Raw genomic sequence first — 144,179 nt, 5'->3', positions numbered from 1 at the left:
ACATAATGATCTTAATGAGTCAAATCTAAAAGGGTTCTTTTCTCCTCATTTGAGCAGGTTAATTTTTTTATGCAATTAATTAATTATTAAAGAATAAAACCTCTTATTACTACCCACTTATAAAAAGGAGTGTCACTTTATCCCTTTGTCTTTTAGACATGCTCTTATTGAAAAAACCACTTGCAAAACTTTGGAATTTTTCTGGTCCTGAACAATTTTTTAAAAAATTCGTTAATTTTTTAATTCATGAAAAAGAAATATAAATGCATTAGGAAATAGGAACTTTCAATCTTCTATAATTTTTATAGTTCCATATATTAGATCATATATATCTTCTTAGGCAATATCTGAATATGAAATAAATATTTTATAAAGTGGTATATAACAATTTTATTTAAAAAGAAATTTTCTCCTTGACTTCTGCATGGGATATCCAGATTTAACAACCAGACAACTGCACCTCTTACACTATCCAGGACTTTTGAACTATGAGAAGATAGGATCTCAGTTGTTTGCCATGGGGAGGAAGTGAATGTGTTCAATATGTGAGAAAGAAAGTGAACCAAATAGTGTTTTGTGAGAAAAATGAGCTGTGGCAGACATTAGCAAATTTGAGGTTATTCAAACTGTTTGTCAATATCCTGTTCTCCTTGACTTCTGGATAGAGTAACCATATTTAGCAAACAGTTAAATTTGAATTTCAGATGAACAAAGGATACATATTTTTGTGCATTTCCCATTTTCATCGTAAAACGTTTTTCTGTGTGAAATTCAAATTTAATGGGGCATCCTGTATTTTATTCAGCAAGCCTATTGTGACACATGCAGACCTCACTCCCACATTCATCATAGTTAGGAAAAGCCACTTGACTAGTTTCACTAAGGTGTTTTGAAGAAAGACAACACATGTTACCTCTAGCTAAAAGTATTTAATTTTTAGTATGCAACTCTCTTCTCATTTCCTAGCTATGGCATCCAACTAGACTTCAATTTGAGATGTTGAAACAAGACAGAAGCATCCTTGTATTCCTTACACATTGGTCTATAAATGAGGAAGAAATCAACTTCTGCTGCTTACACAACTGATATCCAATTATGACTAACTTACCCAGATTTTACATTCTTGCTTTTTTTTGTACTCCTTTCTTTTACCACAGGCTCCTATGTTTAATATTATCTTACCAAATTTCTCACTTCACTTGCTCTCTAACCACCCTGTACTCTTGTGATACAACAAAGTTACAGAGACTGGTGGGGCAGAGGAATAGTCTCAAGAATATTGAGGAACTATGATAGCCTGGAGGAAAGTAGAGAATTAAAAGGAAATTTTTGTTCTAGTAAAGTTTGCATGTCCCAAGTCAAAAACATTCTACTTTTTTTTCCTCCTGTGTGAAAAGCAGCAGCAGTTCTAGAAATAATATATTCTTTTCTAAGAAAATTAGGGGATGAAAAGATGGAGAAACTAAAGAGATCTCTCAATAGGGCAAACTCTCTTTATCCTGTTTATGTTGATAGGATGAAAATATTGACAATATGACTCAAGACACACTTGTCTATATGTCATGCTGGAGTAAAAGCTGTATAGTCATATAGCACTAGGTTTTGGAGACAGGATTTCAAATGACTGTTGAGATGAGGAAACTTCTGAACAGGCAGAAAAATTATAAGAAATAAATCATATGGAGTAAACCAGAAAATTTTAAATAATGTTTGGAAGAGAAATCATAGCAAAGTCAAACAGAAGTTGACATTGATGAACTCTTTGCTGTTTAATTTGAAATTGGGTTGCATTACTATGGGTCCAGATCTCATAGTTTTAGATATTGGGAAGTTCCAGAAAGAAGCAACTCATTGTGAGCAATTACATGCAATAAAAGGAAATTACCTCAGGAACTGAGAGAATACAAGAGAAAGGAGTTGTATTGGCTTTTCTTACACATCAGAGGCAGACAGGGTCAAAATCAATCCCTGAGTTAAAAATGGAAACTGAGATATGTATCAAACTTTGATCCTTCTTGTTTTATTAACATAAGGAGTATTTGCACAGTGCAGTTCAATTTTGTTTTGATGTGACACATATCTGCAATTTCAAAAAATCAAATTAATTAAATGTTTTGAGCTACCTACTATATGTGCTGTAAACCAAATTGACACAGCTCATAAAAAACAAAAACCTGCTTATTTCCCATAATAATATAATTGACATTCATTTAATCACCATATGTAAATATTCACATAAATTGACTGACATCTGCCACTGGAGTCAAAATTAGAGTCAGTTTTTTCATCACTCATTATTTAAAAATACTGAATCATCCATCAATACAGCATCCCATAAAACCAATTCTGTTTTAACATTATCTTTCCAATAACACGTTTGTAACCTGTTAATGTAACACCTGTTATGAGATAAGAATATGTGCATACTCAGAATTTAGAGTATATTTCCAAAAGAATGGAACTCAAACTCATTTATTCAAGCATGTGTATGTGTGTGTGTGCACGTGTGTGTACACAAACATGCATGTCCTTTATTTATGGCATCTCACTCTTGTTTATTCCAGTTCAAAAAGTCCATCAAAAATACTTGGAGACAACTGAAATTATTTAATTCTATTTAACTTTATCAATTTATTTTTTTAATTTGTATGTATTTAAGGTGTACATTATGATGTATAGTGAATGATTACTATAGTCTAGATAATTAACATATCTCACATAGTTGACATTTTTAAATGAGATCACCTCAACTCTACTCTTACCAAATTTATAGTATTCAACACTCTATTATTACATTAATTATAGTCAACATGCTGTAGATTAGAATTCTAGACTTTGTCATCCTACATAACTGCCAGTTTGTACCCTTTGACCAACATCTCCCTAATCCCCTCACATCCCAACCCTGGGGATTAGAAGGAAATAACTACCTTTCTTCTATCTGTTCCTATGTATTCAACATTTTCAGACTCAATATATGAATGCAGTTATACAGTTTTTTTTCTGTTTGTTTTTTTTCACTTAGTATAATGTCTTCCAGTTTCATCCATGTAGTTGCAAAGAACCAGATATTTCTCTACATTCAACCTAGCACTTGTTTTCCTTTGTTTTTATAAAAATAGCCATCTTAATGGGTCAGAAGTGATATTTCATTTTGGTTTCCATTTCCCTGGTGACTACTGTTGTTAAGAACCTTTACATATTACTTTTGGCTATTTTTCTGTCTGCACTGGAAATATGTCTGTTCAGATCAAAGATTTTTTTGGAAAATATACTAAAAAAAGCTCAGGCAACAAAGCAAAAATAAACAAGTGGGATGAAAAAAACAAAAAATTCTTCTATGAAACACAGGAAATAATCAACAAAATGAAAAGATAATCTGTGGATTGGGAGAAAAGATTTACAAATCACGTACCTGGTAAGAGAGTAATATCTAAAATATGTAAGAAACTCATATAATGAGACAGCAAAGAAACAAACAATCTTATTTAAAAATGAGCAGGAGGTTGGCAGCATGAGAGGTGAGAAAGAGGCCTCCTCCCAAAACCACATATAATATGAAAATATAATTAATACAACTAATCCTGAAAAAGCAACAGGAAAGAAGGCTGCACCAGACCACATATACATGGAGAAAAGAACAGACCTCACGGAACAGGGAAACATACCAAAGCCATGGACTGGAAGGACCCAAGTCCTTCCCCCAGCCCAGTTCACTGGAGAGTGTAAGATAAACAGAGCAGGGAGAGGGTGGAGGCCTAGAACTTCTAAACACCCAGCCCTGGGGACCTACTCTGGGAGCATGAACCTACATTGCATGGTGCTCTGGAGATTAGTGGAGTTGTAAAACTAAGACAAGTGCTATAACTGGAGAGACTGAGATTCCAGCCACTTGTGGAAAAAAGAGATCCATATCCAGCTGCTCTGCGACAAAAGAAAAGCAGGCAGTATGAGGGACTTCCTAACAGTGAGAGAGAGCTGCTAAAGGAGCAAGGATTTCACAAAGCTTGCCAATCAGGAAAAAGGACAGGTGAACAAAATTGTCCAGGTACACTCAACCCAACAGGTTGGGAACTTTAAGGAGTTTCAGGTGCTCAAACCCCATGGCTGGCTACACAGCTCTGAGGCCCCCACCATGATATGCAAATGAGAAGTCCCTGCCCTGGCATCAGGCCAGTTAGAGGGAGGCCTCACCTATGGAAGCTACAAATGCAAAGCATATAGGCTAACATTTGTTTGCTCAGTCCACTGGTTCTGGCAATACAGACAGGGACAGAAGCTGGGTAGCAGGAAACAGCTCTTTCCTTCCTCCAGGAACCAGTGATGCTCCCCTGTGACCCCTGACATCACTCCAGGGGATGAGCAGCTCCAGAGAGTAGAGCTTCAGGGGAATAGAGAGTGCCATATACAAATATGAAACATCAAAGGAACCTGGATCAAACCAAAATCCCACAAAGAGCAGAAAAGGGGCCAAAGGAAACTGAGCTCATCAATACTCTTGAAAAAGATGTCAAAACAAAAATCATAAAAATGCTCATAGAGGTACAGAAAAATATACAAGAACTCAAGGAAAAATTCAGGAGTGTTATTCAATCATTAAGAAATATATCTGAAATGAAACATACAATGAAGGGATTTAAAGCAGATAAGATGAAGTAGAGGAGACAGTAAATAGAATAGAAATTAGAGAAGGAGAATACAAAGAAGTTGAGACACAGAAAAAAAGTGCCCTAGGAATTAAAGAATATTGACAGAATTGTGTGATCAATATAAAAAGAACAATATTTGTATTATAGGGGTACTAGAAAAAGAAGAAGAAAAAGGGATAGAAAGTGTCTCTGAGGATATCATTTCTGAAAACTTCCACAATCTGGGAAAGGAAATAATCTCTCAGGCCATGAAGATGCACAGATCTCCCAACACAAGGGACCCAAAGAAGACAACACCAAGACATATAATAATAAAATTGGAAAAGATCAAGGACAAAGAAAGACTTTTAAAAGCAGCTGGAGAGATTAAAAAAAAGATCACATACAAAGGAAAGCCCATTAGGCTATCATCAGACTTCTCAACAGAAAAATTACAGGCAAGATGGGAGTGGCATGATATATTTAAAGCAAAAAAGCAGAAGGACCTAAACCAAGAATACACTACTCTGAAAGATTATCATTTAAATTTGAAGGAGGGATTAAACAATTTCCATATAAGCAAACACTGAGAGAATTTAGCTCCCACAAACCACCTCTCCAAGTGTATTTTGGAGGAACTACTATACATGGAAGTGTTCCTAAGGCTAACTACCTGTTACCAAAGGAAATAAAACCACAGTAAGGAAAATAGAACAAATAATTACTAAGCAGTTACAAAATCAAATCATCTACCCCCAAAGTCAGTCAAGGGATAGAGAAAGAGCAGAGAATGTGATACCTAATATATAAAGACTGGAGAAAGAAAAAAAAGGAGGAAAAAAAAGAACCTTTAGATGGTTTGTAAGAGCATACTGAGTTAAATTAGACTATTAGATAATAAGTAAGTTACCCTTGAACCTCTGGTAAACAGGAATCTAAAGCCTATGATGGCAATAATACATACCTATCAATAATCATGCTAAATGTAAAAGGTCTGAATGCACCAATTAAAAGACAAAGACATACACAGACTGAAAGTGAAAGGATGGAAAAAGATATTTCATGCAAATAGTAGAGAGAAAATAGCAGTAGCTTCAGTACTTGTATCAGACAAAATAGACTTCAAAACAAAGAGAGTAATAAGAGGCAAAGAAGGACATTACATAATGATAAACGGTCACTCCAACAAGAAGATATAATCATTATAAATACCTATGCACCCAACACAGGAGCACCTACATTTATGAAACAAATACAAATGGGATTAAAGCAGGAAAGAGAATGCAATGCATTCATTTAAGACTTCAATGCACCACTCACTCAAAAGGACAGATCAAACAGACAGAAAATAAGTTAAAGAGACAGAGGCACTGAACAACACATTAGAACAGATGGGCCTAATGGACATCTACAGAACACTCCACCCAAAAGCAGCAGTTTACACATTCTTCTCAAGTGCACATGGAATATATACAAGAATAGATCATATACTATGACACAAAAAGAGTCTCAGTAAATTCAAAAAGATTGAAATTGTACCAACCAGCTTCTCGGACCACAAAGGTATCAAACTAGAAATGAATTACACAAAGAAAATGAAAAAGCCCACAAACACATGGAAGCTTAACAAAATGCTCCTAAATAATCAATGAATCAATAATCAAATAAAAAGAGATAAAGCAATATATGGAGACAAATGACAATAATAATTCAACACCTCAAAACCTGTGGGATGCAGCAAAGGCCATGTTAAGAGGGAAGTATATTGCAATACAGGCCTCCTCAGGAATGAAGAAAAATCCCGTATGAACAGTCAAAACTCACAATTAAAGAAACTAGAAAAAGAAGAACAAATGAGGCCCAAAGTCAGTAGAAGGAGGGACTTAATAAAGATTAGAACTGAAATAAAATCAAAAATAATAAAACAATAGAAAGAATCAATGAAATAAGGAGGAGGTTCTTCAAGAAAATAAACAAAATAGATAAACCTAGGTCAGAGTTATCAAGAAAAAGAGAGTCTACACACATGAACAGAATCAGAAATGAGAAACAAAAAATCACTAAGGACACCACAGAAATACAAATAATTATTACAGAATACTATGAACAATTTTACAGTAACAAAATCGATAACTTGGAAGAAATGGACAATTTTCTAGGAAAATATAACCTTCCAAGGCTGACCCAGGAAGAAACAGAAAATCTGAACAGACTAATTACCAGCAGTGAAATTGAATCAGTAATCAAAAAACCACTGAAGAACAAAATTCCTGGACTGGATGGCTTCACTGCTGAATTTTATCAAACATTTAGTCAGGACCTAATACCCATCCTCCTTAAAGTTTTCAAAAAGTGCAAGATAAGGGAATACTTCCAAACTCATTCTATGAGACCAACATCACATTAATAATAAAACCAGGCAAAGACACCACAAAAAAAGAAAATTACAGACCAATATCCTGATGAACATAAATACAAAAAACCTCAACAAAATATTAGCAAACTGAAACCAAAAATACACCAAAAACATAAGCCATCATGTTCAAGCAGGATTTAATCCAGGGATGCAAGGATGACACACTATTAGGAAATCCATCAACATCATCCACCACATCAACAAAAAGGACAAAAATCACATGATCTCCATAGATGCTCAAAAAGCATTTGACAAAATTCAACATCTATTCATGACAAAAACTCTCAACAAAATGGGTATAGAGGGCAAGTACCTCAACATAATAAAGGCCATATATGAGAAACTGACAGCCAACATCATACTTAAAAGCAAGAAGCTGAAAGCTTTTCCTTTAAGATCGGGAACAAGGCAAGGATGCCCACTCTCCACACTTTTATTCAACATAGTTATGGAGGTCCTAGCCACAGAAATCAAACACAAAGAAATAAAGGGCATCCACAGCAGTGAGGAAAAAGTTAAACTGTCACTGTTTGCAGATGACATAATATTGTACATAAGAAACCCTAAAGAATCCACTCCAAAACTATTAGATCTGATATATGTATTCAGCAAAGTTTCAGGATACAAATTAATACACAGAATTATGTTTAATTCTTATACACTATGAAATAGCAGAAAGAGAAATCAGGAAACAATCCCACTCACAATTTCATCAAAAAGAATAAAATACCTAGAAATAAACCTAACCAAGGAAGTGAAAGACCTATACTCTGAAAACTACAAGACATTCATGAGAAGGATTAAAGAAAATACCAATAAATGGAAATATATCCCATGCTCATAGATAGGAAGAATAAATATTGTCAAAATGGCCACCCTACCTAAAGCAATCTACAGATTCAACACAATCCCTATCAAAATACCAATAAGATTCTTTAACAAACTAGAGCAAAGAGTTCTAAAATTCACATGGAACCAAGAAAGACTCCAAAGAGCCAAAGCAATATTGAGAAGGAAGAATAAAGGAGGCAGACATTTACACTCCCTGACTTCAAGCTCTACTACAAAGCCACAGTATTCAAGACAATTTGGTACTGTCACAAGAGCAGACCCACAGACTAATGGAACAGACTAAAGAACCCAGATATAAACCCAAGCATATATGGTCAATTAATATACAATAAAGAGCCATAGACATACAATGGTGAAATGACAGCGTCTTCAACAATTGGTGTTGGTAAAACTGGACAGCTATATGCAAGAGAATGAAACTGGATTATCTAATCCTATAAAAAAAAGTAAACTCAAAATGTATCAAAGACCTGAATGTAAGTCATGAAACCATAAAACTCTTAGAAAAAAACATAGGCAAAACTCTCTTGAATATAAACATCAGCAAATTTTTATGAATACATCATGGCCCAGGAAAAAAAAGCACAAATGAACAAATGGGACTATATTAAGATAAAAATCTTGTGTACAGCAAAGGATATCATCATCAAAACAAAAAGGCATCCTACAGTATGGGAGAACATTTTGTAAAAGACATATCCGAGAAGGGATTAACATCAAAAATATGTAAAGAACTCACACACCTCAACACCCCCCCAAAAATTGACCCAATTAAAAAATGTGCAGAGGATGTGAACAGACACTTCTCCAATGAAGAAATTTAGATGGTCAACAGGCACATGAAAAGTTGCTCTTCATCGCTAATCATCAGGGAAATGCAAATGAAAACCATAATGAGATACCACCTCATACCAGTTAGGATGGCCTACATCTAAAAGACCAGGAACAACAAATGGTGGCCAGGATGTGGAGAAAGGGGAACCCTCCTACATTGCTTATGGGAGTGTAAAATAGTTCAACCATTGTGGAAAGCAATATGGAGGTTCCTTAAAAAAAATAAAAATAGAAATACAATTTGACCCAGGATTTCCACTCCTAGGAATTTTCCCAAAGAAAACAAGTTCTTGGATTCAAAAAGACATATGCGTCCCTATGTTTAAAGCAGCGTTATTTACAATAGACAAGATATACAAGAAACCTAAGTGTCCATCAGTAGATGAATGGATGAAGAAGAGGTGGTACATGTACATAATGGAATATTATTCAGGCATAAGGAGAAAACAAATCCTACCATTTCAACATGGATGGAGCTAGAGGGTATTGCTCAGTGAAATAAGTCAGGCAGGAAAAGACAAATACCAAATGATTTCCCTCATCTGTGGAGTATAAGAACAAAGTAAAACTAAAGGAACAAAACAGCAGCAGACTCACAGACTCCAAGGGACTAGCACTTACCAAAGAGGAAGGGGGAAGAACAGGTCGGGAGGGAGGGAGAAGGGGATTGAGGGGCATTATGATTAGTACACATTGTGGGGGGGGATCATGGGGAAGACAGTGTAGCACAGAGAAAACAAGAAGTGACTCTACTGCATCTTACTACACTCATGGACAGTGACTGCAATGGGATATGGCCGGGACTTTGTAATATGGGTGAATGTAGCAACCACATTGTTTTTCATGTGAAATCTTCATAAGAGAGTATATCAATGATACCATAATAAAAAAATAATAAAATAAAAAAAGGGCAAAAGACCTGAAGAGACATTTTTCTACAAATGCATTTCTGAAGTTTATTATTGTGCTTCATTTATTTTTACACAGAAAAGGAATTTAGATTATTGGATTCTCAGGTGTTAACTCAGGAAAACAAGAAAAAAACCTGCAATGAGAGTGCATAAAGTACTTTTAAGTATTATGGTTCTAGAAAATGATTTAAAAAAAGCATTCTATAACTCTGGCATAAAAAATTGTAATCTTATACAACCAGTACCTTTAAAATATGAAAATCCTTACATCTCTCTATACCAAACTCACTGTAACAATATGGTGAATATCATAAATAAAATATTATGAAAATAAGATTATTTGTTTTCTGTGTTTAATATTAACAAAGGGTTAACTGAAATAGGTAAAATGTTTATGTAGGTTTGTTTGCATATATTATGTAAAATAAATTACAAATATCTTGTTACTACTTTCGTGCAATTAACATCTCCAACTCTAGTATATGTAGTTGTATTTACTGATAGTACTAAATACTTTGCATGATCATAACACTGCAAATGATTAAATATCATATATGCAAATCTTTTACTTATGAACTGACTTTAAAAAAATACTGAATTCTTTTCATGTGCTAAAAGCTCTATGACCAAAAAGATGACAGAACCTTTAAGACATACGAGTTCAAGTAATTAGAACAATGTCACACAGATGTAATTAATTTTGTAATAAATTTCTTTTTTATAGTAATTGATGTACTATATTACATTAGTTTCAAGTATATATAATGTAGTGATTGAACAATCATACATTTTACAAAATGCTCACCATATTAAGTGTACCAACTGTCACTATCACAGGCACTAAATATTATTGACTATATTCCTGATGCTGTACTTTTCATTACTATGACTTAATTTATATTATGATTGGAAATTTGTCAATCTCCTTGACCTATTCCACCAAACTCCCACCCACTCCCCCATGGCAACCACACTTATGTTCTCTGTGTTTATGAGTCTATTTTTCATTTGTTTAATTATACATTTAATTTTTTAGATTCCACATACAAGTCAAATCATATGGTATTTGTCTTTTTCTGACTTACTTCATTTCACATAATACCCTCTATGTCCAACCTCCAAGATTTCCTTCTTTTTCATTGCTTAATTCCATATAGGTACCACATCTTCTGAATCCATGCATCTATCAATGGACACTTAGGTGGCATCCATATTTTGGTTATTGTAAATGATAGTGCAGTAAACATAAGAGTACATGAATCTTTTTAAATTAGTTTCTCCAGGTCAATTTCCAGAAGTAGAATTGCTGGGTCATATGGCATTTTTATTTTTAGTTTTTTGAGGAATGTCCATACTGCTTTTCATGTCTACACCAATCAACAGTCCCATCAACAGTGAAGGAGGGGTCCCTTTTCTCCACATCCTCACCAGTACTTGTTATTACTTGTGATAATAGCCTTTCTAACTGGTGTGACATGGTAACTCATTGCGGTTTTGATTTGCATTATCTTGATGATTAATGTTGTTGATCATTTTTACATGTAACTGCTGGCCATCTGCATTTATATTCAGGTCCTCTGCCGCTTGTTTAATAAGATTATTTTTCTTTGGGCATTGAGTTAAAAGAGTTCTCTATATATTTTGGATATTAATGCCCTATCACATATATCATTTACAAATATATTCTCCCATTCAGTAGGCTGTCTTTTCATTTTGTTGACGGTGTCCTCTGCTGTGCTTTTTAGTTCGATAAAGTGCCATTAATTTTTACTTTTGTTCCCTTGGCTAATGAGACATACCCAGAAAAAAATTACTAAAGCTGATGTTTAAGAGTTTACTATGCTTTCATTTAGGAGTTCCATGTTTTCACATCTTAGATTAAGGTCTTTAATCCAACTCAAGTTTATTTTTGTGTATGGTGTAACACAGTGGACCAATTTCATTCTTTTGCATGTAGCTGTCCAGTTTTCCCAACACCATTTTTTTATTGAAGGGACTGTCTTTTCCCCATTGCATATTCTTGCCTCCTTTGTCATATATTAATTGACCATACAAGCATGGGTTTATTTCTGCTCTTTCAGTCTTGCTCCATTAATCTATGTATCTATTTTTTGTGCCAGTACCATATTGTTTTGATTACTACTTTCTAGTAGAGTTTTAAATCAGGGAACTTGGTATCCCTGGCTAGTTTAAATCAGGGAACTTGGTATCTCTGGCTATATTCTTCTTTCTCAAGATTCCTTTGGCCATTCAGGTTCTTTTGCGGTTCCATATAAATTTTAGGATTATTTGCTTTAGTTTTATGAAAAAGGCCATCTGTATTTTGATAGGGATTTCACTGAATCTGTAGATTTCTTTGGTCAGGATAACCATTCTAACAATATTAATTCTTTCTATCCATAAGCACAGGATACATTTCCATTTATTTGTGTCATTTTTATTTATACTCATCATGTCTTATCATTTTCACTATACAAGTCTCACTTCCTTGGCTAAATTTATTACTATTTTATTCTTATTAATGCAGTTAATAAGGACTGTCTTCTTGATTTCTCTTTCTGCTACTCTGTTACTAATATATAAAAACATAGATTTCTATATATTGACTTTTTATCCTGCAACTTTGTTTTACTGTTTACTAAATGAATTTATGTACTAGTTCTAATAGTTTTTTGGTGGAGTCTTTAGAGTTTATATATAGTATCCTGTCATCTGCAAATAGTAATTTTACTTCTTCCTTGGCAATTTGGATGTCTTTATTTCTTTTTCTTGTCTGATTGCCATGGATAGGACTTCAGTACTAGTTAAATAAAAGTGGTGGGTGAGAATTAAAAACCTGGTCTTGTTCATGATCTTTGAGGAAAAGTGTTCAACTTTTCACCATTGATACTATGGCTGTGGGTTTGCCATATATGACCTTTATTGAGATATGTTCCCTCTATACCCACTTAGTTGAGAATTTTTATCATGAATGAATGCTGAATTTTGTCTAATGCTTTTTCAGCATCTATTGAGATAAACATATGGTTTTTACACTTCCTTTTGTAAATGTGTTGTAATGTATTTGATTGAGTTACAGATTTTAAGCCATCCTTGCATTCCTGGAATAAATTCCATTTGGTCATGGTGAATGATACTTTTAATATATTTTGAATTTGATTTGTTAATATTCTGTTGAGGATTTTTGCATCTATGTTCATCAGGGACATTAATTTTCTTTATTGGTAATGTCTTTGGTTTTTGTATAAGGATGAGATTTACCTAATGAATAGAATGAATTTGGAAACTTCAATTTTTTGGAATAATTTGAGAAGGATGGGTATTAACTCTTCTTTAAATATTTGGTAGAATTCACCTATGATGCAATCTGGTTCTAACATTTTGTATCTGAGTTTGGTGACTACCAACTCAATTACTACTAATCAATCTGTTCAGACTTTCTATTTCTTCCTGGTTCTGTGTTGGAAGACTGTGCTTCTAGAAATTATTAATTTATAGTTTGTTGGGATATAATTTTTCATAGTAATCTCTTATAATCCTTTATATATCTGTGTTGTTGATTGTTAACTTCTCTTTCATTTCTTGTTTTATTTATTTGGGTCATCTCTTTTTGGCTTAATGAGTCTGACTAAAGATTTACTGATTTTATTAATCTTTTCAAATAACCAGCTCTTATTTTCATTCATCTTTTGTATTGTTTTTTAATCTTTTATTTCTTCTCTGAAATATACTTTTCCTTCTACAAACTTTCAGCTTTGTTTCTTCTTTTTCTGGTTCATTTAAGTGTAAGATTAGATTACTTATTTGAGATTTTTCTTGTTTCTTGAGATAGAACTGCAGTGCTATTCACTGTTCTTTAGAACTGCTGTTGCTTTTATTCCAAAGATTTTGATGTTTTCACTTTCAGTATTCTGCAAATATTTTAAAAATTTCTTTTATTTATGGATCCATTATTTGTTTAGTGTATGTTGTTTATTCTCCATGTTTGTATTTTTTCCAGTTTTTATAATTGATTTCCAATTTCATATTAGTCAGAAAATATGCTTTATAAAATTTGAATCTACTGACATTTATGGAACTTGTTTGTGGCCTACCATGTGATTCTGTAGATATCCTGGATCCTGAAGATTGTTTCACATGGTCTTTAAAAGAATGTATATTCTTGGATGGAAAGTTAAGAATGTATCTGTTAAGTCCATTTGTTCTACTGTATTATTCTTAAAGTCTCCTACTATTATTGTACTTCTGTCAATTTCTCCCTTTATGTATGAATTTGCTTTATTTAGTTGGTTCTTTTTTGGGTGCATAGATATTTATAATTGTCATGTCTTCTTGCTGGATTTAATCCTTAATCACTCAACAGAAATAATATCCTTATTCATCTGTTACAATTTTTGTTTTAAAACCTATTTCATCTGATATAGGTACAATATGCAGTTTTTTTCACTTTGATTTGCATGCAATATCATTTTACATACTTTCACTTTCAGTTTGTGCATGTCTTTAGTTGTGAAGTGAGTCTCTTGTAGGCAGCATATAAATGAGTCTTGTTTTTTTAATCCATTCAATCTATGTCTTTTGTATGGAGCAATAGTCCATTTACACTTAGAGCAATCATTGATAGATATGATAGATATTTTGTTGCTTTTGATTTTGTTAAATGTTTTGTTGTTGACTTGGTAGCTATTCTCTGATCCTTTCTTCTTGCTCTTTTCCTTTGTGCATGATGACTTTTTTTAGTGTTGTGCTTACATTCTTTTCTCTTTATTTTTTTGTGTATTATAAGTTTTCAGTTTGTGGTAACCATGAGTTTTACATATAATATCCTATGTATATAGCAGACTACGTTAAATTGATGGTTGTTTAATTTCAAATACATTCTAATGCACTTCATTTATTATTCTCCCTCCTCCATGTTTTATGAGTGTGATGCCTTAGTTTACACATTTCTGTATAGGGATTTCCTTAACGAATTCTTTATATATAATTGATTTGACTATTTTTTTCTTTTAACCTTCCTATTGTAAGTGACTGATATTCTATTACCTTTACCATATGTTTGCTTTTCACAGTGATAATTTTCCTATTCATAATTTTCTTGCCTCTTGTTATGGCGTTTTCTTTTCATCTTAAATAAATTCCTTTAACATTTCTTATAGGGCTGATTTAGTAGTGCTGAACACTTTTAACTAATGTTTATCTGGAAAACTCTTTAATTCTCCTTCAATTCTGAACGATAACTTTGCTAGATAGTATATTCTAGGTTGTGGGGTTTTTTGTTTTGTTTTGTTATCAGCACTTTTAATATACCATGTTACTACTTCCTGGTATGTAGAGTTTCTGCCAGAAATTCGGCTGCTAGGTGTTATGGAGTTTCCTTGTACATAACTCATTGCTTTACTTACTGCTTTTAGGATTTTCTTTGTTTTTAATTTTTTACATTTTATTATGTGTTTTTTGTGGAACTCCTTGGGTTCATCTTGTTTGGAATTCTCTGAGCTTCCTAGACCTAGACATGTTGCTTTCCCCAGATTAAGGAACTTTTCAGCTATTATTTCTCCAAGTGAGTTTTCTACCACTTTTTTTCTCTTCTTCTTCTGGGACTCTATACCATGAATGTTAGTAATTTTTTATGTTATCTTTGAGGTCCCTTAAGTATTCTTCTTTTTATTTTATTCTTTATTCTTTCTGCTGTTCAGCTTGAGTGTTTTCCATTACACCCAGATCATTGATCTGTTCTTCTGAATCTTTTAATATGGTGTTTCACTCGTTTCATTTATTGTATTTTTCAACTCTGATAGTTTTTTTCTTATTTTCTGTCTTTGTTGAAGTCCTCCCTGAGTTCATACACTCTTCTCTGATGAGCACCTTTATAATCATTACTTTGAATTCTTTATAAGATTGCTTAATTCCATTTCATTTATTTCTTTTTCTGAAGTTTTGTCTTTTCATTTATAACAGACTCCTCAGTCACCTCATTTTGTTTCACTTTCCTTTTGTTTATATGACTTAGGTGAAACAGCTACCTATCCCAGTCTTGTAGTAGTGGCCTTGTGTAGATATTACTTATGGGCAGACTATGGGTGCCTAGTAGTTTTGGCTAGCTTGCTGGATGCCAAGTGGTGTGGGCCATGGTGCTCTGGTGAACACTGGCCAGGCGTGTGTGCCATGGAGCATGCATCGGTCACAGGGGCATAATCCATGGAAGTCTGGGTAAATGACAGGCCTGTCCATACTATGGGGATGGTGGAGCCAAGGAATCTGGTTTGGGGAAGTTCCAGTGTGTGCTTGCTGTGTGGCATGCCACTGGTACCAAGAAGATATGGTCTGGAAAAGTCTGGGTAAGCACTGGGCCTGGGTGTAAGGCAAGGCTGCTGGAGCCAAGGGGACATGGTCCAGGGAATTCCCAATGAGCACTGATAGGGTATCCAGAAATGGAAGTAGCACCCGTGGGTACAGAGTGTATGCTACACTGGTGCCACCTTGGTGGGACTGCTTCAGGTTATGTCTGAAACTGATAAAGGTGCCCAGACCCTACTCCTGTCTGTACTGTCGATGTGGGGGGTGGAGGAATGTAAACAATGGCACTCCCCAGCCATTCCAATCCTGGAATGAGTTCTACCTACTCGTCCATTGTTTGACTGGTGTTCTAGTTCTGAAACTTAGTTTCTTTCACTTATAATCAAGTTGGCCCTTTAAACCCCAAGTTTTTTCTTTGTCCCAGGGCAGATGAATCTGTGTGCAGATCCCTCAGTGTTATCACTCCTTACTGCAGATCGTAACAGTGGAGGTGGGGCTTCCTTCACTACCATGTCTCCATCTCCTGCCATTTTTTTGTCTCTCTACCCATCATTGTACAGAAGCTTTCCCCTTGGACCTCAGTTCTTCCTCAGGAATAATGCTCTGTATATATAGATTTGGTGTGTATAGGGGAGGAGAATTCAAGCTTTTCGTACACCATTATCTTGGACCTCTGCTCTAATAAATTTCTTCATTACATCAGCCAACTAGATGATACTAAAAGTCATTGAAATTCCTTATTTGATTACCCAAAACAATAGAAGTACAAAGAACTGTTCAAAAGAAAAAAAGGAAACATAATGAAATAAATATCATTTGTCAATCTCGGCAGATTTCTAATTTTTGAATTATTGATAGCAGATGATTGATATTTCATCAATGATTGACATTTTTATACTCTTCAAATATTCTCAAAAAATATTGGACATATTAAATCAATGACACCATGTGCAAATAATTTATAGGAAAGTATATAAGTTGTACGGAGATCAAATATATATCATTCTTATGTTGATAGAAAAAGAATAAAATTGATAAGAGAGGGGGATCAGCATTACAAAATAGATATTCAATCTAAGATTCCTAAAATTTTAAGAGGAAAATTTTAGAATAGGTACATATAACATGAACACACAAAAATTTTAAAGGTATCAAAATGTCCCAGAAAAAACAATTGGATTCTGAGGCATACAAAGGTATTTTTCACACAATTTTTAGACTTATAGAAATTCAGATTATGCACCAATAGCCCATATTTTCTAGAAAGTATAAAGCATGTCATAATTTAATTTTTCATGTTTACTCATATATATGCAAAAAATTAATAAACATCACCAAAAGGTATAAGGAATTATATGTTAGTGGTAATTTTTGAGATTTATTTTTCACTCTATTGTTTTGTTCTGTAACACAGTATAATATATCTGAAATCAGAGGCCAATTTTTCATTTATTTATTTATTTATTTTATTTTATTTTTTTTGAGAGGGCATCTCTCATATTTATTGATCAAATGGTTGTTAACAACAATAAAATTCTATATAGGGGACTCAATGCACAATCATTAATCAACCCCAAGCCCAATTCTCAACAGTCTCCAAACTTCTGAAGCATAACGAACAAGTTTTTACATGGTGAACAAGTTCTTACATAGTGAATAAGTTCTTACATGGTGAACAGTGCAAGGGCAGTCATATCACAGAAACTTTTGGTTTTGATCACGCATCATGAACTATAAACAATCAGGTCAAATACGATTATTCATTTGATTTTTATACTTGATTCAAATCTATTTTGATTCCCAAAGATGAATATCATTAAATGTCATAAATTGTTAGGAATCTACAAATATTGTTTATAATCCTATCAACAGTTTATCATGATGAAATTCCTTTTCATTTTTATTCCCAATGCTAACTCTCACACTTCTCAAACAAAAATACTCAATGCTTTGCAAGTGCTTTCAGCAGTGCTTAGCACAGGCACTAAGAACTGAAAACAATGGAAAGAAAAGTAAATATGTTTACATTTAAACATGATAAAATGGAACTAATGTTTTTATTGAGGCATATTAGATATGAAGAGATTATTAGAGAGAACTAGTTCAGAAGTCGTATTTGGTTGAGGAAGAAGAGATATTAACTTTAGACTCTAGGTCAGTTTGTGAAGTTTAGAATTTAAAGGTAAAGAAAAAGAACAGGAAGAAAGTAAGTAAACTATAGATATTTAGAGGTAATCTAATGTAACATCAGTTTCTGCTGTGGTAACAAACAGCCGTACAAAAGTAATGTCTATCAAACTTTGCTCCCATCACTTTAATTGTAGACATTGCATGCCAAATAAAGTTATTATATTTATTCCATTTTTTTCTAGTCAACATATATAATGAAAATTACTAAAGAAACAGAGTTCCCAGTTGGTAGGTATTTGGCTTATGTGCCTTAAATCACAATAGAAGAATATAATAAACACACAAGTAAAATAAATAATATTTCAGAAAGTGATAAATATTAAATGAAGGATATTAAACAGGACTACAGAAATTTTTCTGAGGATATGGCATTAAAAAATATTTTCCTTATGAAGCCAACATTTGTAGGAAATAACTCTTTAGTTATTGAGAAAAGTTACTGCAAAAGCCATGCATTTTCAGTAGATTCTGTGCACTAGAGAAGAAAGGGAGACTTTTTAGGGAGCAGAGTGAAGGTAAATACACAGAACTGATTAAAATTTAGTGATAAGCTTTGGTGATGTACTCACAATGTAATGAAAAATCTCATCTTATGAATCTCATCTAATGAAAAAAATGTAGGGTGTACCAATTTACATTCACACCAACAGTGTAGGAAGGTTCTGCATTATTTACCATAGCAAACATATGGACACAGCCTAAATGTCCATCAATATATGAATGGATAAAGAAGAAGTGGTACATATACACAGTGGAATATTATTCAGTCACAAAAAAGCCAGGTAGAGAAAGGCATTTTTAACAACATGGATGTATCTAGAGGGTATTATGTTCAGTGAAAAAGCCAGGTAGAGAAAGGCAAAAGCTGCATGATTTCACTTATTTGTGGAATATAAAAACAAAGCAAAACAGAATGAACAAAGCAGCAGCAGTAGACTCACAGACAATGAGAAGTGACTAGTGGTTACCATGGGGGAAGGGCTGTAGTGGGAGGGTGGGGAGGGCATGGAGGATAAAGGGGCACTAAAATTCTCAATCATAATATAAGTTGGTCATGGGGATAGTAGTACAGCATGGAGAATATAGTCAATGATTCTGTAACATCTTTCTATGTTAACAGATTGCACTAGAAGGGATGAAGATTTAATAATATGGCTAACTACTGAACCACTGTGTTATATATTTGAAACCAATATAAGATTGTATATCAATCATACTTCAATAAAAGAAATTAAAAAGTAGGAATAATTTACAAGTTTACAATCTACTCTTTCATTTATGTACTTCCTTAGTTCAGTTTATAAAAAGTGCAATATAAATTTGTTGCACCTAAATAAAAACTTAAGTATGACTACAGTGCTTAAGATTTAATGTATTCTATTTTCATTACCTCCCCCAAAACTTCTAATTAATTATGTATACAATTAGAAATTCTGGGAATGAACTATCCATGCACACATGTTGCATACCATCTAGGAAACATTAATCATATTTACCTAAAGGAAGTTTGTAAACTACCTGCAGAGACTAAAAGATTATGGACCACAAATGAGCATTTTTTCATTTTACTTCTGTATTTTACAAATGTAAGGTAATACACAAACCCATTAACTTCTGAACTGGGGAGACTAACAATCTTTGGGCAGACTAAATGCCAAATGTTAAATGAATTTCAGATTTCAGGGTGTTAATATATAATAGCATACATGAGTTTTTGATGCTTTAACAACCTTTTCATGCACACTCCCATCTTTTTATCACATTTTGGATCAGTGGTCTGGAAAAATCCCATCTTACGAATTTCAGTTATTTAACAGGACTTCAAATGAATATCCTTGTAAGGATGTTGAAGGAGAAAATAAAAGCAGCAGCACAGGCAGAGTTAACACTTCACCAAAACCAGTAGGTATGACTTGTCCATTTGTATGCTCCTTAAGTTTTCTTGGTTTTCTTTCAACATCCTTTACCCTATTCTGTAAGTATTGTTAAGACATAATTATTCACAATTCTTAAGACAAATGACTTTCTACAAATTTTTAGAAGTTTCTAGAGAACATGTACAGTGGTCATGTACATGACTGTTGCTGTAAGAATCAGAAGCATTTCTTATTTTAGAAGTGTCTAAATTTTTCATTTATTTAAGTACTATTTTTTTCTTTTAAGTCTTTATCCTCCCCAAAATAATGATACTGCAATAAAGCAAAATTAAAATATTTTAGAAAGGTATACAAGCTTTTGTTTTTCTCTACCTCTCTCTCTCACAATGCATAGTGCAAGGTTTTGCAGTCTCCAGTAAGATATTGTCACTAGTAATGTTGATTCCTTTACATACTATTTACCCAACAGAATGAACCAGAGACATAATAATCATTTATCAACTCTAAGGTGAAATTATAACATAAAAATACATTATTAGCCCTGGATTTTTTTAAATTGTTACTTTCCATTTTAGGATTTTCTGCATCTACTTATCAGTTCCAGCCCCTAGACAGATAGGGTAGGTAGAGTCTGGGGCAGAAATATATTCTTTAAAATTATTTTATTTTTTGTAATTAAACATTTACATTTTTAATGAAACATTTTAAGAAGGAAAAAATCACACAATCTACTTTTTTTCATTAATGAAATGTAATTAAATTGGTGTAGAAATTAGCCTATTTTCTTTATACTCAGTCAAATATGTACTGATAAGGGGTTAATATTCAAAGTATACAAAACTTAGAGAGATCAAGAGCATAAAAACAGAAAATCAGATTAAAAAATGGATGGAGGATCTGAATAGACATTATTCCAAAGAAGACATATGGCTGGCCAATAGGTACATGAAAAGGTGCTCAGCATAACTAACCATCAGGGAAATGCAAATCAAAACCATCATGAGCTATCACCTCACACCTGTTAGGATGGCTATTATAAAAATAAAACAAATGTTGGAAAGGATGTGGAGAAAAAGGAACCCTTCTGTAATGCGCAACAACTATAGAAAACAATATAGGGAGTTCTCAAAAAAATTAAAATAGAACCACCACATGATCCAACAATGCCACTTCTGAGTATATATACAAAGAAAAAGAAATTACTATCTCAAGAATATTTCTGCACCCCCATGTTAATTGCAGCATTACAGACAGCAGTCAAGACATGGAAGCAATCTAAGTGTCCAATGACAGATGAATGGATAAAATGTTGTATATATATATATACAATAGAATATTAATGCCACAAAAAAGAAGGAAATACTACCATTTGCAACAACATGGATGGAACTTGAGGCCACTATGTTAACTAAGTAAGGCAGAGGAAGAGAACTACTATATGATCACACTTATATGTGTAATTTTAAAAAACTGAACCCTAAGAAAACAGATTGGGGGTTTCCAGAGGCAGGGGTGTGGGGTGGGTTGAATGGTGAAAATGGTCAACACATACAAATCTCCAGTTATAAGATAAATAAGTTCTAGCATATGAAGTACTGTATGGTGACTAAAGTTATCAATAGTTTATAATATATTTTAAAGTTTCTGAAGAGCAGTTCTTAAAAGTTCTCATCATAAGAAAAAGTATTTGTAACTATGTGAGGTGATGAATGTTAACTAAACTTACTAAGATAATCATTTTGCAATATATACATAAATCATATTGTATACCTAAAACTAATACAATCTTTCTATGTCAATTATATCTCAAGTTGAAAAAATTTTTTTAAAAATGGGGATGGTTGTTCAGTCTACTCTAGCTTAACAAGATCCAGGAGGAAAAATATGATAAAGATTCTTGTATTCTGGCAGAAAAATAATAATAATTGAGTATAGGATTTTACCAGATTCTGTATCTACTAAGAAAATTAAAATTATACTGTTTTCCCCTTTTAACCTGTTAGTATATTTCCAGCAGTTTTATATATTGAATAATCCTGACTTTCTTGAGATAAACCCAACTGATCATAATGTATAATATTTTTATAATAATTCAATTGACTAATCTTTTCTTCAGAGTTTTTGCACCCATTTTAAATAATTCTATTTATTGTGTGACTGACATACTATATAAAACACATTTAAAATGTACAATAAGTTATGACATATGCATATGTTCTTGAAACTATCACTACAACCAAAATAATAAAGATGTCCATCCCTCCCAACACATATGCACACATACCCCCGAAAAAAGAACAAATTTACAGATGGAGCTAATCTTGGATGCTTCTAAGCAGTGCAAATAAACCTAGAAACCTTTAACGGATCACAGATCCACAATCTCTAATGTACATTCTGGAAGCCTGGAAACTTTGGAACTCATCTGGAATCAAAACAAGACTGATCTAAACTCCTTCGGTGGTGCATCTGCATGACGAGGCCTGAAGCTAATATGATTTGTACATATCCCATCTAATGTGATGGTCCTCTGCGTGACTGCAGAAATAATTGTTTGATCAGAAAAAAAGTATTAAAGATAATTAAAGCTAATGAGTTATTAAAATTACAATAGTAATACTAAAGTTTAAAATATTCAACAAATTTGTATGGAGGACCTGTTATTCACTGCAAAACACACTGAGGCTGTAAACTACATAAAATATGTATACTATATGAATGAATTACTGACAATTACTTTTGCTAGTCATTTTGTTTTACTATAAAATAAATCAGTTATATGAAACAACACAAAATAAATGAAAATTTAGTGAATGGTTATTTGGTGAATATGCCCATTAACCACCACAACTTCCTACCTAACACTTGGTATTATCTTTTTTAATTGTAGCAATTCTAGTGTGTGTGCACTATTATCTTATTGGGGGTTATCTGATGACTAAGAAGTTTGGCACCTGTTAAAACTGCCAAATGGTTATCCAAAGTGATTATGCAATTCTAAATTTCTACTAGTAAATTTTGAGAGTTCTAGTTGCACAACTTCCTAGCTAACACTTGTATTATATTCGTTAATTTTAGCAATTCTAGGGTGTGTGTATTACCATCTTACTGTGGGTTTATCTGATGACTAAGAAGTTTGGCATCTGCTCATGTAATTATTGGCCATTTGTGTCTTTTATTCTCTTTGAAGTATCTGTTCGACTATTTTGGCAATATATATTGGATTATTTGTGTTCTTATTTTGTAGTTATAGGAGTTGTTTACACACTTTGGATATATATCATGCATTAGATATATGTATTTCAAGTAATTTCTTCCAGTCTGTCACTTATATTTTCATTTTTTTAAGAGAGATGTTAAAAAATGGACTTTTACATTTTGATGGAGTCCAATTTATCATTTTTTCTCCTTTTTCTTTTATGGTCCAAGCTTTATATACTCTACTCAGAAATCTTTGACAATAATTTTAGATATTTTTCCTGTTCCTTTTTAGATTTTTTTTAGAAGGACAATATATATATAGTCTTTAAATTTAGGTCTACAATTTGATATAAAAAAGAAATAATACCAAGTATTCATAATCTCTTCCAGAAAATAAAAATACTGTCTCACACATCTTAATACAGAATTAGTCTCACATTAAACCAAACACAGTTTGTCAAAAAACAAACAAACATATAAACTCTTACAGTTTTCCTTACCTTACTGAAAGCATTGTCAACTTACATAAAAATCATGAACCATATATGGATGGGACTATTTTTGGATTATCTTTTCTGTTTCATCAGTATTACCATATTATATTGCTTATAGATTTACAATTAGTCTTGGAATAAGTGAGTATAAGTCCTCTAGCTTTGTACCATTTTTTTAAAACAAATATTGGAAAATTATTTGTGTATGTATATATGTGTGTGTGTGTGGGTATGTGTGTGTGTACACACATATATATATACACATATATATAGAGTTATATATATATTCATATATATTTATATATAGATAGCAAGACAGAAAGGGAAAGAGAGAAGGAGCTGTCTATTACATTCATATAAAATGTAGGATCATCTTGTCTTTGTAAAAAATAGCTTGCTGGAATTTCAGTTGAATTTTTATTAAGCCCATAAATTAATCTGGGGATACTTGTTTTGTTTTTTCTATTCATATTAGGTTGAATTTTCACTTTTTTTTTCCTTCACCTTAACTCAGCAATACCATCGTGTTATTCTTGGGATTCCCTGTACTGTACTATGTTTCATATAGTAATTCCAGGAAGAATCCTGGAGGCAACTGTATATAGTACATGTCACTTGCTTTTCTTCTTTCAATATTCATGATTCTGTATTTTTTTCCCAGTGTCAGCAGCTCTTTTTATGTTTTGTCTATTCTCCAACTGCTCATGATGGGAGGTTAAGTAGTTTCCAGTTGCTCATTTATATACATAAGTGGAATTATTTACTTCCTTTTTTAAAAATTCTATTGCATCTACAGTGATTGTATCTCCTTCCTTATATTAAGAATTTCAGTTTTCTCTCACTCCTGTTCAGTCTTATAAACAGTTATAAAGTTTATTTCATATTTTCAAAGGACCCACTTTTAACTTCACCAATTTTTAATATCAATCCTCTTTTCTATTACATTCGTTTCTGCTCTTTATCATTTCCTTCCTTTTCTTTCCTTCGGATTGATGTTACTCAACTATCAGCATGTTATCATGATGTTATCATTCACTGCAAGTTTCCTTGTTCCCTAATAGATGCATTGAAAGCTATGAAATGTCTTGTAAATTTTGTTTTGTCTGAGCCCTAAAAGTTTAATAAACTTTACCATATATCCATATGTTGAAAATATATTTTATAACTTTATTATGATTTATTTTTGAGTCTAATTAATTAGAAATAAAATATCCTTTTTACAAGGAGTTGGGAATTTTCAAGTTTACTTTATGTTATTGACTAGTATCTTAATATCATGAACAGAAAAGTAGTGATTGCTTTGGATTCCTCAAAATTTATTAACATTAGACTTATAAAACCTTTGTTCAATTTTGATAAGTTTTCCATATGAACTTGCAAACAATGTGCATTGCCTTGGTTGGATATGTTTGGTTCATTAAAATTAGGTCAGTTTAGCTACTTGTGCTCTCAGATCATTACTAATTTTTTTCCTCTTCATATATTAGTTATTAACAGTAGTGTATGAACATCTCTCATTACAATTCTGAATACTTATATGCATATGATATGCATATATAATATTGTATAATATTCTTATTCTTACCCACTAGTTTAGAAATACTCTAAAATGCAAAATGAGTCTTTGAAATCAGATAGTCTTAAAATTATAACTCTATCACTTGATAGTTTTGACTATTTCAACAAAGAGAAATGCAAATATAATCCTAATGAATCAGTGCTTTGTTTAGAATAATAAAATGAATTTTGGTTAAGGTTACAGAAATAATACTGATATAAAATGTGTTTTTTGGATAAGTCATAGACAAATTCTTACATCAAAGTTTTAAGACAATGATCTACAAAGAGCAACCAGATAGCATTGATGAGATTAACTTGATAAAATTCAAGGTTGTTACCATAAGGTGGATTTTTATAATATTTCATGATAATGAATTTCATCTGTAATAACTATAGAATGTCATTTGTAATCACTGTGCATTTGAAATCTTGAATACACAATTTAAACTGTTAAAAGTCATCCAACAAAGATTTTAAACTTTTCTTTTAACCCTACCTGGTTATACCATCCAGTTAGAAGTTAATGTAAAACATGAGGTCAAAAGTAAATTTGGAATTCAGAACTTTTTGATTTGAGAAAGCTAGTATCTACATATATCATCTACTATGGAACCTTCCCAGGAGGATCTGAGATCACTACAAATAATTAAACCCACTAATTTTTCTGAAACAAGATTTATAAACGTGTACCCTAAGTGAATAAACAAAGATTACAAGTGGTCTTTTCTCAGGTTAGATTAGATTTAGTCACCAAACTAGAAAAAAAATGTAATTTTTCAGAGCTTTTGTTATTTCTGATTTGAACAAGGCACTACAAAACAGGGGAAGACAAATTTATCTATTCTAAGCACAGAGTAAGATATTTTATTTTAAATTATGCTGATTTATCATGACATGTACATAAATTGATATCATAATCAACTGATGTGACTGTAATTTTATGTGTAAATCAGAAACCATATTGCAAATAGAAAATATGTCAGAGAAAATGTGGCCTAAAGTAGGACACTATGAATGTTCACTTTTTCATCATGTTTGCCTTATAGTGCTTTCTTTTTTCACTATTTAATGTTGGAAAATATTTGCCTTGAAGTTTTTGCTATGCCAATTTATGCATATTTCATGAAGAAAATATCTCTAATATCCAAGTTTTATGAGGTGATTTTCACCATCATACATCAGTGACCTTTTCAATATTCTGTGTCTTGATTCAGTAGCCATTCAATTCACTCCCTGAATACTAGTGTAAACATGGGGGAACCAGTTAATCTGAATAAACTACTTCAAAGGTCACCAAGCTTTTTTTAAAATATATTTCTTTATACTACTTTTTAAAAAGATACATAAAAAGTAACTGTTAATACCTGTTTTGCTTTGATATAATAATAACAAGGAAACTTTATATATTTCAAATGCAGTAAGTACATTTAAAAATAGAAAAGTGTTAATTCATACTGTGTTATGTATTTCTGTTCATTTACTGAAGACCTTTCTACTATTCAGGAAAAGAAAGAATCCTAGACTACTGATGAATTTCAGTTTCAAAATGATTGTGCAAATGGAAAAGCCAAAATCGTAAATTTTTAAGCATGTCGATATTGCTAATAAGAATTATGGAATAGGGCTGATGATTAAGAGTTAAACATATAATATCACATATTGTACCTAGTATATGTTTGGAGCATTTGAAATATATATTCAAGATTGCATTACCCTGTCTTAGGGAAAATTGAACACAATATTCAGTTATTTGGATAGCTTTAGAAGTTTCCTGAAGTATATGCAGGATGGGGAGAGGCATTTGACAGAAAGAGGGGTATGAAGCTATATTTATGTGGCATAGCAGACCAAATCAACATTCTGTAGGCTAGCTAATTATTGACAAATTATAGGGCAAAGAAAAAAAGAAAGCATCCAAAATATAAACTGCTTTTATTAATAAAGATCTAGATTGTCTGTATTATTAGTGTTACTTTAAGTGCATATTAATTCATTGATGATTTGATATTCCAGATTTCTCCATACTTATGTTCACACTGAATCCAGGTTAATAACCAAGAAAATTAAGATTTATCAAAAAAGGGAAAAATTTCAGTAGTAGTATATTTCTTTAGAAAAAATGTATTGTAATAATCTGTTATCATTGTACTATATATAGAAATATGCAAGCTTTAGATATTAAAATTACACCAATATTTCATGTGCTTACAAGAAGTTATTTGAATACTTACACATTCATTATATATCTATTGTTTTCCTTCAGGAGAGCTTTAGAGTCTAATAAAACTGTAACAAAATTTTCTGCAAAAATGAATAAACAAATGGATGCTTGGGTTCTTTTCATTACATAAATAAGAACATATTTTTTTACAAATTTTTCACCCACTAAATAAACTGAAATTAATTGTGATCCTAAAATGACAGTATTCTCAATGCTCTATGGCAAACTTGTCAAGACCTATTTATCTAGAATCTCTGAATCATATGTCTCTACTTTGCTATATCTAAAAGAAAAAAAAGGGGTATATTAATCCCTAATGCTTTTCTTTCTGCTAAAATGACAATTGCAAAATTAAGATGTGAGACATTAAAGTGAATTCAGTACTTTCACTTCTTCTTAACAACTTACATATATCCAAATATAATCAGCTAAGAAGCATTTTTCGAGTGGGAGAGTAAGAATTCTGAATAGCTGCTCTTCATCAAAAGCAAGAACACAGACAATTTATGAGAATTAACCTATTCAGAACTCCGGAAATTTCCCAAAGACTTGCAACAATCCAAGAATGATTTAACTACAACAATTGCTTATTTTCAGAGCTGTGAGCTAGTTGTATGAAAATATGCCCTAAAAACTGTTTTTATCTCTATCCCAAAAAGAACTACTTTATCTATGTACCTTAATAAAACTTTTGCTTATAAAAGCCTTTCGTGAGAATATAATCTTTTTGAGGGGAAGGAAAAAAAGACATGTTTACCAAATGTAACCTAATTATAGAACTCCAAATACCCACACTGAATGTACACATGATTTTATTATTTCATTTTTACTGTTAAATAGGTTCATACACTGTAACACATATTAATCTTAGTGTACTTCATTTTGTTCCATTATAAATATTTTCATTAAATTATCTAGGGAATTTATTGCTTAAATTATTAACAAGAACAAACCTTCAAATTTGCTTTTTCCTCTGTATTACATTAGTAGACTATAACATTTCTGCACAGTATATTGCATTTACTCAGCCATTTTATGAAATATGAATGTTTCATAGTGGTTTCATACTATTTGCAAAAGCAATTATGATGAAGAGGCATTTCAGTGATTCAATTTCATATGTTTTAAAATCATATAAAGATACACATTAATAAAAATCCATTTTGTGATAAAACAAGACTGTAACATATTTAATATTCCCTTAGAATGAGAAGAGTGTTTTATAACCATATCGATTTAAGCATACTAAGGTATTAAACAACTACTGAGGTAGCATTTCTTTATGTACACATACATCTGACTAAATATTTGGGTTAAAAAACAGGAACAAAAAGGCAACTGCTTTACTTTGAGGATTGTACAAATCGTTAAAAGTGTATTGAAAAAGATCATTTAATGTAAAGCATAAATTTAAATTATTGAAGAACAATTACAATGCTAATGAATAAAATAACAGTTCAAAATTTAATGACACTGGTTTATGTAACAAAAATCTGTCTATATGTATGGGGGATTTTATTATTAAATTTATTATTAAATTTTAATGAGAACAAACCTCTCCATCCACTGTTTTTACTCAGTAAACCCAAGCAAAGCCATCACATTTAAAGTTATCATTAATACTGAGATAAATTACAACTGAAATTAAAGATTCACATCAGAGTCCAACTCGTAGTAAGGTGTCAACTTATCATTACTGTTTGGATAACAAAATAGCAAAAGTGCTATATGTCCATCAGATGCAGTAAGAAAAACTATCTTTGTCTCAGTATACTTAGTACTTAAAAGTGTACTTTCACCTGGTTTTGAGTGAGTAGTTTATTGTGTAGGTGAAGAAAACGCTGGTATGAAGGAGAACACTGCAAGACGTCCGGAGTCAAATCAATTAAGGGCACAGAATCAAACCAGATACCGGTGCTGTGGGACTGGACTTAATACTGTGGGAGAAACTGCAGGGGTCCCGCCAGGTCAGTGGCCGTGGGTCGCCCACCAGGGCCAGTGACTGACTGTGCCCTCACGGAGACTGGGCCGCAGGGCCTCTCAGGAGGAATGGCAGCCATGGGCAGCCAGCTTACCCTGCTCTGGCAGGGGGTTTGGTAACTGGGCTGACACTGGGGCTGCCGCCTGCACATGCCCTCTGCTGGGCTGACAGCAACAGACTCACTTGGGCACGCACACCCGCTGGCCTAAGCGCGCCCCTACTCTCTCCAGCGTTTCTTTAGCTGGAGCCCCGCGATTCACCTCAGACACCACGAGCCGCGACGAATGCTCGCGATATCCGCAGGCCAGGACGCCAGATCCCCGGATGAAAGGCGGCGCGCGGCTCCGGAATCGCGAGGCCCGGCTCTAAGAGGAGAAGGCAGAGGAACCTGCGGTCGGCTCTATACACTGCTGTAGGTATGCTCCTCTGGGAATGAAGGGTTCTATATTATCCTAGATTTATGCCCAGTAATTCTATTTGAGAAACTCTTTCAAAGAAATAATTTTGAAACGGATAAATGTGTCGTAAGAAGGCATAAGTTAACACCGCTTTACTGTGGAATGCCGCTATAAATACTGGATACTCAAATATTGTGTGCTATTATCTTAATAGCATCACACCTGTGTACAGTAATTAATATGGTGGAATTATACACAATTCAATTATTTACATGGAACTTATAATGCCATCAGAACATTCTAATTATATACTGTTCACTGAAAAAATTAAAGTAAGTATTTGTAATTACAAGAAGTCATAAATATGACAAATTTATAGACATGAATATATGATCAAATATATTACATAGTCTACATTTCAAATTATAAATAATTAATGTTTTTATTAATTTAAGACATTCCAGTGCAGTGAGAACACTTTTTTTCTCAAGTGACTCCAAAATGTGCACTGCAATTTGCATAAGGAATGTTAATATTTGAATTTATTACTATACAAATGAAATCAATAATTTTTAACAAACAAGGTAAACTGTTAAAATATTCTAATTGACTTTTCAAATGCTTCATTTTATAAATCTACTTTAAATATTAAATGTCATCTAAACTATAATTTATTGTCTTTACATTAATATAACCTCAACACTTCAGAGCTGGGTAAAGGTATGTATATATACATAAACACACAATACACATATATGTATAATTTCTGATATAAACACTAAACTATTTCATGTATTATTATATGATAATTTCTTCTTAGAAGCAAAGCACCATTTCCATTCCTTTCAGTTCTGCACAGGTGAAAATGACAGCAAAATCAATAAAGAGAATTGTAAGGTTAGGATGAAGAACATCCACAGTTCAGATCTTAATTTCAGGAACAATTTGCCATGACATCTGTGTAGTCTCTTCATGGAAGTTTAGCAGATCTGACAGCTAATTAATTATAAAGCAATATTAGAGAATGGACAGAAGTGCTGGCAGAGGAAAATTCATCTTTTGTGTCAACAAGTTTCAGTATAGCCATTTTCTTAGGGCTGAAACACATACCAGGTAAATCATTGTTTATCTTTAAGCTCAAAAAGAAAATCGAACATGACATGAACAATTACCAAGATAGTTTCAGAGAAATGCATTCTCAAAAAAGAAACAATTAAACAAATTAAAACTATGTGACATCTGAGATTTCGGCTGTGTATTTTATCTAAATTATATGCAGTGTCTAAAATTACTTTAAAATTATGAGACAGAAATATAAAGCTTATCACTAGTAACTATATAAAATGATCACGAATTAATATAGATACAAAATCATATATTATGATTTAAGAATACAAAGTTCAGGGTAAAAATACTATTGTAAGATAGGAAAGTTTGATAAAATATTTTCCATAGTTAATAATTCAGAAATGTGTATTGAGCTAGTAAAAAACCCTATTTTTATATATTTCTGCATAAAGTAAAGCCAAATAAACAAACACTTGTTACTCCCAGCCAGTCAAGTTTTCAACATTACATTCTATTAAAAATAAAAGTTTCTAATCTGGTATGTAAGTAAATACACATTTATTTTTATATATTAAAATATATATTTAAAAGTAAATATAAATTTACATTTACTCTGTCTTAACAAGTAAAAATCTATACAAAATGAAAAATCTACTCTTCTTAGATCTAGAAGTGAAGGCAGGTCCTAGGACAAACAACTGCCTCCAAAATTGGTGGAACAGAGAATCACAATTTACTAGAGAAGAAATCCATTAAAAGAAACCTCAGTAAGAACTAGTAATGGGTAGAAAAATCTCATCTTTAATTAATAAATTGCTTAGAAACTCAAGGTGAACAAATCTGAATCAAAAATTCTTAATGAACCTAGTCATAGGAGACCCATGCTTTTGTTAGTTTTAACACCAGGAGCTTAACAAGATTATGAAGTGACTATCAGAGAAAAATCCTCTTAAATTTTTTAAAATTGTTTTTTTTTAGGTAGTATGGGATTTTGTGGCCAAAGGTTTACATTCTCTTGGAGTTAGAAAATACATATAGCCTTGTTAACATAAGAACTCTTAGTTTTCTTTATGAAATTATATCTGTATATTTATTGTTTTGAGTTAATGACTATGGATTCTCCCCTCCATTTCTTTGTCCTGATGATCAGTGTCAGTATGGGTTGTCAATTTTCATGAAATAGGTGCCTTACAGCTGAACTAGTTATATAATTCTGAACCAGTTCAATGACCTCTCCAGGCCTTACCAATATTTAATGTTAAAATAATGAAAAGCTAGATTCTGAGTTACATGTGCTAGAAATCAATTATTCTATGTATGTTAAGTGTTGTTTTGCTTGTCAGCTCTCTTTCCTAGCTGAAAGCTTTAAAGAATATCATATCAATGTAATCAATTGTGAATATATGCTCATAGAACACAGTGATGAAAGAAAATGTAAAACTTCCAGATAAAGCACTTGGGAGCAGGTAGTTTACTTGAAAGTTATCCCAGGAAGCGTAATTGGGGGAGTGGTCAAATGAAACAGAGAGAAGATAAAAGTAAAAAAAGAGTTGGTCAACACTATAGAAAAAATAAGCCTATCTTTGTTGTGGACCATGTGGTAGAATGTGTTGTGTAAAACACACCTTAGCATATGAGAACAAGCCTGGAGAATGTATCTACCACTCTATATGCTCCATTTGTTAATAGTTCCTTTTGTAGTTATCAAATCCCAGATCTTTCAAAGTGCACCTCTGTTCAGCAGAAGAGCTTTTCACATCTTTGGAAAAAGCAGCAAGAGGCCAGGGTACATGCTTGATGTGGAACTCTTAGGACTATGTGGCAGACATTGTTTAAATACTTTAGGGGCAGTAACTATTTTACCTTATGTCACCTTATTTTATCTTTAGAGTTAATAACTATTTTACCAATCAGAAACATATAAATATTATCTCTTATGCAAATGAAGAAACTAAGGTACACATAGACTAACAAATATCCAATATAACAAAATGAGTCAATGATTAAATCAGAATCTAACCTCTAGCAGTCTGGCTCTAGAACTTGCATTATCAGTAATGAAACCACATTGGCCTTAAAGACTTAAAAATATATATTTAATATTACTGTTTGTAAACAGTTTTCCCCCAAATAAATACCACTGAAAAATTGTTGAGTCTCATATAATCTGGTATATAGCCCATGTCTTATAACCTTATCAATATCTGTTTCAGATGAGTTTCACAAATTTAGTAGGTCAAAGCACATGAGTATAATTTGCTATTCTGTTTTGCCGATAAGAAAGAACATTGCCCATTAAAACTTGGTAGCAGAAAACTACTGCCCCAAACTATTTTAGTTGTTTTATTACTATTACTCTTTATTTTAGCTTGCGTAATTGTCTATAGTATATTCTGTAGATCAGTTTGCCCTCTTTATTTTGATAGTCTACTATGTGTTTTAATTCTGCTCATGGTACCATCTTATTCCTAACAAGCGTGCAAAAGTATTTTCATTTACATTTTACAAATTTTGATTTTATTTTCCCAGTTTTAGTGAGATATAATTAACATATAACATTGTATTAGTTTAAGGTGTACAATGTAGTAATTTATGTATATGTTGCAAAAACAGTATCACAATTAATTTGGTCAGCATACATCACATAGTTATAATATTTATATATTAATTATTTAATATTAAATTATTGCACACACAGTTAAATATGGTACTATGCAAAATTTAATATTCATGCACTATCATAGAAGGAAAATTTATAATGCTTTTATTGAAAACTCTCCACACCAAGTCCTGAGTTTCCATGAGTCAGTTGAGCGTATTAACATCATTACTGTTGTTGTAACTATTATATCTCTTTTATTTCATACTAATACAAAATTTCACAAAAATGTCAAGACACATCATAGTCCATTGCAACTTTAATAAACATGCCAGAAGATACATTTCTCTTTGATTTCTATTCTTTTCATATTTTATGTGCTTATCTTGAAATCCTTGTTCTGATTAAGTTGCCATTTGGTCAGGTATATTGCCATACGTTTTGTTTTATTTCTTTTCTCCTTCAATATTGTTTGATATCATCTAGTGCCTTTTATAAGAGAGCAAAATGAAAACAACAATATTTCTTTTGTTCTAAAAATACCCAGCAGAACTGTTATGTGGCTGAGCAGGAGATTCTTAGGATGATCCTTTTCCTATCAGAGCACATATACACTGCTCTTCTGTATTCTGACTTCCTGCTGCACGTGAGAGGCCTTAGCATAAAATAAATATCTTTGTCCTGTATGTAAACTACTTTCTCTTTAAACTTTTGTAATATTTCCTCTTTATCCTTGAAATTCAGATATTTTCATCAAAGTATATTTTTTAGCTAAATTGAGATATACTTGATTTACAAAAAATCATGCATATTTGATGTATATATGTTCATGACTTTGCACATATGCATGTATCTGTAATACCATCACCACAGTCAAGATACTAATCATATCTACCAACTCCAGAAATTTCCCTGTGTTCTTTTGTGTGAATATTTGTGTATGTTTTTAGATTTTTTGTTATATTGTAAGAACACTTAACATGAGACCTATCCTCTTTACATATTTTAAACTGCACAACACCATACTACTAACTATAGGTACTGTCTTGTACAGCATATCTCCAAAATTTATATTACATAAACACACACACACACACACACTGGAATATTATTTAGCCATGGAAAAAAATGGAACTCCTGCCATTTGCAACAATGTAGATGGATGTTGAGGGCATTATGCTGAGTGAAATAAATTAGAGAAGGACAAATACTGTGTGAAATCGCTTATATGTGGAATTTTAAAGAGTTAAACTTGTAGAAATATTGAATAGAATGGTAGTTACCAGGGGTTGGAAGGTGGGGGAAATGGGTAGATATTAGATCCAAGAGAGCAAACTTCCAGTTAGAATATATATAAGTTCTAGCAATCTAATATTTACCATAGGGATTATGGTTAATAATACAATATTATATACTTAAAAGTTGCTAGAATTGATTTAATTTTCTCTCCATTAAATGATGATAATTATGACATGTTAGAGGTATTAGCCAAGGCTATGATGGAAGTCATTTTGCAATATATAAGTGTATCAAATCAATGTTACACATCTTTAACTTATACAATGATGTATAGCATCGTACCTCAAAACTGGAAAATATTTCTGGACAGATAATTAAGAATAGTCAACAAGATTACTTGTGGGTGTTATCATGGAAGTCTAAGGTAAAAAGTAGTTAGTGTTCACTTTTATCTATATGCATAAATTGACTTTTTAAGTAATAGGAACAAGAAAACATACCCCACATAAAACTTTTAAATAACTTTTTTCTTATTTTACAATTTTTTATTAAGGTATTATTGATATACACTCTTATGAAGGTTCCACCTGAAGAACAATGTGGTTACTACATTCACCCACATTATTGAGTCCCGCCCCATGCGCCATTGCAATCACTGTCCATCAGTGCAGCAAGATGCCACAGAGTCACCACTTGTCCACTCTGTGCCACACTGTCTTCTGCATGATCTCCCCACTCAAAGTGTACTAATCATAATACCTCTCAATCCCCTTCTTCCCTTCTCTCTACCTACTTGCCCCATTCATCTCTTTTGGTAACTGCTGGTCCCTTCTTGGAGTTTGTGAGGCTGTACTGTTTTGTTCCTTCAGTTTTCCTTCATTGTTACACTACAGAAATGAGGGAAATCATACTTGTCTTTCTCTGCCTGGCTTATTTCACTGACCATAATACACTACAGCTCCATCCATGTTGTTGCACATGGTAGAATTTGTTTTCTTCTTATGGCTGAATACTATTCCATTGTATATATCTACCACATCTTCTTTATCCATTCATCTACTGATGGACACTGAGGTTGCTTAGATATCTTGGCTATTGTAAATAGTGTTGCAGTAAACATAGGGGTGCATATGTCTTTTTGAATCTGAGAACTTGTATTATTTGGGTAAATTCCTAGGAGTGGAATTCCTGGGTCAAATGGTATTTCTATTTTTAGTTTTTTAAGGAACCTGCATATTGCTTTCCACAATGGTTGAACTAGTTTACCTTCCCACCAGCAGTGTAGGAGGGTTCCCCTTTCTCCAGACCCTCACCAGCATTTGTTGTTCCTAGTCTTTTCTATGTTGGCCATCCTTACTGGTGTGAGGTGATATCTCATTGAGGTTTTCATTTGCATTTCCCTAATGATTAGTGATGTGGAGCATCTTTTCATGTGCCTGTTGGCTATCTGAATTTCTTCTTTGGAGAGTTGTCTGTTCATATCCTCCACTCATTTTTTAATAGGGTTATTTGCTTTATAGGTGTTGAGGTGTGTGAGTTCTTTCTACATTTTGCATGTTAACACCTTGTGGGATATGTCATTTACAAATATGTTCTTCTATGCTGAACAATGCTTTTTGTTCTGTTGATGGTGTCCTTGCTGTACAGAAGCTTTTGAGTTTGATATAGTCCCACTTGTTCACTTTTGCTTTTGTTTCCTTGCCTGAGGAGATGCATTCAGGAAAAAAGTTGCTCATGTTTATATTCAGAAGATTATTGACTATGTTTACTTCTAAGAGTTTTATAGTTTCATGACTTACATTCAGGTCTTTGATCCATTTCAAGTTTACTTTTGTGTATGGTGTTAGACAATAAACCAGTTTCATTCTCTTGCATGTAGCTGTCCAGTTTTTCTAACACCAGTTGTTGAGGCAGCTGTCATTTCCCCATTGTATGTCCATGCTCCTTTATCATATGTTTGGGTTTGTATCTGGACTCTCTATTCCATTCTATTGGTCTATGTATCTGTTCCTGTGCCAGTACCAAATTGTCTTGATTACTGTGGCTTTGCAGTAGAGCTTGAAGTCGGGGAGCATAATTGCTCCAGCTTTATTCTTCCTTCTCAGAATCGCTTTGTCTATTCAGGGTATTTTATGGTTCCATGTGAATTTTAGAACACTTTGCTCTAATTTGTTGAAGAATGCTATTTGTATTTCAATAGGGTTTGTATTGAATCTGTGGATTACTTTAGGCAGGATGGCCATTTTGAAAATATTGTTTCCTATCCATGAGCATGGTATGCATTTGCACTTATTGGTGCCTTCTTTGATTTTTTTCCACAATGGTTGAACTAGTTTACCTTCCCACCAGCAGTGTAGGAGGGTTCCCCTTTCTCCAGACCCTCCAGACCCAACCGAGTGTCTTGTAGTTTTTAGAGTATAGGTTTTTCATTTCCTTGGTTAGGTTTATTCCTAGGTATTTTACTCTTTTTGATGCAATTGTGAATGGAATTGTTTTCTTCATTTCTCTTTCTGCTAGTTCATCATAAGTGTATAGGAATGCAACAGATTTCTGTGTATTAATACTGTATCTTCCAACATTGCTGAATTGAGATATTAGATATAGTAGCTTTGGAGTGGATTCTTTAGGGTTTTCTAGGTACAATATCATGTCATCTGCAAACAGTGACATTTTAACTTTTTCCTTACTAATATGGATGCCTTTTATTTCTTTGATCTGACTTCCATGACTGGGACCTCAAGAACTATGTTGAATAAAAGTGGGGAGAGTGGGAATTCTTGTCCTTTTCACAATCTTACATGAAAAGCTTTCAGCTTCTCACTGTTCAGTATGATGTTGACTGTGGGTTTTACATAGATGGACTTTATTATGTTGAGGTACTTCCCCTGTATACTCATTTTGTTGAGAGCTTTTATCATGAATAGATGTTGAATTTTGTCAAATGCTTTTTAAGCATCTATGGAGATGATCATGTAGTTTTTGTCCTTTTTGTTGATGTGATGAATGATGTTGATGGATTTTTGAATATTGTATTGTCCTTGCATTCCTGAGATGAATTCCACTTGATCATGATGAATGATCCTCTTGATGTCTTTTTGAATTCAGTTTGCTAATATTTTGTTGAGTATTTTTGCATCTATGTTCATCAGGGATATTAGTCTGTAATTTTCTTTTTATGTGGTGTCTTTCCTGGCTTTGATATTAGAGTGAAGCTGGCATCATGGAATGATTTTGGAAGTATTCCCTCCTCTTCTACTTTTTGGAAAACTTTAAGGAGGATGGGTATTAGGTCTTGGCTAAATGTTTGATAAAATTCAGCAGTGAAGCCATCTGGTTTAGGAGTTTTGTTCTTAGGTAGATTTGTTCTTAGGTATTTTTTTGATAACCAATTCAATTTCATTGGTGGTAATTGGTCTGTTCAGCTTTTATATTTCTTCTTGGGTCAATCTTGGAAAGTAGTATTTTTCTATAAAGTCCTTTTCTTCTAGTTTATCCATTTTGTTAACATATTTTTTCGTAGTGTTCTCTAATAATTCTTTGTATTTCTGTGGTGTTCATAGTGATTTTTACTTTCTCATTCCTGATTTTGTTTTTGTGTGTTGACTCTCTTTTTTCCTTGATAAGTCTGGCTTGGGGTTTATCTATTTTGTTTATTTTCTGAAAAAACCACCTCCTGGTGTCATTGATTCTTTTGCTTGTTTTATTCTTCTTTATTTATTTCTGTTCTAATCTTTATTATGCCCTTCCTTCTACTGACTTTGGACCTCATTTGTTCTTTTTCTAATTTCATTAATTGTCAGTTTAGACTGTTCATATGGGATTGTTCTCCTTTCCTGAGGTAGACCTTTATTGCAATAGATTTCTCTCTTAGCACAGCCTTCACTGTGTCCTGCCGATTTTGTGGTGTTGAATTATTGTTGTCATTTGTCTCCTTATATTGTTTGATCTTTTTATGTGGTCACGGCTTCATTGATTATTTAGGAGCATGTTAAGCCTAGATGTAAATGTGGGCCTTTTTGGTCTTTTTTGCACAATTTATTTCTAGTTTCATACCTTTGTGGTCTAAGGAGCTGGTTGGTACAATTTCAATATTTGTGAATTTACTAAGGCTCTTTTTGTGGCCTAATACATGATCTATTCTTTGAAATGTTCTAGGCGCACTTGAGAAGAATGTGTATCCTGATGCTTTTGGGTGGAGTGTTCCATAGATGTCTGTTAGGTCCATCTGTTCTAATGTGTTGTGCAGTGCCTCTGTCTCCTTACTTATTTTCTGTCTGGTTGATCTATCCTTTGGGGTGACTTGTGTGTTGAAGTCTCCTAAAATGAATGCATTGCGTTCTATTCCCCCCTTTAATTCTGTATTTGCTTCACATATGTAGTTGCTCCTATGTTGGGTGCATAGATATTTGTAATGGTTATATCCTCTTGTTCAACTGACACTTTATCATTATTTAGTCTCCTTCTTTGTCTCTTGTTCCTTTCTTTGTTTTGTAGTCTATTTTGTCTGACACAAGTACTGCAACTACTGCTTTTTTCTCCCTATTAGTTGCATGAAATAGGCTGCCAAGAAATACTCTAGGCCCCTTTTGTTGGTTTGCTAAGCTGCATGACATGCAGAAAGAGCAACCAACAATCCAGTATCTGTGTCCATACAATTCATGGCATATCAATATCCTTCTGATATGAGCAGAGGCCCAGTATATGTCTATCTGCTGCCTGACAAGGGAAAGTGGCCCCTTTGCTCTTATCCCATGTTGCTGTGGAGTGCAGTGTAAGTCCTTCTTAGAGCACACAAGGCAATCCTTCCAGGCTCTGCTGTCTTCTTCCAAGGTCAATGGATACCTCCACTGACAAGCTACAGCCCACATTGTCTTTTGCTGTTCATGCAACAAATGCTGATGTAACCATTGGCCTATATCAGAGGCAGGCTTTCCTTCTAGCCAATGCACTTGGGCTGACATATCCACTACATCATTCCCTGTGATGCCAAAGACACATGGCTAGTCACATTATATATAGGTCTCAAGGCTCCTATCCAGGGCTTCTCATTCAAATGCCAGAGCACAATACATAAGCAAAATGACCAGCCCCATAGACTATTGGTATCTATTACTATACAGTAATTTTCTTAGCCTAACCAGAGGCCCATAGGTCTTTCCACAACTCTTGTCCCCAAAGGGGCTGGTGATGAACCATCCAGTTGGCATGCTACCATGTTGGCAGCTTTAGGGTCAAGCCTTGATAGACAGCCCAGCTGTCAATGCAAATATAGAGGAGGGTTCCTGCGTGATCATGAGCCATATTGCCCACAACTCAGCCCATTGGCTGCTCTTTCCCTCTGCATCCTCCATCCATATTGTCTCAGTCTTAGGATGGAAAGCCACAGCCCTCCACTTCAGTGACTGACCATGACTGGACCTATCTATATAATAAGCATCTTCACATATAAGGGCTTTTTCCTCATGATAAGGACTCTTGGCTATGAATGATTCAAAAGTAAGTTCTCCCTGCATTCCACTGGTATACCTCACTGGCCCCAATAAGCATTGGAGTTGTCCAGTTAAGGGGCTAGTAGAGAGAGGGCAATGCTGCTGCAAATATGCACCTAATTTGGCCAGTGTAGTTGTCTGTGCCATGCCACTCCATGGCCTTTGGGTACAGTCTTGCACCCACCATGCAATGGGATAGGTGGTTATTACCTTTGTTGGAGCTGTTTAGGTGATGGACTCTGTAGCTAGCAAGGCATGATACATGGCAGCCAGTTGCTTTTCTATCAAAGTATACTGGAATTCTGCTCCTTTCCATAGTTGTGACTAGAATCCAATAGGTGGACATGTCCATTCAAGTCGCTTCCAAAGGCTCCATCTATAACCATTGGTTACATGAACATCTAGCTCACAGGGCCCTGATTAATCCGTTACACTCAAGGCACGTATGGCCTTGACTGCTCACTTAGCAGCAGTAAAGGCAGCTGACATTTCATCCCAATCTCACCTGATGCCCTTTTGGACCCACTGGTGAAAGGGCTTCTGAGTTTGTGCCAAGTGAGGGATAAACACCAGTAGCCCAAAGGACCCAAAAACTCTTGTAATACTGCCACAGTGGTAGGGGTGGGGAAAAGCTGGACTTGTGTATGACTGTTTCTGGGATAACGTTAGTTTTTCCCAACCAGACAACCCCCAAGAACTTTACAGACAAACCAGGTCCCTGAACCTTGGTGCTGTTCACAGCCCATCCTTTCTCCTGTAGATGATGCAGCAGTCTAGGAACTTCCACTTCTAAATCTGCAAGAAAATCAGATGTGAGCATGATATCACCAATATAGTGATACAGTTACACTGTTTGCATCATCTTCCATGTGGTCAAGTCCTACATGTCTATTACCAATGGTGGGACTGTGGAGGTATTCCTGTGGAAGGACAGTGAATGTCCCCTGCTGGCCTTCTCAAGTGAAGGCAAACTGTTCCTGACTTTCCTGCTGTATGTCAATAGAGAAGAAAGCATTAGCAATGTCCACACATAATGATGTGGCCCTTGTTTATGACTGAGGGTGTTCATAAGGGCTGCTATAGAGGGGACAGTAGTATGCAAAGGGAGTGTTATTTTATTTAAGTTCCTGTAACCCATGATCATATATCAGTAGCCATCTGGCTTTTTTTCACTGATCACACTGGGGAACTAAAAGGAGTATAAGTGGGTTTTATGATGCCCACCTTCTCCAACTCCTGTAGAGTTTCTCCAATTTCCTTTTGTCCTTGAGACAATTTACACAGCTTAGTTTTTGTCACCCACTGAAGTACAGGCAGAGGTACAAGTGGGTGCTTAGCGTATCCCCTCAGAACTGCCTTTACCACATGTACCCTTAGTCTGAACCCACCTTCAGTGGTCTCTAAGCCACAGGCCTTGCAGGATATCTACCCTCCAAATATATTCAGGTATGGCAGAAATGTACATAGTGTACCCCTTTAGGGATAAATGCCGTATCATCAATGGGATTTAGCCTTTCTTTACTCTAATTGCCTTACCTCCATAGTGATCTATCACAGTAGGAGTCCCAGGAAAACGCTCAAGGTTGCCATAAATCAGAAAACATTCAGCTCTTGTGTCTATGTCAGGACACATTGTACATTCTCGGGGGACCAATGAATTGTTAATTATACATGTGGCCTTCAATCCTCACTATATTTTCAAGGTGGGGGATTTGACCCCCCTTGAGTCAAACTGTGATGCCCAGTCATTCTCCAATTGGGGTGAGGGCCCAGGTGGATCCTGAGTACTGTCCCCTAGGAATTCTGGCAGGGCCACAGGCCAGACATGTGGCTTTGCCTCCAGCTTCTGTATCTGACCTTAGTGACTGGAACTGCTGCTCTGGCTTTAATTTGTGCCACAGTTCTAACAAGATTCTATTGGGCTTCCCATCAAGTTTTTCTTTTACTACCCTGACCTTTATCAAATCAACCCACATTCAGGTCCTCAAGACTTTCACAGGGCCCTTTGCATATCTCCTTTCAGTCATAGCCCATACTTCCTTCCAGGCTCTTATTGTTTCAACCTCCCCCAGATCTGCTCAAGTATGAGTAGCCTCACTTATGGGTTGCCCTATGTGGGGGCAAGAATAATCACTAGGTACCCAAAGAGAAATGGGGAAGCTGCAGAGAGCACCAGATTTATCATTCCTACAATGAATAACTCATCAGGGCCCGGGCGATCAACATTACAGATGTTATTTTTCATGCCCATCTCTCATAACACCTGCTGGAGCTCTGCATATATTTTCCAAGTAGTGGGTAAATATGGTAAATCACCCTGATTAGGCCAAACTTCCCTGATGGCTGCTGTCAGCCAATCCAGAAGTGCCTGATTCCTTGAGGTTGTGTAAGTAACTTTCAACTACTGCCGGAAGGTAGGGTGAGTTGTCAGGGAATCTGGTTTACCCATTTCAGAACCTAACATAATATTTTCTACCTTCATGTCCCAACTCAAAATCCATGCAGGCAGAGGTTGATGACTTCTGCTTAAACTGGTTGCTTATGTCCACCAGCTCATCCTGGGTGTAGGGGTGGACCATAGAGTGCTCTACAACCTATGGAGGGGGCTTCTCCTCCCCCTGAGGAGCTCTCTATTGTATTTTCTACTTTCTTAATTACAACCTGGTGGGCCTCTAATACAGGAGGGACTGGTATCCCAGGTGGCAGCCTTGGCAATAGTTCAGCCCTTGACTCCACCCCATTATCCTTCCCCAACATGTCCTGTACCATCTCTGGGGCTGAAGACACTGCTTTTCCTCTCCATCCTCCATGGCTTCCTGCAACATGGATTCTCCTGCTTCCTTCTCCCTCACTATTAATGTATCTTCCAGCATTTCGACCTGTCTTCTCAATAACTACCTCTATTTCTTATGGGCATCCCATAGGTCATTGCCCAACTCCTCCAAGTGATGCTGAAGTGTGTCTCTCCCCTCAATAATACTTTCCACTATCTCAAGAAACAAACATCCCACAATCCTGGCTGTTACATGGCCAGTCAGGGCTTCTTAGCAGTCTTCTATCTCATGGAGGAAAACACAGCTTACGGTGTTTCCACCCTTCATCATTTCTGGGGAAGGTCACACCCATCTATGTGGTGCTTTACCATAGACCAATTTCTCACTATGGGCTCCCCAAGTGGAAGTTCCATGGATAGGGGGCTACCAGGTGAAGCAGCACTGTCCACTGTTGCAGCCACTGGGGCCTCCTGACCATACACAGTGGTGTTCTCGTGTATCTCCTCACCATCTTTAGGGGCAGCCCACCCAAACATTGCACCCATGAAGACAAATTTCAGGTTCAGAGGTTATGCCCACTATTTTCAGATATAACTGTGGGGGTAAATATGTTCCCAGGGAAAATTACCTTTGAATCTGAAATCAATAAAAGGGAAAAATAACGTGGAACAAACCCATTTATTGTTTACAAGCTGTCATCCAGTTCTACTCATCATATTTCTCATGATCTGGCTACAAAAAGGGACCTAACTCAACCTCTCTGGTCTAGATATGACCTCACTCCTCCATGTAATCACATATTTATATGGACATGGACTAAGGCTAGGTGAGAGATTCTCAAAATATTGCTATTTACCCACAGATGTTAAGGTGTTTGCAGTGAAAAGGTTAATTTCTCCCTGTCATTACAAATTTTAGGAAATTGCCTCTTGCAGCTAAAGTGATCTGGGAGCAGAAAATCTCCCTCTCCTCCCTTCTACTCCAAATATTTAAGTAATTTAAGAGAATTTTAATTGTTTGCCAAGTTTTTGGCCCCTGCCTCAGTAGAGAAATGTACTACACTCAGTTGGTTCTGCCTTCCTGTTGTCCATCTTAAATATTAAAGAAGAGTTACAATTATTTTAAGATATATACAGCAACCTAAATAACCCTCTCCTATTTAAATTAAAAACTTAGAAGGGCCAAAATGAAATTTGATGAAAGTGACAGCTCTCCTGGAGATACAATTAGTGGAATAGAAAACTTTCTTAACTATAAATATACTATCATAAAAAACATAATCATAATTGAAACTGACAACAGATCAACATCATAAAGTATAATCAAACAAGTTGTAGAGAACTAACTAGAATATTTCAAACACTTTGCAAGAAAATTTATTTCAAATATGAGTGACAGTGTAATAGACATGAAGACATATATAGGAGACCTGTATTAAAAAAATAAAATATTTTTGCACATGTTAAAATGATAAAGATGAATTTTTTCAGGACTATTGAGACGTGAATATTCATAACAGGGAAGAGAAATAAGGCTCAACTCTGAACACAGGAAGGACAAATGGGATTTATAGTCAAAAGAGCTAGGAGGATCAAGGGAGGCATCTGGGTGGAGATATTCTCACAAGAACAGCTTAACAGGATTCTTGTGGGCATGTCAGGATGACTAGATATGAAAGATGGGGAGATTCCCACTAAACTAACTGCAGGATTTTGCTACAACTGGGAAATACAAGCCAGGCAAGGATGGGAGCTAAGGTATAGACCTAGCTTAGCAGAGGGCTCAGAGAAGCATGACTAACATTTGTGTCACAGAGTTTTTGTCATCTATAAGATGAAAACATGGCCTGTTGCAGAATGATGGAATAAAAAAGTGTAAAATGAACCAAAATTAGTAAATTAAAACAAGTAAAAGAATTAAATCATAAAAATGAAGAAAAAAGCTGTATCTTCAAAGTAAATAGTTCAGTTGAATCACCAATAATCTTTTTTCCAGTCACTGATTTTGATTAAAATATTTTACTTTACAAGAGTTATTTAGGAGAGAAGATTAAAGATGGCGGCATGAGAGATGAGGCCCCCTCCCAAAACCACATATAATATGAAAATATAATGAATACAACAAATCCTGAAAGAACAACAGGAAAGAAGGCTGCATACATCTGGAGAAGGGGAAGACCTCACAGAACAGTGTAATGTACCAAAGCTGCGATCTGGTGGGACTGTAGCCTTTCCCCCCCAGCTCACTGGCAAGAGGAAAAGAAATGGAGTGAGGAGGTGGTGGATGCCTAGGAATGCTGAACACCCAGCTATGGAGATCTGCTCTGGGAGCACGAACCTACATTTCATGGTGCTCTGGAGATCAGTGGGATTGTAAAACAAAAACAGATGGAATACCTGGAGAGATGGATATTCCGGTCACTTGTTGAAAATAGGGATCCACACCCAGCTGATCTGGGACAAAAGAAAGGTGGGTAGTATGAGACTTCCTAACAGAGTGAGGGATGCTAAAGGGGCAAGGTTTATGCAGAGCTTACTGCTCAGGAGAAAGGACAGGTAGACAAAATTGTCTGGGTGACTTCTTCCCAGTAGGTTGGGAACTTCCAGGATCTTCAGGTGGTCCATCCCCCTGGCTGGCTATGCAGCTCCAAGGCCCCCCACCATGATATTCAGCCTGATGCGATTTCCTCCCAGCTAGCCTTCACTGAGCTCACAAACCAGCAGTCATTACCCTGGCATCAGACCAGCCAGAGGGAAGCCCTGCAACAACAGCTAAAATGCAAAGCAGAGAGGCTTATACCTGTGTGTTCACCATACTGCTTTTAGCAGTGGAGATATGCATAGAAGCCAGGAATGAGGAAACAGCTCTTTTTTTGCCCCTCAGGCATCAGCACCCCTCCCTTGCAATCATAACATCGCTCAGGGGCTAAAGAGCTCCAAGAGTAGAATTCTGAGCACTAGAGGGTGCCACATAAAAATATGAAATGTAAAAGGAACCTAGTTCAAACGAAAATCCCACAAAAATCAGAGTGTCAAGTGAACTGAACTCATCAATCTCCCTGAAAGAAATTTCAAAATAAAAATCATTAAAATGCCCCTAGAGATACTGAAAAATATCCAAGAACTCATGGAAGAATTACGGATGTAGATTCAATCATTACAGAATATATTATCAGAAAAGAAACATACAATGGAGGGATTTAAAAGCAGGTTAGATATAGTGGAGGAGACAGTAAATGGAATAAAAATTAGAGAACAGGAATACAAATGAACTGAGGCACAGAGAGAAAAATGTATCTCTAGGAAGGAAAAAATATTGAGAGAACTGTGTAACCAACCCAAATGGAACAATATTCTCAATACAGGAGTAACAGAAGAAAAAGAGAAAAAGGGACATAAAGTGTCTCTTTGGAAGGTGATAGTCTCTGAGGCCATGGAGGTTCACAGATCTCCCAACAAGGGACCCAAGAAAGACAACACCAAGACATAATAATTAAAATGGCAAAGATCAAGGAAAAGGACAGACTATTAAAAGCTTCCAGAGAGAGAAAAAAGATCACATACAAAGGAAAACCCATCAGGTTATCATCAGACTTCTCAAAAGAAACCTTACAGGTCAGGAAAGAGCCAAGATGGTGGAGTGAGTAGGACAGTGGGAATCTTCTCCCAAAAACATATATATTTTTGAAAATACAGCAAATACAACTATCCCTAAAAGAGACCAGAAGACACAGGACAAAAGCCAGACTACATCCACACCTGTGAGAACCCAGTGCCTGGTGAAAGGGGTAATATACAAGCTGCAGCCCAGTGGGACCCGAGCATCCCTCACCCCAGCTCCTGGCAGGAGGAGAGGAGTCAGAGCAGGGAAGGAGATGGAGCCCAGGACGGCTAAACACCCAGCCTTAGCCATCTGCACCAGACCGCAGACACACAGTGCATGCATGGGGTGCTGGAAACTAGGGAAGCAAGACAGTAAGACCTGTGAGTGGGTCCAAAAGCCAGCACCCCTGTGACAAAGAAAAGCGAGTGCTTTTTGAAAGTCTTAAAGGGACAGGGACCCCACAACTGGATGGAAGCATCCCGGTTCACAGTCCAGCTGCTGGAAATATCAGGGAACTCTGGGCACACTAACCCCCTGGGCAACAGCTTGGAGAACTCTCATGGAGGTAAACAGCCAACCAGCCCCGGTCCATTACCCCTCTGGGGACCCGCCATAGAGCAGCAGCTTGAGGCTGGCCAGGCCCACAGCAAGGGAGCTTCCTCCATACCAGCCGGGCAAGATACAGACACCCAATCTCCACGCAATTGCCCAACACAAGCTACTAGGGGTCACAGTTGTCCCAGTAAAAAAAGGCCAGGAGCCAAGTGGAAAGAGTCTTGATACTCCCAGCTGACGGACAAGTCAATATCACTCCACTGCACCTATCAATATGAAAAGGCAAAAAAATTTGATCCAGACAAGACTAACCCAGACAGCTTCAACATCTTCTACATCTTACCCTGAGAAGGAACCTAGGGAGATAGATTTAACCAGTCTTCCTGAAAAAGAATTCAAAACAAAAGTCATAACCATGTTGATGTACTTGCAGAGAAATAGGCAAGAACTAAGGAGGGAGAATACAGAAATAAAACAATCTCTTGAAGGACTTCAAAACAGAATGGACGAGATGCAAGAGACCATTAATGCACTAGAAGACAGAGAACAGGAACACAGATAAGCTGATGCAGAGAGAAATAAAAGGATCTCCAGGAGTGAAAGAATTTTAAGAGAACTGTGTGACCAATCAAAAAAGAACAATATCCTCATTATAGGGGTACCAGAAGAAGAGAGAGAAAAAGGGATAGAAAGTGCCTTTGAAGAAATAATTGCTGAAAACTTCCCGAAACTAGGGGAGGAAATGGGCTCTCAGACCACAGAGGTACACAGAACTCCCATGACAAGGGATCCAAGGAGGGCAACACCAAGACACATAATAATTAAAACAGCAAAGATCAAAGACAAGGACAAAGTATTAAAGGCAGCCAGAAAGAAAAAAAGGTCACCTCCAAAGGAAAACCCATCAGGCTATCAGACTTCTCAACAGAAGCCCTACAGGCCAGAAGAGAATGGCATGATATACTTAATGCAATGAAACAGAAGGGCCATGAACCAAGAATACTGTATCCAGTGCGATTATCATTTAAATATGAAGGAGGGATTAAACAATTCCCAGAAAAGCAAAAGTTGAGGGAATTTGCCTCCCACAAACCACCTCTACAGGGCATCTTACTGGGACTGCTTTAGATGGGAGCACTCCAAAAAAGAGCACAGAACAAAACACCCAACATATGAAGAAGGGAGGAGGAGGAATAAGAACAGAGAGAAATAAAGAATCATCAGACCATGTTTACAATAGCTCAATAAGCGAGTTAAGTTAGTAAGATAGTAAAGAAGCTAACCTTAAACCTTTGGTAATCACAAACTTAAAGCCTCCAATGGAAATAAGTACATACCTTCCAATAATCATCCTAAATGTAAATGGACTGAATGCACCAATCAAAAGACACAGAGTAATAGAATGGATAAAAAAGCAAGACCCATCCATATGCTGCTTAAAATAGACTCACCTCAAACCCAAAGACACGCACAGACTTAAAGTCAAGGGATGGAAAAAGATACTTCATGCAAACAACAGAGAGAAAAAAGGTGTTGCAACACTAGTATCAGACAAAATAGACTTCAAAATAAAGAAGGTAACAAAAGACAAAGAAGGACACTACATAATGATAAAGGGCTCAGTCCAAAAAGAGGATATAACCATTATAAATATATATGCACCCAATACAGGAACACCAACATATCTGAAACAAATACTAACAGAATTAAAGGAGGAAATAGAATGCAATGCATTCATTCTGGGAGACTTCAACACACCACTAACTCCAAAGGACAGATCCACCAGATAGAAAATAAGTAAGGACACCGAGGCACTGAACAACACACTAGAACAGATGTAACTAATACACATCTACACAGCTCTACATCCAAAAGCAACAGGGTACACATTCTTCTCAAGTGCACATGGAACATTCTCCAGAATAGACCACATACTAGGCCACAAAAAGAGCCTCAGTAAATTCCAAAAGATTGAAATCCTACCAACCAACTTTTCAGACCACAAAGGTATAAAACTAGAAATAAATTGTACAAATAAAGCAAAAAGGCTCACAAACACATGGAAGCTTAACAACATGCTCCTAAATACTCAATGGATCAATGACCAAATTAAAATGGAAATGCAGCAATATATGGAAACAAATGACAAAAACACAAAGCCCCAACTACTGGGGGATACAGCAAAAGCAGTTTTGAGAGGAAAGTATATAGCAATCCGTGCACACTTAAAGAAAGAAGAACAATGCCAAATGAATGGTCTAATGTCACAATTATTGAAATTGGTAAAAGAAGAACAAATGAGGCCTAAGGTCAGCAGAAGGAGGAACATAATAAAGATCAGAGAAGAAATAAATAAAACTGAGAAGAATAAAACAATAGCAATAAGCAATGAAACCAAGAGCTGGTTCTTCGAGAAAATAAACAAAATAGATAAGCCTCCAGACAGACTTATTAAGAGGAAAAGAGAGTCAACACGCATCAAGAGAATCAGAAACGAGAAAGGAAAAATCATGATGGACCCCACAGAAATACAAAGAACTATTAGAGAGTACTATGAAAACCTGTATGCTAACAAACTGGTAAACCTAGGAGAAATGGACAACTTCCTAGAAAAATACAACCTTCCAAGACTGACCCAGAAAGAAACAGAAAATCTAAACAGACCAATTATCAGCAAGAAAATTGAAGCAGTAATCAAAAAACTACCCCAGAAAAAAAATCCCGGGCCAGATGGATTTACCTTGGAATTTTATCAGACATGCAGAGAAGACATAACACCCATTCTCCTTAAACTTTTTCAAAAAATAGAAGAGGAGGGGATACTCCCAAACTCATTCTATGAAGCTAACATCACCCTAATACCAAAACCAGGCAAAGACCATACCAAAAAAGAAAACTACAGACCAATATCCCTGATGAACGTAGATGCAAAAATACTCAACAAAATACTAGCAAACCAAACATCGAAAGGATCGTACACCATGACCAAGTGGGATTCATCCCAGGGATGCAAGGATGGTACAACATTCGAAAATCCATCAACATCATCCTCCACATCAACAAAAAGAAAGACAAAAACCACATGATCATCTCCATAGATGCTGAAAAAGCATTCAACAAAATTCAACATCCATTCATGATAAAAACTCTCAACAAAATGGGAATAGAGGGCAAGTACCTCAACATAATAAATGCCATATATGATAAACCCACAGCTAACATCATACTGAACAGTGAGAAGCTGAAAGTTTTTCCTCTGAGATTGGGAACAAGACAGGGATGCCTACACTTCCCACTGTTATTTAAAATACTACTGCTGGTCCTAGCCATGGCAATCAGACAAAACAAAAAATACAAAGAATCCAGATAGGTAAACAAGAAGTTAAACTGTCACTATTTGCAGATGACATGATATTGTACATAAAAAACCCTAAAGAATCCACTGCAAAACTACTAGAACTGGTATCGGAATACAGCAAAGTTGCAGGATACAAAATTAACACACAGAAATCTGTGGCTTTCCTATACACTAACAATGAACCAATAGAAAGAGAAATCAGGAAAACGACTGCATTCACAATTGCATCAAAAAAAAAATATTTAGGAATAAACCTAACCAAAGAATTGAAAGACCTATACCCTGAAAACTACAAGACACTCTTAAGACAAATTAAAGGGGACACTAAAAAATTGAATCTCATCCCATACTCTTGGATAGGAAGAATTAATATCATCAAAATGGCCATCCTGCCCAAAGCAATATACAGATTTGATGCAATCCCTATCAAATTACCAGCAACATTCTTCAATGAACGTGAACAAATAGTTCAAAAATTTATATGGAAACACCAAAGACCCTGAATAGCCAAAGCAATCCTGAGAAGAAAGAATAACGTCGGGGGGGATCTCACTCCCCAACTTCAAGCTCTACTACAAAGCCATAGTAATCAAGAGAATGTGGTACTGGCACAAGAACAGAGCCACGGACCATTGGAACAGATTAGAGACTCCAGACATTAACTGAAACATATATGTTCAATTAATATTTGATAAAGGAGCCATGTACATTCAATGAGGAAATGGCAGTCTATTCAACATATGGTGCTGGAAAAACTGGACAGCTGCATGTAAGGGAATAAAACTGGACCACTGTCCAACCACTTACACAAAAGTAAATTGTACATGGATCAAAGACCTGCATGTAAGTCATGAAACCATAAAACTCTTAGAAAAAAACATAGGCAAATATCTCTTAGACATAAACATGAATGACCTTTTCTTGAACATATCTCCCTGTGCAAGGAAAACAAAAGCAAAAATGAACAAGTGGGACTTATTAAGCTGAAAAGCTTCTGTACAGCAAAAGACACCATCAATAAAACAAAAAGGTACCCTACAGTATAGGAGAATATATTTGTAAATGACAGATCCAATAAGGGCTTGACATCCAAAATATATAAAGAGCTCACCCACCTCAACAAAAAAAAACAAATAATCCAATTAAATGGGCAGAGGAGCTGGACAGACAGTTCCCCAAAGAAGAAATTCAGATGGCCAACAGGCACATTAAAAGTTGCTCCACATCACTAGTCATCAGAGAAATGCAAATTAAAACCACAGTGAGATGGTTTTAAGGATGGCTACCATCCAAAAGACAAACAACAACAAATGTTGGCGTGGTTGTGGAGAAAAGGGAACCCTCCTACACTGCTGGTGGAAATGTAAATTATTTCAACCATTGTGGAAAGCACTATGGAGGTACATCAAAATGCTCAAAATAGACTTACCATTTGACCCAGAATTCCACTCCTAGGAATTTACACTAAGAATGCAGCACTCCAGTTTGGAAAAGACAGATGCACCCCTATGTTTATCGCAGCACTATTTACAATAGCCAAGAATTGGAAGCAACCTAAGTGTCCATCAGTAGATGAATGGATAAAGAAGATGTGGTACATATACACAATGGAACATATACACTTATTCAGCCATAAGAAGAAAACAAATCCTACCATTTGCAACAACATGGATGGAGCTAGAGGGTATTATGCTCAGTGAAATAAGCCAAGTGGAGAAAGAGAAATACCAAATGATTTCACTCATCTGTGGAGTATAAGAACAAAGGAAAAACTGAAGGAACAAAACAGCAGCCGAATCACAGAACCCAAGAATGGACTTACAAGTACCAAAGGGAAAGGGACTGGGGAGGATGGGTGGGTAGGAAGGGATAAGGGTTTGAAGAAGAAAGGGGGTATTATGATTAGCATGCATAATGTGGGGGTTGGGAGAAAGGGGAGGGCTGTGCAAGACAGAGAAGACAAGTAGTGATTCTACAACATTTTGATATGCTGATGGTCAGTGACTGTATTGGGTTTTTTGGGGGGGACATTGTGTAGGGGAGAGCCTTTTAAACATAATATTCTTTATGTAATTGTTGATTAATGATAAAAGAAAAAGAGAGAACGAAAAGGGGGATTACTCTCTGATAGGATAAAACTAACTGCAAATCAATGATTAATGCATGCCTTACATATACTTAATTTTGATCTATCAAAGGGTGTCAGATGATCAGCTATGGAAGTACATTTTTCTGATAATATTCCTTTCTAAAAAATAAATAGCAGTTCCTGTGTGGTGATCTCCAATAGGTTCTTCACAATGGTATAAAGTTCATATCAAAGTGTGGGCAAAGGGTTTGTTTGTGTTTATACAGAGGATCAAAGCCTAATTTGGCTACCCAGAAAATGAACTAAGATACGATATGAAGAACTTCCAACATCAACATCCTCTGGAAGAGTCATTCCAGAAGATGAACATCAAAAAACTTCAATAAAGATCCTGGCGCTGCTGCAGTTGTAGCTGCAGTCATCCCACCGGTTCCTGGACTTGCCATTGGAATGAAAAAGGAGATATCTAAGCTGGCCTGTGCATACAGTAAAAGAACAAATTTGACTGGATTTATACTGTCAGAACTCAACCAGGAATTAGGAGAAGAGCAAGTTGCAGTGCTCCAAAATCGTGTGACAATAGTCTGTCTACTGTTAAAAGAGCACATGGGACATGAACAGTTCCCAGGAATGTGTTGTTTAAATCTGTCTGATTTTTCTCAAACTATTCAAATTCAGTTAGACAATATCCATCATATCATTGATAAGTTTTCACAAATGCCTAGGGTACCTAACTGGTTTTCTTGGTTTCACTGGATATGGCTGGTAATTGTAGGTCTGCTTTTGTTATGTAGCTGTATTCCTATTATGTTAATGTATGTGAACAGTTTAATTTGTAGTTTAAAACCTATACATGCTTATGTTACTCTACAAGAAGATATGTCAAAGAAATAATCAATCTTCCCATGTTTTCTTCCATCTGCTACTTCTATAGCTTTTCTTCTTCCTTCCTAATTACAACCCTTTAGTAGAATTAGTGCCTCATATCGAAAATTACCAAGTATCATAATTCTTCCAAGTGGTAAAGATACCTCAAGACAAATGCTGGGCATAGAAGCCACAGGGCATAAATCTGCAAAGAAGTAAAAAGCTAACCTTTTCAAGGAATATTGCTTCTCTCTCACCAACTTTACATTTCCCTGTATGGCCCCGGAAGATGACTGGTTAGCCAGAGATGGGTAAGATTCCTCAAGGGAGGAACAACCTAAGACAGGCACAATTGCAGTGGGCCATCAGGAGAGAAATTGGGGACCAACAGAGGGGAGGCTTAGAACCTCACCCCCCCTGTTTTGAGAGAAATCTTCTGCATCCATGGATGTTTTGTTGCCCTTGTCTAGCTTTGATTAATACTTAGTCTATAGGCACACACCTGATCATCTACATTTGCCCTCTTACAGCACTAAATTATGTTTTCTACCTTTATCTTGCATCTATCTACCACTTCAGCATTTTATTAAAAAATAGTAATAATAATAAGGGAGAAATGTGGGATTCACATATAAATCAAGTAAAATTATCAAACGAATAATCATATCTGACTTGATTGTTTATAGTTCATGATGCGTGATCAAAACCAAAAGTTTCTCTCATATGACTGTCCTTGCACTGTTCACCATGTAAGAACTTATTCACTATGTAAGACCTTGTTCACCATGTTAGAACTTGTTTGTTATGCTTCAGAAGATTGGAGACTGTTGAGATATAGGCTTGGGGTTGATTAATGACTGTGCATTGAATCCCCTATACAGAATTTTATTGTTGTTAACAACCATTTGATCAATAAATATGAGAGATGCCCTCTCAAAAAAAAAATCAAGCAATATAATAGGAGACAAATGACAACAATAATTCAACACCACAAAATCAGCAGGATGCAATGAAGGCTGTGCTAAAAGGGAAAATATTGCAATAATGTCTATGTTAGGAAAAGAGAACAATCCCATGTGAATAGTCTAAACTCACAATTAATGAAATTAGAAAAGTAACAAATGAGGAGGGACGTAATAATGATTAGAGCAGAAATAAATAAAGAAGAATGAAACAATCAAAAGAACCAATGACACCAGGAGGTGGTTATTTGAGAAAATAAAATAGACAAACCCCGAGCCAGGCTTATCAAGTAAAAAAAAGAGTCTGCACACAAAAACAGAATCAGAAATGAGAAAGTAAAAATCACTATGAACACCACAGAAATACAAAGAATTATTAGAGAATACTATGAAAAAATATATGCTAACAAAATGAATAAAGTAGAAAAAATGGACAACTTTATAGAAAAATACTACTATCCAAGGCTGACCCAGGAAAAACATAAAATCTGAACAGACCAATTACCACCAATGAAATTGAATTGGTTGTCAAAAAAATACCTAAGAACAAATCTACCTAAGAACAAAACTCCTAAACCAGATTGCTTCACTTCTGAATTTTATTAAACATTTAGTGAAGACCTAATACCCATCCTCCTTAAAGTTTTCCAAAAAGTAGAAGAGGAGGGAATACTTCCAAAATCATTCCATGATGCCAGCATCACTCTAATTTCAAAGCCAGGCAAAGACACCACATAAAAAGAAAATTACAGACCAATATCCCTGATGAACATAGATGCAGAAATACTCAACAAAATATTAGCAAACTGAATTCAAAAAGACATCAAGAGGATCATACATCATGGTCAAGTGGAATTCATCTCAGGAATGCAAGGATGGTACAATATTCAAAAATCCATTAACATCATCCCCCACATCAACAAAAAGGACAAAAACTACATGATCATCTCCATAGATGCTGAAAAAGCATTTGACAAAATTCAACATCCATTCATGATAAAAACTCTCAACAAAATGGTTATACAGGGGAAGTACCTCAACATAATAAAGTCCATCTATGTAAAACCCACAGCCAACATCATAGTTAACTGCGAGTAGCTGAAAGCTTTTCATGTAAGATCATGAACAATACAAAGATGCCCACTCTCCCCCCCACTTTTATTCAACATAGTTCTGGAGGTCTTTGCCATGGCAGTCAGCACAAAGAAATAAAAGGCATCCAGATTGGTAAAGAAGAAGTTAACTATCACTGTTTGCAGATGACATGATATTTTACATAAAAAAATCCTAAAGAGTCCACTACAAAACTACTTTATCTAATATCTAATGATGAACTAGCAGAAAGAGAAATGAAGAGAACAATTCCATTCACAATTGCATTGAAAAGAATAAAATACTTAGTAATAAACCTAACCATGGAAGTGAAAGACCTATACTCTAAAAACTACAAGATACTCATGAAAGAAATGAAAGAAAACACCAATAAATGGAAATACATCCCATGCTCATGGATAGGGAACATTAATATTTTCAAAATAGCCATCCTGCCTAAAGCAATCTATAGATTCAATGCAATCTCTATCAAAATACCAATAGCATTCTTCAACAAACTAGAGCAATGTGTTCTAAAATTCACATGGAGCCACAAAAGACCCTGAATAGCCAAAGCAATCCCGAGAAGGACGAATAAAGCTGGGGCAATTATGCTCCCCGACTTCAAGCTCCACTACAAAGCCACAGTAATCAAAGACAATTTGGTACTGGCACAAGAGCAGATGCATAGACCAATAGAACCAAATAGAGAGTCCAGATATAAATCCAAACATACAATAAAGGAGCATGGACATACAATGGGGAAATGATAGCTGCCTCAACAACTGGTGTTGGGAAAACTGGACAGCTACATGCAAGAGAATGAAACTGGTTTATTGTCTAACCCCATACACAAATGTAAACTCGAAATGGATCAAGTACCTGAATGTAAGTCTTGAAACCACAAAACTCTTGGAAGAAAACATAGGCAAAAATTCTTGAATATAAACATGATCAACATTTTCCTGAATATATCTCCTCAAGTAAGGGAAACAAAAGCAAAAATGAACAAATGGGACTACATCAATCTAAAAAGCTTCTGTACAGCCAAGGACACCATCAGCAGAACAAAAACCTGTCCTAAAGTATGGGAGATTTTATTTGTAAATGGCATATCTGACAAGGGGTTATCATCTAAAATATATAAAGAACTCACATGCCTCAACAACCAAAAAGCAAATAACCCAATTAAAAAATGGGCAAAGGATATGAACAGACACTTTTCCCAAGAAGAATCTCGTATGGCCTACAGACACATGAAAAGATGCTCCACATCGCTAATCATCAGGTAAATGTAAATTAAAACCACAACTACTTTTCCCCTCACAGCCATTAGGATGGACAAATCGAAAAAACCAAGAACAACAAATGCTGGTAAGGGTACAGAGAAAGGGGTACCCTCCTACACTGCTGGTGGGAATGTAAATTAGCTCAACCATTGTGGAACACAATATGGAGTTTCCTCAAAAAACTAAAAATATAAATACCACTTGATCTGGAAATTCCATTTCTAGGAATTTACCTAAAGAAAACCAGTTCTCAGATTCAAAAATATATGCACCCCTGTTTTTTGCAGCACTATTTACAATAGCCAAGATATGGAAGGAACCTAAGTTTCCATAAATAGATGAATGGATAAAGAGGTGGTACATATACACAGTGTAATACCATTCAACCATGAGAAACACATCCTACCATTTGCAGCAACATAGATGGAGCTAGAGGGTATTATGCTCAATGAAATAAATCAGGTAAAGACAAATAACAAATGATTTCCCTCATTTGTGGATTATAGCAGTGAAGCAAAACTGAAGTAACAAAGCAGCAGCGGACTCACAGACTCCAAGAAGTGACAAGCAGTTATCAAAGGGGAGGGGTGGGGGAGAGCGTGTGGGGAGCTAGGGAGAAGGTGATTGAGGGGTATTATGATTAGTATACATGGTGTGCGGAGGAACATGGAAAAGACAGTGTAGTATATAGAAGGCAAGTAGTGACTTTGTGGCACCTTACTATATTGATGGAGAGTGATTGCAATGGAGTGTTAGGGGGGACTCAAGTGGTTGAATGTAGTAACCACATTGTTTTTCACGTGAAACCTTCATATGAGTGTATATCAATGATACCTTAATAAAAAAATAAAAAGTTATTTAAAAATCTATGCCACCTTGTTCCTAGAATCTTCCTTCTTTTAAGAATTTTTAAATTGAATATTGGATATATACAGAAAGTTTATATCCAGTTGAATTTTACAATATCACCTCCTGCACAATTACTACTGAAAACTACTGAAATGTGCTAGCTCATTACCTTCACCACAAAAGTCTCCCTCAATTTCCCTAGTCATTACACCTCCTTGAAGATCACCATTAGTCTCACCTGTATACCCAAAGATTGTATGGTTTTTATTTTATTTTTAATTTTATATAAATGAAAGCAGTACATATATTTTGTCTGTTTTTTTCTGTTGTTAATATTGTGTTGGTGATATTCTTTATCCACATTATTTTGTGTATCCATACATCATTCATTCTTATTTCTGTACTAAAATTTTTATGAATGTGTCAAAATTTTAATTAGTGTCACATTAGTTTAAATGTGAGCTACTACAGATTATATTGCTATGAATACCTTTGTCCTCTTTGGTTCAACTATATACTTCTTTCTGTTGGTTGTATCTCTAGAAAGGAATTGTTTGATTATATGCCATATATTTTCAACTCTGGTAAATGTCATCAGTTTTACAAAGTACCAGTTTCATCTCCACTCCACAGCAACATTCTTATTACCAACTGGGAAAACAAGATGGAGATAATTCTGTACAAATAGACCTTGTTAAAATAAGCCCTCGTTTTCCTTTTGCCTCCTCACATGGTTTACTTTTCCACATTGCCTCTCTTTATTCAACCTGGTAGAAATGCATCGAGATTTTGCCACTTTTTTGAGTCTTCATTCCTTATGATGGCTCCCATATAACATAAAACTTGCGTGAATAAATTGGTGATTTTTCTCCTGTTCATCTATCTTGTACCGATTTAATAATCAAGCTCAGGCAAAAAGCCCTAAAAGGTAAAATTTTGCCTCTCTCTGAAGTTTTAGTATGTATTTCCTGGATCATTAAGGAAGTTGAACTACATTTTCATTTTTTACCAGCCAATTATGAATACCTTTTTTGTACATTTTCAATTTTTGTTTCTCATATATTTTAAGAATTATATTGTTACTAGGTAAGGCAAAACATGCCCCAATAAAAATTTTTTTTAAAGTTGAACTTATCAGTCTGGTAAAAGAGTATGTTACCATTCATGTGCAAGTTCAGCGAGCTTCTCCAAGCAGAAATTTGAATAACTATATCAAAAAGAGCGTATATCCCAAATGAGGAAAGATTCTTAGTTCAAGTTTCTGCTCATGCAGCAGACTGTAAATTCTTTGTGATTGATTGGACATACTCAGTTATCACACCACAGATTCTTGGAAATCTGGTTTCAAACAAATCTGATATGAGTTGCTTAAGAGCCAGCAGACCTGTTTTCTTAGGGAGTTGCACAATGGCAAAGCTTAGCAGATACTTTGTTATCAGTATATTTTGGATGCAGGAACTTTGCCAATTAATATGTATTGTTACTGTGTCACCATTCTGGCTTGCTTTTTCACACTGTTAAAGATGCTTTTTGTTTTAATTAATAAAGCTAATTTTCACATAGCTTAATTCATAAACTTCTTAGTAATTAGAGCCTTATTATTAATACTGATTTTAAAAATTCCTCCTTAACCCAAATTCAAGAATACATTTGTTTTATTTTCTCCTTTGGATTAAAAGTCCACCTGGAGCTAAATTGTATGTGTGGGATGAATTAAGATAACGTTACACTTTGTCCATTTAGATATATACTGGACCCTAGTATCTTTTATTGAAAATAATTAAATCCCTCAGTGTTCTGCAGTGCCACATTTGTCAAAAATCAAATATTTCATTTGTGAGACTTTTGCTTGAGTTTTTATTCTGTTTTTTATCATTGTTTCAAAATTAAACTCTTTTCTAAGCTTTAGCTTCATATTTCTTTAAGATATGATAATATAAATCCTTATGTATTTTTATAGCAGTATAAATACTTTAAGAGTGTTAAAACCCTTAAATTGGCATGCCTTTCAAGTTCCAAAGCACTTTAATAAAAATCATTTTTTAATTTAATAATCTAATTTTAATTTTAATAAAAATCATTTATACTTTGGTGTAGACTGTCCTGCCTCCTTGTTCATTCTTCACAGTAATCATGAAGCTATGACCACTAACACAACCAACTAGCAGCTTTCCTGTGGTCCTTGTCTAAGTTCTTTATTGTAAATCAGGAAAATAGTCTCCTATAGGAAAGAAAAAGTTTTTGACACAAAAATATAACCAAATTTTTTAAATGTATGATATTTAAGTCAGCAAATTTCAAGGAATTTCTATTATAGTATTAATTTAAGTTTTCCCAGTAAGCCAGAGAACTTATAAATATGGGTATCATTTATCTAATTGTTTTTTTTTTACTTTCAGTTTTATTTGTTTTTACATAAATGTTTTCTAACTTACACAATTGCTTCTACACCCCACATGACTTTAAGCTTCCCTAATTGGGAATTATGCTGGGAAAGTGAAGTATGTAAGCACAAGACTTTATAAAAACAGAAATACCTAAATTCAAATCTTAACTCAATAATCAGGAGATATGTAGCATTGAACAGATTGAAACTGCATCTGTAAAATGGGAACAAAATGCCAACTTTATCTCTGAATTCACAGAAACAAAGATGCTTTTATGGTGAAAAGTTAACAAGTTTGTCAAATACTGAATTATTATAGAACTGTCATTAAAGAGTTGTGAGATAATTTTGTTAAATTCCTCCAGAGGGCATTTAAGGTATTACCTGTACAAGAGGAGACTACAGCAAAGCTCAGAATCTTTAAATAAATCTATTAAATCTCTGAGATATGTTCTCAAGCACAACCTGAAATGAATGTTAATCTCACTAATTTATTCCCAATTAAAAAGTAAAATTGCATGGAAATCTTTAGGTTTTCAAAATGATTGACTTGTGTTAACTTCCTCAATTTATACCAGATTTTTGCAATTCTCTTGTAGATAAATAAACACCATTTAAAGCAAGGCACTTGGAAAAGAAGTAAGGGTTCTGATACTCTCCCAAGGGCAACAATTTTCATTCTGCCCTGTGGATAGAAGATTCTCAGCATGTACACTCTTGGATTGGAAGGCTTATAGTACTTAGGTTTAATTCTTCTCCTTAACCATGGATAAGCATGGCTCCTGTCCACTCCTAGGAGAGATGTAGAAACAAGGTTAGGCCTCAGAATATCAGGTTAATGGAGCAGATTTAATGCCAGTGCTGCAATCCTATTCTGAGACTAGGCACAGACATTTGCAATAACAGTCCATCTTGCTCAAACTTCATTGTCTCTGTCTTTCTAAGTTGTAAGGATTTTTCACTGATGTTCATAGTTCTTCCTTGAGAATGTGAGTCAAAGGAATAGTTTCTCTCCTTGCCTTATTTGCTTTCAAGAATCCAAGATGATGATCTAAGTATGTCTAACTCAACTATTTTTTATCACTTTGAGAGATCAGTTTAATAAATAAGGAACATTCTTCAATCTGGGTCATCTTGACCAGCATAAAATCACTTTTGATTCATGATGACACATACTGAACCAAAATATACTTGGTGTAAGAATGCTAAACATTTAAATGACCTTGGTGCTTCTCTTACTAAGGAAACCATCTGTAGAGGAAAATTGCCATATGCAGACTGAAATAAACTTCAACACCTTTTCCTTCCTCAAATGTAAATTTAGATAATCACAAGTAAGCCTGAAAGAAAAATATTTCACACTCTAGAAGTTCCTTAAAACATTCATTTCAGGCATTTTTTAACTGCTTTTATGTGGCAGTCTAAATATTTCCCACCAAGCTTTCAGCCATTTTGTTTGTTTCAAATATTTTTTGAGCATAGAGACAAAAATATGTCTAAATAAGCAGATAGTTACAATCTATTCATATACTAACACAATAACTTTGACTAGGATTATATTGCCATTATGGAAGACTATAATCCTTAAATATAAACATATCACTTTGAGGTTGACATAACCATGAAAATGTTGCTACCAAATTTTAGAGCCCCTGTCTTATTTCCTTATACTTCCTTTGATTCTTAGTATTAAATTCTTCTTTTTCAGAATTCTGGCAAATGGCTCAGAGACAGTTAAATAGATATCAAGTTTATAGTTCCTTGATGACTTGCTGAGAGGAATAGTCTATTTTGTAAGATAAGATCATACCTATAGTTGCATATTCTCATTTTGTTTGTTTTCTAGCATATCATTTTCCTTCATAAATTATAATGTATTTGTGTTTTTTATATTAAAATTAGGTTTTTTATTGACATGAGAGTGTTGAATTTTGCCTTTTCTTCTGACTTAAAAAACACCTTGTTTTAATTGGGCTGTTTAGAATGTTTACATTTAATGTAATTATTTATACATTTAGATGTGATACACTAGCTCCATCTTGTACCATGAAGATAAAGGCCATACCTTCAGTGCGAAGGAGAAAAGTATAAGCAGTGAGGAGCAAAGAGTCAATTTAGTTGCTGTATCTGTCCTGGACTTCTAAGTGAGTGTGCAATATCTTTTTTAAAAATTTTACTTCTCATTCTATGTATGTTACAACTAGATATAAATTATATAACTTATATATATTTATGTATAAAACATATAGATATGTGTATTTCTACTAATATAATGTTACTCCTAGACTCTGCAGCTGAGGCACATTCCCTTGTTTTATATCTCCTTAATATATTAGTCAAGATTAGTTTGGAGAAAGTCAGATTCTAACTGTGATGAATTATCAGGAACGTAACTGTAAGATAAATTCTAGCTGAAATAAGCAGGCAAAGAGAGGCAACAAAGGGCCAGGTAGTTTATTTGAATGCGAACACCCCGGCGAGATTTCTCCAGTCTACAGAAATAGAGGCTGGAGAATTCGCACACGTAAGCAGACAGGCAGCGAGTTTTTAAAGAAGGCAGGGGGAGGCAGAACTTAGATTTACAGTGGTGCTAGGATTGGCTAACATAAGGCACATTTTTCAGGTTGGGAGGGGGCAACAGCTGGGGACTTTGACATGTCATCAGGGTCCGATGTGGGAGGGGCAGCAGCCGGGAACTTGGCATGTCATCAGGGACCGACGTGCTTGCTCCTGTCAGCACTCTCAGCCTTACATTTCAGCCTTTTGGTTATAATGGGTGCCAACTCAATCTGGCTACTTCTGACTGAGGAGGGTGACATGGGGGGGTTTAAGGCTGGTTGATGGCCAGAGACTCAGTCAGGAGGGGCGAGTACTAGTGCAGCAACAGTTGATTAATTTTTATGTGTGAAGTTTCTGCTATATGCTGTTGAAGGAACTTGAAAACACATGGGGATATTAAGAGTAAACCTCAAACTGTTATTAAGGGGCCTAGCAGAGGCATTAGCCAGGCCATTATGGGAGACTGAAGTCACCCATAAGGGCTGCCTTCAGGTACTCGTGTTCTGTGGAGGTCTTTTTGTAATTCTTACAGTTTTTTTACACTTTGCTCTACGACCCCAGACTCATTGATATAGTAGCAACATTCTTCTTGCAAGAAAATACAGGTTCCACCCTTTTCTGCAGTAAGCAGATCTAAGGCTAGCCGATTTTGAAGGGTGACCTGGGCAAGGGAAGTAAGTTGTCGCAGGAGGGAAATACGGGAAGTTGAGGTTTCTCCTAAGGTTAGGCTCACTCTATCGTCTAATGCTGCCAATTGACTTGCCAGACTTTTAGAGCTCACTAAGCTATGACTTAATGCTCCTGCCCCTGTGGCGGCCACAGATACTGCAGTAACTAGACTCACTCCCACCAGTACTGGTAGAAAAACCGCCCTCTTCTGTCTAGTGTTTTGATATATAGACCATTAGTCTAGTGCCTGTCTTACCTCAGGTTTGCTGTACAAAGTTAGTTGGGGTACTAGCATTACTGAAGAGCAGGGTCCTACCATGGTGCTTTTGATGCATTGGGTAAGTGTGCTGTTGCACCAGAAGAATCCGCCTCCTTGAAGGGAAACTGGAGTGTCTACAGTCACCCATTGTTGGCATTGGCTTCTCATTGGCCATTCTGTGATAGTGGAAAGCTGAGTCAGGTAGCAGGTTAGCGGGGACGATGGCTTTTCATGCCGTTTTCTGGTGACTCCGGGCTTATGCTGAGCTTTGGGCTCAAGGCTTGTTTTCCACATCGGTACTTCGCTTAAAGGGAGGCCGCAGTCTTTTTTAGAGTTTACTGGTTGAGCCTGGAAAAAAACTAATGGGAACTGCAGCCACCAGGGGGCATTGGAGGGAGACGCAGAGGAAACAATTAGACATATTGCAGTGGATATGTGAAGCATTAAGAAACTGCACTGTTTCTCTAATGACTCTGGCCCAGGAAAGTTGTGTTCCTTCTGGTGGTAGACAGTGGGGGTAGGGGGTCTGACTGGATCCTCTGTTTTAGTGCCTGTTCTGTTTTTTAAAATATTACTTGATACCTGTGCCTGGGTATTTAAGACTTCCATGAGAGTGGGGTTTACAGTGGTCCACTCTCTTTTGATGTCGATTGTGCCCCATGGAAAGGCTTGACCTCTTTCGTACAGCTTGCCCCATACTCCTTTTTCCCAGCGTTGGTCCCATGGGTCACTAACGGTAATGTATAGCCTATCTGGTATCTTGGTAAACATTTTGTCATTGGTTCCCCTTGTCGTGTCTCCTACTGTATGGACTTTACATTTGTTTGCTTCAGGATGACATCCTCCATACATGTTGGACTGGAGTGTACATGTACTAGAGGTCTGGTCATAAGGGAAGCATAGTATTGGGTTTGAGAAGGTATTTAAGATGTCTGTCTATTTCGGTATTTGAACCGGTGCCTGACAACCTGCATGCAGGCAGTTTTGGGTGCCTACTTCTTGGGCCTCAGTTCCATGAGGAAGGGTTAGGTTAAGCCTGAATTTCCATGCCAAATAGCTCTGCCTGAAGACTATAGGGTCATCTATTTGACTGGCTGTACTTGACACAACTAACACGTAGCTTAAAAGGACCCACCTCACAAGACACCCACTCATCATGTCTGGGTACGCGTTTGAGCCTAGAAAGGTGATACTAGGAGGAGTGCCCATGTAGTTTGGCTGCTGAGGGTGTAGTGAGGATTACTGTATAAGGTTCTGTCCAGCAGGGTTGGAGAGATTTTGGCTGGAGTTCTCTTAGGAGCACTTCATCTCCTGGCTGAAGGATCGCTATGTCTCCTTGGTTGCTGGATAACATAGGTTGGGGTAGGAGCTGGTCTGCTTGTTCCCTAAGAAGATGCCTCGACAGTGTAAAGTAAGGAAGGTAGGAGGCTAAAGGAAGAGAGGTAGTGGGCAGGCCTGCATTTAATAAGAAGGGCCTGCCATACATCAGCTCAAATGCACTTAGTCTTGCTGGTCCCTGGAGGGCAGCATGTAGCCGAGTGAGAGCGATGGGGAGAAGATCAGGCCACGAGAGCTTTACCTCTAGAGACAGCTTAGTTAGTTGGTCTTTTAAGAGACCATTAGCTCTATCGACCTTACCCAACGATTGGGGGTGGTAGGGTATATGGAGGTTCCAGGTGATATTGAGAACCTTGGCTGTTAGCTGGGTGACTCGAGAGATGAAAGCAGGCCTGTTGTCTGACTGTAGCGAGGCAGGCATGCCAAAACGGGGGATGATATGTGCTACCAATGTCTGTGCCACCACCGAAGCTGTCTCTTGGTTGGTGGGGAAGGCTTCAATCCATCCTGAAAAGGTATCAACCAGAACTAGTAAATACCTGAGTTTTTTATGTTTAGGCATGTGGGTGAAATCGACCTGCCAGTCCTGTCCGGGAATGGTTCCTCTCATCTGGTTGAGAGCCATCCAGATTTTCAGAGCACCTTGAGATGAGACGCGATGAGAAGTAGTGCAGCCTTGGTGTACCTCATCTATGGCCTTGCAGAGACCATAGGCGGCAAATATGGGAGAGAGAAACTGGTGCATGGCTTCCAGCCCAATGTGTAGAAACTGATGAATTTTGGATATGACATCCCTGCCTTGGGCTTGGGGGAGGGAAATTCGTCCCCCGAGATATATCCATCCCTGATCCCCTAACACTCCCCCTTGATGTAGGAGCAGTTGATGTTCATCATCGGGGTATTGGGGCAATAGAGAGGAGGAAAGAAACAACACAGAGGGTGGGGTAGACCCGGATGTTAACTGCTGGGCTGTGGTGTCTGCCAACACATTACCTCTGGATACTGGATCATTTCCAGTTTGATGTCCTTTACAATGCATGATGGCCACCTCCTTGGGGTCCTGTAGGGCTTGTAGCAGGCGGCTAATAGCCCTGCTATTGATGATTGGGGTTCCCTTGGTGGTGAGGAAGGCCCTTTCCTTCCAAATTGCTGCATGAGTGTGTGTAATAAAGAAGGCATATTTAGAGTCAGTATAAATTGGGATTCTCTTCCCGGTTGCCAGCTGTAACACTCGGGTAAGAGCTACTAGTTCAGCTTTCTGGGAGGTGGTCCCAGATGGGAGTAGGTTTGCTTCTATCACTTGCAACAGAGTTACCACTGCATAGGCTGCCTTTCGTACCCCATCACTCCCCTTCACCGAGCTTCCATCTATGAAAAAGGTCATCGGGGTTTTTGAGGGGCATGTCTTGTAAGCCCTCCCTAGGTTTTCTAAGAGCTTCTACAATATCTACACAGGAATGAGTGGGCTGATCTGCCTGATCGCTGACAGGAAGCAAGGAGGCTAGGTTAAGGTGTGGAGAGACTTATAGGGTTACCTGTGGATGTTCAATAAACAGGAGGTGGAATTCTTGTACTCTTGAAGGACTCAAGGAGGCCAGGGATTTATGACTCAAAAGATCTTGTAACCAGTGTGGGGAATACACAGTAATGGGCTGTTGGAGCATTAATTTCAGGGCTTCTTGGGCCAGACTTCCCGCAGCTGCCAGGGCTCAGAGGCAAGGCTGCCACCCTCTGGCAGTGGCATCCAACTGTTTGGAGAGAAATGCAATGGGACGGCACCCCGGCCCCACTGGCAGTACCAGCACTCCGGTGGCCACTCCTGCTCTTTCTGCTGTATATAGGGTAAAGGGCTTTGTTAGGTCGGGGAGCATCAACAGGGGGGATGAGAGTAACGCATTCTGCAACTGATTGAAAGCAGAAGCTACTTCAGTGGGTGAAGTTAGCGGCTCAGTAGGAGTCTCTGTAGCAGCTGCACAGAGCAGTCTGACCAGAAGGGCAAAGTGAGGCACCCAGTGTCTGAAAAACCCTACTAATCCTAGAAAGGATAGTATCTCAGCTCCTGAAGTAGGTGGCAGGAGAGCTTTAATCGCAACCAATTGGTCTGCTGTCAGGGCTTTAGTGGTGTGAGTTAGAGTCAGCCCAAGGTATGTAACTTGAGGTAGAGACAGCTGTGCTTTGGCTGTGGATATTCTGTACCCTAGGTCTGCCAGGAAATTGAGAAGGGATGTGGTGTCTAGGACCGAGGCCTCCTTTGAGGGGCTGCAAAGTAAAAGATCATCCACATATTGGAGGAGAGTACTCTTGCCTGTTGAATGTCACAAGAGGTCCTCTGCCAGGGCCTGTCCAAAAAGATGGGGGATATCTCTAAAACCTTGAGGTAGAACAGTCCAGGTCAGTTGTCTAGATCGACAGGTATCAGGGTCTTCCCACGTAAAGGCAAATAGCGGCTGCGATTCTGAATGGAGGGGTATAGTGTAAAAGGCATCTTTAAGGTCTAGTATAGTAAAATGAGAGGTACTGGGTGGGACCTGAGATAGAATGGGTTAAGCACTACTGGATGTAGAGGGATAACATCCTCGTTAATTATTCGGAGGTCTTGAACGCGGTGGTACGCTCCAGAAGGCTTTTTTACTGGCAAGATGGGAGTATTGCATGGAGAGTTAGTCAGTACTAAAAGCCCTTGCAAGAGTAGACAATTAACAATAGGCTGTACTCCCTTTCAGTGAACCTGCGAAATAGGAAATTGAGGCCGAGAAGGGAAGCAGGATGGGTCTTTAAGGTGTATTAAAACTGGGGTGTGGTGGGTTGCCACCACAGGGGTGGAGATGTCCCATACAACTGAATTGACAGCAGTCCAGGGAGTTGGGAGACTTAGGTCTCTGTCATCTAACTCTCCGCCGACTAAAGCAATGAGGGAGTTTCTGGCATTTTGTAAGCTTTTAAAAGGTGGGAGGGAAATAGAGGCCCCTAACTTTTAGAGCAAATCTCATCCTAACAGAGGGGTAGGACAGGAAGGCATGACTAGAAAGGAATGAGTAAATGGGATGCTTTGAAAGGTGCAGGCTACTGGGCCTGTCTCTAAAGGCTTGGAGGAGGTTCCCATGACTCCAACTACGGAGACCTTGGCAAGGTATAAAGGCCCTTTAAAAGAGGGGAGAACAGAGTAGGTAGCCCCCATGTCCACCAAGAAAGAGATGGACTTACCCGCTACCCATAGCTTAGCCCTGGGTTCGGCAAGGGTGATCGGGGTGTCTGAGTCCAGGCGTCTTCAATCTTCAAGGTGCCCAGCAGGTCTGAAGGGTAGTCTTTCGAGGGCATCTGTCCCCCATGGAACTCTGCCACCGGGGGAGGACCACCCTCTAGAGGACAGTCTACCTTCCAATGATGTCGCTTACCAGAGCTGGGGCATGGTTTGGTTGGTTTGTGTGGGTTGGGGCACTTCCGTGTCCAGTGCCCTTCTTCGCCACACTGAAAGGAAGGTCCCAGAGATTCAAGTCGATCTTCAGCGACACCCTGATGATCCCTATGAGCCGGCCACAGAGCAGCTGTTATGGTACGAGTTTGTTCTGCTATTCGGGCAGCTGACTTCTTCTCACTCTCGTCCTCTCGGGCATGAAAAACTTTAAATGCCATATCTACTAGGTCTCCTAGAGGGGTTTGGGGACCATCTTCAGCCTTTTTAAGCTTAAGCCTGATGTCAGGAGCTGACTGAGTTATAAAATGCATGGCTAGGAGAGAGGAACCTAACGCTGAGGCTGGGTCAATCTTAGTGAAAGCTCCTAGAGTTTCTTTGAGGCGCTTGAGGAATTCTGATGGGTTTTCATCAGGTTTCTGGGTAATTTCTCTAAGTGTATCATAATTGATATCTTTTTGGGCAGTAGAATTCATACCTGCCAATAAGTAGTGAACCATGCGATCCCGGCAAGCTTCACCCTCGGGAGAACTATAATCCCACAGGGGTTCTTGTAGAGGAATAGCTTCTCTGCCCATAGGTTCCCCCTCATCTGTGGCATGGGCCTCATTGGCACAGTGCTGTGCTGCTGATGTGACACGGTCATATTCCTCCGGGGTTAGAGTGTATTGGAGGACTACATGTACATCATGCCAGGCGAGCTTGTAAGCTCAAGTAAGATATTTAAACTGTTTAGCAAACATTACGGGGTTGGAGGAAAAGGATCCCAATCGCTGTTCCACTTGGGACAAATCTTCCAGGGAAAAGGGAACATGAACTTGCACTACTCCTTCATCTCCTGCTACCTCTCTTAGAGGAGCTATCACATGGGCTTGAGACCACTGTGACTTAGAGCGAGTTACAGGAGGGCTAGACCATTTGGGCACCAGCTGTGGCAAGTAAGATGGTGGTGGATTTGAAGGGGGGGATGGAGGAGGCGACTTTGGTAGTGGGGGGTACAACCTGGGAATCGGTGCAGAACTTGAAGGCAGGGTATTAGGATTGGGGGAGTTTTATCTGAAGTGGAGTCAGCACCTGTGGAGAAAATGGTGGGCAGACTGGAAGAGAAGGGGAACAAGTTAGAGGAGAGACCGGGAGAGAAGGAAAGCAAGGTGGAGGAGAAACTGGGAGAGAAGGAAAACAAGATGGACGACATGAACAATGAGGAAGGGAGCTGGACCCTGTGGTGGGCCTGGAGGAGTGGGAAGGGGGGTAGCCGAGATCCTCTGCTGAGTCCGTCAGAGAAGAGCCTCCCGGTAATAGGAGTGGTAGAGCTCGGCCGTCCTTGGCAGAGGCCTGGGCCAACAAAACTTGGGAAGGAGAACACTTGACATATAGATTGGGACGGGTGCGCAAAGTCCAAACGGCCTGCACATATGGGACTTCACTTCACTTTCCACCCCGGTGGCAATAATTAGTTAAGTCGGTGAGGAGGCCAAAATCAATAGTTCCTTCAGGGGTCCAGCAAGATTGATTATCCAAGGGATACTGAGGCCCGGCCTGAGAGCAAAGGAAGACTAACTTTCATTTGCAAATTTCCTGGGACAAATATAGAGTAGTCAGATTATAAATGAGACACTGCAGTAGGGTCTGAGCCTCTGCTTTGGAGGACTGGTTCCCCATGTCTGCGCCCACTTCTCAAAAACATCCCACTGAGAGGCACGCCCAGTTTCCCAAGCACACAAGTTTGGGGAGACAGCCTGGAAGCCTGGGTGAAGGACGTCTCCCCCATCGCAGGGCCAGGGGTGAGTATCCCGGATACTCGCAACGGATGGGCTAAATGCCCAGACCTGGACGTAGCTATGATTTCGGATCGACCAGGTGAAATGGAGTTAGGAAGGGAAGCAGACCAGGGGAAACTGAGGGACTCACCAGAAAATGTCCATGCAGCAGAGAGCAGGCTGAGGTCCCAGGTCAGGGAAGGAGGGGACGGGGCCACCGGTGGCCAGTCGGGGCCCCATGCTCACACTCCTTCCTGGGTTTCGGCACCAAATGTAAGATAAATTCTAGCCAAAATAAGCAGGCAGAGGCAACAAAGGGCCAGGTAGTTTATTTGAATGCGAACACCCGGGCGAGATTTCTCCAGTCTACAGAAATAGAGGCTGGAGAATTCGCGCACGTAAGCAGACAGGCAGTGAGTTTTTAAAGAAGGCAGGGGGAGGCAGAGCTTAGATTTACAGTGGTGTGAGGATTGGCTAACGTAAGGCACATTTTTCAGGTTGTGAGAGGGCAACACCCGGGGACTTTGCCACGTCATCAGGGTCCCATGTGGGAGGGGGCAGCAGCCGGGAACTTGACACGTCATCAGGGTCTGATGTGCTTGCTCCTCCCATCAGCGCTCTCAGCCTTACAGTAACATTATAAAAATGGAAAGTAACATAGATCTCTTTCTGTAAGTCAACTACTGAAAGCAATTTATTCAAACATATACAGGGACACTATGTACGCTATTTAAGGAATTTCAATGACCTAAACTTTGTTTTTATACAAACTTGCAGTGAATATTGCCTATAAAGAGTATGTTGACATCAAAAATCTTGCACTAAGATTTAAAATTAGAAATCAAATTTCCAAATGTTTTTCTCCAAAAGGTAATTTTCATGCACTTTTGAGAGGGTACATTTTTCAAAGCTAGAGCTTACATTTAATGTAATACTGCTATTAAAATGAATAATATGGCTTCCAATTTAATCACAGAACCACAAAATATTATTTATTTTATAGTTTTTAGCAAAATCTATATTAGACACAATTGACCCTTGAACAATAGAGGTTTGAACTGTGAAGATCCACTTATTACCAATTTTTTTTCAGTAAATGTATTGGAAAACTTTTGAAGATTTGCATCAATTTAAAAAATATTTTCTTTTCACTAGCTTACTTTATTATAAGAATACAGTATGTAATAGATATAACATAGAAAATATTTGTTAATAAACTGTTTATGTTATCTTCAGAGCTTCCAATAAGCAGTAGACTATAAGTAGTTAAGTTTTCAGGGAGCCAAAATTTATATGTGGATTTCTAAATGTGTGGTGGATCAGCACCCCTATTCCTCTGTATTACTTAAGGAATACTACAATAAAAAAATCTGATTTGAATAAAATAAATCATTTTAATACTTTTTTTCTTTTCATTTTTGCTACATTGCTCTCTAATATCTGGGTAACTCAAAATGCTATTTACATTCTCAAATATGTATTTTAAATAATTAAGGAAACATCCATAAAGTAATAACCAGAAATGCCAAAATAAATAACAAGTAAGGTTCATTATCTTTACAATGTAAGATACCCCACAAAAATGTATATATCAGTATTTATAAATCTTCTGTTTTAAAACAATGGCTGATATATTGGACAGGTTCTGTCCATCTTTGACTTTAATCTGTATTAAATATATTATAGTAGTAGTAGTAGTTGTTGTTGTAGTAGTCTTGAGCATTAGAAATATGTTTGAAGTCTATTTTACAATAACAACACCAAAATTACCAATCTACTATTTATAAATTAATATAGTATTGACCTCAAAGTTTTACTCAAGATATTTACCAGATGTTTCATAAATTGAGCTTTCTGAATACATGCATACCAAAGCTAATACTTAGGCATTTAGCAAATTGGTAAAGATGTGGAAAACTAGAAATTCAGTTAATTTCATTAGAACAAACTTCTGTAATTCAATTAATTTCAATAATAACATTTCCAATGTTGACTTGAGCATATAGATTAAGTACAGTTTATATAATTTAAAAGAAAATGTAAAACTTGAAGAATTAGCTTTGAAATACAAAAATTACTATCTGCATTACCTGAGACTATTATATGACCTTAACATTCTAGCCATCTAAGAGTGATGACTTTTTTTTAGATTAAATTCCTATGATAAAAGGGAGGAAAATGGAATCATGAGTTCACAAACTTCTATGCGAAAATAGATGAAGAATTATTCTTATGTTTTTAACACAACACATATCTCTTTTATAAAATCAAATACTCTTTGTAGTTGCTTTGAGATTATTAAAATAGTTTCTTTACTCTCTGTCGTTTTGTTTCATTTATACTCTTTTTTACCTGCACACTTAGATTACAACATCTTTTGTTACAGATATACACTAATATGTTAAATATGTCCCTTAGAAATCTAAAGATATTTTTGCTTCTATTTTTTTGCAATGACCTCTGCTCATAAAGTAATTGCTGACTTCACTATTTTATTTCTGAGAGCCAAAATATAAGCCCTTCTAAGAATATTCGCTATAAAAGGGAACAAAATCTTCTGTTCTTAATATATTCTCTGTTGGTAAGATTCATATTGTTTCTCTTTGTGACCTTCTTATAGTTAATCACATCTTTCAACTTACTTCTTTCTGGAGGTTTGCTTTTCTGAAACATTCTCTATTTTCTGAGACATAATTCATTACTTGACACCTTAAATAAATTTAAAATAATGTAACTAATAGATGGAAAAATATTTTTCTGCTACCTTTCATCAGCATTGCTTGGTTACTTTTTTGTGGCTTTACTTAATATAATATTCCCATAGGAAAAATCAAACTTGTATTCTATTATTCACCTTTAAAAGTTTGTGTTTTCTTTTATCCTTATATATATCTCAATTTTTTTCTGAAAACAGCACATGAACAATCATCATGCTTTAACTCACCAGACATCTTTTTTTAATTGAGGTACATGCAATAAAATGCACAACTCTTAGTGTACAGCTCAGTGGATTTTTGACTTATATGCACTCATGTAACCGTCAACCAGATCAAGATATCAGACATTCTCACTGACTTGTCCCCCATTACCTCTTTCACCCATTCCATCTACCTCCTCCACTATGGCAACTACAAGTTTGTTCTCTCTGTTTATGAGTCTATTTCTGTTCTGTTTATTCACTTGTTTTGTTTTTTAGATTCCATATATAAGTGAAATTATATGATATTGCTTTCTTTGTCTGACTTACTTCACATAGTATAGTATCCTGCATGTCCACCCATGTTGTTTAAGACGGCAAGATTTTATTTTTTTAATGGATAAATAATATTCCATTTCACATATGTACCAATCTTTCTTATTCATTCATCTATTGATGGATATTTAGGTTGTTTCCATTTTTGACTGTTGTAAATAAAGATGTGATAAACATAGGAGTGCATATATCTCTTTCAATTAGTGATTTTATTTTCTCTGAGTAAATTTCCAGGGGTGGATTGTTGGGTCATGTGGTATTTCTAATTACAGTTTTTTGGAAAATGTCCATATTGTGTTCCAGAGTGGCTGCACCAATTTGCAATCCCACCAGCAGTGTATGAGTGTTCCCTTTTCTCTATGTCATTGCCAACACTTGTTACTGCTAGTCTTGTTGAATGAGCTATTCAGAGTGGTGTGAGGTGATATCTCATTGTGGTTTAGACTTGCATTTCCCTGATTATTAGTGATGTTGAGCATCTTTTCATGTATATTGTTGGCCATTTGTATGTCTTCTTTGGAAAATATTCAGATCCTCTGCCTATTTTTTAATTAGATTATTTGTTTTTTTGGTATGGAGTTATATGTGTTCTTTATATATTTTGGATATTATCCCCTTATCAGATATATCACTTGCAAATATATTCTCCCATTCAATAGGTTGCCTTTTCATTTGGTTGATGGTTTTTTTTCCTTCTTGGAAGCTTTTAGTTTGATGTAGTCCCACTTGCTTATTTTTGCTTTTGTTTCCCTTGCCTGGGGAGACATACCCGGAAAATTACTGGTACCAATATTGAGGAGTTCACTGCTTATGTTCTCTTCTAGGAGTTTTATAGTTTCAGGTCCTATATAATAAAGGCCATATGTGATAAACTCACAGCTAACATCATACTCAATGGGGAAAAGCTGAAAACACCTCCTCTAACATAAAGAGCAAGACAAGGATTCCCACTTGTTCCACTTTTATTAAGCATAGCACATATAGTACTAACCATAGCAATCAGACACAAATATATATATATATATATATATATATATATATATAAGGCATTCAAACTGGGAAGGAAGAAGTAAAATTGTCACTACTTGCAGATGACATAATACTGTACTAGAAAACCCTGAAGAGTCCACAAAATTATCATTAGATTTAATGTATGAATTCAGTTGCAAGATACAAAATCAGTATACAAAGATCTGTTGTGCTATATACAAACTAGCTGAAAGAAATTAAGAAAACAATCTCATTTACAATTGCATCAAAAAGAACAAAATACCTAGGAATAAATCTAACCAAAGAGGTGAAAAACCTGTACTCTGAAAACTATAAGAAATTGAAGATGATACAAATAAATGGAAAGCTATTTCATGCTTATGGATAGGAAGAATTAATACTGTTAGAACGGACAACTGGCCAAAGCAATCTACAGATTGAATACAATCCTTATCAATATACCAATGGCATTTTTCACAAAACTAGCATGAATATTCTTAAAATTCCTATGTAACCACAAAAGACCCTGAATAGCCAAAGCAATCTTGGGAAAGAAGAGCAAAGCCGGGGGTATCAAGCAACCTGATTTTAAACAATATTATAGAGCTATAGTAATTAATCCAATTTGGTATTGTCACAAATAGATACATAGATCAATGGAACAGAATAGCCCAGAAATAAAACCACACTTACATGTTCAATTAATATATGTTAAAGGATACAAGAATATACAATGGGGAAAAGACAGTCTCTTCAATAAACTGTGTAGGTAAAACTGGACAGCTACAAACAAAGGAATGAAACTGGATCACTGTCTTACACCATAAACAAAAATTAACTCAAAATGGGATAAAGACCTCCCCTTACAGTTTAACTACAATATGAGCAATTCAATCCTCACCTTTTTTGGAATCTGGTTCTTATTGATCATACTATAATGTGAATTTATTTGCAAATGTTGTATAAATTCAGTTACTCATGATTTATTATTGCCTCAGATTACTCAATCATGTTTCCCTATAGTCAATAATGTTAAATACATTACCATTGGCATTGAGGTGAGCCTAACTTTCTAGTCTCACAATCCTTTCCCTTTTTTTGACTGTCATTGTAAGAATAAGATATATATTGTTACAAGTCTATATAATGGGCATCATATTCGTAGTTATAACTTTCTTAACTGCATTACATAACTCTGTCATGTTTGAAACAATGATCAGTGAGATGTCTTTACTTCAATATTTAGTGAATGTTTGTTAATGACTGATTATTTAATGAACCACCTGGGCAGTTACACTGATGTTTTATATGATATGGAGTATCTCCCATTTTATACCAGCTGCCTAGACACCAAGAAACACAAATGATATGCAATAAAACATTGCTGCAGAAAACCTTCATATTTCCATAACTTTTCTAGCCATCTGAATAACAACAAAAAGGCTTTAGCCTCAGTTCTCCATTTTATAGCATATGTCACTGCATTGACTTAGGATAACTTACATTTTATTGGTAAAGGAGAAAACACATGGCAGACACTGATTTACTGTTTGTTCCCACCATTAGAAATATAATATTCGATGTCAACAAATATTCTATAGCACTTAGGAATAAATTTAAGAAATATTTTATAATACAATTTTGGAAAAATTCATGATATAAAAGATGTATATAATTGTAATAACATACTATATTAGTACACAAAATTTACTACCATATATATGTATTTAAATAATATAATCAACACACAGTTACATATAAAAGCACAAGAACTAAGGCAATGTTTTATAAAATAGAATAAAAAAGAATAGTTGCCATAGCACTTTTATGGCATAGTATAGCAAATAAAACATTGTAAATTTACTCAGGGTAAAAGTAGATTTATGATCATAACAAAGAATCCAGAAACTGATTCATGATGGTAAGGTGTCACTCTGGGGGAAAATCCAGGGAAAATACCTTTGAAACTGAAATCAGTGAAAGGGAGAAATGAAGTGGGAGAAAGCCATTTATTGTCTAAAAGCAGTAGTTCACTTTTGTTTGCCTGTGTGTTTCACCACCCAGCTGCAGAAAAAAAGGGGCCCCACCAACAAACCATTTCAACAAAACATTGTACCTTTGTATCATGCCTGCCCCGATAGGGTTATATGGCACATAAATCTTCCACTTTATTCCTAATTGCTGCACCCATTCTTGTAATGCATATCCAGTAAAGTGGGTGCCTTGATCACTCTCAATCAACTGTGGCTGGCCATAGGCTGCAGAGAAATACTCTAGGCCCCTTTTGGTGGTTTGCTAATCTGTAAAACATGCAGAAGAGCAACCAACAATCCAGTATCTGTGTCCACACAATTCATGGCATATCAATATCCTTCTGATATGAGCAGAGGCCCAGCATAAGTCTATCTGCTGCCTGACAAGGGGTATTGGCCCCTGTGCTCTTATCCCATGTTGCTGTGGAGTGCAGTGTAAGTCCCTCTTAAAGCACACAAGGCACTCCTTCCAGGCTCTGCTGACTTCTTCAAAGGTCAATGGAAAGCTCCACTGATGAGGTACAACCCACATTGTCTTTTGCCCTATATGCAACAAACGCTGGTGAAACCATTGGCCTACATCAGAGGCAGGCTTTTTAGCCAACATTCCTGTGCCAACATGTCAGCTTCATCATTCCCTGTGAAGCCAAAGACAAATGGTCTGTCATATGATATACAGTAACTGTCTTAGGTCTTGCCACAGCTCTTACCCCCAAAGGGGCCAGTAACCAACCATCCAGTTGGCACGGTACCATGTCGGCAGCCACAGGGTCAAGTCCCGATTTATAGCCCAGCTGTCAGTGCAGACAACTATAGGGGAGGGCTCCTGGTGATCATGAGCCATATTGTGCACAACTCAGCGAATTGGCTGCTCTTTCTCTCTGCATCCTCCATCCATACTGTCTCAGTCTTAGGATGGAAAACCACAGCCCTCCACTTCGGGGACTGCCCACAGCTGGAACCATCTATATAATAAGCATCTTCAGGTATAGGAGCTTTTCCCTCATGATAAGAACTCTCGGCTACCAATGGTTCAAAAGTAAGTTCTCCCTGCATTCCACTGGTATACATCACTGGCCCCAATAAGCACTGGAGTTCTCCACTTAAGGGGCTGGTAGAGAGGGTGCTATTCTTCTGTAAATATGCACCCAAATTGGCCAGTGTAGGCATCTGTGCCACGCCACTCCATGGCCTTTGGGTCCAGTCTGGCACCTACCCTGCAATGGAATAGGTTGTTATTACTTTGGTTGGAGCTGTTCAGGTGATAGACTGTAGACAGCAAGGCATGATATGGCCTTGACTGACCACTTAGCAGCAGTAAAGCAGCTGACATTTCATTTCATCCCAATCTCACCTGATGCCCTTTCATACCCACTGGTAAAAGGGCTTCATAATATGTGCCAAGTGAGGGATAAACACTCACCAGTAGCCAAAAAGACCCAAAAACTCTTGTAATACTGCCACAGTGTTAGGGGTAGGGAAAACCTGGACCTTGTGTATGACTGTTTCTGGGATAACTTTAGTTTTACATGACCAGACAACCCCCAAGAACTTTACAGACAAACCCGGCCCCTGAACCTTGGTGCTGTTCACAGCCCATCCTTTCTCCTGTAGATGATGCAGCAGTCTAGGAACTGCCACTTCTAAATCTGCAAGAGAATCAAATATGAGCATGATATCAATATATTTATATATCAATATATATATATCAATATATATCATCAATATATTTAGCCACACTGTTTGCATCTTCTTCCATGTGGCCAAGTCCTGGGCTACATTTCTATGACAAATGGTGGGACTGTGGAGGTGTCCCTGTGGAAAGACAGTGAATGTCCCCTGCTGGCCTTCTCAAGTGAAGGCAAGAGAATAAAGCATTAGCAGTGTCTACAACATAATGATATGTCCCTAGTTCATGACTGAGAGTATTCATAGGGGCTGCTATAGTGGGGACAGCAGCATTCAAAGTGGGTGTGACTTTATTCAATTCCCTGTAATACATGGTCATACACCAAAAGCTATCGGCTTTTTCCCTGGCCACATGGGAAATTAAAAGAACTATGAGTGGGCTTTATGATGCTTACCTTCTCCAACTCATGTAGAGTTTCTTCCATTTCCTGTGCCCTTCAGGCAATTTATACTGCTTAGTATTTGTCACCCACCAAGGTGCAGGCAGAACTACAGTTAGATGCTTAGCATGTCCCCTCAGAATTACCTTTACCACATGTACAATATCAGTCTGAACTCACCTGCAATAGTCTGTAACCACAGCTTCTCTAGGATATCTCCCTCCCAAATAAATTCAGGTATTGGAGAAATGTACACAGTATGCTCCTTGGGGTAAAAGCCCTATCTCCAATGGAGTTTGGACTTTCTTCATTCTAATTGCCTTATCCCCATAGCCATATATCACAGCAGGGTCCCAGGAAAATACTCAGGGAATAAGAAAACATTCAGCTCCTGTGTACATCAGCACCAGGACATGTACATTCATTGACCAATGAATTGCTAATTCTACATGTGGCCTCTGGTCCTCACTACATCCCCCAAGGTAGGGGCTTTGACCCCCCAATTCAGTCAAACTTTGATGCCCAGTCATCCTCCAATTGGGGTGAGAGTCCATGTAGATCCTGAGTACTGTCACCCAGGAAGTCTTGTAGACCCACAGGGCAGACATGGGACTTTACCTCCTGCTTCCATGTACTGGTCCTCAGCAGCTGGAACTTCTGCTCTGGCTTTAATTTGTGCCACAGTTCTAACAAGATCTTATTGGGCTGCCCATCAAGTTTTTCTTTCACTACCCTGACCTTTATCTAATCAACCCATATCCAGGTCCTTGAGACTTTCATAGGGCCCTTGCATATCTCCTTTCAGTCATAGCCCATACTTCCTTCCAGGCTCTTATTGTTTCAACTTCCTCCAGATCTGCTAAAGTATGAATAGCCTCACTTATGGGTTGCCCTATGTGGGGGCAAGAATAATCACTAGGGACTCAAGAGATGGGAAAGTGGCAGGGAGCACCAGATTTATCATTCCTACAGTGAACAACTCATCAGTGCCCTGGTGGTCAACATTATAGATGTTATTTTTCATGCCCAACTCTCATAACACCTGCTGGAGCTCTGTATACATTTTCCAGGTAGTGGGTAAATATGGAAAATCACCCTGATTAGGCCAAACTGCCCTGATGGCTGCTGTCCGCCAATCCAGAAGTGCCTGATTCCTCGAGGTGTGAAAGCAACTTTTCAACTACTGCCAGAGGGAAGACTGAGTTGTCAGGGAAGCTGGTTTACGCATTTCAGGACCTGATATAATGTTTTCCACTCTCATATCCCAATGCAAAATCCATGTAGGCAGAGGTTGATGTCTTCTTGTCTTCTGCTGAAACTGGATGCTTATGTCTACCAGCTTATCCTGGTTATAGGGGTAGACCATGGAGTGCTCTACAACCTATGGAGAAAAGCTCCTCATTGTGGCCCTGGGGGTCCACATTATAGATAATATTTTTTATACCCAACTCCTATAACATCTGCTGGAGCTCTGCATATGTATTCCAGGTAATGGGTAAGTAAGGTAAATCACTCTGATTAGGCCACACTGCCCTAATGGCTGCCATCTTCATGGCTGTTGTTGAGTTTTTATTTTCTTAATTACAATCAGGCAGGCCTTTAATATGGGAGAGGCTGTTGCCTCAAGCAGTGGCCTCAGTAACAGATTGGCCCTCAGCCCTACCCACTCACATCCTCTACCTGACATCTCCTCTACCCTCTCCTGGGCTGAAAGTACCACTCCTTCCTTCCCTCCCTGATGGCCTCCTGAAATTTGGGTTCTCCTGGCTGCCTCCTTCTTCACTGCTAATGTATCTTCCAAGAGCAAAATCTATCTTCTCAATAACTCTCTTTCTTAAGGGCATCCCATAGGTCATTGCCCAGCAACTCTGAGCCATGCTGAAGTGTGTCTCCTGCTGAAGTGTCTCTCTCTCCTTTATAACCCTGTCCATTATCTTGATAAAAAGACATCCCACAATCCTGGCTGCTACACAGCCACTCAGGGCCTCTAAACAATCTATCTCACAGATAACTAATTCCACCACTTCTGGTGTCTCCATCCTTTACCAATTCTGGGAAGGCTCCACTCTTCTAAGAGGTGCTTTATTCTAGGCTAATTCCCCACTAGATGCTCCCCAATTGGAAGCCATACAGATAGGGGGCTTCCAAGTGAAGCTGTACACTCCACTCCTGCAGCCACTGGGGCCTCCTCACCATCAACACGTGAGGTTCCGGGCATCTCCACAGCATCTCTAGTGGCAGTATGCCCCAAGGTCACACCCTTGTAGAAAGATTTTGGGTTCATAAGTCTTGCTAACTTCTGCCAGATGTAACTCCTGGGGAAAATCCTGGGTTAAAATACCTTTGACCTGAAATTAGTCAAAGGAAGAAATAAAGTGGGAGAAACTCATTTATTGTGAACAAGCAGTTGTCCACTTCTGCTCACCTGTGTCTCTCACAACCCAGCTGCAGAAAAAAAGGGGCCCCACCAAACCTAACCAGTACAAATATGCTTTTTCTCCCCCTTGTAATTATCTATTGATATGGAGATGGACTACTACTCTCCACCCCTTGGAAACACCTATTGTTTTGCAGATGTACTAAGGCCAGGTGAAAGATTATTGAAAACTTGCAATTTTACCCACATAAGAATGTTTATTCTATCAAAGAGATGGTATTACAAATCAGTATGTAAAACTCTACCATCCAAAGCAAAACAAAAAAATCTTACAGACTAATAACTAAACTTCCATATTGAAAATAACAAATTTTATACATATCTTACATCATATAGACATAATGAAATCCCACCAAAATTAAAAAGCTAAATGTGAAGACATTTTGATGTGTTTTTACTTTATTTAGGAATATTGATTCATTGAACAAATTACTGAAAAGCTCAAAATAGAAAAAAATTGAGTGCAAAAATACTAAAACAAAAGTCACTATTTACATACTTAAGACAACACATATTTTTGGAAGATCTGTTCAACATACACATAACTATTTATTCTGATAGAGAACTTTTCCAGTTTTAGGAGTAAGTGACAACAGTTCCACATTTCAAACTGAGAATCTAGACTATCTATGCTGAGAAGGCCAAGAGTTGGTTTTGTCCCTTAATCCATTGCTTAACCCAGACTGAGGACTCATGTGTATCCCAGTCCCCATAGAGGAGGAGCAGAGGGGGTTCCCCATGATCCCATGCCTAGAGAGATATTGGAGAGTGTAAAAAATGAATACCTAAGGTAAGAATATAGTAATTTATCCTCCATTTACCCCATGGTCCCAAGCACATAAGCCAGTGAGAATTATGCCTGGGCTTCCCTGGGGCTTGCCTGGGCTTACCCGGCCTTATCTCTAAATATCCCAAACTTCCCCCAAGGCAACAGCCGAGCAGATCTGCCACAATAAAAGGCACAACTCTCTGCAGCACGCTGCTGCTCTCTCTTTGTCTCTGTCTCTCTGTCTGTCTTGCTGCTATCTCTGTCTCTCTGTTCCCCTGCTCCCTCTCTCTCTCTCTCTCTCCCCACCCGCTTCTGGGGGCAGCCACTTTCTCCTTCAGATAATAAAATGTCTTGTGTGGGCCCGTGTCTTCTGAGTCATTCTGGGTAAAGAGGGTCGCGTTGAGATACCCTTTCACCTAGAGCTTGAGAAGTATTTATGCCGGGGTTCTTGTTCGCAGAGCTGAAGAATGAGCTTCACAAACAGTCAAGATAGGAGAGCAAGGTACAGGCTTTTATTTAGAAATAAAGTGATAGAATAGAGCTCCTGGCTCACGTCAGGAGGGGACAAGAGAGCCCCTAGTGGTGCATCATCTAGGGGGTTTTATAGGCAGTTGAGGATTTTTCAAGAACAAAAAAAACTTAGGGTTGTGGACCTGCCCTGTCAAGGTGTGAGACAGGAACTGTGGGTGTAGTCAGGGTACGGTGAGGGCCTCCGGGGCAAAAGCAGGGTGGAATATTTATAAACATTATGCAAAGTCAAGGTCACACTAATTCTCTAGGAAAAGATACCTAAGAATATAGACATCTTCAGTGAGAGCAGTTAAAGGTCAAAAGGCCAGGAGCAACTTGGCCTGGAATGTTTGAGTGTTCTGCAAGGGTATTAGTGTAACCGGTGACTCCACTGTCAGCCCTGGCAATCAGACTATGACCCAGCCCACCTTGAGGACAGGGCAGGTGATGCAAATTTACACCCCTAAGTTATTTTTCATGTTCTCGAAAAATCCTCAACTGCCTATAAAACCTCCTAGACAACGCACCACCCTGCTCTCTTGTCCCCTCCTGTGTGAGCCAGGAACTCTATTCTCTCACTTTGTTTCTAAATAAAAGCCTGTATCTTGCTCTCCTACCTTGAGTGTTTATGAAGCTCATTTTTCAGCTTTGTGAACAAGACCCCAGCATCAGTGGGCTGGGTCATAGCCTGATTGCTAGGGGTGACAGCGGGGTCACAGGTTATGCTGAAGAAACCCTTTCAGAACACAAACATTCCAGACCAAGTTGCTCCTGGCCTTTTGACCTTTAACTGATCTCACTGAAGATGTCTATATTCTTAGGTATATTTCCCTAGAGAATTAGTGTGACCTTGACCTTGCATAGTGCTTAACAGAGTTTCAATGGGGACTTCTTTGCCCATTGTTACATTGTTCTATCAATATTCCACCCTGCTTTTCTGGGAGGCCCTCACCCTACTCTGACTACACCCATGGTCCCTGTCTCAGTATAATAGCATAATGGACTGGGAATCTGCCTTACACCTGGGGAAAAAAAGATGGAGGAGGATATATCCACCTGAATTATCCTATAACAGTAGAATAACCTGAGGTTTTAGAAGACTGCATACAAATGGATGATGGGTAAGAAACCTTTCTCAAAGAACAGGTAATGGGCCAAAATTAATTCAAAAGATATAGTTAACCAAGAGACTACTGAAAAGGTATTTGAATATTACAAAGAGCATGAACATAAACTTTGGAGAACCCTGAGCAAAGTGGAATTCATAAATGGTCAGCAAGAGTCACAAAATTCCAGCTCAGAGAATCTTATCAATGGGAGGAAATCTATGAAAAACTCAGTGAGCACACTAAAATGACATTTTTAGGCATCTGCAAAGGATGAAAAACCAAATACCTGTCATATTGATGCCAGTAGAGGAAGACTCTTCCTATTTTTTATGTTTCTCTTTTCCTCACTTCAGCAGTAAAGCTGCTGGAAGAAGCCCAATGATTAGTAAATGTGCTAGTCCAAAAAATAGGAAAAAAAATGTGTATAGCCTGGATCAAGTTTAAGCTGGAAAACAGAATCTAAGTAATTTAGTTTTTAATATTTTATGAGCTTACATATAATAATAAATATCTTAACACTATTTAGGACATAAAGTGACCAGTTAATTTATTATTCATTTATTTATTTTATCATCAGATAATATACAAAGATGTAATAGGACTCAGATTTAGTTGAAGAAGAGTGGAATAGTAAGACCTCATGTTAATGATTTGAATGTTATTGTGGGTAAAAGATGGTAGAGAATAACAATAATGCCAATTTTTTCAGTTTATTGGTTCAGTTACTGAAGATCATTACTCAGATGAGGTAAGTAACATATACATACCAATGATAACAAAGCAAACAATATGACAATTAAATGAGAGGACAACAAATGCTAATGTAGTTTACTGAACTGAACTGGAAATGGAAATGGACTTTAACACATAAAAATATTTTTTATCTCATTTTTATTCAGAGAAATGCAGATGAAAATAAATGTGTGTCATGTATACTAGCCCAGTTTTATGTGCTGAAGTCCAGATATATACACCAAATATCTATTAACCAACCCTTGGATGTCTCATAGGTACCTGATCATGTGCTCTAATATTCTCAGCAGTGATTTATCTCAGTAAGTAGAAACAACATCATTTCAGTTGCTGAAGCCAGAAAACTTATGTCAGACTTGTTACCTGCCTCCTTTCCTCTCAATATAAAAAATATTGTATTTCATTATATAATGCCTTTACAATATAATACAATCTTTTAATATGTCAGGTTCTACCTCTTTAAATCAGCTGCCATTTTCACTATTTAAAGAATCCTTACTTGGACTACTATCTCCAAATCAGATTCCCCAAATTTCATACTGTCTTCTAACTCTTTTGTCCTCACATCACTAGTAGGAAATGTAGACTTTTACTGGTTAAATTATATTCAAGTAATGCCACTCCCTGCTTTAACACTGAAAAACCTTCATTACTTTCCAGTTGTTTGCAAGGCATGCTCCAAACACCTGAGTTTCAGCCCGTCTATGATTTACCTCTGCTCCCCTCTGCAGGCATGTCTTATCCTCTCATCAGTCTGTTGATTGTTTTGCTTTCTCTCTTCACTACTAAATATTCACACAATACTTCTGATTGGAACACTCAGCACTGCCAACATTCCTCTTTTAATAAATGTGATTTCTTCTTGGAGGACTTTCATATTTTATGGACCAGGTTATAGACTGCTTCCTCCACTCATGCCCTTTCACTAAATGCAACACTCATTGCACTTTCCTTTAGTATTGCGAGAATAGAAGTAAGCATTGTGGTGGTGTGGCAAAAGTTACCCCCTACATCATAGCTATACCTCACCTACCATACTTTTGACTCCTAATGTAATACATATTAAAATAATGTTGAGCCAGAAAAAATTCTAGAAGGAAATAGTGATACATTTTTATATGGTTTTAACTTGAGAATGGATTTTTCCTTTACATGTGGATTTCAGAAATACCATCAAGGTTTTACAAATATTGATTCAACAGAATTTTATTCAACATCCGTGCCTAAGGAATTGCTAAATACTTGAATAAAATAATGAATAAAATGACACTTTCTCTATACTCATGGGAAGTATAGCCTGCTAGAAAAGACAATAATTAATTTAAGAAATCATACAGCAAACCGCAGTGAAAGACATAGCCTATGTAGGGTGATACTTGGAATAATGTACCCAATAATGAGAAAATGTAACCTGATAAGTAATTCAGGAATGGATTCATTGAGAAAACCGTGCTTGAGCTTATAGAAAGGATGAATATAGTGGAATGAAGAGAAACAAAAAAGCTTATACAATAGTGGGAGGGTTGGAAGAGGGTAACAATGAGGAACTTGAGGGCAGTGTGCAGAACTTGGGAAGAGGCCTAGTATGAAGTGAAATGGAAAATTAGGTAGAGGCTGAATATGTAAGCTTTTCCAGGCCATGTTAAAAACTTTTGACTTTATGTTAAAGGTAGCAGGAATATAAGTTTTAAATTCTGAATTGGAGAACATGTTCAGATAAACAATTTTAAAAGGTCACTCTGAATAATTTCTGAACAATATACAATGGTTTTAGGTGGGGTTATTTTACATTACATCTGATAGACTCTTTATGGGCAGAGATGGTGGCTAGGGAAGAGAGCAATAAATTTACAAAAAGTTTGAATGAGAATACTGCAAATAAATAGAGAAGGTAATAAACCTTGAGTGAGAAAAGATAATTGGACTCTGCCCTTTTTGCAGCAGCTAAGATTTACTGCCAAAGTAAACAAACAAAAACACAAAGATGTTGTAGGACTTGGGGCTGTGGAAAAGCAGAATCTGTACTAGTCACCTAAAAACAACAATATAATCTAGATGGAGAATGAGAAACTAGCTTAATTAAACTAATTAAATTACTTGGTTGGATCTTAATTGATTAAATCTGACAGCCTTTCCACATAGTCTGTGTGGAATGGTCAAGGAATGGTCAAGAATGCCAGTTAAGTGTTCATCACTGTATCCTTCAGTAACAAGGCCTTGGTCAAAAATAATCATTGTAGAGGAAAACAAAGAATTAATTGATAATATAGGACATATTTTTAACATAGATATTGTGTGCGACAGCCCCTGAATCAATATCAATGTAAACGTAACTTCTTTATATGTGAATTATAAAAACCCTTATATTGTTTTCACCTAATTTTGGAAGCAAGTCTAAAAATTTTAACATGTCCTGAGTTTGAACAAAATTAATAGCTCTTAAGTACAATGTCCTTTATTTATGTGGCACTTTGGCAATTAAAATGTTCAATTTTGAAAACTCAGTTAAATGTCAAAACAACTTGAACAAATAATTTTATTAAGAACTGGTAGTAATTTAGCTTGTTGAAATTATTTTCAGGTAGTTATGGGAACATTTCAAGAATAGCAAAGATCATTTACATGGTGGTACAATAAATTTTAATGCTGTTTTTCTCAATGAAAAGAAAAACAATAATAAAATGTTTTTCAGTTGGGTATATTATTGTCTTGCCTAAGGGAGATTTCCTCTTGGCAAGTTCACTTTGGATTTGGTGAGACCAAATAACAATGGAACACTGGAGGTAAAAGTGTTTATACCAATCTTTATTCTCATGGTGGCAGGTCAAATGCTGGAATCGTGCCTGCTTCTGGGGCATTTGCAGAGGTCTCTGTCTCTGCCTCCAGGCAGAGCATTAGGTGGAGCTTGTTATATAGTAACAGGAGGAAAATAATGGCTCAATTGTCAATGGGTATGTAAGCATTAGTCTACACAGTAGGTCAATTAGTTCCTCAAGTAGATTAGGGTCAAGTGAGGATCTTGGCCATAGGAACTTCCATTTTCCCTACAATTGTATATAAAACATTTATTTATATATTATATATATGTGTGTCTCACCTGAGGGGGATTGCCCCCTGGCAAGTTCACTCTGGATTTGGTAAGACTGAATAACAACAATGTAATGTTAGCAGTAGAAGCATTTATACCAGGCTTTATTCTCTTGCTGGCAGGTCAAATGCTGGAATCACATCTGCCTCTGACAAAGTCACAGTCCATCTCCATCTATGCCATTGGGGAGAGCACTGGGTGGAGCTCTCTTTATATAGTTACACTGACAATAAGGGCTCATTGCCAACAGGTATGTAAGCATTAACCAACAGCAGTAGGCCAGTTATATTATCAAGTAGTTTTGGGTCAGGTGACGATCCTGACCATAGGAAATTCCATTTTCCCTACACTCCACCCCTCCATGATTCTTGTCTCACAATCTTGCCCTTAATCATCCACAATGGTCCCTCTGTGAGAAAGCTGGAGCATTATAACCAGAAACCATAAGAACAATATATAGATAATAACAAAAAGTATGATACGGATAACAAAAAAAATTATAATGATCCTCAAGGCTGAGGATATCTATAGCCACCAAGTGTTCATTCCAGCTGTGTTCAAACCAATTATACTCAGATGAGTTCATGACTCACACTTTCTACTGGAGAAACCAATCTTCTGCAATGGTCCCTGTGTTAGAAAGCTTGAACTTTGTAAAAACAAAAATCATAATAATAATAGTCATCCTCAAGCCTGAGGAGATTAATTGCTACCAAGTGGTCATTCTAGTTCTATTCAAACTAGTCCCAGTTCATGATTCGTGCTTTTCATGGGAGGCCAGTAGCAGTACTGATAGGGGGCTCCATGCACACCCAGAAAGTAGCAGTTCTTGTTAGGGTGTGTGCCCAATCTACAAAAACATTAGAGGAGATTAACCTTAAGGGTGATAAGACACATGTTTTAATGACACTTACAGGCAAATCTTGTCAAAAATACAATATGTACAAGAGAGTGGATGTGTGATAGTACCGTGGCAGAGAGAGGGTCCCATCTGGGTCTAGTATACTATACCTTTGCCCTCTCCCTATAGGGGTTACTGAGAGGTCTATGCATAGTGCTACTGAAAGTGCATGCACTGGCCATAAAGATAAAACAAAACTCCCCAGTAAGATGCTCTTAACTTTCAGCCATTTAGGCTGATCTTTGGAGGCCATTCTGCCATTACTCCAGCAATACAATGAAGGCCAGCCTCCAGGACTTGTCCCCAAGGTGCCAGGAGAGCCAGCCATTTGCTGGTCCATGTGTCAAAACATTCAAGGCCACATCCACTGAATGGACTCTCCAGGGTTATTGCAGTTGGTGCTTGTAACAAGATATTCTGATGGCCAAACCAAGCTTCAATGATTCCTCCTTGGCTTGTACTTGAAGTTATATAGGGGAGGAAGCAATGTGTATTAGCATATCTATAGGGATCAATGCCCCTTTCTGGAGCTTTTCTTTCAAACTCCCTAGCACTGTCCATAAGTGGATTCACCATTCCTGTAGACTATTGGTGTCTGACATCAGGCTAGATTTTAACAAACCATTGTACCTCTTTATCATGCTGGCCCCAGTGGGATTATATGGTACATGAAACTTCCACTCTATCCCTAATTTTTGTACCTATTTTTATAATGCATGACCAGTAAAGGAGTGCCTTGATTACTCTCAATTACCTGTGGTCTGCCATAGGCTGCAAAGAGATCCTCCAGGCCTCTTTGGTCATTTGCTGGACAGCATAACATGCAGAAAGAGCAACCAGAAGTCCAGAAGCTCTGTCTACACAAGTGGCATTTGGTACCCTCTGACAAAGGCAGAGGCCCAATATAGTCTATCTGCCACCTGAAAAGGGCTATTGGCCCCTTAGCTATTTTCCCATGTTGCTGTGGGACTCAGTGTAGGTCCCTTTTAGCTCTGCTGACTTCTCCAGAGATCAAAGGCAGGCCCCACTGATAGGCTACAGCCCCACATTATGTTTTGCCCCACATGCAACAAACATTGATGTAATCATTGGGCCACATCAGAGGCAGGCTTTTCTTCTAGCCAGTACACCTGGGCCAGTGTGTCTGCTTCGTTCTTCCTTTGGGATGCTAAAGGCAAATTGCTGGCCACATGATATACTGTAACTGTTTTAGTCTGACCAGAGGCCACTAATTCTTGCCACAACTGTTGTCCTCAAAGGGGTCAGTGACCAACCAACCAATTGGCATGGTACCATGTCAGTAGCCATATTGTCAAGCCTTGTTAGATGGCCCAGCTGTCAGTGCAGACAGCTACTGCTGAGGGTTCCTGGATGATCACCAGCCACACTGCCCACAACTCTGCCCATTGACTACTCTTCCCCTGACCATCCTCCATCCATATTGTCTCAGTCTTATGATGGAAAGCTATAGCCCTCCATTTAGTGGCTGCCCACAGCTAGAGCCATCTCTGTATCATGCATATTTAAGTATAGGGCCTCTTCCCTTCCAATAAGGGCTTTCTGTTACTAATGGCTCTAATGCAAATTCTTCCTACCTTTCACTGATGTATATCACTCGCTCCAATGAGTATTGGAGTTCTTTACTTAAGGGGCTAGTGGAGAGGGTGCTACACTGCTGTAAGTATACACCCTACTTAGCCAGTGTAGGCATCTGTGCCACATCACTCCACAACTTTTGGGTCCACTCTCATACCTACCTTGAGTTGAGATAGGTGATTATTACCTATATTGGGGCTATTACAATGATGGCCCCATAGCCAGCAAGGCATGGTATATGGCAGCCAGTTGTTTCTCTGTTAAGGTGTGCCATACCTCCGCTCCTTCCAGAGTTGTGACAAAGTCCAATAGGTTGGCGGCTCTACTCAAGCTGCTGCCAGAGACTCCAGTCATAACTGTCTTCAGTTACATGAACATCCAGCTCACAGGACCTTGATGAGTCTATCACACTAAAGGTCTGCATAGCCTTGACTGCCTATTTTGCAGTGGTAAATGCAGATGCACATGCCTCGTCTCAGTTCAATATGATGTCCTTTCATACCAACCAGTATAAGGGCTTGAGAATTTGTGCCAAGTGAGGGAAAAACACTCTCCAGTATCCTAAAAATACCCCAAAATTATTATAATAATGCCCCCTTTGTTGAGATAGCAAAAGCCTGGATCTTGTGTATGACTGCTTCTGGGAAAACTTTAGTTTTACCCAAACAAACAAGTCTCAATGATTTTACTGACAAACCAGGTCCCTGAACCTTGGTGCTCTTCACAGCCCGTCCTTTCTTCTGTAGATGTTGCAACAGTATAGGTTACATACCTTCTATGTCTGGAAGAGAATCGTAAGCATGATATCATCAATAAAATGGTAATACTGCACCACTGACTGTTTCTCCCATGCTGCCAAATCCTGAGCCACAAGTCTTTGACAGACAGTAAGACTGTGGAGGTACCCCTGTGGAAGAAGAACAGTGAAAGTTCATTGCCATTTTTCCCACATGAAGACAAACTATTCCTGACTTTCCTGTTCCGTGGCCATAGAATAGAATGCCTTAGAAAGATCTACAACATAATAATATGTCTCTACTTCATGACTGAGGGTGTCCATAAGGCCTGCAGTAGAGAGGATGCAGCCTGCAGAGGTGATATGACTTTACTCAGTTCTCTGCAATTCATGGTCATATGCAAGGAGCCATCTGGCTTTTTTATTGGCCACAGTGTGAATTAAAAGGGCTATGGGTGGGCTTTATAATACCAGCATCCTCTAGTAAGATACTATTTGACTTCCCATCAAATTTCTCTCTGCTCATCACCCTAATAAGTCAAACCACATCTGGGTCCCTGTGACCTCCACAGGGCCCTTTAGACCCTTCCTCTCCTTTCATGTCCGCATCACTTCCACCTTCCCCAAATCTGCCACAGTATGGATAACCGCATTTATGAGGTTCCCTAAGTGAGGGGCAGGAATGGGCTACTAAGATCACAAAGAGGGATGAGGGTGCCACTTGTAACACTCTATTCCTCATCCCTGTTTAATTCCAGTAAACAGCTCCTCCTCTGGGCCATAATATACTGGGTTATAAATGGCATTTTTCATGCCTAACTTCTATAGCACCTGTTGGAGCTCAATATGCTTCTGCCATCTAGTGGGGTAAATTGGTACCTCACTGATTGAACCATAGAGTTCAAAGTGTGGCCATTACCCACTTGAGAAGTGACTGATTCCCTGGGGTCTAGTATACATTCTGCAGTTAATGCTGCAAGGCAGGATGAGTTGTCAGGGAAGTCAGCTTTGCCATCTCTGATCCAGATAGAATGATCCCATCCAAGCCTACATCCCAAAGGTGCAGGAACCAGGCTGATATGTACTCCCATGGTTTCTACTGAAACAGGAGCCCAAATCCACCAGTCCTGCCACAGGAATGGACCATAGAGTGCTCCACGACATGAGGAGAGGGCTGCATGTCTCCCAGAGGAACCTGCAGTTTCTACATCTTTATTTTCTTGACTACAAACAGGAAGGATTTCAATAGAGGAGGGATTGGTGCCTCTGGCACTACCTCTAACACCTTTTTCTCCCTGACTCCTTCCCCATTTCCAGGGTTGATGGCAACTCTTGTTCAACAGAGCGCTTCCTCAGTTTCATCCTTTATGTTTTCCACTGTGCCTCACAGTGATGTTATTTCATTGTTCAACATCTCTTTCACCTTTTCTTCAATACCTCACAGCTGGCATTCTCATGCTGCCTCTTCTTGTGCTTCCCTCAGGAGTACATGTTTCTCCTTCATGGCCTTTCCCTCTTCCACTATGCCTTGCAGCACCACTGTCTCCTGCAAAGAATCTTTTACCTCCTCCACAGCACCTTGCAGCTTGCATTTTCATGCTGTCTCTTCTTTTGCTTCTTGCACGGGTATGCCTTTACCTCTTCCACAGAGCCTCACAGCAACACCATATCATTCTTTTTTTTTTTTGTAGATAATTATTTTTTATTGAAGGGTAGTTGACACACAGTATTACATTAGTTTCAGGTGTACAACACAGTGATTCAACATTTATATACATGATATTTCTAGGTACCAGCTATCACCATACCAAGTTGTTACAATATTTTGACTATATTCCTTATGCTATACATTACATCCCAGTTACTTATTTATTTTACAATCGGAAGTATGTACTTTTTTTTTTTTTTTGGTGAGGGCATCTCTCCTATTTATTGATCAAATGGTTATTAACAACAATAAAACTCTGTATAGGGGAGTCAATGCTCAATGCAATCATTAATCCATTCCAAGCCTAATTCTTGTCAGTCTCCAAACTTCTGCAGCATAACAAACAAGTTCTTACATGGAGAACAAATTCTTACATAGTGAATAAGTTACATGGTGAACAGTACAAGGGCAGTCATCACAGAAACTTTCGGTTTTGATCATGCATTATGAACTATAAACAAACAGTCCAAATATGAATATTTGTTTGATATTTATACTTGATTTATATGTGGATACCACATTTCACTCTTTATTATTATTTTTTTTAATAAAATGCTGAAGTGGTAGGTAGAAGCAAGATAAAGATAGAAAACATAGTTTAGTGTTGTAAGAGAGCAAATGTAGATGATCAGGTGTGTGCCTGTAGACTATGTGTTAATCCAAGCTAGACAATGGCAATAAAACATCCACAGATGCAGCAGACTTCTCTCAGAATAGGGAGGAGAGAGGTTCTAAGCCTCACCTCTGTTGGTCGCGAATTTCTCTCCTTATGGCCGCCCTGCAACTGTGCCTGTCTTAGGTTGTTCCTCCCTTGAGGAATCTTACCTGTCTCTGGCTAACCAGTCATCTTCCGGGGCCATACAGGGAAATGTAAAGTTGGTAAGTGAGAGAGAAGCCTTATTGTTTGAAAAGGTTAGTTTTTTACTTCTTTGCATATTTATGTCCTGTGGCTTCTATGCCCAGCATTTGTCTTGAGGGATCTTTACCACTTGGAAGAATTATGACACACAGTAAATTCAATATGAGGCACGAATTCTATTTAAGGGTTGTAATTAGGAAGGAAGAAGAAAAGCTATGGAAGTAGCAGGCAGAAGAAAACATGTGAAGATTGATTATTTCTTTGACATATCTTCTTATAGAGTAACATAAGGATGCAAAGGTTTTAAACTACTAATTAAATTGTGCACACACATTAACATAATAGGAGTACAGTTACATAACCAAAGCATACCTATAATTAACAGCCATCTCCAGTGAAACCAAGAAAACCAGTTAGGCACCTTAGGCATTTGTGAAAACTTATCTGTGATATGGTGGAACAGTCTGAGACAAATCAGACAAATTAAAACAGCCCATTCCTGGGGACTGTTCACATCCCGTATGTTCTTTTAACAGTAAATAGTCTGTAGTTGTAAGATTTCGGAGTGCTACAATTTGCACTTCTCCTAATTCTTGGTTGAGTTCCAACAGTATAGAACCAGTCAAATTTGTTGTTTCACTGTATGCACAGACCAGCTTAAATATCTCTTTCTTCATTCCCATGGCAAGTCCAGGAACCGGTGGGATGAGTGCATCTACACCTGTAGCAGCGCATGGATCTTTGTGGGGGATTTTTGATGATCATCTTCTGGCATGAGTCTTCCAGAGAGTGCTGATGTTGGAAGTCCTTTTTCATATCGTATCTTAGTTCATTTTCGGGGTAGCCAACTTAGGCTTTGATCCTCTGTATAACCAGGTCCCCCCTATAAATCCCGTTACACTCACTGTCCATCAGCATAGCAAAATGTTGTAGAATCACTACTTCTCTTCTCTGTGTTGTACAGCCCTCCCCTTTCCCCCACGCCCCCATGCATGCTAATCTTAATATCCCCTTCTTCCTCCCCCCCTTATCCCTTCCTACCCACCCATCCTCCCCAGTCCCTTTCCCTTTGGTAACTGTTAGTCCATTCTTGAGTTCTGTGATTCTGCTGCTGTTTTGTTCCTTCAGTTTTTCCTTTGTTCTTATACTCCACAGATGAGTGAAATCATTTGGTATTTCTCTTTCTCCGCTTGGCATATTTCACTGAGCATAATACCCTCCAGCTCCATCCATGTTGCTGCAAATGGTAGGATTTGCCCTTTTCTTATGGATGAGTAGTATTCCATTGTGTATATGTACCACATCTTCTTTATCCATTCATCTATCGATGGACATTTAGGTTGCTTCCAATTCTTGGCTATTGTAAATAGTACAGCGATAAACATAGGGGTGCATCTGTCTTTTTCAAACTGGAGAGCTGCATTCTTAGGTTAAATTCCTAGGAGTGGAATTCCTGGGTCAAATGGTAAGTCTGTTTTGAGCATTTTGATGTACCTTCATATTGCTTTCCACAATGGTTGAACTAATTTACATTCCCACCAGCAATGTAGGAGGGTTCCCCTTTCTCCACAGCCTTGCCAACATTTGTTGTTGTTTGTCTTTTGGATGGGAGCCATCCTTACTGGTGTGAGGTGATACCTCATTGTAGTTTTAATTTGCATTTCTCTGATAATTAGCGACGTTGAGCATCATTTCATGTGTCTGTTGGCCATCTGTATTTCTTTTTTAGAGAACTGTCTGTTCAGTTCCTCTCCCCATTTTTCAATTGGGTTATTTGTTTTTTGTTTGTTGAGGGGTGTAAGCTCTTTATATATTCTGGACGTCAAGCCTTTATTGGATCTGTCATTTTCAAATATATTCTCCCATACTGTAGGGTTCCTATTTGTTCTATTGATGGTGTCCTTTGCTGTACAGAAGTTTTTAGCTTGATATAGTCCCACTTGTTCATTTTTGCTGTTGTTTTCCTTGCCTGGGGAGATATGTTCAAGAAGAGGTCACTCATGTTTATGTCTAAGAGATTTTTGCCTATGTTTTTTTCCACGAGTTTAATGGTTTCATGACGTACATTCATATCTTTGGTCCATTTTGAGTTTACTTTTGTATATGTCCAGTTTCATTCACCTACATGTATCTGTCCAGTTTTGCCAGCACCATCTGTTTGAAGAGACTGTCATTTCACCATTGTATGTCCATGGCTCCTTTATCAAATATTAATTGACCATATATGTCTGGGTTAATGTCTGGATTCTCCAGTCTGTTCCATTAGTCTGTGGCTCCGTTCTTGTGCCAGTACCAAATTGTCTTGATTACTATGGCTTTTTACCAGAGCTTGAAGATGGGGAGTGAGATCCCCCCTACTTTATTATTCTTTTTCAGGATTGCATTGGCTATTCGGGGTCTTTGGTGTTTCCATATGAATTTTTGAATTATTTGTTCCAGTTCATTGAAGAATGTTGCTGGTAGTTTCATAGGGATTCCATCAAATCTGTATATTGCTTTGGGCAGGATGGCCATTTGACGATATTAATTTGCCCTAGCCAAGACAATGGGATGAGTTTCCCAGCTGTTACTATCCCCTTTAATTTCTCTTAAGAGTGACTTGTAGTTTTCAGAGTATAAGTCTCTCACTTCTTTGGTTAGGTTTATTCCCAGGTGTTTTATTTTTTTTGATGCAATTGTGAATGGAGTTCTTTGCCTGATTTCTCTTTCTGTTGGTTCATTGTTAGTGTATAGGAAAGCCACAGACTTCTGTGTGTTGATTTTGTATCCTGCAACTTTGCTGTATTCCGATATCAGTTCTAGTAGTTTTTGGGTGGAGACTTTAGGGTTTTTTATGTATAGCATCATGTCATCTGCAAATCGTGACAGTTTAACTTCTTCTTACCAATATGGATTCCTTGTATTTCTTTGTTTGGTCTAATTTCTGTGGCTATGACCTCCAGTACTATGTTAAATAACAGTAGGGAGAGTAGGCATCTCTGTCTAGTTCCTGATATCAGAGGAAAAGCTTTCAGCTCCTCGCTGTTCAATATAATGTTGGCTGTGGGTTTATCATAGATGGCCTATATTATGCTGAGGTACTCGCCCTCTTATTCCCATTTTGCTGAGAGTTTTTATCATGAATGGTCATTGAACTTTGTCAAATGCTTTTTCAGCATCTATGGAGATGATCATGTGGTTTTTGTCTTTCTTTTTGTTGATGTGGTGGATGATGTTGATGGACTTTCGAATGTTGTACCATCCTTGCATCCCTGGGATGAATCCCACTTGGTCATGGTGTACGACCGTTTTGATGTATTTTTGAATTCAGTTTACTAAGGTTTTGTTGAATGTTTTTGCATCTACATTCATCAGGTATATTGGTCTGTAGTTTTCTTTTTTGGTGGGGTCTTTGCCTGGTTTTGGTATTAGGGTGATGTTAGCTTCATAGAATGAGTTTGGGAGTATCCCCTCCTCTTCTATTTTTTGGAAAACTTTGAGGAGAATGGGTATTATATCTTCCCTGTATGTCTGATAAAATTCCGAGGTGAATCCATCTGGCCCAGGGATTTTGTTCTTTGGTAGTATTTTGATTACCGCATCAATTTCGTTGCTGGTAATTGTCCTGTTTAGATTTTCTGTTTCTTTCTGGGTCAGACTTGGAAGGTTGTATTTTTCTAGGAAGTTGTCCATTTCTCCTAGGTTTCCCAGCTTGTTAGCATATAGGTTTTCATAGTACTCACTAATAATTCTTTGCATTTCTGTGGGGTCCGTCGTGATTTTTCCTTTCTCGTTTCTGATTCTCTTGATCTGTGTTGACACTCTTCCTCTTAATAAGTCTGTCTAGAGGCTTATCTATTTTGTTTATTTTCTCAAAGAACCAGCTCTTGGTTTCATTGATTTTTTAATTTGTTTTATTCTTCTCAATTTTATTTATTTCTTCTCTGATCTTTATTATGTCCCTCCTTCTGCTGACTTTAGGCCTCATTTGTTCTTCTTTTTCCAGTTTTGATAATTGTGCTGTTAGACTATTCATTTGGGACTGTTCTTCCTTCTTTAAGTGTGCCTGGATCGCTATATACTTTCCTCTTAAGACTGCTTCTGCTGTGTCCCACAGTAGTTGGGACTTAGTGTTGTCATTGTCGTTTGTTTCCATATATTGCTGGATCTCCATTTTGATTTGGTCATTGAGCCATTGATTATTTAGGAGCGTGTTGTTAAGCCTCCATGTGTTTGTGAGAATTTTTGCTTTCTTTGTACAGTTTATTTCTAGTTTTATGACTTTATGGTCTGAAAAGTTGGTAGGTAGGATTTCAAACTTTTGGAATTTACTGAGGCCCTTTTTGTGACCTAGTATGTGGTCTATTCTGGAGAATGTTCCATATGCACTTGAGAAGAATGTCTACCCTGTTGCTTTTGGTTTCAGAGTTCTGTACATGTCTATTAGGTTCATCTGTTCTAGTGTGTTGTTCAGTGCCTCTATGTCCTTACTTATTTTCTGGTTTGTGGATCTGTCCTGGGACACTTAGTCCAGCAGCAGGGATTCTGGGGATCTCTGGGCACTCTAACCCCCTGGGCAGCAGGGAGCATGAAGGCCCCATATGGAGATAAATAGCCTCCCAGCCATTCCCCCTCAAATGTGGTTCCACCATATCGGAGCAGCGGCCCGAGGCAGGTCATGCCCTCAGCAAAAGTGGAGATAAATTCCATAGCCGCCAGGCAGGAATCAGAAGCACTTTCTGTGCACAGCTGCCCAGCAAAAGCCACTAGAGGTCACTGTTCTCCCAGGACAGGAAGGCCACAAACCAAGAAGAAGGGAAGTTCTTCAAGCAGTCACTCATGCCAGCTCTGCAAACTATCTCTATCAACGTGAAAAAGCAAAATTACTGGCAGACCAAGATCACAAAGTCAACACAAGAGAAGGAGACAGACATAACCAGTCTTTCTGAAAAATAATTCAAAATAAAATTATAAAAATGCTGACAGAGATTCAGAGAAATATACAAGAGGTAAGGGACGAAGTCTGGAGGGAGATTACAGACACGCGGAAAGAGATTACAGAAGTGAAACAAACTCTGGAAGGATTTATAAGCAGGATGGATAAGATGCAAGAGGCGATTGATGGAATAGAAACCAGAAAACAGGAACGCATAGAAACTGACATAGGGAGAGATAAAAGGATCTCCAGGAATGAAACAATATTGAGAACTGTGTGAACAATCCAAAAGGAACAATATCCATATTAAAGGAGTACCAGAAGAAGAAGAGAGAGAAAAAGGGATAGAAAGTGTCCTTGTAGAAATAACTGCTGAAAACTTCCCCAAACTGGGGGAGGAAATAATCGAACAGACCATGGAAATACACAGAACTCCCAACAGAAAGGACCCAAGGAGGACAACACCAAGACACATAATAATTAAAATGGCAAAGATCAAGGACAAGGCAAGAGTTTTAAAGGCAGCTAGAGAGAAAAAGGTCACCTATAAAGGAAAACCCATCAGGCTATCATCAGACTTCTCAACAGAAACCTTACAGGCCAGAAGAGAATGGCATGATATATTTAATGCAATGAAACAGAAGGGCCTTGAACCAAGGATACTGTATCCAGCACGATTATCATTTAAATATTAAGGAGGGATTAAACAATTCCCAGACAAGCAAAAGTTGAGGGAATTTGCTTCCCACAAACGCCTCTACAGGGTATTTTAGACAGACTGTTCTAGGCAGGAGCACTCCTAAGACTAAACAGATGTCACCAGAGAAAATAAAATCACAGCAAAGAAAGCAGACCAACCAAATACTAAGTAAAAGCAAAAAATAAAATAAACTACCCACTAAAAGCAGTTAAAGGAAACATGAAAGAGCACAGAATAAAACAACCAACATATAAAGAATGGAGAAGGAGGAATAAGAAGGGAGAGAAGAAAAGAATCTCCAGACAGTGTATATAATAGCTCAATAAGCAAGCTAAGTTAGGCAGTAAGATACTAAGGAAGCTAACCTTGAACCTTTGGTAACCACGAATCTAAAGCCTGCAATGGCAATAAGCAGATATCTTTCAATAGTCACCCTAAATGTAAATGGACAGAATGCACCAATCAAAAACACAGAGTAACAGAATGGATAAAAAAGCAAGACCCATCTATATGCTGCTTACAAGAAACTCACCTCAAACCCAAAGACATACACAGACTAAAAGTCAAAGGATGGAAAAACATATTTCAAGTGAACAACAGAGAGAAGAAAGCAGCGGTTGCAGTACTAGTATCAGACAATATAGACTTCAAAACAAAGAAAGTAACAAGAGATAAAGAAGGACATTACATAGTGATAAAGGGCTCAGTCCAACAAGACGATATAACCATTCTAAACATATATGCACCCAACACAGGAGCACCAGCATATGTGAAACAAATACCAACAGAACTAATGGGAGAAATAGAATGCAATGCATTCATTTTAGGAGACTTCAACACACCACTCACTCCAAAGGACAGATCCAACAGACAAAAAATAAGTAAGGACACAGAGGCACTGAACAATACACTAGAACAGATGGGCCTAATAGACATCTATAGAACTCTATATCCAAAAGCAACAGGAAACACATTCTTCTCAAGTGCACATGGAACATTCTCCAGAATAGACCACATACTAGGCCACAAAAAGAGCCTCAGTAAATTCCAAAAGATTGGAATCCTACCAACGAACTTTTCAGACCACAAAGGCATAAAACTAGAAATAAACTGTACAAAGAAAGCAAAAATTCTCACAAACACATGGAGGCTTAACAACACGCTCCTAAATAATCAATTGCTCAATGACCAAATCAAAATGGCGATCCAGCAATATATGGAAACAAACGACAACAACAACACTAAGTCCCAACTACTGTGGGACACAGCAAAAGCAGTCTTAAGAGGAAAGTATATAGTGATCCAGGCACACTTGTAGAAGGAAGAACAGTCCCAAATGAATAGTCTAACATCACAATTATCAAAACTGGAAAAAGAAGAACAAATGAGGCCTAAAGTCAGCAGAAGGAGGGACATAATAAAGATCAGAGAAGAAATAAACAAAATAGAGAAGAATAAAACAACAGCAAAAATCAATGAAAACAAAAGCTGGTTCTTTGAGAAAATAAAGAAAATAGATAAGCCTCTATCCAAACTTACTAAGAGAAAAAGAGAACCAACACACATCAACAGAATCAGAAATGAGAATGGAAAAATCATGACAGAATCCACAGAAATACAAAGAATTATTAAAGACTACTATGAAAACCTATATGCTAACAAGCTGAAAAACCTAGAAGAAATGGACAACTTCCTAGAAAAATGCAACCTTCCAAGACTGACCAAGGAAGAAACACAGAAGTTAAACAAATCAATTACGAGCAAAGAAATTAAATGGTAATAGAAAAACTACTCAAGAACAAAATGCCCAGGCCAGATGGATTTACCTCAGAATTTTATCAGACATACAGAGAAGACATAATACACATTCTCCTTAAAGTTTTCCAAAAAAGAGAAGAGGAGGGAATACCCCCAAACTCATTCTATGAAGTCAACATCACCCTAATACCAAAACCAGGCAAAGACCCCACCAAAAAGAAAACTACAGACCAATATCCCTGATGAATATTGATGCAAAAATTCTCAACAAAATATTAGCAAACCGAATTCAAAAATACATCAAAAGGATAATACACCATGACCAAGTGGGATTCATCCCAGGGATGCAAGGATGGTACAACATTTGAAAATCCATCAACATCATCCACCACATCAACAAAAAGAAAGACAAAAACCACATGATCATCTCCATAGATGCTGAAAAAGCATTCTACAAAATTCAGCATCCAGTCATGATAAAATCTCACAACAAAGTGGGTATAGAGGGCAAGTACCTCAACATAATAAAGGTCATATATAATAAACCGACAGCCAACATTATTCTGAATGGTGAGAAGCTGAAAGCTTTTCTTCTGAGGTCGTGAACAAGACAGGGATGCCCACTCTCCCCACTGTTATTTATCATAGTACTGGAGGTCCTAGCCATGACAGTCAGACAAAACAAAGAAATACAAGGAATCCAGATTGGTAAACAAAAGTTAAATTGTCACTAATTGCAGATGACATGATATTGTACATAAAAAACCCTAAAGACTCCACTCCAAAACATCTAGAACTGATATCGGAATACAGCAAAGTTGCAAGATACAAAATTAACGCACAGAAATCTGCGGCTTTCCTATACACTCACAATGAACCAACAGAAAGAGAAATCAGGAAAACAACTCCATTCACAATTGCATCAAAAAGAATAAAATACCTAGGAATAAACCTACCCAAAGATGTGAAAGACCTATACCCTGAAAACTACAAGACACTCTTAAGAGAAATTAAAGGGGACACTAACAAATGGAAACGCATCCCATGCTCTTGGCTGAGAAGAATTAATATAATTAAAATGGCCATCCTGCCCAAAGCAATATACAGATTTGATGCAATCCCTATCAAATTACCAGCAACATTCTGCAAGGAACTGAAACAAATAGTTCAAAAATTCATATGGAAACACCAAAGACCCTGAATAGCCAAAGCAATCCTGAGAAAGAAGAATAAAGTAGGGTGGATATCACAGCCCAACTTCAAGCTGTACTACAAAGCCATAGTAATCAAGACAGTTTGGTACTGGCACAGCAACAGAGCCACAGATGAGTGGAATAGATTAGAGACTCCAGACATTAACCCAAACATATATGGTCAATTAATATTTGATAAAGGAGCCATGGACATACAATGGTGAAATGGCAGTCTCTTCAACAGATGTTGCTGGCAAAACTGGACAGTTACATGTAGGAGAATGAAACTGGACCATTGTCTAACCCCATACACAAAAGTAAATTCGAAATGGATCAAAGACCTGAATATAAGTCATGAAACCATAAAGCTCTTCAAAAAAAACATAGGCAAAAACCTCTTAGACATAAACATGAGTGACCTCTTCTTGAACATGTCTCCCCAGGCAAGGGAAACAACAGCAAAAATGAACAAGAGGGACTATATTAAGCTGAAAAACTTCTGTACAGCAAAAGACACCAACAACAGAAAAAAAATGTACCCTAAAGTATGGGAGAATATATTTTTAAATGACAGATCCGCTAAAGGTTTGATGTCCAAATATATGAAGAGCTCACCCACCTCAACAAACAAAAAACAAATAATCCAATTAAAAAATGGGTAGAGGAACTGAACAGACATTTCTCCAAAAAAGAAATACAGATGGCCAACAGACACATGTAAAGATGTTTCACATCACTAATTATCAGAGAAATGCTAATTAAAACCACAATGAAGTATCACCTCATTCCAGTTAGTATGGCTGCCATCCAAAAGACAAACAGCAACAAATGTTGACGAGGCTGTGACGAAAGGGGAACCCTCCTACACTGCTGGTGGGAATGTAAATTAGTTCAACCATTGTGGAAAGCAGTATGGTGGTTCCTCAAATGATCAAAATAGACTTACCATTTGACCCAGGAATTCCACTCCTATGAATTTACCCTAGAAATGCAGCACTCAAGTTTGAAAAAGACAGATGCACCTCTATGTTTATCGCAGCACTATTTACAATAGCCAAGAATTGGAAGCAACCTAAGTGTCCATCAGTAGATGAATGGATAAAGAAGATGTGGTACATATATACAATGGAACATTATTCTGCTATAAGAAGAGTGCAAATCCTACCATTTGCAGCAACATGGACGGACCTGGAGGGTATTATGCTCCATGAAATAAGCCAAACGGAGAAAGAGAAATACCAAATGATTTAACTCATCTGTGGAGTACAAGAACAAAGGAAAAACTGAAGGAACAAAACAGCAGCAGAATCACAGAACTCAAGAATGGACTAACAGTTACCAAAGGGAAAGGGACTGGGGAGGATAGGTGGGTAGGGAGGGATAAGGAGGGGAAGAAGAAAGGGGGTATTATGATTAGCATGCATAATAGGGGGAGGGTGAAAGGGGAGCTCTGTAGAACACAGAGAAGTAGTGATTCTACAACATTTTGCTATGCTGATGGACAGTGACTGTAAGGGGTTTTTTGGGGGGGGTGATATAGGACAGAGCCTAGTAAACCTAATGTTCTTCATGTAATCATAGATTAATGATCACAAAAAAAAAGAGAAAGAAAAGGGGGATTACTCCCTGATAGGATAAAACTAACTGCATATCACTGATTAATGAATGCTTTAAATATCCTTAATTTCATCATTTAAAGGGTGTCAGATGATTGGCTATGGATGTACATTTTTCTGATAATATTCCTTTCTCTTAAAAAAAAAGCAGTTCCTGTGTGGTGATCTCCAATATGTTCTTCACAATGGTATAAAGGGCATATCAAAGTGTGGGCAAAGTGTTTGTTTGTGTTTATACAGAGTATCAAACCCTAATTTGGCTATACAGAAAATGAATTAAGATACGATATGAAGAACTTCCAACATCAACATTCTCTGGAAGAGTCATTCCAGAAGATGATCATCAAAAAACTTCAACAAAGATCCTGGTGCTGTTACAGTTGTAGCTGCACTCATCCCACCAGTTCCTCGCCTTGTCATTGGAATGAAGAAGGAGATATCTAAGCTGGCCTGTGCATACAGTAAAACAACAAATTTTACTCAATCTATACTGTTGGAACTCAACCTTGAATTAGGAGAAGTGCAAGTTGCAGTGCTCCAAAATCTTGCAACTATAGACTATCTACTGTTAAAAGTACATATGGGTTGTGAACAGTTCCCAGAAATGTGTTGTTTTAATTTGTCTGATTTTTCTCAAAATATTCAAATTCAGTTAGACAATATCCATCATATCATTGATAAGTTTTCACAAATGCCTATGGTGCCTAACTTGTTTTCTTGGTTTCACTGGATATGGCTGGTATTGTAGGTTGGCTTTGGTTATGTAGCTGTATACCTATTATGTTAATGTGTGCACGCAATTTAATTAGTAATTTAAAACCTATACATGGTTATGTTCCCCTACAAGAAGATATGTGAAAGAAATAATCAATCTTCCCATGTTTTCTTCCATCTGCTACTTCTATAGCATCTCTTCTTCCTTCATAATTACAACCCCTAAGTAGAATTCATGCCTCATATTGAAATTACCGAGTATCATAATTCTTCCAAGTGGTAAAGATACCTCAAGACAAATGATGGGCATAGAAGCCATAGGGCATAAATATGCAAAAAAGTAAAAAGCTAACCTTTTCAAACAATATGGCTTCTCTCTCACTTACCAACTTTACATTTCCCTGTAGGGCCCCGGAAGATGACTGGTTAGCCAGAGACAGGTAAGATTCCTCAAGGGAGGAACAACCTAAGAAGGCACAGTCACAGGAGGGCCATCAGGTGAGAAACTGGGGATCAACAGAGGTGAGGCTTAGAACCTCACCCCCCCCCTCTTTTGAGAGAAATATTCTGCATCCGTGGATGTTTTGTTGCCCTTGTCTAGCTTGGATTAATACTTAGTCTACAGGCACACACCTGATCATCTACATTTGCCCTCTTACAGCACTAAACTATGTTTTCTACCTTTAACTTGGATCTACCTAACACTCCAGCATTTTATTAAAATTAATAATAATAATAATAATAATAATAATAATAATAAGGGAGAAATGTGGGATTCACATATAAATCAAGTATAAAAATCAATGAATAATCGTAATTGACCTGATTGCTTATAATTCATAATGCGTGATCAAAACTGAAAGTTTCTGTGATGACTGCCCTTGCATGTCACCATGTAACCACTTGTTTACTACGTAAGAACTTGTTTACCATGTAAGAACTTGTTCCTTATGCTTCAGAAGATTGGAGACTGTTGAGAATTAGTCTTGGTGTGGATTAATGATTGTGCATTGAGCATTGACTCCCCTATGCAGAATTTTATTGTTGTTAACAACCATACGATCAATAAATATGAGAGATACCATCTCAAAAAAAAAAAAAGCTAACCTTGAACCTTTGGTAACCACAAACTTAAAGCCTGCAATGGGAATAAGTACATACCTTTCAATAATCACCTAAATGTAAATGGACTGAATGCACCAATCAAAAGACACAGAGTAAAAGAATGGATAGAAAAGCAAGACTCATCCATATGCTGCTTAAAAGAGACTCATCTCAAACCTAAAGACATGCACAGACTTAAAGTCAAGGGATGGAAAAAGACATTTCATGCAAAGAACAGAGAGAAAAAAAAAGGTGTTGCAATATTAGTATCAGACAAAATAAAGAAAGTAAGAAAAGATAAAGAAGGACATTACATAGTGATAAAGGGCTCAGTCCAACAAGAGGATATAACCATTATAAATATGTATGCACCCAATAAAAAGGACCAACATATGTAAAACCAATACTAACAGAATTAAAGAAGGAAATAGAATGCAATTCATTTATTTTGGGAAACTTCAATACACCACTCACCCCAAGGAGGGATCTACCAGACAGAAAATAAGTAGGGACACAGAGGCACTGAACAACACACTAGAACAGATGGACCTAATAGACATCTAGAGAACTCTACATCCAAAAGCAACAGGATACACATTCTTCTCAAGTGCACATGAAACATTCTCCAGAATAGACCACATACTAGGCCACAAAAAGAGCCTCAGTAAATTCCAAAACACTGAAGTCCTACCAACCAACTTCTCAGACCACAAAGGCATACAACTAGAAATAAATTGTGGAAAGAGAGCAAAAAGGCTCACAAACACAAGGAGGCTTAACAACATGCTCCTAAATAATCAATGGATCAATGACCAAATTTAAATGGAGATCCAGCAATATATGGAAACAAACGACTACAACAATACAAACCCCAATTACTGTGGGATACAGCATAAGCAGTCTTAAGAGGAAAGTATATAGCAATCCAGGTATATTTAAAGAAGGAAGAACAATCCCAAATGAATGGTCTAATGACACAATTATCGAAATTGGAAAAAGAACAAATGAGGCCTAAGGTCAGCAGAAGGAGGGACATAATAAAGATCAGAGAAGAAATAAATAAAATTGAGAAGAGTAAAGCAATAGCAACAATCGATGAAACCAAGAGTTGTTTCTTTGAGAAAAAAATATATATATAAGCCTCTAGCCAGACTTATTGAGGAAAAGAGAGTCAACACACATCAACAGAATCAGAAATGAGAAAAGAAAAATCATGACAGAACCCACAGAAATACAAAGAATTATTAGAGAGTACTATGAAAACCTATATGCTAAGAAGCTGGGAAACCTAGGAGAAATGGACAGCTTCCTAGAAAAATACAACCTTCCAAGACTGACCTAGAAAGAAACAGAAAATCTAAACAGACCAATTACCAGCAATGACATTGAAGTGGTAATCAAAAAACTACCCCAGAAAAAACAACCTGGGCCAGATGGATTTACCTCAGAATTTTATCAGACATACAGAGAAGACATAATACACATTATCCTTAAAGTTTTCCAAAAAAGAGAAGAGGAGGGAATACCCCCAAACTCATTCTATGAAGTCAACATCACCCTAATACCAAACCCAGGCAAAGACCCCACCAAAAAAGAAAACTACAGACCAATATCCCTGATGAATGTTGATGCAAAAATACTCAACAAAATATTAGCAAACCGAATTCAAAAATACATCAAAAGGATCATACACCATGACCAAGTGGGATTCATCCCAGGGATGCAAGGATGGTACAACATTTGAAAATCCATCAACATCATCCACCACATCAAACAAAAGGAAAGACAAAAACCACATGATCATCTCTATAGATGCTGAAAAAGCATTCTACAAAATTCAATATCCATTCATGATAAAAACTCTCAACAAAATGGGTATACAGGGCAAGTACCTCAACATAATAAAGGCCATATATGAGAAACCCACAGCCAACATCATACTGAACAGTGAGAAGCTGAAAGCTTTTCCTCTGCGATCGTGAACAAGACAGGGATGCCCACTCTCCCCACTGTTATTCAACATAGTACTGGAGGTCCTAGCCATGGCAATTAGACAAAACAAAGAAATACAAGGAATCCAGATTGGTAAACAAGAAGTTAAACTGTCACTATTTGCAGAAGACATGATATTATACGTGAAAAACCCTAAAGACTCCACCCCAAAACTACTAGAGCTAATAGCTGAATTCAACAAAGTTGCAGGATACAAAATTAACAGACAGAAATCTGTGGCTTTCCTATACACTAACAAAAAACTAATAGAAAGAGAAATCAGGAAGACAATTCTATTCACAATAGCATCAAAACGAATAAAATACCTAGGAATAAACGTAACTAAGGAAGTGAAAGACCTATACCCTCAAAACTACAACACACTCTTAAGAGAAATTAAAGAGGTCACTAAAAAATGGAAACTCATCCCATGCTCCTGGCTAGGGATAATTAATATCATTAAAATGGCCATCCTGCCCAAACCAATATAGAGATTTGATGCAATCCCTATCAAACTACCAACAGCATTCTTCAATGAACTGGAATGAATAGTTCATAAATTCATATGGAAATACCAAAGACCTCGAATAGCCAAAGCAATCCTGAGAAGGAAGAATAAAGTGGAGGAGATCTCACTCCCCAACTTCAAGCTCTACTACAAAGCCACAGTAATCAAGACAATTTGTTACTGGCACAAGAACAGAGCCACAGACCAATGGAACAGAATAGAGACTCCAAACATTAACCCAAACATATATGGTCAACTAATATTCGATAAAGGTGCCATGGACATACAATGGGGAGATAACAGTATCTTCAACAGATGGTGCTGGGAAAACTGGGCAGCTACATGTAAGAGAATGAAACCGGATCACTATTTAACCCCATACACAAAAGTAAATTCAAAATGTATCAAAGACTTGAATGTAAGTCATGAAACCATAAAAGTCTTAGAAAAAAACATATACAAATATCTCTTAGACATAAACATGGGTGACCTTCCTTGAACATATCCCCTGGGCAAGGGAAACAAAAGCAAAAATGAACAAATGGGACTATATCAAGCTGAAAAGCTTCTGTACAGCAAAGGACACCATCAATAGAACAAAAAGGTATCCTACTGTATGGGAGAATATATTTGAAAATGACAGATCCGATAAAGGATTGACATCCAAAATATATAAAGAGCTCACACACCTCTACAAACAAAAAGCAAATAATCCAATTAAAAAATGGACAGAGGAGCTGAATAGACAGTTCTCTAAAGAAGAAAATCAGATGGCCAACAGAAACATGAAAAAATGCTCCACATCGCTTGTCATCAGAGAAATACAAATTAAAACCACAATGAGATATCGTCTCACACCAGTAAGGATGGCTTCCATCCAAAAGACAAACAGCAACAATTGTTGGCAAGGTTGTGGAGAAAGAGGAACCCTCCTACAGTGCTGGTGGGAATGTAAATTATTTCAACCATTGTGGAAAGCAGTATGGAGGTTCCTCAAAATGCTCCAAATAGAAATACCATTTGACCCAAGAATTCCACTTCTAGGAATTTACCCCAAGAATGTAGCACCCAAGTTTGAAAAAGACAGATGCACCCCTATGTTTATCACTGCACTATTTATAATAGCCACGATAATGAAGCAACGTAAATGTCCATCAGTAGATGAATGGATAAAGAAGATGTGGTACATATACACAATGGAATATTACTCAGCCATAGGAAAAAAACAATCCCACCATTCGCAACAACATGGATGGAGCTAGAGGGTATTATGCTCAGTGAAATAAGCCAGGTGGAGAAAGACAAGTACCAAATGATTTCACTCACATGTGGAATAAAAGAAAAAAGAAAAAGCTGAAGGAACAAAACAGCAGAAGAAGCACAGAACCCAAGAATGGACAAACAGTTACCAAAGGGAAAGGGACTGGGGAGGATGGGTGGGAAGTGAGGTATAAGAGTGGGAAAGAAGATAGGGAGCATTATGATTAACATGTAGAGTGTGGAGGAGGGGGTACAGGGAGGGCTGTGCAGCACAGAGAAGACAAGTAGTGTGTGTACAGCATCTTACTATGCTGATGGACATTGACTGTAATGGGGTTTATAGGGTGGGACATGGTGAAGGGAGGAGTCTAGTAACCATAATGTTCTTCATGTAATTGTAGATTCATGATAATAAAATGAATAATAAAAAGAAAAGTTAAAAGGCCTTTCAACAGGTTAAAAAAATCTACAATGGTAGGAGATGAGACAAGAACAGAGGCTATAATTCTGAAGGATAATCTGGAACAAAATACGAATGTGAAATGAGGTAGGAAATAATTGGAAAAGGGAACAAGAAGGGTGATGAACATCAGAAATAAAGGAGAGGAAAAAAGAATTACAAAACCCAAACCTTTGTTCTAGACTACAAAAATGCTAATATTATATCTTCATTTTCTATTATAGATTTCTTTAAATTTCACAACCAAAAACACCTTATATTTCACTTATCATTTACTGTCTTAATATAAACCTCCTGGTCACTTATTAATTCCATTAAGATTTATATGCATGCAATCTGATTTAAATATGTCCAGAAGAGTTTCTTCCTTCCACCTGAGTCAGTTTTCTTTTCTTTTCTTCCTTTGTTTTTTAGCTGTGTTGTAAGTGTTATAATTTTTACAGAGACCAAACTTTTTTTTTATTAAGGTACCATTGATGTTCAATCTTATAAAGGTTTCACATGAGCAACATTTCATTTACTACATTCACCCATATTATCAAGTCCTCCCCACATGCCCCATTACAGTCACTGTCCATCAATGTAGTAAAATGCTATGGAGTCATTACTTATCTTCTCTGTACTATATTGTCTTCCCTGTGCCTCCCCATATTATGTGTTCTAATCATAATACCCTTAATGCCCTTCTCCCTCCCTTTCCGCCTGCTGTTTCCACTCTCTTTTTCTTTGGTAACTGCTAGTCCCTTGTTGGAGTCTGTGAGTCTGCTGCTGTTTTGTTCCTTAGTTTTGATTTGTTGTTATACTCCACAAGTGAATGAAATCATTTGGTACTGGTCTTTCTCCACCTAGATTATTTGAATGAGCATAATACCATCTAGCTCCATCCATGTTGTTACAAAAGAAAGAATTTGCTTTCTTCTTATTAATAAATACTATTCCATTGTGTATATGTAATACACTTTCTTTATCCATTCATTTATTGATGGACACTTAAGTTGCTTCCAGGTGTTAGCTTTTTAAATAGTGCTGTGCTAAATATAGGGGTGCATATGTCCTTTTGAACCTGTGACCTATTTTTCTTTGGGTAAATTCCTAGGAGTGGAATTCCTGGGTCAAATGGCATTTCTATTTTTAGTTTTTTGAGGATCCTCCATATTGCTTTCCACAATGGTTGAACTAATTTACATTCCGACCAAGAGTGTAGGAGGATTCCCCTTTCTCCAAATCATTGCCAGCATTTGTTGTTCCTAGTCTTTTGGATTTTGGCCATCCTAATTGGTGTGAGGTGATATCTCATTGTAGGTTTAACTTGCATTTCCCTGGTAATTAGCAATGGGGAGCATCTTTTCATGTGCCTGTTGGTCATCTGAATTTCTTCTTCAGAGAAGTGTCTGTTCAGATCCTCTGCTTTTTTAATTGTGTTATTTACTTTTTGGGCATTGAGGTATGTGAGTTACTTATATGTTTTGGATGTTAACCCTTTATCAGATAGTTCATTTATGAATATATTCTCCCACACTGTAAGATGCCTTTTTGTTCTGCTGATGGTGTCCTTTGCTGTACAGAAGCTTTTTAGTTTGATATCGTCCCATTTGTCCTGTTTCTCTTGCCTGAGGAAATGTGTTTAGGAAAAATTTGCTCATCTTTATATCCAAGAGATTTTTGTCTTTATTTTTTTGTAAGAATTTAATGGTTTCATGACTTACATTCAGGTCTTTTATCCATTTTGAGTTTACTTTTGTTTGAAGTTAGACAGTAATTCAGTTTCATTCTCTTACATGTAGCTGTCCACTTTTGCTAACACCAGTTGTTGAAAAGGCTGTCATGACTCCAGTGTATATCCATGGCTTTTTATAGTATATTAATTGGCCCTATGTGTGGGTTTATATCTGGACTCTCTATACCATTCCACTGATTTATGGTTCTGTTCTTATGCCAGTACCAAATTGTCTTGATTATGGTGGCTTTGTAGTAGAGCTTGAAGTTGGAGAGTGTAATCCCCTCCAGCTTTATTCTTCCTTCTCAGGATCGCCTTGGCTATTTGGGGTCTTTTGTTGTTCCATATGAACTTTAGAACTATTTATTCTAGTTTGTTGAAGAATGCTGTCTGTAATTTGATAAGGATTGAATTTAATCTGTAGATTGCTTTAGGCAGGATGGCCATTTTGACTATTTTTATTCTTCCTATCCATGAGCACAGGATGCATTTCAATTTTTTGTGTCTTCTTTAATTTCTCTCATGAGTGTCTTATGGTTTTCAGAGTATAGTTCTTTCACCTCCTTTGTTAGGTTTGTTCCTAGGTATTTTATTATTTTTGATGTAATTTGAATGGAATTGTTTTTCCTGATTTCTCTTTCTGCTAGTTCATCATTAATATATAGGAATGCAACAGATTTCTATGTGTTAATTTTGTATCTTACAACTTTGCTGAATTCAGTTATTAGTTTTAGTAGTTTTGGGGTGAATTCTTTAGAGTTTTCTATGTACAATATCATGTCATCATGTACACATTCTATGTACAAAAACAACAATTTTTGTTTATGTGGTGGATGATGTTGATGCATTTTCTAATATTGTATCATACTTGCATCCCTTTAATATATTCCAACTTGATCATGATGGATGATCTTTTTGACATATTTTTGAACTCTTTTTGCTAATATTTTGTTGAGTATTTTTGCATCTGTGTTCATCAGGTATATTGGTCAGTAATTTTCTTTTTTTGTGGTGTCTTTGCCTTATTTTGGTATTACAATTATGCTGGCTTCATAGAATGAGTTTGGAAGTATGCCCTTCTCTTGTGCTTTTTGGAAAACCTTAGGGAGGATGTGTATTAGGTCTTCACTAAATGTCTGATAAAATTGAGCAGGGAAGCCATCTGGTCTGGGGGTTTTGTTCTTGTGCAGTTTTTGATTACCAATTCAACTTCATTGCTGATAATTGGTCTGTTCAGATTTTCTCTTTCTTCTGGACCAGTTTTGGAAGGTTGTATTTTTCTAGAAAGTTCTCTATTTCTTGTAGGTTATGCAACTTGCTAGCATATGATTTTTCATAGTATTCTTTAATAATTCTTTGTATTTCTGTCATTTCTATAGTGATTTTTGTTTTTCATTTCTGATTCTGTTTATGTGTATAGACTGTCCTTTTTTCTTGATAAGCCTGGCTCAGGGTTATCTATTTTGCTTGTTTTCACAAAGAACCAGCTCTTCATTTCATTAATTATTTCATTTCTTTTATCCTTTTCAATTTTATTTATTTGTTCTCTTATCTTTATTATGTCCCTCCTTTAACTTACCTTGGGCCTCATTTGTTCTTCTTTTCCCAGTTTCATTAATTGTGAATTTAGACTGTTCATTTTGGATTTTTCTTCTTTCTTGAGATAGGCCTGTATTGTTATATGCTTCCTCTTAGAACTGCCTTCTCTTTGTCCCACAGAAGTTGGAGTGTTGACTGTTGTTTTCATTTGTCTCCATATATTGCTTGATATCTGTTTTAATTTGGTCATTGACCCATTGATTATTTAGGAACATTTTGTTAAGCCTCTATGTAATTGTGGACCTTTTTGTTTTCTTTGTGAAATTTATTTCTAGTTTCCTAACTTGTGTTCTGAGATGCTGGTTGGTACCATGTCAATCCTTCTGAATTTACTGAGGTTCTTTCTGTGACCTAGTATGTGATCTATTCTTGTTCCACATGCATGAAAAGAATGTGTATCCTGCTGCTTTTGGGTGGAGTGTTCTGTAGATGTGTGTTAGGTCCATCTGTTCTAATGTGTTGTCCAGTGCCTCTGTCTCTTTACTTATTTTCTTTCTGGTTGATCTGTCTTTTGGAGTGAATGGAGTGTTGAAGTCTCCAAAAATGAATTCATTGCAGTATATTTCCCCCTTCAATTTTGTTAGTATTTGTTGCCCATATATGATTCTCCTATGTTGGGTGTGTAGATATTTATAATGGTCATATCCTCTGTTGGACTGACCCCTTTATCATTATATAATGTCCTTTATCTTTTGTTACTTTCTTTGTTTTGAAATGTATTTTACCTGATACAAGTATTGCAACTGCTGGTTTTTTCTCCCTATTGTTTGCATGAAATATCATTTTCCATCCGTTCACATTTAGTCTGTGTATGTCTTTGGGTTTGAAGCGAGTCTCTTGTAGGCAACAAATAGAAGGGTCTTCCTTTTTTATCTATTCTGTAACTATTTATCTTTTGAATGGTGCATTCAGTTCATTTACTTTTAGGGTGATTATCAAAACATATGTACTTATTGTCATTGAAGGCTTTGGATTCATGGTTACTAAAGGCTCAAAGGCAGCTTCTTTACTATCTAACAGTGTAAATTAACTCACTTATTATGCTATTATAAACACAATCTAAAAGTTCTTTTTTTCTCCTCCTTTTTCTTCCTCCTCCACTCTTTAGATGTTAGGTGTCATATTCTGTACTCTGTGTATCCCTTGATTGACTTTGTGGGTAGTTTATTTAATTTTGCATTTAGTTAGTAATTAATTGGTCTTTTTCTTTTAATGTGGTATTATTTTCTCTGATGACTGTTATTTAGCCTTAGTAGCACTTCCTTCTAGATCAGTCCCTTTAAAATACACTGCAGAGATCATTTGTGGGAGCCAAATTCGCTTACCTTTTGCTTATCTGGGAAGTGTTTAGTCCCTGCTTCCAATTTAAATCATAATCTTGTTAGGTAGGGTATTCTTGGTTTGAAGCCTTCTGTTTCATTGCATTAAATATATTATGCTAATGCTTTCTGGCCTGTAAGGTTTATGCTGAGAAGTCTTATGATAACCTGATGGGTCTTCCTTTGTAAGTGATCTTTCTCTCTCTTGCTGCTTTTAATACTCTATCCTTGTCCTTGATCTTTGCCACTTTAATTATTATATGCCTTGGTGTAGTCTTCTTAGGCTCCCTTGTGTGGAGAGATCTGTGGACTTCCATGGCCTGAGAAACTATTTCCTTCCCCAGATTGGGAAAGATTGTAACAATTATTTCTTCAAGGATGTTTTCTATCCCTTTTTCATTCTCTTATTCTTCTGATACCCCTATAATATTATTATTATTATAATACCCTGGATAATATTCCATTTGGATTGGTCACACAGTTCTCTTAATATTCTTTCATTCCTAGAGATCCTTTTATTCTCTCTTTGTGTTGGCTTTGTATTCCTGTTCTCTAATTTCTATTCCATTCACTCTCCTCTCTACCTCTTCTGGTCTGCTTTTAAATCTCTCCATTGTATGTTTCATTTCAGATACCTTATTTTTCATTGTTGCTATCTCTTTCTTAAATTTATCCCTGATATCTTGAATATTTTTCTGTAGCTCAGTTAGCATGTTTATGATTTTTATTTGAAATCTTTTTCAAGAATATTGGTAATTTCAGTTTCACTTATCTCTCTTTTCAGTGTTTGAGGGATTTTGGATTGAACAAGGTTCTTCTGTCTTTTCATAATCCTCCAGATTAGTGTGGTATAATAGTTTTGTGTAGGCTGCACCCTCTAGTGCCTAGAAGCTCTACTCTCCAGATTTGCCCAGCACCTGAGTTCTCAGGCCTATGGTGCTGATGCCTGCTGGGAGTAAAGAGCTCTTTCCTGCTTCCTGGCCATAGTGCCTGACTCCATTGCCAGGGTCAGTGAGCTGAGCATGCAGGGAGCAGTTTCTTGGATATGCCCCCATAGCTGCCATAGGTGGAGCTACCCTCTAGCTGGCCTGGTGCCATGGTGGGAGGAAGGAGTGGCAGGCTGCATGTCACAGTGGGGGACCTTGGGGCTGTGTTGCCAGCCAGGGGGATTGAGCACCTGAAGCCCCTGAAATTTCCCAATCTTCTGGGCTGAGTGCACCAGGATGATTTTGTCCACCTGTCCTTTCTCCTGAGCAGCAAGCTCTGTGTAATCCTTGTCCCTTTAACAGCCCTCTCACTGTTTGGGAGTCTTTCAAAGTGCCCACCTTTCTTTTGTCCCAGAATGGCCGGTTGTGGGTACTTGTTCTCCACAAGCAGCTGAAATCTCACTCTCTCTGAGTATTCTGCCTGTCTTTGCTTTCTATCCTCTCTAATCTCTAGAGCACCATGTATGTGGATTTGTGCTACTGAAGTAGATCTCCAGGGATGAGTATTTAGCAGTCCTGGGCTTCTACTCCCTCCCTGCTCTATTTCTCTTTTTCCCACCAGTGACCTGGGGTTGGGGGAGGGCTGGAGTCTCACTGGATCATGGCCTTGTTACTTTACCCTTTTCCATGAGATCTTTTTTGTCCAGTTGTAGGCTATCTGATGAAGTCTTTCTTCTGGTGACTCTTTTAGGACTAGTTTTATTTGCTGTATTTTCCTATTATATGTGGTTTTGGGAGGGTATTTCTGCCTCATTTCTCATGCCACCACCTTTTTTTCCTCTCTGGATAGAGACCAAACTTTATTTTAATTTCCCATCTTCTTCCTTCCTTTCTAATCAGCTCTGCCTCTATCCCTGGCTTGTGTTCAGAATTCCCTATGTTTTATATAACTTAACCCCAAGACATAAAAAGTATACAACTGAATAGGAAGAATATCTACTATATACTAATAGTTTTAATATCTAAGGGGTTGAAACCTGGTTATGTTTAAATTAGCTTTTAAAATCCAATTTCTGTAGTAAGCAAGACATTTCAGTCTAGAAAAGTCTCTCTTGCTTGATTCAAAATGTCACTATATATTTAAGAATAAATTATTTATTTCTCTATATGAGTAAATAGTCCTTTTGTCATTTTCTCTTCTCTCAGGAATAAAACAGCTTTTGGAATTACTCTTTATTGATGTGAATAAGCACAAGATGGGAAAATCACATGTATTTATATATAATGAGACTCTTGCAATCCTCAGGGAGATTAATCTGTCAATTTAAATAAGAAAGCCCTCTGTAGATGCTAGTGCAAAGCCAAACTAAATACAGGATGATAGTGAGCACAAATCCAAAGGTATAGTTGCCATTCCCAGAATGATACAGCAGCATGGGCTCTGGGGCTTCAGGAGTCTACAATACTGACCATTTGTTGAATTTTCAGTTTCAAAACAGTAATAACAGCACAAAAAATATTAAACCCTAGAAGTGATGATGTCACAGGTTAATGTATTTTGAGGAGAATTTCAACAAATTGTTAATCTCCCAATAAGAAATAGATTTACTAAGGAAAATAGTTAAGCATTGTACTATAGTCAGTCATTACATATTTATAATTGCTTCTTAGAAATATACAATATAAATGCATAATCCCATCTAATCATATGACAATCTTACTTGAATTCATTAATTATTCATGACTAAATGTAATATATCACTGATTTTACATTAGTGCAGTCTAGAATCTCAAGGTCATCAAAAATAAAATTACAGGTCAATGATAGATATTGAGGATATAGTTGGAAACAAAAAGACACCTAGCCTCACTGAACTTTAACAACTTTTCACAATATCAAAAGGGGAATTCTGTACTCATAATTCCTCTCTTAAATTTACAAGGAAAATGAAATATAATGAGAAGCAACAAAATGGACACACAAAGAATCTGAACAATAAAAAAGGTACAGGTGTTGATTAAGCTGTGTCTTGAGGGAGTAAGGACTTGTTAAAAGTTATTCCTAAATTTTTGAGCACTGTGCAACTGTTAATATTATTAGTCTACACTTTTTTTGAATTTTGTTTTAAAATTTGAAGGCTCACTTCTTACTATTGTTTCCTCTGTATCATTTTCTAACTTTGAGTTGCCAAGAAATTTTTTTAACTTTTTCAAAATTGGAGCTATTGCAGCATAACAAGTGCCAAAGCCATTAACTACACTACATTAACTTTGAAGACTCTTAAATGATTTTCCTTTAAATCTTGACTCCTCTTAATTGTTTCTACATCTATCTTCTATTTATTGGCTGGATTGCCCTTCTGATGTTTTGATATATTTTCCTATATTTGATCATCTAACTTTGATAAACATTAGAAAGTGTTTCTTTCTTTTATCTTTGGCATATGCTTCTCCTTTTTAGTCTATGTCAAATTAATTTTTTTTTAATTGCAGAAAAATGTTTGGTAGAAATCCCTTCATTTAAAGATATTTGTGATAATTTTTTTTATCTTTTACAACGATTGTAAGTTTGCCATTATTTGTGATCATTTTTTTTCCACTTTGAGGTTAAACTCCATAAGCAAAGACTTGTCTTTTATTTACTCACTGTTGTACTTTGTCACTCAATAATGTGTGTGGAAGAAATGAACTGAGTAGCATCCTTTACTAATATTGTCATCATATGGACAAGAAATTTCATGACTTTTATCTCCTTAATAATATTTAAGATAATTAGCCTTCATATCCTCAAATATTGAATAAGATTATTATCAAACTTTGGACTGTGTTATCTTTTAACTCAGAGACCACAATTTTTTTATTTTGATATCTCACAAATTATCACAATTACTAACACACATTAACTACACAAAATTATAATTGGTGAAACACCAAACAAAGCTAACTGGTAATGAAAAAGGATGGCTTGTGTTTTGAAACACACAATTCCGTACCCAAATTATTTTGAATGGCCTATGTCCAAATATGTCTCTAACAAAGTATATGACTATACTTTGATGCATGAAAAAGTCATCTAAATGATTAAAAATAAAAGCAACATCATAAAATACTACTTTCAGGTTCAAAGTTATGACCACACTTCAAATAAATTAATTGGTGTACCATTGATATATTTAACTTCTAAACAAATCTGTTTCCTAAATTTGATGACAAAGTGATCAAATTTAATAAATAATAAAATCAATTTTAAGAACTAAGATCTTGAAGATTAATTTTGTTACAGAGTTACAAAAGGAGTAACTGAGCAGATAACTGAGTAGTTCAAAAATGTTGCCACTTATATGTTAGAACATAATGCAATTTCTTAAGTCCTAATGTGTTGAAAATAGGAATGTTTAATACATTTGATTATAAGTACTTCTTTCGTATATATACTGTCAGCTCCAAATGAATCTTGCATTAAGCAGAGATTTTGTTTTTGTTTTTTAAATAAAATAAGTGCAATGTGCAGCTACCTAATCACTGTCATTCTCTAAATCAATATGGTACAAACATTTGAGGCATGGGTGTGTAGGTAAATATTTTTAGTTTTAAATTTTTGAAAATAATATAAGGTCACTTGATTATCCAATAGATTTAGTAATGTGGTTGTATGTTTTCAGTACTTATTCTAAGTAAAATATCTAAGAAGAAAGAAGAAAGTCAGAATTCCTTGCTTTTGCTTTTCATTGGAGTTATTCAGTACTGATAGATGAAAATATTAAAATGTCTGGAGCTTTGCTATCATTATTTTAGGAATGTTCTGTAGAAATTCTAATTCTGAAGTGGACTTATTTACAGTACAAAAATATCATATTTTCATTTTATTTCATATATTGAAGATTTGTATCTGGCTCAGTTTCTTATGGCTACACAGAGATTATATGTAATAAAAGGAATAAGCTGCATCATGTCAGGAAAAAAAAATATGGAAATAAACAAGGAAGAAAACTGAACTCGGGAAGAAAAAAAGGGAATTAAATAAAAGGCAGATTTGCGGACCACAAAGGAGAAAATAAAGAGGAAAAATTAGAAAAAAAATCAGATAAATTTTCATGTTTAAACTTTTATAATCACATTTTAATTTTAGAAATTTTAACTGACAGTTTTAATAAGCTTCCTGTCCTAAAAGCAAACAGAAACTACTTGGGAAATCAGTATTTTTGAGGTACTATGATACTTACTAGCATTTAAAGTAGACTCTGTTGTTGAAAATATAAGTACACTTAAAATCATTTCAACATTTATATAAACTATTCTTAATAGGTACTGCTTATCACACTTTATATCCCTTGAGAGTAGAATGTTTAGTGATTTCAGTTTCTTTAATTGCACTTATTTATTTTTTGTCAAATTTTTCAAAATGAGCACATTAAATTTTTTTAGTCATAGTTCAAAACAAAAAAGTCAAAAATTTTAAACCGGAATCTTTTTCTTTCACTCTGAGTGCATAAAATCTTCCAAGGGCAGAAGGAACAGGTTTTAGATTTGAATTTCAGAAATGTCCCCTAAGCAACAGAAAATTAACCCACCAAGACATATACTACCTCTGAGGCAACTGATATAATTATATACCCCAACATCATAACTATGAGGAAAGGATCAGAAAATGTGAATCAAGAACCCTTTACAGCTGCCAAAACATACTTTCACTGAAAGAGGCCAGAAACTTTCAGCATTAGGTTGGAGCTCATTTGTCTACTGTGCCTGTCACAATTGATTACAACCTTGATACTCTGTAACCTAGCAACTAAATGTTATCAGGGCACTGCCCTATCCTGAGGGCCTCACTCTCATGACCTCTAAGTATAATTACTACCCAAAAGCCCCACCTCCAAATACCATATTGGGGATTAGGGTTTTAACATATGAGTTTTGGGGAGACAATTCAGTCCACAGTATCTAGAAACTAAGAGTCCTTTTTTAATTGTGTGAGGAACCTCCTTACTGTTTCCCACAGCTGGTCTACTTGTTTACATTGCCTCCAAGAGTGTCCAAGAGCACTTTCTCCATATCCTCAACAACACTTGAGATCTTTTGGATTTTTGATTAATAGCCATCCTAACAGGTGTGAGGTGGTATCTCATTGTTATTTTGAATTTTGCATTTTCCTGATAATTAATGATATGAGTATCTTTTTTGTATACTTGTTATGATCCAGAAATCCCACTTCTGGGTGTATATCCAAAAAAATTGAAATCATGATATTGAAGAGATCCCTGCACACCCAAGTTCACTGTGATATTATTCACAGTAGCCAAAATATGAAAAGAGTTCAAGTGTTCATCAACAGATGAATAAAGTTATATATATATATATATATATATATATATATATATATATATATATATATATATACACATAACAACTACATACCATGGATATTAAATTCAGTCCTAAAAATGAAGGAAATCCTGCCATTTGAGACAACGTGGATTAATTGAGAGGATATTATGATGTGAAATAAGCAGTCACAGAAAGACAAGTACTGTATGCTTCCACTGATATGGGGTTACATGCAGAATGCAATACAGGTATAAAGCTTCAGTTATGCTAGATGAATCTGTTCTAGAGATCTGCTGTACAACATAGTGCTTATAATTAACAAAAGAATAGTTGCATTTCAAAATTTAAGAGGATAGATTTCATGTTAAGTGTTCTTTTACGCAAAAAGAGAGACAAGGAAACTTTGGTCAGTGCTGGATATGTCTATTACCTTGATTATGTTAATGATACCACAAGTGTTTGCATATGTTCAAATTCATCAAATTGTTCACATGAAATATGTTCAATTCTTTGTATTTCAGTTATATCTCAATAAAGCTGCTAAGAAACAAACAAAAAACTCCTAAACTGTTGATACCCAATGTAGAAAGGAATAAAAATTGTTTATGAGTGGATTACTAAATGTGAAAAAATGTCGTGCCTATCTCTATTCTCTTGGTACCTGGACTCTGCATTTTTCAGAAAGTCATTCTAACTTTCTAAAAGGCCAGGTGATACTGATAAGTGTAACACAGAGTAAAAAGCAATAAAACCCATACTTACCAGACCATTGCTTCTCCTTTCACTGAAAATACAGTTACTTATTCTTGCAACAAGATTTTAATTTTGTAGTGCTTTACCTCCATTTGGTGCCAGCTTGTCATGCAGAACCATCTGCAAAACAAACTGTTGCTTCCTCAGTTAACTTGATCATACTAAACTCATGAGACCATGGTTGTGGGTTGAGAGTGAAAGGCAATGTAGCAGAAGTAGATGCTCTGGAAGCTTGATTCCATCTTAGACAATTAAACAATTTGTCTTTTGGGACAGACTTGAGACCATTCTTTCATATAACATTTTCACTTGATGATACAGGAAGACTGCTTACATATTTATGACTTGGTGGATCAGATAATGCCCATTACTTTTGTATTCTCACTTGTAGGCCTCTGGTATTCAGTCTTCCCTACAGCCCAAAAGGAATTCTTTCTAAGCCCTGAGGGCCCACATTGTGATTTTCTTTGAGGACATAGATTTCACGTACATCCTAATATGTTTCAGGAATTTTGAGTGTCATTGGCTCTGCTAAGACCTATGTGTCAGAGATCCATTCCCTACAACTTGCGCCAGCTCATAGGGACTTTGTATTGTCTGGACTCCCCAGTTCAAAATCTTGTAAACTTAAAAATTAATTGCCGAGAGATCACATTGTATTTGTCATATGTTACCTCTCAACTCAAAAGAGGCTTGTGCCCTTTCTTAGTCTTTGAGAGTGCAACAGGCATCATCTTTGCCTTTTACTTTATAGGGGAAATCCTAATATGATCCTGACAGGAAACAATTGTAACTGAAGTAGAAACATGAAATTTGGTAGGTTGTATCTCCCTTTAGCAAGCATGTTTTTTGCCAAATGTTAGAGGGTATCAACTATGTCTGTCTTGTCACCATGTAGACATCAATGTCGTGGACCACAGTAATGTCTTCTGAGATGTTGAGTTAATCTAGATTCCTCAAACTAAATTATGAAGAGAGAACTGTAAAGGGAAAAGAGACAATAGAAGTTCAGTATTGTCATTACAACTTGAAAGCCAATTGCTACTGGTGTTTTCTAGTTACTGGTTGAGAGCAAAATCTTTTGGCAGTTTGATAGCTGCACAGTAGGTGCCAGAGGCAATGCTAATTGCTCCTATAAAGAGACTACATCTGTAACAACAATTGAATTCATCACCAGATTTTATTGTTTGTCTCCCATTCTTGCCGTGTTTCATCTGCACAGGCCAAGCAGACATGTTAAATGGAGTTGTGATGGGAATAACCACTCTGAATCTTTCCATTTTACCCAGGAATGCAGCATTGCCTAATTTTTCTCTTTGGGTAAGAAAGGACAAGTTTCAGGGTTAATCCTTGATTCCTAACTACTGAATTAATTATGAAAATAACTCAGGCCAAAGCTCTTTATATCACTGAACTATAAACCCTACCTCTGGTAGAACACAGTGGCATTATAAATCTGCAAAGATAAGCATGGTTTCAGACCCAGTTACCAGTTACAGCTATAAATTATGCCAGTAAATGTCTGGTGTCTCATATTCATTCAGTGTGGGCTACCTGTAAGACTGAGTTTTAGTCATATAAGAAAACAAAATGAACTCCTGGCCACTCTAGGCAGAACATTATAAGCCATATTGATTAAGTTGTCCTAATCTAATCTATTATTTCCTTCATTTTTCTGGCACATTTAGAATAGATTTCCACATAAATTGCATAGGTGTTTGCCAATATAAATGGTGAGCATAATGTAATATTTGTCATTCAGTATATTTGTCTTGATCCTACTTTTACTTGTCCCCTGGAACAAACTGATATCAGAAGATACTTATCTGCCTAGAGGCTATAAGGTAATAAGAATGATGTAGTATTAGAAATTGGTATTCCACTCCAAAGCAGTTGTTCATATCTCAGATGAACAACAGTCAAGAGATGCTCAGAGAACTCATATCCAAACAAATCCACCTAAATGACCCCATTTCAATTCTCAAGCTCCACTCTTTCCTAATCAATGCTTCAGACTTAATATGAGACTAAAAATTTGCAATTTAATAGGATAAAATTCTGTATGTGATTTCTGCCTTTATTAGCCCTGACATTACTAAATATAGAAAGAATCTACTTTGAACTGTGATATGAAAGCTCTGAGCTTGAAATTGTCTCTCTTTAAGCTTCCTAGTTTTGTCAGAAGCAGCCAGCCCATCTCCCAGTTCTTATATTTTCATTTTCAGCATAATACTCTATGATAGTAGTCACTCTATGCACTGAAGCCATGTCTTTCTTAGGACTTTTTTTTGCCATTGCTTTTAGTGTACTATACAACTGTCACCCTCCAATTGTAACTGCCAAGTCAACTCATATCCAAGCAAGCCTGGTGGAAAATAAAGAATCAGATTCCAATCCTTGGTCATCTGTTTCTGCATCCACTTCTGGTCAGGAAACAGAAACCACTTTACATAGGTGGTGTTAAACAGGAACTGTCATAAATCATAAGCACCGAAGGAGCAGTTTCTTATATACCAACAAGGAATAACTCCCAGATACCACAGCACTCTCTTACTACCACTGGTAATTGGAGCCATGAATTCAGGCAAACACCCCTGAAAATGAAATTCAGGAAATGAAAATCCAGAATCAATAAGCTGTGACTACAATGTCACAACTGCCTCTTAACACATTTGAAGTTGGATTACAAATCTTGTTTGCCACCAAAAATGGCATACCTATCCAGGCCTCTATTTAATTTTTTTAAATTTTGGTATCATTAATCTACAATTACAGAAAGAACATTATGTTTACTACGTTCCCCCCTTCACCGTCACCCCCACATACCCCTTCACAGTCACTGTCCATCTGCATAATAAGATGCTGTAAAATCACTACTTGTCTTCTCTGTGTTGCACAGCCCTTCCCATGCCCCCAACACACTATACATGCTAATCGTAATGCCCTCTTCTTATTCCCCACCCTTATCCCTTCCTTCTCACCCATCGTCCCAAGTCCCTTTCCCTTTGGTAACTATTAGTCCATTCTTGAGTACTGTGATTCTGCTGCTGTTTTGTTCCTTCAGTTTTCCTTTGTTCTTTTACTTCACATATGAGTGAAATCATTTGGTACTTGTCTTTCTCCACCTGGCTTATTTCACTGAGCATAATACCCTCTAGCTCCATCCATGTTGTTGCGAATGACAGGATCTGTTTTTTTCTTATGGCTGAGTAATATTTCATTGTGTATATGTACCACAACTTCTTTATCCATTCATCTACTGATGGACATTCAGGTTGCTTCCATATCTTCGCTATTGTAAATAGTGCAGTGATAAACATAGGGGTGCATCTGTCTTTTTCAAACTGGAGTGCTCCATTCTTAGAGTAAATTCCTAGAAGTGGAATTCCTGCGTCAAATGGTATTTCTATTTTGAGCATTTTGAGGAACCTCCATACTGCTTTCCACAATGGTTGAACTAATTTAGATTCCCACCAGCAGTGTAGGAGGGTTCCCCTTTCACCACATCCTCTCCAACATTTGTTGTTGTCTGTCTGTGTGATGATGGCCATCCTTACTGATGTGAAGTGATATCTCATTGTGGTTTTAACTTGCATTTCTCTGACAATTAGTGAGGTGGAGCATCTTTTCATGTGCCTGTTGGCCATCTGGATTTCTTCTTTAGAGAACTGTCCATTCAGCACCTCTGCCCATTTTTTAATTGGATTATTTGCTTTTCGTTTGTTGAGGTGTGTGAGCACTTTATATATTTTGGATGTCAATCCTTTATCGAATCTGTCATTTATGAATATATTCTCCCATACTGTAGGATACATTTTTGTTCTTTGATGGTGTCCTTTGCTGTACAGAAGCTTTTTAGCTTGATATAGTCCTACTTGTTCATATTTGCCTTTGTTTCCCTTGCCCGGTGAGATATGTTCATGAAGAAGTCACTCATGTTTATGTCAAAGAGATTTTTGCCTATGTTTTTTTCTAAGAGTTTTATGGTTTCATGACTTACATTCAGGTCTTTGATCCATTTGGAGTTTATTTTTGTGTGTGGGGTTAGACAGTGATAGTTTCATTCTGTTACATGTAGCTGTCCAGTTTTGCCAGCACCATCTGTTGAAGAGACTGTCATTTCCCCATTGTATGTCCAGGCTCCTTTATTGTATATTAACTGGCCATATATGTTTGGGTTAATGTCTGGAGTCTCTATTCTGTTCCACTGGTCTGTGGCTCTGTTCTTGTGCCAGTATCAAATTCTCTTGATTACTGTGGCTATGTAGTAGAGCTGGAAGTTGGGGCATGAGATCCTCTCACTTTATTCCTCCTTCTCAGGATTGCTTTGGCTATTTGGGGTCTTTGGCAGTTCCATATGAATTTTTGAAATATTTGTTCCAGTTCATTGAAGAATGATGTGAGTAATTTGATAGGGATTGCATCGAATCTGTATATTGCTTTGGGCAGGATGGCCATTTTGACGATATTAATTCTTCCCAGCCAGGAGCATGCGATGAGTTTCCATTTGTTAGTGTCCCCTTTAATTTCTCTTAAGAGTGTCTTATAGTTTTCAGAGTATAGGTCTTTCACTTCCTTGGTTAGGTTTATTCATAGGTATTTTATTCTTTTTGATGCTACTGTGAATGGAATTGTTTTCCTGATTTCTCGTTCTATTAGTTCATTATTAGTGTATAGGAAAGCCACAGATTTCTGTGTGTTAACTTTGTATCCTGCAACTTTGCTGTATTCTGATATCAGTTCTAGTAGTTTTGCAGCGGTGTCTTTGGGTTTTTTATGTACAATATCATGCCATCTGCAAATAGTGACAGTTTGACTTCTTTACCAATCTGGATTCCTTGTATTTCTTTGTTTTGTATGATTGCTGTGGCTAGGACCTCCAGTACTATGTTGAATAACAGTGGGGAGAGTGGGCATCCTTGTCTTGTTCCCGATCTTGGAGGAAAAGCTTTCAGCCTCTTGCTGTTCAGTATGATGTTAGCTGTGGGTTTATCATATGTGGCCTTTATTATGTTGAGGTACTTCCCCTCTATGCCCATTTTGTTGAGAGTTTTTATCATGAATGGATGTTGAATTTGGTCAAATGCTTTTTCAGCATCTATTGAGATGATCATGTGGTTTTGTACTTCATTTGTTGATGTGGTGGATGATGTTGATGGATTTTTGAATGTTGTACCATCCTTGCATCCCTGGGATGAATCCCACTTGGTCATGGTGTATGATCCTTTTGATAAATTTTTGAATTCTGTTTGCTAATATTTTGTTGAGTATTTTTGCATCTACATTGATCAGGGATATTGGTCTGTAGTTTTCTTTTTTGGTGGGGTCTTTGCCTGGTTTTGGTATTAGGGTGATGTTGGCTTCATAGAATGAGTTTGGGAGTATTCCCTCCTCTTCTATTTTTTGGAAAACTTTAAGGAGAATGGCTATTATGTCTTCTCTGCATGTCTGATAAAATTCTGAGGTAAATCCATCTGTCCCGGGGGTTTTGTTCTTGGGTAGTTTTTTGATTACTGATTCAATTTTGTTGCTGGTAATTGGTCTATTTAAATTTTCTGTTTCTTTCTGGGTCAGACTTGGAAGGTTATATTTTTCTAGGAAGTTGTCCATTTCTCCTAGGTTTTCCAGCTTGTTAGCATATAGGTTTTCATGGTATTCTCTAATAATTCTTTGTGTCTCTGTGGGGTCCGTCATGATTTCTCCTTTCTCATTTCTGATTCTGTTGATGTGTGTTGACTCTCCTTTTCTCTTAGTAAGTCTGGCTAGAAGCTTATCTATTTTGTTTATTTTCTCGAAGAACCAGCTCTCTGTTTCATCGATTTTTTCTATTGTTTTATTCTTCTCAATTTTACTTATTTCTTCTCTTATCTTTATTATGTCCCTCCATCTGCTGACCTTAGGCCTCATTTGTTCTTCTTTTTCCAATTTTGATAATTGTGACATTAGACTATTCATTTGGGATTGTTCTTCCTTCTTTAAATACACCTGGATTGCTATATACTTTCCTCTTAAGACTGCTTTTGCTGCATCCCACAGAAGTTGGAGCTTTGGGTTGTTGTCATTTGTTTCCATACATTGCAGGATCTCCTGTTTTATTTGATTGTTGATCCATTGATTATTTAAGAGCATTTTGTTAAGCCTCCATGTGTTTGTGAGCCTCTTTGCTTTCCTTTTACAATTTATTTCTAGTTTTATACCTTTGTGGTCTGAAAAGTTGGTTGGTAGGACTTCAATCTTTTGGAATTTACTGAAGCTCTTTTTGTGGCCTAGTATGGTAGTCTATTCTGGAGAATGTTCTATGTGCACTTGAGAAGAATGTGTATCCTGTTGCTTTTGTATGTAGTTGTCTGTTAGGTCCATCTGTTCTAGTGTGTTGTTCAGTGCCTCTCTGTCCTTACTTATTTTCTGTCTGGTGGATCTGTCCTTTGGGTTTAGTGGTGTGTTAAAGTCTCCCAAAATGAATGCATTGCATTCTATTTCCTCCTTTAATTCTGTTAGTATTTGTTTCACATATATTGGTTCTCCTGTATTGGGTGCTTATATGTTTATAATGGTTATACCCTCTTGGTGGACTGAGCCCTTTATCATTATGTAATGTCCTTCTGTATCTCTTGTTACTTTCTTTATTTTGAAGTCTATTTTGTCTGATACTAGTATTGCAACACCTCCTTTTTTCTCTCTGTTGTTTGCATGAAATATCTTTCTCCATCCCTTGACTTTTAATCTGTGCATGTCTTTGGGTTTGAAGTGAGTCTCTTGTAAGCAGCATATAGATGGGTCTTGTTTTTTTATCCATTCTATTACTCTGTGTCTTTTGATTGGTGCATTCAGTCCATTTACATTTAGGGTGATTATTGAGACATATGTACTCATTTCATTGCAGGCTTTAGATTTGTGGTTACCAAAGGTTCAAGGTTAGCTTGTTTACTACCTTACTGTCTGACCTCACTCACCTTTTGAGCTATTATAAACACAGTCTGATGATTATTTCTCTCCCTTCTTTTTCCTCCTCCTCCATTCTTCATATGTTGGGTGTTTTGTTCTGTGCTCTTTTTAGGAGTGCTCCCATCTGGAGCCATCCCTCCTCTAAGATACCCTGTAGAGGTGGTTTCTGGGAGGCAAATTCACTCAACTTTTGCTTGTCTGGGAATTGTTTAATCCCTCCTTCCTTCATATTTAAATGATAATCATGCTGGATACTGTATCCTTCTTTCAAGGCCATTCTTTTTCATTGCATTAAATATATCATGCCATTCTCTTCTGGCCTGTAAGATTTCTGTTGAGAAGTCTGATGATAGCCTGATGGGTTTTCCTTTGTAGATGAACTTTTTTCTCTCTCTGGCTCCTTTAATACTCTGTCCTTGTCCTTGGTCTTTGCCATTTTAATTATTATGTGTCTTCGGGTTCTCCTCTTTGGGTCCTGTCTCTCAGGAGTTCTGTGTGACTCTGTAGTCTGAGCAACCATTTCCTCCCCCAGTTTGGGAATTTCTCAGCAATTATTTCTTCAAAGACACTTTCTATCCCTTTTTCTCTCTCTTTTTCCTCTGCTACCCCTATAATGCAGATATTGTTCCTTTTGGATTTGTCACACAGTTCTCTTAATATTGTTTCATTCCTGTAGATCCTTTTATCTCTCTCTGCATCAGCTTCTATACATTCCCATTCTCTGGTTTCTATTCCATCAATGGCCCCTTACATCTTATCCATTCTGCTTATAAATCCTTCCAGAGTTTGTTTCACTTCTGTAATCACCCTCCGGATGTCTGTAATCTCCCTCCGGACATCTGTACTCTCCCTCCAGACTTCATCCCTTAGCTCTTGCATATTTCTCTGCAGGTCTGTCAGCATGTTTATGATTTTTATTTTGAATTCTTTTTCAGGGAGACTGGTTAGGTCTGCCTCTGCAGATCCTTTCTCAGGTGTTGTTTGAACTATCTTGGACTGGACTAAATTTTTTTGCCTTTTCATGATGATAGCAGTGACTGTAGGCAGGTTGCAGGTGTGTCAACTGGGAGAAGAAAGTCCTTTCCTGCTTGCTGGATGCCTTGCTCTTCTCCGCTGCCTGTGATGGTTACCCGCACTCCTGGAGCAGCCACCAGGTTATTTTGCTAAGCTGCTGGGGGTGGGGTCTCCATCAGAGCAGCACGGAGCCCTGCGGGGAGTGGCAGGCACCCCAGGTGTGCTCCTCCATGCTAGCAGCACTGCTGCTGGGCAGCTGTGTGGCCTAGCACGGTCTGGCTCAGGTTGCTGTGAGTTTTGCTGGAATTTCGGTCGGCTGCTGGGAGCACACCTGCTCCCTCTGGCTCCGCTGCAGGTGCATGTGGGGCTCTTGTGCGCAGGCCTCTGCCGGGCTCCTCTGGCTTCACTGCTGCTGATGCGCATCAGCCGCACCCAGGCTGTTCCGTCGTGCTGCTGCGGGCTATCACAAGCCTCTCCTGCGGCCCACGGATCTGCTCCCAGTCCCTTCCTGCGCTGCCGTCCCTGGCACGCTCTGCCACTCTCCCGATACTGGGCTGGTGTGTCGGGGTCCACGCCAGTTGGAGAATGACTGGCAGGCTGCTTAGTGCCATGAGGGGCTTCAGAGCTGCACTTCGTTCCCAGGATTTAGGGCGCCTATGTTTCCCGGGTATTCCCACCTGCTGGGACAACTTCTTCTAGCTATGGGGTCCTTGTCTTTTTAAGACTTGAAGAAAGCACTCGCTTTTCTTTTGTCTCAGGGGCGCTGGTTGTGGGGAGCTGCCCACAGGTTTTCCTTTTCCATTTCTCTAATATCCAGCACCCCGTGCACCTTGTGTCTGCTTTCTGGGTGCAGGTTTCTAGAGCTGGTTGTTTAGCAGTCCTGGGCTTTCACTCCCTCCCCATTCCGACTCCTTTCTTCCTGCCGGGTTTTGGGGTGGGGGGGTGTTCGTGTCCTGCCTGGCTGTGGCTTGTATCTTACTGCTTTCATGTGATGTTGAGTTCTCAGGGATGCAGATGTATCCTGGCTGTTGTACTGCATCCACTGGTGTCTCTTTTAGGAATAGGTGTATTTATTGTATTTTCATAAATATATATGTTTTGTGGAGGAGATTTCCTCTGAACTACTCACGCCACCATCTTCCCATGATGGAGCTCTATTTCATTTTTATCTTGCAAACTTCATGCACTGATTCCTAATTCATAGATTTATTTATTTGTTTGTTTGTTTTTTCATTCAGAACCTAAGCTGCAACAGAATATGAGAAGAAGAGTTCTAGCTTTCCAACTTCTCTAAGAAGGAAGAATGAATAGAAAATGAGAAACCTAATCCACAGTATCTACCTCACAGTTCAAGAATGAACACTTCATGTTAAATGCAAACAAGCAAACAAATATAAATGCACAGCCACACTTTCCAAGGAATCATTAAACTATTTTAGTAATTGGAGTTTTCAAATTAATTGAGCAAACTTTCTACAATGTGACTTAAGGATTTAGTTTTATATTTGTTTAGTTTGCACTGGAGGAAATTGTAGTCCAATTAATAAAGTTGTTAGACTTTGAATTTAGTATTATATTTCACAATTAGGCATCTGGTTTAGATTTCCATGTCTTGTTCTCTACATCATCAGTTTACATCTTATTCTTCATTACTGTGCTTGAGTACTGAACATGATATCAAAATCTGTATGTCCAAGGCTGTATCTGCATCTATATTTTAAAAATAAAAACTATTTTCTGTGAAATCACAAAATGAAAAGATATTGGGTGAAATCCAACATAGAGTCAATCCACTTTCAGAATGACAGTCGGTTTTGGTATTTAATCACAAATGGCTTTTAAGCCATCCAGTTCAACTGTCAATTCATTTAAAAAGCATAAACAAAATAATATGTATTTCACACTTGAGGCTTAAAATTTCTTCTATAGTAGTAGTTATAATATTCCATTTTACAGAAATGAATAAAAAGATTACAATTATACAGCTTGTGTCAGAAATGTAATCCCACTCAGATGTTTTCAAATTAAGGTTTTTCCCACTAAACTAGACTGGGAACAGTTACCTAATTACATATAGGTTTAAGGGTTTACATTTACTGGGTGATTTTCACATGCATCTTCCATTATCTATTTTCCTTCACCTTAGATATTTTACTCTCTTTGGCTCTATAACTCATGATTTTAATCATAGTATAGAATGCTTATTGAAAAGAGTACGGACATTCACGTAAATGAAATTGGATTCCAAACCCAAATTCACCCTTTCTGGACAATATGACCTTAGTCAATGGCTTTCATATCTCTAAACCCTGCTTCTGCATTTGCTAAAAAAGGATAATAATGCATTTGCAAAAAGTGGATGAGAGGGATAATGTGTATAATTACTCAAAAAATGTCTATCTTAGAGGAAATGTTTAATCTGGGAGTTGTTTATATTAGCTGTTATTAATTGAAATATAGCATTTTCAAATTTCATAGTCTCATTCATATTAATTGTATATCCACTGATCTCCTTACAAACTATACAAGTAGAAAATATTTTCAGTTATTCATGAATTCCCATACTTACCAAAGAACTATTGCTAACATACTGTGTACCAGGAATCATGTGAGATAATGGATAAACATCAGAGACGTTTTTCTGGTCATAATATCTAAGGTAGACCTCTTTTCCCTTTAAACCATAAAACTGTTCTGTTGCCTTTTAAGCACTTAATCACTATCTGAATACCTTACTTTTCTTCATTTGTTATCTTTTTCTAATAAAATGAGAATTCTGTGAGATCAAGAACATTATGAGCCAGTCTCATCATTTATTTTTGAGGCCGAGAAAGGTCACTGTCATTAGTGATGCCCAATAAATATTTTCTGAATAATAAACTTAACAGAAAAATCCCTTTATTTATCAAATTTAGGGACTTGTGGGTCATGCCTACAAGTGGCATACACCTAAAATACAATAGAGTAACATTAGAGTTGAGGCATGGGACACTGAGAGCATATGGGGTAAACACCAACCATGCAGAGAAAAATTGCCATCCTAACTGAGAACTAAATAATAATTGCTGCAAGTCTTGAAAAAATAAAGAGAGAAAACATGATGAGTGAGAAAAGGAAAGCAGCTTAATGTGACTAGATCACAAAATTTATGGATTGGAATAGAGGAAGCTTAAGGCTGTAAGTACGTGCAGAGCAAGAAAGAAGGATGAGAATGCATTTAGGTGGCTGTTATAACTCAGTGTGATATGATGATAGCTTGAAATAAAATCACTATTGAAATGGAGATTTGATGGATTTGACAGATGTTTAGGAGGTACTACTACTCATAGTCTTCAGTGATTAATTGGAGATTATGATAAAAAGAGATTAATCAAGCATGATGCTTCTTTCTTGAGCCCTTGGGTCAGTGGTAAGTGTAGTAAAGTAGACCAGAAACACTTTGAATATATTAGGTGCCATGTTTGCATTTGCATGTTAGATTTAAGGTGTTTGTGTGTTATATAATGAGATACCTAATACTCATTTCTAGAGATATTTGGCTTTGTTACAGGTTGAGTTCATTCTCCTTGGTTCTTGTCCCCACTGAAACAAAGAATTGAAAGGCAAAGAAACAGTAGTGAAACAGAGCAGAAGTTTTATTTGAATACACTCCAATGAGGAACAGGTCAGATTCAAGGTAGACAAAGGCCTTGATCCATTAAGCAAGAGGGCTATATACTTCATTCTGAGTAGGAGGCACCTCTTTGATTGACAAGGTGGGGTTATTTGATTGATTGGTCCATCTATATAGCCATCCTTCTCAGTTTGCATGTCCCTTCTTATGATGTGGAGTGTTTTGCACCTTTCTTAGTTACGTTCGATTGTGTCCACACCGGGATCTGCTTGGGACCAGTATGAACTGGTCCTGATAGCAAAGAAGTTATCTCCCTGCAAAGCCTTTGTTGTCTTCATGTAGGACTTCCTACCTGAGCATTTTGGGAAGTTTTTTCCTTGAACTTTATCTTCCCTTTGCCCCAGTTGCTCATGTCTATCTTTCTACCTAACAGTTTGGCATCATTCATTCATCTTGGTGAAATACCAGTGTTTCCTGTTTTATATCATGACACTTGTAACTCCGCAGGAAAATCCCAGGGCAAAATACCTCTAAAACCAAAATCAGCCAAAGGGAGAAAAAAAGTTAAGAAACACATTTATTTCTTACAAGCAGTCATCCTGTCTCTCTCTTGATCAGGCTACAGCAGAAGAGAGCTCCACCCAGCCTCTCTGGTTCAAATAAACCCTTGCATGTCCTTGTAATTACCTATTGATATGCAGATGGCTAAATCTCTCTACCTCTTGGAAATATCTATTGATATGCAGATGCACTAAGGCCAGGTGAGAGATTCTAGAAATATTGCAATTTTATGCACAACACTTTATAAAATATATTATACATCTGTTTCAAAAATAGGATTATAAATTGTGGCATTAATTTTCCATTACTCCAGAGATTTGTACATAATTATGTAAATCTTAAAAGAACAGTTGGGAAAGACAACTAAAAACAAAATATTCTCAACCCAGAAAGGTAGTAGAGAAAGAAAACAGTTTTGTTATTAAATAAGTATTAAACCAGATATTCTGCTAAAGATTGCAAAGACAGAAACTAATCTCACTTTTTCTATATAGCCAAGCAGATGAAACCCATTATATACATGTTTTCAAGATAAACAAAAACTAATCCTGAAGTAAGAAGACTGGATAGCACCATTTCTCATACATAGTTCATCTCAGACCTACGTGGTAATTGAGATGACCATCTGTGTTAGCTAATTGGCTTTATCTAGAGGAAAGACAAACTCCTCATATCTTTAGGGCAGGAGATAATTTTGCAATTTGGAGCAATGCAACCACCAAAGTTAGGCTCCTTTCCTTCCACAGAAATGGAGTAATAGGAGTGCTCTCTCCCTGACTGGTACACTGGGAACAATGGCTCCCAGATTTTTGAGAACAGCATTCCTGCATGATAAAGCTAACAAAGGGCCTATTTAGGTTTTTAAAGGATTTATCTACATTTGAAAGTGAAGAGAAAGTACTTAAAATTACAAGCTTTCTAAAGTAAATAAGATAAAAGGAGAAGGAAATCTCTTATTTTAAACAAGGAGAATTAAGCCTCTCATTTTTAATTTGTATTTGTCCTTAAAGAAATCAAACAGACATAGAGGAATTACTTTTCATCAGTGAACTTAAGTTTGTGGCTTCTTTGTTATCAATATGGGTAGAAAATCAACTAAATCAGCAGATGAAAGTAAGAATGTGCAGAATAATAGAACTTGATTAAAAGAATCTTATTATTATCAAAATGAGTCAACTCTGACTTCTAAGATTTCTCACTATTTCTATCTCCAGCTAAATCAGTGATGGGAGCATGATTAAGTAAATTCAATGACTGATGGATCCATTTTCAGATATTTTCCCCTGCCTTTTAGGTCAACAAACATTTCTTCAATGCAAATTCATCTCTGAATAATATTGAAAGAGCAGATGAACATGTTAAAGATTTGTCTTAGGAATAATTCCCTGTTATTCCTTGCATTTTTTTTAAAGCAGCTAAAGTAAGTAGTGTCTCAGCCATTGAATGTCCTATTGCTGTGATTACACTGACATTGGAAATTTTAATGTAGGCCATGGTGTACTTTAACATTTTTCTTTATAACCATTATTTCACAAATCCATCTCATTTATAAAATGAAATATATTGGTATTTGTGGGTAAAATTGAAACATTTCCAGAATATCTTGCCTGGCTTTGGTACATCTGCATATCAACAGGTGTTCAGAGGTGGAGAGAAGTAAGGCTTTAGAGCATTTGCCTCTTTCCTTGGGGGTGGAGAAGTTCATCTCTATATCTATGGGTGATTACCTGGGCAACAGAGGGCTTATCTGTACCTGAGAGGTGAGGGGGAGGGTCGGTGTGGTTGCTGCTGGCGCAGAGAAGAATGATGGACTGGGACTGCAGTTTGTGAGAAATAAATGGGTTTTAAACTTTATTTTTCCCTTTGACTGATTTTGGTTTTTATAGGTATTTTGCCGTGGATTTCCTTTCCTCGGACTTACAATATTAAAATGTGCTATATTAAAAATCACTGGATATGTTCTAAAGGAAATGTGATTTTGATATACATTAACTAATCAATTTGCAGGAGAATAATTTATATGTGTGTGTTCATGTGTTTATTTCTGGTGAAACTAGAAATTACAGATTTCAAAATTGTGTCTTTAACCTTACACATCTTTATATGTCACAATGGAATACTTACCTATGTAAATCAATTGAAGGTGTAATAAAATGATGAATATTTGGAAACTTCTAAATCCCAAAACTTCTGTATTTTGAAATACTATTAAAAGTGAAGTTCTTGGGAAATATTAGAATGTAGTTTTTCTAGAACCTAGCTGTTAGTCCGGGGAAAGGAAATCCCGGGGCAGAATACCTCTAAAAACTAAAATCAGTCAAAGGGAGAAATAAAGTTTAAAACCCATTTATTTCTCACAAACTGCAGTCCCAGTCCATCGTTCTTCTCTGCTCCAGCGGCAACCACACCGACCCTCCCCCTCACCTCTCAGGTACAGATAAGCCCTCTGTTGCCCACTGATATGGAGATGAACTTCTCCACCCCTGAGGAAAGATGCAAATGCACTAAAGCCTTACTTCTCTCCACCTCTGAATTCCTATTGATATGCAGATATACTAAAGCCAGGTGAGATATTCTGGAAATGTTTCAATTTTACCCACAATCCACCCTCCCAGAAATCTTGCCTTACAATTTACTCAATCTCCCTCTTCAGACCAATCTAGTAACATGCAGTAGCAACAGCAATAAAATCTTGCTAATCCTCAGGCCAGAGGATTCAGCCTATGCAGACTAAACAAATGTACTTTACAGCACAATCTCTCTAATCTCTCACTAAGCACAAAATACTTTTCTACACTTGTATACTCATTCCTAACAATCATGCTAGATTGCTCACAAAACTTGTACCAAACATTAGACAAAGTCAAGCCTCTCTTTAAATATTATTTTCTCGACAACAGCAACACAATCAAAATTCTCAAGCCAGAGAATTCAGCTAGGTTCAAAGCCCCATACAGATTAAGTCCAAAACTCACCCATTCCAGCCATCATGCGGCAGCTGCAGCTAGGGGACGCATCCAGGACACAAAGACCGTAGAAGCAAATAACCGTGATTGTTGAAGGCCAATTTGCTGTTATTACAGGAATACACAGGAGGCCAGCTTCCAGGCCTTTTCCCCAAGGGGCCAGAAGAGCCAACCATTGCTGATCCATGTGTTGCAATGTCCAGGGCCATATCCATTTTACTCCTAATAGCTGCACTCATCCTTGCAACACATGTCCAATAAAGTGGGTACCTCGATTGCTCTTAGTAATCGGTGACCAACCATAGGCTGCAGAGAGACACTCTAGGCCCCTCTTGGTGGTTTGCTGATCTGCACAATGTTCAGGACAATCCTTCTGGGCTCGGCTGACTTCTTCAAAGGTGAAAGGCAAGTCCCACTGACAGGCCCACATTGTCTTTTGCCCCATGTGCAACAAACACTGATGTAGCCATTGGGCCACATCAGAGGCAGGCTTTCCTTCTAGCTAGCGCATCTGGGCCAATGTGTCTGCTTCATCATTCCCTGGGGATGCCACAGGCAAGTGGCCAGTCACATGATATATGGTAGGTGTCTGTGCCACTCCACTCCGTGACCTTTGGGTCCAGTCTCGCAATGGGATAGGACACTATTACCTTGGTCAGAGCTGTTCCAGGGATGAGCTCTATAGCCAGCAAGATGTGTTACACAGAAGCCAGTTGCTTCAAGGTGACCCAGACCTTTGCTCCTTTCCATAGTTGTGGCCAGGCTCCAGCTGACAGCAAGAGCAGCAGCAGTGGCAGAAGCAGTAGCCTTAGGCTCGGGCCATGGGCCGGGGTCAGCATGGCCAGCAACGGTGGTGGTGCCTCCATGACCACACGAGTGTAGACACATGTCCCTAGGCACAAGCGCTGCTTCTCCCCATCATTTCTAGGGGTGGCCCTCCCAAAGGTCACACCCATTATAACAGATTTCAGGTTCGGAGGAATCCTGTCAACTCATGCCAATTGTTAGTCCAGGGAAAGGAAATCCCCGGGCAAAATACCTCCAAAAACCAAAATCAGTCAAAGGGAGAAATAAAGTTTAAAACTCATTTATTTCTCACAAACTGCAGTCCCAGGCCGTCTTTCTTCTCTGCTCCAGCAGCAGCCACACTGGCCCTCCCCTTCACCTCTCAGGTATAGATAAGCCCTCTGTTGCCCAGGTAATCACCCATTGATATGGAGATGAATTTCTCCACCCCTGAGGAAAAATGCAAATGCACTAAAGTCATACTTCTTTCCACCTCTGAATGCCTATTGATATGCAGATATACTAAAGCCAGGTGAGATATTCTGGAAATGTTTCAATTTTACCCACACTAGCTTTTAATTTAAAGCATTGTAAGAAAAGTTTTCTTAAAGTAATCTTATTTTTCCCCAAATAATGAATATTTTTGTTTTATTTTGTTTTGCTGAAGTCCACTGCTAAAACAATCTACACTCAATACTGTTTTCACCTGATTGGGACTCTTAAAAATCTTAATACTAGTGTTCTAAAAAATTTGAAATAAATGTTTAGCCAAAGACAGAAACAATTTTATTTTTCACCTGTTAAACAGTTTTTTAGATAATCAACTTACCTGAATAAATCATAATTATACAACACTCTCAATATTAATACTTTATCTCTTCATATTTAAGTTTCTAATGCATAATTCTTATATTTGCATGTTGCCAAATGGTAAAATTTCAAAGTCACAAAATCTTCCTATCATATATGTCTGAATTGAAAAATATAAGGATTTTTTTCTACATTTAACATTTTCTTGTGTCATTTTGTGATAAGTTAAACAAAAAGCTTATTCTTCAGAAGTTAAAAAAACAAGTTTTTATAATAAATAAGTATTGGTTTTTGTGAAATTCTTTTTACACAGGTGTTGAAATGATCACGGTGTAAAGGAGTGCAGAGAGCATTAAGAGTCAGGAAAAAGAACTAATAAAACTTAGCTAAACATTAACAGCAGACCATTCCGGAATAGTAAGAGATTCAATGTCTAAACTTAGAGAGAGACCAGATCAAAGGAAGAGAGAGCGAGAGGCCAGCCAAGGGCTATTTGAATCCTAGTTTACTAAATCCCCATGGTTTACAACCCTGATATCCACCCTGGCAGGGCCCTTGCTTATTTTTATACTGCTTCTCACTTTAGGTCCCTGTATCTTAAACCGGCTAATAACCTTTGTTAGGGAAAGAGTGAGTGCTGTTCAGGTGCTAATGCTGAGACCGCAGTATCATTCACTCACACAGCAGGAAGAAACAAACATTCCATGATTGGAATGGTCAAAGGAAAGTGGGGAAATGTAGAATCTAAGCATTAGTAAGATTAGTAAATTAGCATAAGCATAGCCATCTTAGAAACCTAGAAACCATTTTCTGAGAGTGTGACTCAGAGGAAAAAAAAAAAAAAAAAAACCCTGGGCCTGGGTAAGGCCTTGAAAAACAAGTTAATCATGAGCACCGGGTGGTGGGCAGCTGTGACCCTTGGTCAGCTAACCTTGGTCAGTTAATCTTACATACCAAGCTTATCGTGCAGAACCTCCCTAACCATTGAGGAGTAGTCTTACCCTGCCCTTGCTTAACCCCAGGATATATGTCTTGCAAGAATAATGTATAGTTAAAGAAAATTGCTATGAGTTAAGTGCTTTGAAATTGCTATATAAACCCTTGGCTCTGAGTGCTCGGGGTCCTTGTTGAGACCCGCTGCATCGGGCTGACTTGGACCCCAGCTAGCTGGCTGAATAAAGACTTTGCTTGAATTTACATCTCTATGCCTGTGTAGTTTGTTCTCTGGGGAAGCCTCGGAAGCCTGGACCCTAACACATGAAGTAGTTGTACATTATTCTATTAATATGGTCTATTACCATATATATCATAATTGGGAGTAAAATATATTTTATATAAATAAATTTAATTAATTAATAATACATATTTAATTTAGGTTAATATAGATTTCATCTTAGTAATATATATTTTATACATTTTATATACCTGGTAATATATATTTTCTATACATCTATATGTGTTATGTAGTATATACTATAGTATGTATAATTATATTGTGTGTATGTATATATACATAAGGGTGATAAACCAGCCTTGATTTCCTGGAATAAATACCAACTAGTCATGGTGTATAATAATTTTTATATGTGGCTAAATTTAGTTTGGTACTATTTTGTTAAAGGTTTTTCATCTTAAATCCATGATGGGTATTAGGCCATAGTTTTCTTAATAGAACTTTATCTAGTATTGGTACTGGGGTAATATCATAGGCCTCATAAAATTAGTTGTGGAGTTCCTCCTTTATTTTCTAGAAGAGTTTGTGAAAGAAAGATGGTTTCTATTTTTCTTTTTAATTCAGTTTTGTTATTTTGCTTCTTTCTGGGAATGTCATCTAAAATGACTGTTTTATTAACATAAAGATTTATATAACATTCCCTTATAATTCTTTACATGTGTACAAGTCTGTAGTGATTATCCTCCCCCTTTCATTCTTGATTTTATAAAACTATATTCTTTCCTTTATTATCTTGATCTTTCTAGTTAATACTTGTCAACTTTGTTGGTATTTCCAAAGAAATAGCTTTAATTTCCTGATTGCTTTATTGACATCTTATCTATTCCACTGGATCCTGCTTTAACTCTTATTTTCTTCTTGTGATTGAGTTAGGTTAGTTTGTTCTTTTTCTAGTATATTAAGATGAAAGTTAAATTTGAATCAGTAAACAAAAAATCATTACTTATTTTTTGATACAGGCATTAAAAATTATAAATTTTCTATTTACAGTCTTTTGGTGGACTATTCTGACTCTCTGGTCAAGTTCGCAGTGTGATTCAAGTTTTCTACAGACTTGATTTTCTGTCTAGTTGTTCTGTTAACATATTAAAATTGACATATTAAAAATCTTCAATTATGGCTGCTGAATTACTGAGTTCTTTTGATTATATCAATTCTTTATGCATTTCGGGGCTCTGTTGATAAATATATGTGCATATTAATGGATAAGGTGTGCCTTTCCTCATATAAACCTTCTTGTCATTATGAAGTGCTGTCATTATCTCTGGTAATATTTATTGTTGTAAACTCTCTTTTGTCTAGTTTTAATAAAGCTACTCAGAAAATAAATAAGGAAACAGAGGCATTGAATGATACCTTAGACCAGATAGACTTAAAAGATGTATACACGGAATATTTTACCCAAAATCAGCAGGATACACATTTTTCTCAAGTGCACATGAAATATTCTCCAGAATAGGCCACAATTAGGACACAAAAAGAGCCCCCATAAATTTAAAAATATTGAAATTATATCCCACATGCTTTCAGATCACAATGGTGTAAAACTAGAAATCAGTTACATGAAGAAAACAAAAAATATCCATAAACACATGAAGGATAAACAGCATGCTTATAAATAATCAATTGATTAATGAACAAGTCAAGGAGGAAATCTTGATACATGGAGGCAAATGAAAACAGTAACACAATGGTTCAAAATATGTGGGATGCAGCAAAGGCAGTTCTAAGAGGGAAATAGATAGTAATATAGGCCTACCTCAATAAACAAGAACAATCCCAAATAAACAGTCTAAACTTGTAACTAAAGAAACTAGGAAAAGAAAAACAAATGAAACTCAAAGTTAGTAGAAGGAGGGACATAATAAAGATGAAAGCAGAAATAAAATAAGAATAAAACAATAGAAAAATCAATGAAACTAAGAGATTGCTCTTTGAGAAGATGACAAAATAGACAAACCTCTAGCTAAACTTATCAAGAAAAAAAGAGAGAGGACACAAATAAATCAGATGTGAAAAAAAAGTTAAACTGACACCTCAGAAATACAGACAATTCTATGAAAAATTATATGCTAATAAATTGGACAAACCAGGAGGGATGAGCAAATTCTTAGAAACATACAATCTTATAACACTGACTGAGGAACAAACAGAAAATGAACAGACCAATACCAGTAACAAAATTGAATTGGTAATTAAAAAACTCTCAAAAAACAAAAATCCAGAATCAGATGGCATTACAGCTGAATTCTAAAATGATCTAATACCCATCCTTCTTAAAGTATTCCAAAAATTAGAAGAGAAGGGAATACTTCCAAACTCATTCTATCAAGCCAGCATCACTCTAATATCAAAACTAGACAAAGACACTACAAAAAAAGAAAATTACAGACCAATATCGCCAATGAACATAGATGCAAAAACCCTCAACCTAATGTTGGCAAGCCAAATTAAAAAATACTTCAAAATGATCATTCATCACACCCAAGTGGGATTTATTCCAGGGATGCAAGGATGGTACAAGATTCATAAATCAATGTGATACACCACATTAACAACAGGAAGGATAAAAACCACACGATCATCTCAATAGATGCTGAAAAAACATCAATTCAGGCTAAAAGCTCTCAACAAAAGCAGTATAGAGAGACCATACCTCAACATACTAAAGGCCATATGCAACAAACCCGCAAATAACATCACATATAATGGCAAAGAGCTGAAAGTTTCTCTTCTATGATCAAGAATAAGACAGGGATACCCACTCTCATATTTTTATTCAATATGTTACTGGAAATCCTAGCTATGGCAGTCAGACAAGAGAAATGGGTAGAAGACATCCAAATTGGTAAGGAAGATGTAAAGTTGTCTCCATTTGTAGATGACATGGTACTATATTAAAAAAATCCTAAACACTCCACAAAAAAAAAAAAAACTGTTAGATTCAGCAAAGTTGCAGGACACAAAATCAATCTACAGAAATCTGTTATATTACTATATACTGACAGTGAACTAGCAGAAAGAGAAATTGGGAAATAACTCCATTCACAACTGCATCAAAAAGAATAAAATACCTAAGAATAAACCTAACCAGGGAGGTGAAAGACCTATATTCTGAAACTGTAAGACATTGATGAGAGAAATTAAAGAAGACACAAATAAGTGAAAATCTGTCACATGGTTATAGATAGGAAGAATTAATATTGTCAAAATGGCCATCTTGCCCAAAGAAATTTACAGATTCAATGCAATCCCTATTAAAATACCAATAGCATTTTCCAATGAACTAGAGCAAATAATCGTAAAATTTATATGTAACCACAAAAGATCCTGAACACCCAAAGAATCTTGAAAAAGAACAAAGCTGGGAGTACTACTCTCCCTGACTTAAAGCTATATTACAAAAGCTACAGTAATCAAAATAGTATGGTACTGGCATAAGAACTGATCCATAGACCAATGGAACAGAAAAGAGACCCAAGAATAAACCCATGCATATATGGTCAATTAATATATGATAAAGGAGTCATGAATATATAATAGGAAAAGACAGTCTCTTCAATAACTGTTGTTGGGAGAACTGGACAGCTACATGCAAGAGAATGAAAATTGGATTACTGTCTAACTTCATACACAAAAATAAACTCAAAATGTATTAAAGACCTAAGTAAGACATGAAACCATAAAATTCTTAGAAAAAAACAGGCAAAAATCTCTTAAACATAAGCATGAGCAACACTCCAGGCAAGGGAAACAATAAAAAATGAAGAGGTAGGACTACATCAAAGTAAAAATGTCTACAGCAAAAGAAACCATCAACAAAACAAAAATGCAGTCTACAGTAATGGAGAATATATTCATAAATTATTTATCTAATAAAGGGTTAGCATTCCAAAATATATAAAGAACTCATATGACTCAACACCAAAAAAGTAAATAAATAAGTAACCTAGCTAAAAAATGGGCGGAGGACTGGCACATTTTTCCAAAGCAGAAATACAGATGTCAACAGGCACATGAAAAGATGTTCCACATCGCTAATCATCAGCAAAGTACAAATCAAAACCACATTGAGATATCACCTCACACCAGTCAGAATGGCCACTATCAAAGACAAGAAATAGTAAGTGTTGGTGAGGATGTGGAGAAAAGGTAACCCTCCTACATTGTTGGTACGAATGTAAATTGGTATGGCCACCATGGAAAGCAATATGGAGATTCCTCAAAAAATAGAAATACCATATGACCCAGTAACTGCACTCTTAGGAATTTACTTGAAGAAAACAAAACTTCTACCTCAAAAAGATATATGCACCCCTATATTTATTGCTACATTATTTACAATAGCCATCATATGGAAACCACCAAAGTGTCCCTTAATAGGTGAATGAATAAGAAAAAGATGTGGTACATATACACAATGGAATAGTATCCATAAAAAAGAAAGAAAATCTTGCTATTTGCAACAACATGGATGGACCTTTAGGGTACTATGCTAAGTGAAATAAGCCAGGTGGGAAAAGACAAATATCATATGACCTCATCTATATGAGGAATATGAAAACAAAATAAACCAAAATAAACAAAACAGGAGTACACTCATAGACACTGAGAAGGGACTGATGGTTACAGTGGGGCAGTGGTTGGGGTGGATGGGTGAAAATAGGTGAAGGGGGTAAGGAAGTACAAAATCTCAATTATAATATGTCACTGGGATGAAAATACAGCATAGAGAATATAATATGTTCTGTAACATGCTCTGTGTTGACAGATAGCAACTACACTATTTGGGGTAAGGATGTAATAATGTAAATAACTGTTCAATCAGTATGTTGTATATTTGAATCCAATATAATACTGTATATCAACCACACTTCAATGAAATCTAAATAAATAAGTATATATAGCAACTCAAGCTCAGTTATGATTACTGTTAGTATCAGATTTATATCAAGATGTTCTATCAAACATATTACTTTCAACCTCAAATCTAAGCTTTGTCTTTTGTTGACAGAATATAATTAGGTTGTGGATATTACTCAGTCTGAAAATCTTTGCTTATTGATAGAGAATTTAGTGTACTAACATTAAATGATATTTTTAATATGGGTATACGGTTGACCTTTGAACAACATGGATTTGAACAGTGTGGGTACACTTATATGCACAATTTTTAAAATAAAAATACTGTGAATTTTTTGACCTTTGCAACAATTTTAAAAATAATTTATTTCCTCTAGCTAACTTTGCAAGAATACAGTATATGACATATATAACATACAGAATATGCATTATTCGAGTGTTGTGTTATCCATAGGCTTCCAGTCAACAGTAGTCAGTTAGTGGTTAAATTTTCAGTAGTCAAGTTATATGTGGCTTTTCTACTGCAAGGAGATTGGCACACCAATTCCCATGTCTTTCAAAGGTCAACTGTATTTATATATGCTGTTTTGCTATTTGTTTTTATTTGTCTCATATCTTTTTTGTTCTGTTCCTTCTTT

General features: G+C 36.8%; 1 long non-coding RNA gene across 2 annotated transcripts; it reads left to right on the top strand.

Moving 5' to 3' along the window:
* Nucleotides 1-29,793: 29,793 nt before the first annotated feature.
* On the top strand, nucleotides 29,794-131,434 carry LOC140843265 (uncharacterized). Of its 2 annotated transcripts, none has more exons than XR_012120877.1 (3): nucleotides 29,794-29,881; nucleotides 62,101-62,226; nucleotides 129,947-131,434. It is a non-coding gene; the product is annotated as an uncharacterized lncRNA (long non-coding RNA). The 2 variants fall into 2 exon arrangements; XR_012120878.1 differs by having other exon boundaries at nucleotides 29,835-29,877.
* The last annotated feature ends 12,745 nt before the right edge of the window (nucleotides 131,435-144,179 follow it).

This window comes from Manis javanica, chromosome 8, assembly GCF_040802235.1.
Source record: "Manis javanica isolate MJ-LG chromosome 8, MJ_LKY, whole genome shotgun sequence".
NCBI lineage: Eukaryota > Metazoa > Chordata > Mammalia > Pholidota > Manidae > Manis > Manis javanica.
This window is presented reverse-complemented; position numbering and strand designations above follow the sequence as displayed.